Raw genomic sequence first — 144,179 nt, 5'->3', positions numbered from 1 at the left:
TATCGAGTACAGTATATACATATGAGATGAGTAATGTAGGGTATGTAAACATTATATTAGGTAGCATTGTTTAAATTGGCTAGTGATATATTTTACATAATTTCCCATCAATTCCCATTATTAAAGTGGCTGGTGTTGAGTCAGTGTGTTGGCAGCAGCCACTCAATGTTAGTGGTGGCTGTTTAACAGTCTGATGGCCTTGAGATAGAAGCTGTTTTTCAGTCTCTCGGTCCCTGCTTTGATGCACCTGTACTGACCTTACCTTCTGGATGATAGAGGGGTGAACAGGCAGTGGCTCGGGTGTTTGTTGTCTTTGATGATCTTTATGGCCTTCCTGTGACATCGGGTGGTGTAGGTGTCCTGGAGGGCAGGTAGTTTGTCCCCGGTGATGCGTTGTGCAGACCTAACTACCCTTTGGAGAGCCTTATGGTTGTGGGCGGAGCAGTTGCCGTACCATGCGATGACACAGCCCGACAGGATGCTCTCGATTGTGCATCTGTAAAAGTTTGTGAGTGCTTTTGGTGACAAGCCGGATTTCTTCAGCTTCCTGAGGTTGAAGATGCTGTCTGTGTGGGTGGACCAATTCCTTTGTCCGTTATGTGTACCGAGGAACTTAAAACTTACCACTCTCTCCACTACTGTCCCGTCGATGTGGATAGGGGGGTGCTCCCTCTGCTGTTTCCTGAAGTCCACGATCATCTCCTTTGTTTTGTTGACGTTGAGTGTGAGGTTATTTTCCTGACACCACAGTCCGAGAGCCCTCACCTCCTCCCTGTAGGCCGTCTCGTCGTTGTTGGTAATCAAGCCTACCACTGTAGTATCATCTGCAAACTTGATGATTGAGTTGGAGGCGTGCATGGCCACGCAGTCGTGGGTGAACAGGGAGTACAGGAGAGGGCTCAGAATGCACCTTTGTGGGTCCCCAGTGTTGAGGATCAGCGGGGTGGAGATGTTGTTAGCTACCCTCACCACCTGGGGGCAGCCTGTCAGGAAGTCCAGTACCCAGTTGCACAGGGTGGGGTTGAGACCCAGGGTCTCCAGCTTGATGACGAGTTTGGAGGGTACTATGGTGTTAAATGCTGAGCTGTAGTAGAGGAACAGCATTCTCACTTAGGTATTCCTCTTGTCCAGATGGGTTAGGGCAGTGTGCAGTGTGGTTGCGATTGCGTCGTCTGTGGACCTATTGGGTCGGTAAGCATATTGGAGTGGGTCTATGGTGTCAGGTAGGGTGGAGGTGACATGGTCCTTGACTAGTCTCTCAAAGCACTTCATGATGACGGAAGTGAGTGCTACGGGGCGGTAGTCGTTTAGCTCAGTTACCTTAGCTTTCTTGGGAACAGGAACAATGGTGGCCCTCTTGAAGCATGTGGGAACAGCCAGCTGGTCTGCGCATGCTCTGAGGACGCTCCTGGGGATGCCATCTGGGCCTGCAGCCTTGGAGGGTTAACACATTTAAAAGTTTTACTCACGTCGGCTGCAGTGAAGGAGAGTACGCAGGTTTTGGTAGCGGGCCGCGTCAGTGGTACTGTTTTGTCCTCAAAGCGAGCAAATAAGTTGTTTAGTCTGTCTGGGAGCAAGACATCCTGGTCCCAGACGGGACTGGTTTTCGTTTTGTAATCCATGATTGATTGTAGAAGACCACTTCATCTGCCCCTTTTACAGTGTCATTGTACTGGTTCGCCGGCTGGGATTGGGTGGTGGGCAAAACACAGGATCCGCTTCGGGAAAGTCGTATTCCTGGTCATAATGATGGTGAGTTGACGTTGCTCTTATATCCAGTAGTTCCTTCCGACTGTATGTAATAAAACCTAAGATTACCTGGGGTACCAATGTGATAAATAACACGTAAAAAAAAGAATATTGCATAGTTTCCTAGGAACGAGAAGCGAGGCAGCCATCTCTGTCGGCGCCGGAAGGAGGTTACAGTATAAAAGCATTGAAGGATTCCAAATTGTTTGCATTTACATTTACATTTACATTTAAGTCATTTAGCAGACGCTCTTATCCAGAGCGACTTACAAATTGGTGCATTCACCTTATGACATCCAGTGGAACAGCCACTTTACAATAGTGCATCTAAATCTTTTAGGGGGGGGGGGGTGAGAAGGATTACTTATCCTATCCTTCATTAGACAAATTTGTTCCAATATTTCTGTAAGTCAGTGATATTTATTCCCATAGTAATTCGTTATGGATCCATAACTAAATAAACATCAAAAAAATTTAAATTGTATTTGTATCATTATTTTATTAACAAAAGCATAAAGATGCTGATGAAGAAATACAGTACTGTACAGTATATGCTTTTACATTTGGATAATAAAGCATTTAAAGCATTTTGAAGATATAAGACACCTGTAGATGTTTATTAGGCTCCTGTTCAGTCTGACAAGTAAACATAGCCTACTGTACATACTGTAGTAAACATGGGAAAGTGCCTAATTCCTTACATAAGGGAGAGCCGGCCATGTCCAAACTTTCTCGGTGACCTCAAGTACTCATTAACTGTCTTTAATGCTTTTTTGGGTTGCATCAGTCATGGACAGACACTTCTGAGACACAGTATTAATGATGAACACCTGGTGGTTCACTGGTCGGCCACATTTGCCTCGGGATCCATCCCAGTTTGTATTCTGTGCCCACTCGTGGTATCTCTCTTCAGTTACACATCCTTGAAATAGCAGAACAGCATAAAGGTCCGGGTGACCCTTGCTGTGCCTGGTGAGCAGTTGGTCAAGTTCTGTTGTCAGAAGAGGAATGGAAATGTCAAGGTAAACTGACGACCTGACGAACCCGCCACGTATGTTTACTCTGGCTGTCGGAGGTGGAGTTCCAGAGCTCACAGGTGTGCCTGGCATGGATTGGGACTCCATCTTGTTTCTCACCCTTTTCAACACATCATTCTCCACCTGACTCTCTGCCAATGCCACCTGACTCTCCACCAATGCCGCCTGACTCTCCGCTAATGAGGAGTGACTCTCTGCTAATACCACCTGGCTCTGGACCAGTGCACCAGCTGTCGCCCGTATCTCTGCCCTCAGAGAATGTTTCTCTTTCTGCTGGTCTGCCTTCAATGACTCGATTTCGGTCTTTGAAGTTTGAATCTCACCCATGAGCACCTTCATCAGATGAGCAGAATGGTACCGCCCTGAGCCCCCATCGATTACAGTGGCCTATGATAGAAACGGTTAATTAAGAATTAAAAGCGACTCCAACACACAAATGCTGCATACACATTTTAAGAATCTAGCTTAACTAACAACTTTCTTGGCAACCATGCATTTGTTTTCGTTGTGGCCCGTTGTCCAGCCTCTTGTCCACTGATCTCCACGGATGGCCGGCATGGTTGTAAGCTCTGCAAAAACACATTCACGTTTTTAGTACATAATTATCGATTTTATTACACAGTATGCCTACACATTGATAGGCTATATACCTTTTATTATTTTTATAAAATTGAAAACTGAAACCAAAATACAAGAATACCTTTAGTTTTGGTGATCCTCTCAGCTCCAACTCATTTTTAAGTCCTCTGGTGGTTACAGTTGTAACCCTGGAACAGTTAGCACCAGAGAAAGAAGCTGGCTTGATGAAAACTGTGTCCATTTTGTCTGTTCTCTTTGGTCGCAATATCATTTTTTTTTAGATAAACGACTAGTTTTTGAATGGTAACTGTGTTAAGGGTGGAGTTTGGGCCGGAATGAGGAAAGGAGTGACATTCAGGTTACAATAGGCTATAAGTATACAGCAGATTGCAGATTGTCCTCACTTTGATTATGCTGTACAACATACTGTAGCACCATGACCAGGATCTCTATTAATTCCAGTGAGCAGATTAGGGCATTTAGGAGGAATGGAAAATCTACTGGAGACATTTCAAAAATTCTAGTAGATTTGGGGATTTTGGTCACGGACAGTGCTATTCTCAAACACTATCATCGGATGCCTGTTTTACAGTGAACTCGAAAGCCCAGGAAAATGAAAAGGTACAGTAGGTGACAATACTGTAAAGTAGGCCTAATAATGCAAGAAATAATGCTTAAATAAATCGACTGCTGGTCTTTACTGTCTGCTGCACATTTTTCCATTGTATTTCATTCCCAGCGAGACTATTCAAACCATTGACTCACTGATGAATGAAGATGATGAGCAATCTGTAATCTGTTGGCATCACTCATAACATCAACATCGCTCTAATCAAAGTCAGAAGACAGTTGAATAAACTTGTGTGGACTTACGGAAATGCTTGGAAAGAAATGTTCTATATATATTCTGCCTTGTTCAGTGTCAGAACGACAGATTTTGTCCTTGTCAGCTCAGGGATTCGATCCAGCAATCGGTTAAGGGCCCAATGCTCTAACAACTAGGCTACCTGCTGCCCCTATTTAGAGAAATGCCCTTATTGTAAGCCTTTCAAGATTAATTCAAATGTAATTGTGACAGAAATGTAGACTCAGTTTAGTGCACTTAAAATAAGCCCAGGATAGTTTGCTTGCCCCCCAAATGGCACCCTATCCCTATATAGTGCAATATTTTTGACCAGAGCCCTGTAGGCACTTATCAAATGAAGAGCACCATATAAGGACTATGGGTGCCATTTGGGACACAAACAGTATTACAATGTACTGTAGCGCATACTCCAGAAATCTGAACAATGAAGCCTTGTTCACACTGCAGGACTTAATGCGCAACTCAGTTTTGTTTTCCAAATTCATTTTTGAATACTGTCTATCCAAACAGAACTGTACTTGTGAATGAACCGGATTTGTGGGTGTTCATGTCAACAGTAATTTGCTGATATGGCTACGCTAGTCGTCATAGTAACAGCGGGTGTGTGCACAGTGGTGTAGGCTGATTCATGTATATACTACCTCAATTGGGTAGACCAACCAGTGCTTCCACACATTGGCTAACCGGGCTATCTGCATTTTGTCCCACCACCCACCAACCCATATTTTACGCTACTGCTCCTCTGTTCACCATATATGCATTGTCACTTTAACCATATCTACATGTACATACTACCTCAATCAGCCTGACTAACCTGTGTCTGTATGTAGCCTCGCTACTTTTATAGCCTCGCTACTTTTATAGCCTCGCTACTGTATACTGCCTGTCTTTTTACTGTTGTTTTTTTTTCTTTACCTACCTATTGTTCACCTAACACCTTTTCTGCACTGTTGGTTAGAGCCTGTAAGTAAGCATTTCACTGTATTCAGCACACGTGACAAATACATTTTGATTTGATTTGATTGGTGGTGTTGCTTGTACTTCCTATCACTCAGAAGTTATGTAGCAAGATAAGGTGACAATGCCTGCCATGGGCATTTCCCAGTTGCTTTGAATGTTCAAAATCATAATTAAAGAACACCTTTTAAGCGTCAAAACGATTACTTTTTTGGCTAGCCACAGCAGTCAACTAGCGAGCTAGGTACCTCATTAGCTTTCTTGCACATTCACTAATTTGTTTGTAAACAATTAACAATCTAGTTAGCTACCACATGTTCTCGTCAAACTGTCAACAGAGTAGCTGGCAGGCAACAACGTGTGCCAAAAATCTGTCCAAAAATCACTCGAGGGGAAATAAATCAGATTTGACCATTCAGACACAAGTCACATGGCCAGGAATCAGATTTCTATGAAGGTGGTTTGAAATGTGGCTTGAAATGTGTTTGGCTTTATCTGGTTTCCTGACCCTTTCCAAATGCTACAGTGACTCAAAGAAAGCCCCAATGTGTTCTCTCAAGTATCAAACTTTTTCTTTTTTGTCTTGCCTGTGTGCTGGGGTGTCCTCCTGTTTGGTTCGCTGGCCTACAATTCACAGCTTCAAGAGGACGGCTGAGGTTGCCTGGCTGGCAGGGTGTAGTGGTGTGGCATGGTAATTGCATTGAGAAAGAAGTGTTAGAGGTGGAGCCTCTGCTATGCAGCTCAGTCATAGCTATCCTGCCAATTTATTCCTAACAGATTCCTAGCTTCTGGGACTGACTGACTGACTGTTGGCTGTTGCTATCTTCCAGATGACACAGCCTCACTATCCATTGACAGAGAGGATGAGTGCCTTAAAACATTCAAATAATCTTGTAAAACATTTCATAAGTCTTGTTCGTCTCGCTCTTACCAGGTCGTTATTCTGTTCTCCCTTCAGTCTCCGGTCTCCATTTGGCATGTCGTGGGAAGCAAAAGAATAGCCCATGGTCATTATAAGCCAGGATGAAGCATATTTTGAAGTTATTTCTCAAGAAGTGGCACACACAAGGGTCACAGAGGTCATGCTGTTTTCTTGGAGAGCATTTATAAGAAAATAATGTTGTAGAGAAAGCATGCTCATCACTGTGCTGCTGGCTAAAAAAATAAAATCAATACTTATGTCTCCACAACCTGCATTTATTTCCTTCAACACACATATGATGGGAGAATAGAGGGTTAATGGCCATGATTTGTACAATAGGCCGTGTAACCATCCTGACGGAGATTGCTATTTGTCCAGTTTTTCTTTAACCATAAGAAGTTAAAGAAAAACTAACAGGTCTGTGAGAGACGGAATTCTTACTGGTTAGTAGGTGATCAAATACTTATGTCATGCAATAAAATGCAAATGAATTACTTAAAAATCATACAATGTGATTTTAGATTCCGTCTCTCACAGTTGACGTGTACCTATGATACAAAATACAGACCTCTACATGCTTTGTATGTAGGAAAACCTGCAAAATCAGCAGTGTATCAAATACTTGTTCTCCCCACTGTATGTAAACTTCTGACTTCAACTGTAAGTGACATACCACAGTCAAATGTACAGAAGATGAACATTCCATTCCAGCTAAACAATGTACTGTATATTTATAGACATCTAAAATCTAGCAATAAAACATCTGAGAAGAGTAGTATTTGACACACACAAGCAATTATTTCTCATGAACAAGCACAAATTGGTCGATATAGAGTTTTGGAAATATACTCTTCATTTTTTTCTCCGCAACCGGCATTTATATCTTTATTTACTGTATACCTGCTCATAAAATGAACACACGTGGTGGGAGAATAAAGGGGTAATGACCATCATTTGTACAATAGGCCGGGTAACCATCCCAACGTAATTGACTACAAGTCTGTTTTTACCTGCTTTTACCGGCTTCCCAGAGATCTCATTTGGCATGGTGACACACTGTTTGAACATGTTTGACACCATTGTTTTTCTTATTAGAACTGCTGACCTCATTTCCTGTCGAGGCTCGAGGAAAACAACTTGTGCTGCTCGCATCCCAACATAAGCACACACACACTCACACACACTCTTAATTTGGCACCAGTCATCAGCAACCGACACACACTGAAATGGCACTTGAAAATGGCACAAATATAGAGCTGACATTAGCCAGCCAAAAACAGAACAATCAACACACACAGAAAGCACATAATAGGATAACTCAAACAATTGTGCAGCTCTCAGTTCTGTGGTTGCTGCTTTCATACCATGAAAACGGAACTGAGATTGAATTTGTATGTATTTTGTGTATTTTTCTTTCTTATACCGTACGCAATTACTCTGAGTTTCAGCAAGTGATTGGCTTTAGTGTTATTCTCCCAGATATCAGAATTTTCCCCCCTCTCAGTTTAAAAGTGAAAGAGAACAAACCTCAGGGGAATTTGTCACCGCTGGAGAAGAGAATAAAGGATATGAAGGCGAGGGTGGTGTTGGTAGTGGTTGTGGTGGTGGTGGAGGGGGCAGAAAACAGCCCAGCCAGACAGTTTTCTTGGAGGAATTGTAATTTAGAATTTAGAGGCAATAGTAGCAGATGGACGGCTAGCAATCAGACAGCTGCTGTCATCAATTCTTCCGGAGACTTAGTCATGAATCAGAGACAGTCGGTGTCAGAGAGAGACGGGGAGACAGGGAGCGAGAGAGAGATATGCTGGCTCCAGTACAGGACAGTCTGGCCCATGGCTATATCTGGACCTGGAGTAAAAAATATTCAAACAACCTTCGAGACGGACTGGCAGACTGAGCACACTAAAGCACACTAAAATGCTTCTCCTGTCTGCCCCACAACAGTCACAGCTTGGTTAGTACTATTCGGATTCCTTGGGGTGTCCCTACCCTAAACCCTTACCTTAACCCCTACCTTTCACTTAACACTGACCTAACCCTAACCGTTTTAAATGTAAACTTCAATTGGGTGATGTCAGATTTGTGAAATCCCAAGGATCCCATTTAGAGCTTGTTATCGTGGCCTTTTCTGCAATTCTTTATCTTCAGTCCTGCATGTAGACACTGTCATGGATTGGATATATTTAGTATAGAAGCATAAAACACACAATGGGACTGTTTGGGAAGGAGAGCATCCAGGAGAAAGAAGTCAGCGCAGCATCAGGTGTTTCTCATGGGGCTCCATAACAATCCTCAGTTCTTTGATACTTTCAGTGCCTTAAAATATTTTGCAGCCTTTTATGAAACTTTGCAAGTGTCTTTGCAACTTGGCAGGTGTTTAAATTATTTTGCATCCTTTTATGAAACTTTTAAGGCGTCGATGAAACTTTTTAGGGCTTTGAAATATTTTGCAGCTGTTCTTTTTCTTTTGTTTTTTAAGCCTGGGCTCGAACCAGCTAGCAGCTGCGATGCAGTGCCTTAGACTACTGCACCACCCGGGAGGCATTTTGCAGCTATTTATGAAACTTTGCAGCATTGTTTGAAATGTAATTGAGTAATTGCCTTAAAAATATTCTGTAGGCTTAGTTGAAACATTGCAGGTCTTGGCTTAAAGTCTTGCTTTATGTGCTCACGCTGTTATTTAATTTTTAAAGCTGAGGACCACCATACCCACGTCTACCTTTGACTCATTCCTCTCTGCCTCCTTCTTTCCACTCCTTTCCTCTTTTGACCTCATCCTCTCACCTTCCCCCCCTACTCACAAGGCAGGCAATACGCTCGACCTCATCTTTACTAGATGCTGTTCTTCCACTAACCTCATTGCAACTCCCCTCCAAGTCTCCGACCACTACCTTGTATCCTTTTCCCTCTCGCTCTCATCCAACACTTCCCACACTGCCCCTACTCGGATGGTATCGCGCCGTCCCAACCTTCGCTCTCTCTCCCCCGCTACTCTCTCCTCTTCCATCCTATCATCTCTTCCCTCTGCTCAAACCTTCTCCAACCTATCTCCTGATTCTGCCTCCTCAACCCTTCTCTCCTCCCTTTCTGCATCCTTTGACTCTCTATGTCCCCTATCTTCCAGGCCGGCTCGGTCCTCCCCTCCCGCTCCGTGGCTCGACGACTCATTGCGAGCTCACAGAACAGGGCTCCGGGCAGCCGAGCGGAAATGGAGGAAAACTCGCCTCCCTGCGGACCTGGCATCCTTTCGCTCCCTCCTCTCTACATTTTCCTCCTCTGTCTCTGCTGCTAAAGCCACTTTCTACCACTCTAAATTCCAAGCATCTGCCTCTAACCCTAGGAAGCTCTTTGCCACCTTCTCCTCCCTCCTGAATCCTCCTCCCCTCCACCCCTCCTCCCTCTCTGCAGATGACTTCGTCAACCATTTTGAAAAGAAGGTCGACGACATCCGATCCTCGTTTGCTAAGTCAAACGACACCGCTGGTTCTGCTCACACTGCCCTACCCTGTGCTCTGACCTCTTTCTCCCCTCTCTCTCCAGATGAAATCTCGCGTCTTGTGACGGCCGGCCGCCCAACAACCTGCCCGCTCGACCCTATCCCCTCCTCTCTTCTCAGACCATTTCCGGAGACCTTCTCCCTTACCTCACCTCGCTCATCAACTCATCCCTGACCGCTGGCTACGTCCCTTCCGTCTTCAAGAGAGCGAGAGTTGCACCCCTTCTGAAAAAACCTACACTCGATCCCTCCGATGTCAACAACTACAGACCAGTATCCCTTCTTTCTTTTCTCTCCAAAACTCTTGAACGTGCCGTCCTTGGCCAGCTCTCCCGCTATCTCTCTCAGAATGACCTTCTTGATCCAAATCAGTCAGGTTTCAAGACTAGTCATTCAACTGAGACTGCTCTTCTCTGTATCACGGAGGCGCTCCATACTGCTAAAACTAACTCTCTCTCCTCTGCTCTCATCCTTCTAGACCTATCGGCTGCCTTCGATACTGTGAACCATCAGATCCTCCTCTCCACCCTCTCCGAGTTGGGCATCTCCGGCGCGGCCCACGCTTGGATTGCGTCCTACCTGACAGGTCGCTCCTACCAGGTGGCGTGGCGAGAATCTGTCTCCTCACCACACGCTCTCACCACTGGTGTCCCCCAGGGCTCTGTTCTAGGCCCTCTACTATTCTAGCTATACACCAAGTCACTTGGCTCTGTCATAACCTCACATGGTCTCTCCTATCATTGCTATGCAGACGACACACAATTAATCTTCTCCTTTCCCCCTTCTGATGACCAGGTGGCGAATCGCATCTCTGCATGTCTGGCAGACATATCAGTGTGGATGACGGATCACCACCTCAAGCTGAACCTCGGCAAGACGGAGCTGCTCTTCCTCCCGGGAAGGACTGCCCGTTCCATGATCTCGCCATCACGGTTGACAACTCCATTGTGTCCTCCTCCCAGAGCGCTAAGAACCTTGGCGTGATCCTGGACAACACCCTGTCGTTCTCAACTAACATCAAGGCGGTGTCCCGTTCCTGTAGGTTCATGCTCTACAACATCCGCAGAGTACGACCCTGCCTCACACAGGAAGCGGCGCAGGTCCTAATCCAGGCACTTGTCATCTCCCATCTGGATTACTGCAACTCGCTGTTGGCTGGGCTCCCTGCCTGTGCCATTAAACCCCTACAACTCATCCAGAATGCCGCAGCCCGTCTGGTGTTCAACCTTCCCAAGTTCTCTCACGTCACCCCGCTCCTCCGCTCTCTCCACTGGCTTCCAGTTGAAGCTCGCATCCGCTACAAGACCATGGTGCTTGCCTACGGAGCTGTGAGGGGAACGGCACCTCAGTACCTCCAGGCTCTGATCAGGCCCTACACCCAAACAAGGGCACTGCGTTCATCCACCTCTGGCCTGCTCGCCTCCCTACCACTGAGGAAGTACAGTTCCCGCTCAGCCCAGTCAAAACTGTTCGCTGCTCTGGCTCCCCAATGGTGGAACACACTCCCTCACGACGCCAGGACAGCGGAGTCAATCACCACCTTCCGGAGACACCTGAAACCCCACCTCTTTAAGGAATACCTAGGATAGGATAAAGTAATCCTTCTCACCCCCTTAAAAGATTTAGATGCACTATTGTAAAGTGGCTGTTCCACTGGATGTCATAAGGTGAATGCACCAATTTGTAAGTCGCTCTGGATAAGAGCGTCTGCTAAATGACTTAAATGTAAATGTAAATGTAATACTTAAGGCACGTGTTGTAAAACCCTATTGGGAACGTTACACAGAGTTTTGCCTCAATAAAGCTATTAGAAAAGCTCCTGGTAAAAGCAAGTTACTATTTAACAAATCTTAGCTTTGTAGTCAACTTGATCACACAAAAGAATGCTTGCATTGCTGGAAAATCACTGCCACAGAAAACAAAATACGCATTTGCAGGTCCTTTCATAAAGTATTCACACCCCTCGACTTTTTCCACATTCAATTGAGATTTTGTGTCACTTGCCTACACACAATACCCCATAATGTAAAAGTGGAATTATGTTTTAAAAATTACAGTGAGTTGGGAAAGTATTCACCCCCCTTGGCATTTTTCCTGTTTTCTTGCTTTACAACCTGGAATTAAAATGGATTTTTGGGGGGTTTGCATCATTTTATTTACACAACATGCCTACCACTTTGAAGATGCAAAATAGTTTTATTGTGAAACAAAAGAAATAGACCCCCTTGCAGCAATTACAGCTGCAAGTCTCTTGGGGTATGTCTCTATACACTTGGCACATCTAGCCACTGTGATTTTTACCCATTCTTCAAGGCAAAACTGCTCCAGCTCCTTCAGGTTGGATGTGTTCCGCTGGTGTACAGCAATCGTGGGGATAAAAAATCATACCACAGATTCTAAATTTGATTGAGGTCTGTGCTTTGACCAGACCATTCCATGACATTTAAATGTTTCCCCTTAAACCACTCGAGTGTTGCTTTAGCAGCATGCTTAGAGTAATTGTCCTGCTGGAAGGTGAACCTCTGTTCCAGTCTCAAATCTCTGGTAAGACTGAAACTGGTTTCCCTCAAGAATTTCCCAGGATTTAGCACCATCCATCATTCCTTCAATTCTGACCAGTTTCCCAGTCCCTGCTGATTAAAAACTTCCTCGCAGAATAATGCTGCCACCACCATGCTTCACTGTAGGGATGGTGTTCTCGGGGTGATGAGTGGTGTTGGGTTTTCGCCAGACATAGCATTTTCCTTGATGGCCAAAAATCACATTTTTAGTCTCATCTGACCAGAGTACCTTCTTCCATATGTTTGATGCCTTTTTGTGAACACCATAAGTGTTTGCTTACTTTTTTCTTTAAGCAATGACTTCTTTCTGGCCACTCTTCCATAAAGCCCAGCTCGGTGGAGTGTTTGGCTTAAAATGGTCTTACGGACAGATACTCCAATCTCCGCTATGGAGCGCAGCGCCTTCAGGGTTAACGTTGGTCTCTTTGTTGCCTCTGATTATTGACCTTCTTGCCTGGTCCGTGAGTTTTGGTGGACGGCCCTTCTCTTGGCAGGTTTGTTGTGGTGCCATATTCTTTCCATTTTTTAATAATGGATTTAATGGTGCTCTTTGGGATGTTAAAAGTTTTGGATATTTTTTATAACCCAACCCCGGTCTGTACTTCTCCACAACTTTGTCCCTGAACTGTTTGGAGAGCTCCTTGGTCTTCATAGTGCCGCTTGCTTGGTGGTGCCCTTTGCTTAGGGGTGTTGCAGACTCTGGGGCTTTTCAGAACAGGTGTATAGATACTGAGATCATGTGACAGATCAAGATATTTTTTGTCATTTCTCCTCACCAAATTAGACTATTTTGTGTATGTCCATTACATGAAATCGAAATAAAAATCTATTTAAATTACAGGTTGTAATACAACAAAATAGGAAAAATGCCAAGGGGATGAATACTTTTGCAAGGCACTGTAAAAGCTGAAATGTTTTGAGTAAATACATATTCTACCCCATTTGTTATGACAAGTCACATAATAATTTGTAATGACTCAATCGGTGTGTAATAATGGTGTTTAACATGATTTTTTAATGACTACCTCATCTCTATAGCTCACACATACAATTATCTGTAAGGTCCCTCAGTCGAGCAATGAATTTCAAACACAGATGTAACCACAAAGACCAGGGAGGTTTTCCAGTGCTTCACAAACAAGTACACCTATTGGTAGAAAAAAAGTAGACGTTGAATATCCCTTTGAGCATGATGAAGTGTTTAACTACACTTTGTATGGTGCGTCAATACTCTCAGTAACTACAAAGACACAGGCGTCCTTACGACCTCAGTTAACGGAGAGGAAGGGATTTTTACCATGAGGCCAATGGTGGCTTTAAAACAGATACAGAGTTTAATGGTTAATGTTTAATGTTTAGTTTAATGGAGTTTAATGTGATAGGAGATAACTGAGGATGGATCAACAAAATTGTAGTTACTCCACAACTAACCTAGATGAAAGAAGGAAGCTTGTAAAAATAAAAATAATAATCATGTTATGGGTATGCTTGCCATCGGCAAGGACAATACAGTTTTTTAAATATAAAAAGGAACGGAATAGAGCTGGGCACAGGCTAAATCCTAGAGGAAAACCTGATTCAGTCTGCTTTCCAACAGACACTGGGAGACAAATTCACCTTTCAGCAGGACAATAACCTAAAACACAAAGCCATATACACTGGAGTTGCTGTCCAAGACGACATTGAATGTTCCTAAATGGACTAGTTACACTTTTTACTTAAATTGCCTTGAAAATCTATTGCAAGACTGGAAAATGTCTGTCTAGCAATGATCAACAATGAACTTGACAGAGCTTGATGAATTGTAAAAAGAATAATGTGCTAATATTGTACAATCTAGGTGTGCCAAGCTCCTTCGAGACTTACCCAGAAAGACTCAAAGCTATAATCGTTGCCAAAGAGGATTCTAACATGTATTGACTCAACAATGGGAATATTTATGTAAATTTAATATTTCTCTATTTCATTTTCAATAAATTTGCACACATTTCTAAAAACATGTTTTCACTTTGTCATTATGGGTTATTGTGTGTAGATGGGTGAGACAAAAATATATTTAATCCATTTTGAATTCAGGCTGTAACACAACACAATTTGGAACAAGTCAAGGGGTATGAATACATTCTGAAGGCACTGTAAACCTCCGACGTATACCACTATAACATGCTATAACCATCCTAGCCTGCTCTCACCATTTACATGAACAGCAGACATCTCTCATCTGTTCTGCACTCATACAGCTTCTTAATAAGTTAAAAATCGCGCAACATTTCAGCGCCCTGCTACTCATGCCAGGACTATAGTATATGCATATGATTAGTATGTGTGGATAGAAAACACTCAGATGTTTCTAAAACTGGTTAAATCACGGCTGTGACTATAACAGAACGTGCGTTTCATCGAAGGAAGGAAAATCTGATCACTGAAAATGGGAAAATATATCCATGCGCAACTTCAACCAATTGTTAAAAGTGACCCACATTACATGGAGCCGAGGTTGCAATACCTACAGCTTCCACACGATGTCAACATTCTTGTCATTTGTCTCGGATTTGTTTCTTGGCCAAACGGACACAAGGAAGCCGATTTCTTCCGGTCTCCGACAGGATGTTTTGGTTGAGATATATCCGGACATGATATCAAGACGTGAAGCTAAAGAATATACATCGCCCCGTGATCATTTTGATCGATTATTAATGATTGAGAAACTAAACTACAAAAACCGACCATAGAGTGTGTCATTGTGAATGCTGGTCTCCTGTGCTCCTATTGGCCAGTCTTTTGACGGTGTCCTCTATTACCTGTGTCCCAACGCTGCTGGTGACAGTTGCTGTGGACCTGTATGGCTCAGTTGATACAGCATGGTGCTTGCAACACCAGAATTATGGGTTTGAATCCCGGGGCCACCAATATGTAAAATGGATGCACGCTTGACTGTCAGTTGCTTTGGATGAAAGGCTTGTCCATGTGTGATGAGTCTCTCACAGTCAAGTTAAAGCAAGGTGTGTATATTTATGTGTGTATGAGCAGATAGCTCTGAGAAGTCTCCTATGGATGCCTCCCTGTCTCTGGTGGTTTTCCATGGGGTCCCAGGCAGCCATGAGTCCCCAGGGGGGCCAGAGAAGAAGACAGGCAGTGGTGTTACGGTGGAGCTACAGCAGCCTAAGGTGTTAATAGAATCTCCCGTGTATCAGTGAGTTGGCAGACTCCATAATCATTAGCTTGGGGGATAAGATGGAGGGAATGGAGGGAGGGAGGGGATGACTGCATGAGACTCATCTCTCCTTGTTTGCTTCCTTCTCTCTATCCTTCTTTCTTCACGATTCATTATTTTCCATCTGCCAACGCACGGCTGATACCCCCGACACACACAAAAACGCACACACACTCCACCTGAGATGGGCTGAGCAGTGCCGTGCCAAGACAATGGTGTGATGTGTAATGAATGCACAGCCATGGCTCTGAATATCATCAATAAAACATTGTCTACATCCCAAATGTTACCCTATTCCCCATATAGTGCACTACTTTTGACCAGAGCCCTATGGATCCTGGTCAGAAGTAGTGCGCTTTGTAGGAAATAAGGTGATATTTGGGATGTAGCCATTGTCACCCAAGACATGTCTTTCTTGTTAGTTCTCTCTTTCCCCATGTCTCCCTCCGCCACCTGTCTTACTTACTCTCTCCCTTCCTCGCTCACTCGCTCGTTCGCTTCCTCTCTCATTCTTTCTCTCTCACACATGCCTCTCGCACACACCTCTCTTTCCTTATTTCCCCTTCAGCCTCTTGTTCTCTCTCACTGTCATCCTCCCTCCTTTTGTTTATGAGTCTCGTTTGGTGCTGTCGTGGCTCTACAGGTGTCAAAGTAGTTTCCATGCTAATGAGAAGTGTGGACATCCTTATAACTTATGTGTCTCAAAAGATACTCTATTCCCTAAATCCGCTTAAGGATCCGCCCCTTTTTTTTCAATTTTTGACCTAAAATAACATACCCAAATCTATCTGCCTGTAGCTCAGGCCCTGAAACAAGCATATGCATATTCTTGGTACCATTTGAAAGGAAGCACTTTGAAGTTTGTACCAGCATCTATGAAATGCAAAAGAAAGGCCATAATGTATTATTCTAGCCCAAGTGCAATTTATATATTGGCCACTGGATGACAGCAGTGTATGTGCAAATTTATAGACTGAACCAATGAACCATTGCATTTCTGTTCCAGATTTTGCATCAGGACTGCCCAAATTGGCCTACTTGGTTTATTAATAACTTTTCATGTTCAAAATGGTGTACTCTCCTCAAACAGTAGCATGGTATTCTTTCACTGTCATATCTACTGTAAACTGGAAAGCGCAGTTAGATTAATATGAGTTCAAGCTTTCTGCCAATATCAGATATGTCTACAGTATGTCCTGGGAAATATTCTTGTTACTTACAAGCTCATGCTAATCGCATTAGCCTACGTTAGCTCAACCATCCGTGGAAGGGACACCGACTCTCAAAGCACTCTCCAACACATACTGTTATACAATGTCCTTTCCTTCAGTCATGTTATGCACATTTGATAATCACATAACCATGAGTGTCCTTATTTGAACTTATATTTAAATCTACTTACTGTACAGTACAATCTGAAATAATTTGTGCAATGTGTTCAGAATGTTTCAGGCATTATCAGAAACAATGAATGAAAATCACAAGAAAATTTGGCCAACAAATGTGACTCATTTCAAGAAACTAGGCATCTGTCGCAAGTCACTACTTCACAGGAGAGGCATTTGAACTTAAACATAATTTGTTGGAGAATTGCCTTCTTGAACATGTGAACGTTTATGTGCCTTAATAAAAAACTAGTATGCCATCTGTAAATACGAATAATATTTTTAAATTACGAGCCTAGTTGGTTTGTCCACGGAAAAAGCCAGGAACCTTCCTGCTAGCCATGATTGGCTGAGAGAATGGATAGGCTGGAAATGCTGAGAGATGAGTTAGGATTGGTCTGCCATGTTCGGTCTATAACATGAGCTGCTCCATATGTGTAGGTAATCCTTTATACCGTGTTTGTTTTTCAAGATATCATGAAGAACTGCAAAGGTATTGCTAATGCTCTCCACTTTCTGGAGGACAATCGTGCCATGTCTCTGACTATGAACATTTATCAGACGATGAGGAAATCCCTGAGTTAGGTAAAAACATTTTCATTGAACCAGACATTTGAGAGTGTTCTGAAACAACGATCAACAGTGTTATTGTCATGGAGGAAGTTGACAGAGTTTTGAAATCAGTGGAATGCCCGGAGGAAGGAGAGTATGATAGCTAAGGAGATGCTGGCATTTGATTGCAAATATGCAGAGGGAGTCAAAAAGGGGAGTTGTATAAAACACCTGTTTTACATTTTCAAACTAACTGTTACATATTCAAACTAAGGGCAACCATGATATCTGTGATTTAGAAGGAGAAGCGTTCATCCATGTAAGAGAGTCTAGCTAGCTTTATTTTCAGATATTATACATTTGCAAGTTAAAGGGTACTTTTAGCCAGCTAGCTAAAATTTGCATTTCTAGTTAAAGCCTAATGTTAGCTAGCTAGCTAACATTGAACCTAGTTGGTTACCTTTAGTTACCTGCAGATTAATGCATGGTGGCTAGCTATGACAATCCGTTTGTATTGCTAGTAGTATATGGTTTGGGATTATTGCCGCATTCAAAACAATTGGAAACTCGGAACTGGGAACTGACTTCCGACTTCAGTGCATTCAAGACAACTGGGAATTCTAAAGAAAACAAGCTCCGACTGAGAAAATATTTTTGAATGGTCATCCAACTCGGAATTCCAACTTTGACAAAATGTAATTTTCATGGCCAGAATCAACGTGAATGATGACACCAATGGTTAACTATACAAAACCAAAATGGCTGCCCGGTAACGTAACAGGTGGAAATCCAGGCAGACTGTTTGTACAGGTGTATTGTAGACCTTACAGTGAAGTGCTTACTTACAGGCCCTAACTGTAATGGCCGTTGGTGGTGGAAGAAGAGGAGGACCAAGGTGCAGTGCGGTATTTGTCCATATTTATTCAATGAACACGTAAATAACAAAAATAACAACGAGAACGACCGCAAACAGTTCTGGCTGGTGTAGACACACAACAGAAAACAATCACTCACCAAACACAATAGAAAACAGGCTCCCTAAATATGGTTCTCTATCAGGGACAACGATTGACAGCTGCCTCTGATTGAGAAACATACCAGGCCAAACACAGAAATAGCAAATCATAGAAAAACAAACATAGACAACCCACCCAACTCACGCCCTGACCATACTAAAACAAATACAAAACAAAAAACTACGGTCAGAAGGTGACACTAACTAACAGTGCAATTTTTAAGTAAAAAATAGGTATTAGGTGAACAATAGATAAGTAAAGAAATAAAAACAACAGTAAAAAGTAACAGTAGCGAGGCTATATACAGTAGCGAGGCTATATACAGTAGCGAGGCTATATACAGTAGCGAGGCTATATACAGTAGTGAGGCTATATACAGTAGGGAGGCTATATACAGTAGAGAGGCTATATACAGTAGAGAGGCTATATACAGGCACCGGTTAGTCTGGCTAATTGAGGTAGTATGTACATGTAGGTATAGTTAAAGTGACTTGTATATATGATAAACAGAGAGTAGCAGTAGAGTAAGAGAGGGGTTGGCGGGTGGTGGGTGGCGGGTGGCGGGACACAATGCAGATAGTCTGGGTAGCCAAGGTGCGGGGGCATCGGTTAGTCGGGCTAATTGGGGTAGTATGTAAATGAATGTATAGGGCAATGCAAATAGTTCAGGTAGCCATTTGATTACTTGGTCAGGAGTCTTATGGCTTGGGGGTTAAAGCCTAGCCTTTTGGTCCTAGACCAAAAGAGAGTGACGGAGAGAGAGAGAGACTGAGAGAGAGAGAGAGAGAGAGAGAGAGAGAGAGAGAGAGAGAGAGAGAGAGAGAGAGAGAGGGATAACAGAGGAACAATCTCCCCATCATCCATCTGAATAGAAACTATATTAACCATGCACAATGTCCCTCCTAAGGGTATTGATCACAGTGGTGGCCAAGAACCAAACCAGCCCAGATTTACTGCAGAGCTTGCATCTTTCTCCCACTGTAACGCAGCAAGCTTTTTATTTGGACTCAGCGATAGACTGGGCCTCATAATTTCCCACCTGGATAGTACAATGTTGGCTGTTGAGCTGTCACCATCCCGGCTTTGGCCCACTTTCCTCACTCATGGCATGTCGTTTACTTAATTGGAATGATTTTAATTTGAGCAAACTGTGAGGGGGATGCCAGGGTTGGAATTAGAAGCTGTTGGAGAGGGGTTTCTGGGTAATGCTGCAGTAACCAATGACAGTAGACCAACAGCTGTGTGAAGTCAAATGGCAATGGCATAAATACAACACATGTGAGTTGTGTTTATATTCAGTAAATAAGCTGCATGGTCCTGTTAGAGCTCTAGGTGCTTATTCCCAGCTGCAAAATAATAAAATTAATTTTAAACAATGATTTTTGCAATATTTACATCCTGCATAATATGCATTTATAATCAAGATGTAACTAACCCACTTTCCACTGTGATCAGAGCACCAACCCCACAGGGAGAAGGTACATAGCGTGAAGGGAATGAAAACAATGTTGCTATGGTCACAACGAATTCGCCGCAGTACACTGAGATATTTACCTACTGTAGTTATGCAGTTCACAGAAAGAAAAAAACAACTCTACGTGATAGACTGAACACACACGCCCCATGCACGCATGCACACACACATTCTCTCTCTACGGTTTCTTTATCTCCTTCTCTCTCTCCTTCTGTGTCCATTTAATCTGTTCAGGCTGTTTGCGGTGTATTTCATGGTTTAAATCTCTGCATACTTTCAGCCTGGCCCACATCCATCCCAATATGGCTCTGGCTGGGTGCTGTTCCTTAATCTGTGACCAGGGGAGGGGAGTGGGAAGACCGATTACCATCTCCTTCCTCCAAAGCTGGGAGCTTTTCCAGAGCATGGAAGTTTGTGTGTGTTGTGTATGTATGTGTGTGTGTGTGTGTGTCTGCATCTGTGTAGATGTGTGTAGAAGGTACCAGTACATTTGCTGCCTCCTCGGGCCAGCAGCCAAGCGGTCGCCTCTCCACAGGGCTGACAGCTCCATAGATTAAATGCCTTGTGGGAGGGGAGGAGAGGCACAAACAGCCCTGTAATATTCCCTCCCTTTGACCCAGCTACACATTTTGGCTATACACAGCACACACACTACCCTCCTGGAGGCTGTGTGTGTGTGTTTGTGTTTGTGTAAAACAACGTGCCAGCTTTGTAAATGACTCCACAATGCACAGAACCAGATGCCCCCTTTGTCATTTTCTCTCTTTCCCAGTTTTTTGGTGGAAGTTTGAATGTAATACTGATATTACAATATATAATATTCTTAGGATGAAGCAGAGGTTTATTAACACAGGCATCACCCTATTGAGGTAGGTCTTCACAAATGTTAAAATAATGTTGCCCTTTTCTATTTGTATGACATTTTAACAGACACTTTTATCCAAGTTTTTTTAGAGGGAGTAGGGTAGTCTATCTATCTCGTTCTTACGGAAATAAATAAAGAGATGGATTGAGGGGCTTGAATGACAGCGAAGGTTAACAGACCCACTTGTGTTGTAAGGCTGCCCTTCTCTACCGTCAGTTGCCCTCTCCTCTCTCCACACAAACCATGCAGGGCGACCTGGTCACCTCCCCTCGGGAGTCCCCTTGGGTCTCACCTCCGTGAGAGGGAAGGGACTATTATCCCTCAAGAGAGGCCTGTACGTTTGTGTGTGTGTGTGTGTGTGTGCGTGTGCGTGTTTGTGCGTGTGTGTGTTTGTGCGTGTGTGTGTTTGTGCGTGTGCGTGCGTGTGTGTGTGTGTGTGTGTGTGTGTGTGTGTGTGTGTGTGTGTGTGTGTGTGTGTGTGTGTGTGTGCGTGCGTGCGTGCGCGTGAAGCACAGAGCTGGAGGCCCATCTGTCACTCTCTCTCTGCTTCTCTCTCTCTGTTTCTCTCTCTCTTTCTGTCTCCCTTCACTCACTACAAGTGCTCTGCTGTCACACCTGCAAAAAAATACATACAGTACATACAGATGAAGTCGGAAGTTTACATACACTTAAGTTGGAGTCATTAAAACTTGTTTTTCAACCACTCGACAAATTTCTTGTTAACAAACTATAGTTTTGGCATGTCGGTTAGAACATCTACTGTCCCGCTCTGACATTAAAGATCCTTATTTATTCTCTATGTTTGGTTAGGTCAGGGTGTGACTCGGGTGGGAAAAGCTACGTTTTCTATTTCTTTGTTGTTTTGCTGAGTGTTCTTGAAAATAAATATCATGAACACTTTCCACGTTGCGCTTTGGTCCACTCTTCCTTCCACTGATGACGAGCGTTACAGAACACCCCACCAAAGAAGGACCAAGCAGCGTGGCCAGGAGGACTGGACATGGGAGGACATTCTGGAGGGAGAAGGACCCTGGACACGGGCCGGGGACTGTCGGCGTCCAAGGGAGCAGATGGAGGCAGCGAGAGCGGAACGAGCGGAACGACGACTATACGAAGAGTTAGCTCAACAACAGAAGCACGAGAGGCAGCCCCCCCAAAAATGTAGGGGGGATTGGCGGAGGTAGGGTTTAGACCTGAGCCAGCTCCCCGTGCTTTCAGTGGGGGAGCATGTGACTGGTCAGGCAACGTGTTATGCTGTGATGCGCACAGTGTCTCCAGTGAGCATTCACAGGCCGGTGCGCTCTGTCCCAGTGCCCCGCATTTGCCCGGCGGAAGTGGGCATCCGGCCAGGACGGGTTGTACCAGCTCTATGCTCGAGACCTCAAGTGCGCCTCCACAGCCCAGTGTATCTGGTACCTGCTCCACGCACCAGGCTTCCAGTGCATCTCCCCAGTCTGGTGAGACCTGTTCCGGTTCCACGTACCAGACCTCCAGTATGTCTCCCCAGCCTGGTAAGCCCTGGTAAGCCCTGTGGTAGCTTTAATCCATGGCCTGGAGCCTCCAGTGATAATCCACGGCCCAGAGCCTGTAGTGATGATCCATGGCCCGAAGCCTCCAGTGATGATCCATGACCCAGAGCCTGTAGTGATGATCCATGGCACGAAGCCTCCTGTGATGATCCATGGCCTGGAGCCTGTAGTGATGATCCATGGCACGAAGCCTCCAGTGATGATCCATGGCCTGGAGCCTGTAGTGATGATCCATTGTACGAAGCCTCCAGCGATGGTCCCCTGTCCGGAGCCTCTAGCGACGGTCTCCGGTCCGGAGCCTGTAACAACGGTCCCCGGTCCGGAGCCTCCAGCGACGGTCCCCGGTCAAGAGCTTGCAGCGACGATCTACGGCCCGGATGTCCAGGCGACGATCCCTGCACCAGAGGCACCACCGAAGTGGGGGGAGCCTAAAGCCGAGTGGGGTCTGCGTCCCGCACTGACGGAACTGTTCACTTTCGTTTTTGAAAATGTTATTTTTGTTTGAGCGTTTCTTGAAAATAAATATCATGAACACTTTCCACGCTGTGCTTTGGTCCACTCTTCCTTCCACTGACGACGAGCGTTACATCTACTTTGTGCATGACAATTAATTTTTTCAACAATTGTTTAGAGAAAGATTATTTCACTTATAATTCACTGTATCACAATTCCAGTGGGTCAGAAGTTCACATACACTAAGTTGACTGTGCCTTTAAACAGCTTAGAAAATTCCTGAAAATGATTTCATTGCTTTAGATTCTAAAGTTTAGAAGCTTCCGATAGGCTAATTGACATCATTTGACTCAATTGGGGTGTACCTGTGGATGTATTTCAAGGCCTACATTCAAACTCAGTGCCTCTTTGCTTGACATCATAGGAAAATCTAAAGAAATCAGCCAAGACCTCCACATGTAGACCTCCACAAGTCTGGTTCATTCTTGGGAGTAATTTCCCGACGCCTGAAGGTACCACGTTCATCTGTAAAAAACAAAAGTACGCAAGTATAAACACCATGGGACCACGCAGCCATCATACCGCTCAGGTAGGAGATGCGTTCTGTCTCCTGGAGATGAACGTAATTTGGTGAGAAAAGTGCAAATCAATCCCAGAACAACAGCAAAGGACCTTGCGAAGATGCTGGAGGAAACAGGTACAAGTCCCATATCGACATAACGTGAAAGGCCACTCAGCAGGGAAGAAGCCACTGCTCCGAAACCACCATGAAAAAGCCAGACGACGGTTTGCAACTGCACATGGGGACAAAGATCGTACTTTATGGAGAAATCTTCTCTTGTCTAATGAAACAAAAATAGAATAATGAGCATTGTTATGTTTGGAGGAAAAAGGGGGAGGCTTGCAAGCCAAAGAACACCATCCAAATCGTGAAGCACGGGGGTGGCAGCATCATGTTGTGGGGGTGCTTTGCTGGAGGAGGGACTGGTGCACTTCACAAAATAGATGACATCATGAGGATGAAAAATGATGTTGATATATTGAAGCAACATCCCAAGACATCAGTCAGGAAGTTAAAGCTTGGTCGCAAATGGGTCTTCCAAATGTACAATGACCCCAAACATACTTCCAAAGTTGTGGCAAAATGGCTTATGGACAACAAAGTCAAGGTATTGGTGTGGCCATCACAACGCCCTGACCTCAATCCTACATACATTTTGAAAAAGCGTGTGCGAGCAAGGAGGCCTACAAACCTGACTCAGTTACATCAGCTCTGTCAGGAGGAATATGGCAAAATTCACTCAACTTATTGTGGGAAGCTTGTGGAAGGCTACCTGAAATGTTTGACCCAAGCTAAACAATTTAAAAGCAGTGCTACCAAATACTAATTGAGTGTTTGTAAACTTCGGACCCATTGGGAATGTGATGAAAGAAACAAAATCTTAAATAAATCATTCTCTCTACTATTATTCTGACATTTCACATTCTTAAAATGAAATGGTGGTCCTAACTGACCTAAAACAGGGAATTGTTACGAGGATTAAATGTCAGGAATTGTGAAAAACTGAGTTTAAACGCAACAGGGAGGGGCATAGACTCTACAAGGAAGTCATCATGGACACGAGAGTAACCCTCCAAAAAGTACATCATAAACCTTTTAAATGTCAATATGTACTAAGAAGCTAAGGGTAGGTTTATTGGGCTTCAGGAATGTGACTGAAAAAGAGCCTTGGGCCTTCAAAAATAAAATATGGAGCTGATTGAAAGTAAGGGGATATCGGTGAACAAATGCTGTGGTCAAGGCTATGAAGGCACTAGTGCAATAAGTGGAGCTTACTCAGGTGTCCAAAAGCAAGATTCAGATGAGAGCCTAATGCTTCTTAGGTAGTTCTTCATGAGTTTTAGTTTAGTTTAGTTTAGTTTAGTTTAGTTCTCTGTGCAGTTCAAGGGGTTGATTTCCATAGCAACATCAGGGAACAGGGCAGAAGGGAGTGGTGATTCAAATACAGCAGTTCTGTAACATATTTACTTGAGCCTCTCATTCTCCTTAATTGCCGGCCTCAAAACGTTATGGAAAAATATTAACTGTATAGGAAGTTCTGGGGACAGGTTGTCTGGATACTGAACAGCCAATAAATTGGCAGATGCAGGCAGATTATAATCTTTAGCGGTCAACTGTTCTTGAGGGCTTAAACCAAAAAAGTGGTCTTCATTTCGTTAAGCTCTACAGGACAGTTGTAAAAAAAAAAAAAAAATGGTAGCTGATTTTACTAGGCAAGTCAGTTCAGAACAAATTCTTATTTTCAATGAGAGCCTAGGAACAGTGGGTTAACTGCCTGTTCAGAGACAGAATGACAGATCTGTACCCTGTCAGCTCGGGGATTTGAACTTGCAACCTTTCAGTTACTAGTCCAACACTCTAACCACTAGGCTACCCTGATCCGTATTCTATTGCATTGAACATTTATTTAACAATCTGCAATGTTTGAATTTCCAATTAATTACATTGTTGCCGCCAGCCAGCAGTCAAAATGGCAGCATTGCGACACCGTGTATAGCTTTTTGAAATGTTACGCTTAACATGAGAAAATGACGACCAAATAGGCCTACCAATAAGCTTTTATCCATTAGCTAAACTATCGGCTACATGCCCTGGCACCACAGAAAGCTGCATAGACATGTCACAGTTGCAGCACTATGGACGGGGGGTTACGCCAGTGTAAAGCAAATGGTGGTGAAGGTGGTGGCGGAAGGGGTGGTTGCGGTTGTAGTAGGGAAATAGATTTTCTTTAGACTGGCAGGGCCAAAGTGGACATCCAGCTGCTCAATTTCGTGCTGGGCAGTGTGTGTGTGTGTGTGTGTGTGTGTGTGTGTGTGTGTGTGTGTGTGTGTGTGTGTGTGTGTGTGTGTGTGTGTGTGTGTGTGTGTGTGTGTGTGTGTGTGTGTGTGTGTGTGAGTGAGAGAGAGAGAGAGAGTGAGAGTGAGAGAGAGAGTGAGAGTGAGAGAGAGAGAGAGAGAGAGAGAGAGAGAGAGAGAGAGAGAGAGAGAGAGAGAGAGAGAGAGAGAGAGAGAGAGAGAGAGAGAGAAAGAGAGAGAGAGAGAGAAGAGAGAAAGAGAAAGAGAGAGAGAGAGAGAGAAAGAGAGAGAGAGAGAGTGAGAGAAAGAGAGAGAGAGAGAGAAAGAGAAAGAGAGAGAGAGAGAGAGAGAGAGAGAGAGAGAGAGAGAGAGAGAGAGATTATATTTGTGCAATTTATGCCACGGATGGACAAGCCATTTCAAGACAATCGCTGTACTTTCCATGTGAGAGAGGGAGAACATATGGAATTTTTTAAAGATGGTCATACCATTATATATATTTTTATTTTAGGACCCCTGTAGGTATATCTTTTTAAAAATTTAGAATCAACAATTTGCTTATAATAGCTTATAATTTGCTTATAACAGCAAAACAGACAGTAAAATAATGCATCATAAGGAGTAAGTTTTTGAGGTGTCTGACCTGTATCTTGGAGATATAGAAAGCTCAGGATATTTTTCATTTTTTGACATATTTAACAAACAAACATTTGGCACAAAACCTTCCGAGGAGTCCCATGACAATTGTGGGGGTTGTGGAGTAAAATCAAATAGCTAAACCCTAACCTTAACCACTCGGAATTCATACCTAAACTGAATTTGATCAGAATTTTATCCCTATGTGGAAGCTAGGTGAATTGCAACAGCGCTAGGCTGCATAATTTATTATAATTATAATTTTTTAAAAATCTGCCCGTATCCCATAACATGGCCGAGACTCGCGGTTGAGAATTTTACTTTGGTTAGATGGTACAATGATTCCCTACACTATTCTGTGCATGTTTTCTCACATAAAGTGAAATTGAGTGAACAGTGTAGAATTTTAGCAGCCAGGAAATTACAGAGCAATTTTTACAATGGCCACTTAAATTTAAATACATTTTAGTCATTAGTCACGAAAGTAGACACTGGTTGAGAGCAACTTACAGGAGCAATTAGGGTTAAGCACCTTGCTCAAGGGCACATCGGCAGATTTGTCACCTATGCCACTCAGGGATTTGAACCAGTAACCTTTCGGATACTGGCCCAATGCTCTAAACCGCTAAGCTACCTGCTGCCCCACTTAACTCAATTTCCACTAGACAACACAGCCACAAAGTCAAAACAGCTTTCCCATTTTGACAATAGATGCTGCTCAACAGCTAATCACAACACGGGTAAGTAATACTGTGAAACACTATAATTTCACTATTACTGCAGGTATATTATGGATATTTTCTGAAATTACAATGCAATTTTTAAAAATATGTGTAGCACATTTAACCCAAACGTTAACTAATTAATGCCTAAACTTTACACTCAAGGTTTGTTTCATTTTCACTTTTGCGCAGTTTAACTGACAGCTAACAGACTGTAACACACTCCGTAATCAAAACGACAACACACTCTGTAATCTCTGTTGCCTGCAGTTGCGGAAACTCTCTCTGTTTGCCTTAGAGTTTGCGTTTCTGAAAACATACAAGAAGATGCATCTTTTTTAATTAAAATGTTTGTTGGCCAATGACAAGAACATCTCTTAGTAGCCTCCAGAGTTCTAGAATGTGCCTGAGCTGAATGAGGCATAATAGATATGAATAAATGGTAATTAAACTAATTCAACACTTAATGAATACACCTCAGGCAGAGGCCACATGGTGTATTTAGTGTTTAGAGCACACATGAGAATATATGTTGCTGTGTGTGTGTGTGTTTTGCTAATTAATAAGGAGGGGCTAGATGGATGGCAAACGGGCGTATGGCTTTTTGCCTGCACTTCATCATTAGTATTTCTGGGAGCATAGGAGCAGGAGCCCCTTACCTCGCAAGGCTAGCTCTGTATGGATGGAGTGAGCTGTGCATTATTCACTGAGACACACACACAGACACACTGGTGAGGCCTGGTGGAATATACTGTAGAGAGCAAACATACTCACATGCACGCACGTATGCACAGACGCAGGGGGCACACACACACACACACACACACACACACACACACACACACACACACACACACACACACACACACACACACACACACACACACACACACACACACACACATACACACACAGGCACACGCACACGCACACACACACACACACACACACACACACACACACACACACACACACACACACACACACACACACACACACACACACACACACACACACACACACACACACACACACACACACACACACACACACACACACACACACACACACACACACACACACACACACACACACACACACACACACACACACACACACACACACACACACACACACACACACACACACACACACACACACACACACACACACACACAGAGCTGATACATCACATACCATCAGCTGTCTTCAATGGAAAGGAAGGCAGAGACGCTTGATTACAAAGCACCATCAGCTCAGCCAATCACCCGAGACACTTCTGACAAAGACAGCCATGTAGGCTCTTAAGCACAGAGAGGTTTAGCTCTGCTCCCTGCGTTGTTTTCTTTGCTTGTTTAACATTTTTTTGCGTGTGTGCACGTGCGTGTGCATGTCCAAGTGTGCATATGAGGCTTATAAGCACAAACAGTAGTAGCTCCACTCTCTGCTTTGATTATTTTCTGCTTATCTTTTCTTGTGTGTGTGTGTGTGTGTGTGTGTGTGTGTGTGTGTGTGTGTGTGTGTGTGTGTGTGTGTGTGTGTGTGTGTGTGTGTGTGTGTGTGTGTGTGTGTGTGTGTGTGTGTGTGTGTGTGTGTGTGTGTGTGTGTGTGTGTGTGTGTGTGTGTGTGTGTGTGTGTGTGTGTGTGTGTGTGTGTGTGTGTGTCTGTGTGTGTGTGTGTGTGCGTGTGGCCCGGCCCGGCCCTAGCTGGCAGGACAGTGGATCTTCTTTGACAGAAGGAATTACGTTGAAATGACAGACGAAAGGCCAAACGATTCTGGAATGGGAAAATAACTGTTAATGAAATTACAGTGGTTCTTCCTTTAAAAATTGTGATGTACTGCAGCGCAGCTTGCGGGGTGCCGCTGAAGTGTCAGCCATTGTTGCCAGAATGATGCAATTTACCACAATCTGCCACCATCTACCACAAATGGTCGCGGCATAAGCTCAAAACTTTCAAAGGGAGAACCACTGTACCTGAAAAGTTTTGGAAAATGGGACTTCACACTCACAGCCACCTCAGCGACAGGCTGAGAATCACTATGAATATTTAATGCACTGTTCAGTTCTGCTCCACTATGGCTTATTCAGCATGTTAACATGAAGACTGCATCCCAAATGGCACCCTGGTCCCAATGTGGTGCATTACTTTTAACTAGAGCTCTATAAAGGGAATTGGTTGCCATTTGGGACATGTCCAAGGACATTATTCTGAGATCAAGCCTTCTTGCTTTGCATGTACAATTTGTCAACATGTGTGGGTACATATTTAACAACTCTTTTTAATAGGTTGCAGGTAGCCTAGCGGTTAGAGCTTTGGGCCAGTAACCGAAAGATCGCTGATTTGAATACACAAGCTGACAAGGTCAACGTTCCCTTAAGCGAGACACTTAACCCTACTTTTCTTTGGGGTGCCATATTACCAGGGTGCCATATTACCATGGCTGACACTGTAATAAAAACACATTTCACTGCAATTATCCTGTGTATGTGACAATAAAACATATATTGTTTAATACAGTTATAGAGCAGCTTAAAGCTAATATGTTACCAATCTTTTTTATTTATAATGAATTCCCTATTATACACTATTGTGGTCTGAACGTACACATTTTGGGGTATGCTGATGATTTACAAGAACTGAAAGGAAAGTAAGTCTTTCTCTATAAGATATATTAAGCAGCCACTAACAACATGAAGCTCAATTAGCTGGATGACGGCTTTATTAACATATGCAGAGGAGCAGCCTCTTCCGTCACTACCAACTAATGTTATGTTGAGAGCCTCTCATCTGCATATCATGAGCCCATGTCAATGTATTTTCAGGGCCTGTCCCAAATGGCACCCTACTCCCTATACAGTATAGTCCACTTCTTTTGACTAGAACCCTATGGGCCCTGATCAAATGTAGTGCACTACTGTAGGGAACGGAGAGCCATTTGAGATGCAGGCCCACTCTCTGCAGTATAGAAAAGCAGCAGAGGATCAATAGTTGTTTTGGAATCCACTTTTTACGTTTTTAACATTTAGCAAAGTGGTTCAATATGGCTGTCGAAACAATTCCTACACTATCCTGGTATTTCCACACTTCCTGAGAATGAAGATAATCAGTGTTTTTGACTGGCATTTGCAGCGTGTGGGTGGTTAGCCAGGGCTATATGTGATTTTGGCGCCTGCTGAAAAAGACAAATGAAAAAGACAGAGAAGAGCGGGGGAGTGAGGCCATTCATAACACATGGTTTACTTTCCCCCCCATCTTCAGCTGTCTAGGGCTATCTCTCTATGGAAACCCATTTTTTATCACTTAATAACAAGACAGGTGCTGTTAACAGGGCCGGCTCCAGGCAAAAGCGACATAAGTGATCGCTTAAGGAAGGCCCAGGTCGCTAGGGGGCCACCAACACAAAAAAAAGTATATCTGTTTATGGAGGGGGGACTCAGTCGGTGCATGTTCAAACTTTGGTTGTGCATCAGCAATTTTTATATTTTTATGTCAGTTACTGACAGTCACTCAGTTAGCCATGTCAGGAAACAGTTTGGTAAATTAGTTTAGCCAGCTATCTAAACTTTTGGTAATCATGGCCGAATACTGACCAGGCACTCAGGTGGCCCCATTGATTTTGTTAGTCACTTTCACTCAGATATCATTAACATGGCATACTGTAAATCATGGAAAAATGTGTAGAATTTCAGGAAATTAGCTTTAAGACTGAAAACATTACTCTCCACCCCATGGAAAATTGGCAAGAATGGCTGTGAAACTGCATATTTTTTCTCTCTGCGTCATGGCAAAATGAGCAGAATAAACTAATCTCACTTAGGGCCCCTAAAAGGCTAGAGCCGGCCCTGGCTTTTAGAAAGTAGTAAACTCACAATTCCAAACACTGTTCGCCTCTGTAGGCAGCTTGGTTCTAATCCACCTAAATCCGTCTGAAATCAAAACTGATGTGACAATGCCAAATGGAGATAAGCTAGGATGGTAATTGTCCTTCCCTGCCAGGCTGCTCGCGCACCTTCACGAGCACCTCATGCTTGCAGGCACACACAGCCTGTAGTTGACTGACTCACTCAGAGACCTATGGGAACAATAGCTCTGGTCTGTGTCTGTGTAGGAAGCCCGAGAAAAGGACAGTCTATCAGATTCAGATGTATTTATTTATTTAACTAGGCAAGTAAGATAAGAACAAATTCTTATTTACGATGACGGCCTTCCAAAAGGCAAAATACCTCCTGCAGGGATGGAGGCTGGGTTTTAAAAATATGTGTATATTTTTTATTTTATTTGATCAGATAGAAAAGTCAACAGTAGATAAGAAGGAGATAGATAATAGATGGAGGGCCATGACACTTCGACCAGGGAAGAAAACATATAAAACACCTAGCCAGCTGGAGATGGCCTTGCTAGTGAAAGATTTATCAAAGGATACAAAACCTCCTAGTTATATATGTTTTCTTGATTTTTCATAAGAAATGCCCATCAAGGTGTCCCATATCCATTCTGCATGCTGAAGGCCACCAGTATCTTTCTCAGGAGGAGTCTCTATAATAAGCTGAGATGTCTTATTCTGGTATTGTCCCAAATGGCACCCTATTCCCTATGTAGTGCATACAAGTAGTGTTCTAAATAGGGAATAGGGTACCCTTTGGGACTCATTCTAGCCTCTTTGATAAGAGCTGAGAGTGAATAAGAGTGAATCACAGGGAGAAGACTGAGAGATGAGACTCGTAGTTCTCTCCTCTTGTTAATGTCTTAATTGTGTGCAGATGAGCCAGGGAGTCAGGGTGCACCGAGGCCTGGACCAGGCAGCCTGGCAGGGCCCTCACTCCAGGTGAAGAGGGTCGGCAGGGAGGGGGGTCTACACACCATCACCATCACTTTGACAGGTGGTCTGGGGCAGTGTAAAGACAGCTGTGCAGTGAAGGGTTAAAAGGGGGAGAGGAGGAGATGATATATGACTGCAAGATAACCACAACCACAGGGGCTTAAAGATGGCTCAAGATGGTAGGATGGAAGCCAAATTGAGGGAAGATAGCAAAAAGAGAAGAAGGGAGGAAAGGAGGAGGAACAGCAAAGATGATATAGGCCCTGGAGTGTCATCTCATGGGGAGACTTCCAGACTTTTTCTTTTTAATTATCTTTTACCAGATCTATTGTGTAATATTGTACATTCCTTTGACATTTCAATAAACTTCAAAGTGTTTCCTTTCAAATTGTACCAAGAATATGCATATCCTTGCTTCAGGACCTGAGCTACAGGCAGTTAGATTTGGGTATGTCATTTTAGGCAAAAATTGAAAAAAAAGGGGCGGATCCTTAAATTAAAAACAAATACTTATTTACAATGACATCCTACACCAGCCAAACCCAGACGACACTAGACCAATTGTGTACAACCCTATGGGACTCTCAATCACAGCCAGTTGTGATATAGCTTGGATTTGAACCAGGGTGTCTATGGTGACACATCTAGCACTGAGATGCTGTGCCTTAGACTTCTGTGCCACTCAGGAGCCTGTAAGCTATGCTGCATTCCATTTCCCATCAGCTACAAGACAGCTGCAGATCCTCTGTTCCCTGTTTATCGCCTGGCTCTCATCCCCAAGTGACGGGTGGTAGAGCTCACAGACTCCCCCCAAAGAGAGTCTGGAGCTGCTGATGCCTCTGCCCATCTCCTCTCTAATACCGCACTGTATTATTCAGTTATTCAGAAACCACAAACACAGGTCAAATCCAACCAACTTTCTTCCCAAGAAACTCCTCCCTCTCTCATAACTCACTCCTCATCTCCAAGCAACAAATTCAAAAGGAGTTCTTCTTCCTTCATTGACTCCCTCATCACAATTGATTCTTTCCTTGACAAAGGGAAGGCATAAGAATGAGAAAGGAAGGAGCTGAGCTGTTGTTTGTTGAGGAATGAGCTGGCATTTGGAGATACTGTAGGTAGGCTAATGACAGATGGAGTCGCTGAACATGGTTCTGAGGGGATTTTCATAGCTTTTTCTGGACGGGGGGCTAAACTATGCTCTAGGGTGAGGGGAGAAGATGCGAGAAACGGAGAGAGGAGGAAAGAATGAGAGAATGGGGAGAGAAGGGGAGAGAGTGTGGACCATGTTAAGTCCTTAGTGTTGAGGACCCCAAGGAACGTGAAGCTCTAGATCCACTACAGCATCAATGTAGATGGGGGAGTGCTCTCCCCACGTTCTCCCATAGTCCACAATCAGCTCCTTGGTCTTACTGACGTTGAAGTAGAAGTTGTTGTTCTGGCACCACACTGCCAAGTCTCTGACCTTTACACTCTTCACCTGCGCTGCTACTCTCTGTTTCTTGTCTGTGTACAATCAGCAATCTATACACAATATCCCACAATGACAAAGCAAAAACAGGTTTTTAGAAATGTTTGCATATGTGTAAAATAAAAAAAAACAGAAATACCTTATTTCCATAAGTATTCAGACCCTTTGCTATGAGACTCGAAATTGAGCTCAGGTGAATCATGTTTCCATTGATCATCCTTGAGATGTTTCTAAAACTTGATTGGAGTCCATCTGTGGTAAATTCAATTGATTACACATGATTTGGAAAAGCACACACTTGTCTATATAAGGTCCCACAGTTGACAGTGCATGTCAGTGCAAAAACAAAGCCATGAGATCAAAGAAATTGTACATAGAGCTCCGAGACAGGATTGTGTCGAGGCACAGATCTGGGGAAGGGTATCAAAACGTTCCCACAACATTAAAGGTCCCGAAGAACACAGTGGCCTCCATCATTCTTCAATGGAAGATGTTTGGAAACACCAGACTCTTCCTAGAGCTGGCTGCCTGGCCAAACTGAGCAATCAGGGGAGAAGGGCCTTGGTCAGGGAGGTGAGGAAGAATCCGATGGTCACTCTGACAGAGCTCTGGAGTACCACTGTGGAAATGGGAGAACCTTCAGAAGGACAACCATCTCTGCAGCACTCCACCAATTAGGCCTTTATGGTAGAGTGGCCAGATGGAAGCCACTCCTCAGTAAAAGGCACATGACAGCCCGCTTAGAGTTTTCAGAATCGAGGCAAAGTTGAACAGAGCAAAGTACAGCGAGATCCTTGATGAAAACCTGCTACAGAGAAACCATGACCTCAAACTGTGGTGAAGGTTAACCTTCCAATTGGACAATGACTCTAAGCACACAACCAAGACAATGCAGGAGTGGCTTTGGGAAAAGTCTTTGAATATCCTTGAGTGGCACATCCAGAGCCCAGACTTGAACCCAATCGACTATCTCTGAAGAGACCTACACATTCTGTAACTGTCCAGCAATGCTCCCCATCCAACCTGATAGAGCTTGAGAGGATCTACAGAGAAGAATGCGAGAAACTCCTCAAATACAGGTGTCCAAAGCTTGTAGCGTCCTACCCAAGATGACACAAGGCTGTAATCACTGCCAAAGGTGCTTAAACAAAGTACTGAGTAAAGGGTCTGAATACTTAAAGTACCAGTCCCCCTTTGCCTTGATGACAGCTTTGCACACTCTTGGCATTCTCTCAACCAGCTTCATGAGGAATACTTTTCCAATAGTCTTGAAGGGGTTCCCACATACGCTGAGCACTTGTTGGCTGCTTTTCCTTCACTCTGCGGTTCAACTCATCCCAAACCATCTCAATTGGGTGGAGGTCAGGTTATTGTGGAGACCAGGCCAGCTGATGCAGCACTCCATCATTCTCATTCTTGGTGAAATAGCCCTTAAAGGTGTATTTTGGGTCATTGTCCTGTTGAAAAACAAATGATAGTCCCACTAAGCGCAAACTAGATGGGGTGGCATATAGCTGCAGAATGCTGTGGTTGCCATGCCGGTTAAATTGTACTTGAATTCTAAATAAATCACTGACAGTGTCACCAGCAAAGCACACCAACACCATCACACCTCCTCCTCCATGCTTCATGGTGGAAACCACGCATGCGGAGATCATACGGTAACCTATTCTGCGTCTCAGAAAGACAGCCGTTTGAACCAAAAATATAAAATGTCCATTGCTCGTGTTTCTTGGCCCAAGCAAGTCTTTTCTTCTTATCAGTGTCCTTTAGTAGTGGTTTCTTTGCAGCAATTCGACAATGAAGGCCTGATTCAATCAGTCTTCTCTGAACAGTTGATGTTGAGATGTGTCTGTTACTTGAATTTATTTGGGCTGCAATCTGAGGTGCAGTTATCTCTAATGAACTTGTCCTTTGCAGCAGAGGTAACTCTGGGTCTTCCATTCCTGTGGCGTTCCTCATAAGAGCCAGTTTCATCATAGCGCTTGATGGTTTCTGTGACTGCACTTGAAGAAACGATCAAAGTTCTTGAAATGTTCTGCATTGACTGACCTTCACGTCTTAAAACCTCTAAAGGATCAGACAGTTTTTCAAATTTTCGCCTAAAATGACATACCCAAATCTAACTGCATATATTTCAGCTTTTCTAAAAGCTTGTTTTTGCTTTGTCATTATGAGATATTGTGTGTAGATTGATGAGGGAAAAAACAATTTGATTTTAGAATAACATGACATTTTGAAAAAGTCAAGGCGGCTGAACACTTCCTGAATGCCCTGTACTTTATAAGAGTTGTCTTAACCTAATCCTTACTGAAGCCTGGAGGAGCTTGTGGCTGTTGGAGACTGTAATGGTATTTGAATCATTTACACACATAAAGGAATATGTAGTTCATATATTTATTCAAGTTTTCTGGCAGTTTCAAAACATATTAGTGATATCGTGACTTTGAGCTGGTGGGAAAAGTGCGTAAGAGTCAAAGAGGATAGAAGGAGTTTGACATTGAGGGAGAGCGAGAGAAGGGGAGATGGATCATTTGATTTGTAGTCTTATCGCTGTCGGTCATCAGGCCTACCATGTCATGATGTCAGCAAACTTGATGATGGTGTTGGAGTCGTGCATAGCCATGCAGTCGTGGGTGTACAGAGTGTACAGTCAGCTTTGCGGAGGGGTTGTTGCCTACCCTCACCACCTGGCCTGTCAGGAAGTCCTGGATCCAGTTACAGAGGGAGGTGTTCTGTCCCAGGGTCCGGAGCTTGTTGATGAGCTTGGAGGTGACTATGGTGTTGAATGCTGCAATGTAGTAAATGAACAGCATTCTTACATAGTTACGTTCCCTCTTGTCCAGGTGGGAGAGGGCAGTGTGAAGTGTAATTGAGATTGTGTGTGGATTTGTTTAGGTGATATACAAATTAGAGTGGGTCCATGTCTCTGGGATGATGGTGTTCATGTGTGCCAAGACCAGTCTTTCAAAGGGCATCATAATTACAGATGTGAGTGCTACAGGGCGAAAGTCATTTAGGCAGGTTACTTTGGAACATGTTGGGATTACAGACTGGGACACTTGCCTGCTTGTCTGCGCATGTCTGAGAACGCACCCTGGTATTCCTACTGGCCCGGTGGCTTTGCGATTGTTAACCTGTTTTACTCACTTCGACCACGGAGAGTTTATATGTCGGGGGGCTTGGGTCAGTCTGTTATATCTGGAATATTTCTCCTGTCTTATCCGGTGTCCTGTGTGAATTTAAGTATGCTCTCTCTAATTTTCTTTCTCTTTCTTTTTATCTTTCTCTTTTTCTTTCTCTCGGAGGACCTGAGCCTTAGGACCATGCCTCAGGACTATCTGGCCTGATGACTCCTTGTTGTCCCCAGACCACCTGGTCATGCTGCTGCTCCAGTTTCAACTGTTCTGCCTGTGGCTATGGAACCCGGACCTGTTCACCGGACATGTTACCTTGTCCCTGCCCGGCTGTTTTCGACTCACTCTCTCTACCACACCTGCTGTCTCCAACTCTGAGTGATCGGCTATGAAAAGCCAACTGACATTTACTCCGGAGGTGCTGACCTGTTGCACCCTCTACAAGCACAGTGATAATTATTATTTGACCCTGCTGGTCATCTATGAACGTTTGAACATCTTGGCCTTGTACTGTTATAATCTCCCCCTGGCACAGCCAGAAGAGGACTGGCCACCCCTCAGAGCCTGATTCCTCTCTAGGTTTATTCCTCGGTTTCTAGGGAGTTTTTCCTCGCCACCGTCATTCTACATCTGCATTGCTTGCTGTTTGGGGTTTTAGGCTGGGTTTCTGTACAGCACATTATAACATGTAAAATGGCTTAACAAATACATTTGATTGACTGATTGATCACACAGTCATCCAGAACAACAGCGGCTTTCATGCAGGACTTTGACCATTTCTTTATGAAGTATTTCTGTTTTTCTTTTAGCAGACGTTGTTTAATGGAAAGAGAAACACGTTGCAGTTGGTTGGGGGTCTTCCAGGACGACAGCGTGGGTTGTTCTGCTTGAAAAACAACAGCCATTGCTAATTAAGCCCAGTCCCATAAGGACAGGGAAAACAGAAAATTTAGTGTGTGTCTGTGCATTCGTGTGTGTGTGTGTGTGTACTGTATGTGTGTGTTTGTGTGTCTGCTGTCATTAGGGGCCCCATGTCAGAGTCATGCAGGTTAGGGCTCTACTCTCATTAATGAGATATGTTCTGTTCTGTTCTCCTCACAGAAAAACATCTCCCTGTCAAAACAACCTAAATCTGTGTCCCAAATGTCACCCTATTCCCTTTATAGTGCACTACCGTTGACCAAGGCCTATAGAGCTCTGGTAAGGAATAGGGTGCAATTTGGGATGCATCCTAAACCAGAGGTGTGTCCCCTGGTCCTGTCTGTCTATTGGACTAAGCGCTAACAGGTTCAATCTCATCTTAAGTATGAGAGGAGTTCTGGGTACATTGCATATTGACCCGTCTGAACAGCCTTGACAGCCCCCGTCGGGTGGGGGTGGCTTAACTAGATGACTTTTATATGTAGCCAAGGTAATGGGCAGCTCTCTGGAGAGGTAACATGGTGGTGCTGGTGATGATTTGTGCCTATGACTGGCAGAGTCTGAGGAGGAGAAAAACATTCAAACACCAAATATTCAAAGAGCAACAATCTAACTCTGTCTCTCTCTCTGACTCTCTCCATCGCTCTCTCCGTCTCTCTCCATCTCTCTCGCTGTCTCTCTCCATCTCTCTCTCTCTCTCTCTCTCTCTCTCTCTCTCTCTCTCTCTCTCTCTCTCTCTCTCTCTCTCTCTCTCTCTCTCTCTCTCGCTCTCTCCTCAGGGGACAGGTCCGATGTATTACAGCAGCAGAAGATCAATCAATCCACTCACAGTGCCCAGCGCCATCTCCCCACCTTCAACCTTACCCAGGACAGAGTGCTCTTCTTCTGGCTGTGAGGCCGCTGAGTACCAGCCCCTCCCTATGTCTCCCGCTCTCTCCCTGTGGCTGGTGCTTTTCTTCTAGCTGTCCCGCGGCTAACCTCTCCATATGCCTGCCACCTCTGTGCTCCACCCTCTCCCAATGGCAGGACAACCTCTCCATATGGCAGCTACCCTGTGCTCCACAACACCCAGTCAGAAGCTATCATGAGTCAGAATGAGAGTTGAGTTAGGTCCCTCCCCCTTCTACACCCTGCAACTTGAACATCATGAAGCTTCAGATATACAGGTGTAGCCTCCAGTCAGTCAAGTAGCTGGCTGTTTTAGTCACGGTCAGGGTGTCTGTGTTGTGGCTGGTAAGTGCATGAATGGAGGGATCTATTGGAGGATTTCTTTGAATAAAAGGATGTGGTGCCAGGTGTGGATGGAGAGAAGGATGGAGGGATAGAAGTACTTTTAAATTGGAGGAGAAGATGTGGTGCTGGGGGTAGATAATATAAACAATTTAGCAGACCATTTTATCCAAAGTTACTTACAGTTGTGCACGGTCCCGGGGATCCAACCCACAGTCCTGGCATTGCAAGCGCCATGCTCTACCAACTGAGCTACAGGAGGGATAGAAAATAAGCTGTGTATTGGAGGAGAGGATGTGGTGCCTGGGGTGGATAGAGGGATAGAAGAAGGTTTGTATTGGAGGAGAGGATGTGGTGCCTGGGGTGGATAGAGGGATAGAAGAAGGTTTGTATTGGAGGAGAAGATGTGGTGCCTGGGGTGGATTAGAGTGATAGAAGGTTTGTATTGGAGGAGAGGATGTGGTGTCTGGGGTGGATAGAGGGAAGGATGGAGGGATAGAAGAAGGTGTGTATTGGAGGAGAGGATGTGGTGCCTGGGGTGGATAGAGGGAACGATGGAGGAGTAGAAGAAGGTGTGTATTGGAGGAGAGGATGTGGTGCCACCACTCTCGTTTTGATTAATGGACCTCTCTGGCTGTGAGTGACGAATTATCAGAGGGTCGGCCCGCTCATTCATCACTGTCACTGCGGCAACGCTAGTGTTGGGGCGTCTCCGGTCGGTCCGCAGCAATCTTCCTCTTATCTCCTCCACCTGGCACCTGGGATCCCACTGCACAATAGAAGGAGAGGAGAGAGGGAATGAGAGGAGGACAGGAGACAGAAGGGGAGAGAAGGAGAGGGGTCGGGAGGAGAGGAGAGAAAGATGAGAGGAGAGGGGGAATGAAAGAGGAAGAGGAGAGGGAATGGAAGAGGAGGGAGATTGAGTGAGAGAAGGAGGGGAGGAGGGAGGACGATTGATGGAGAGGGAGAGAACGAGTGATCGAAGACGAGGAGGGAGGAAGAAGGAGAATGAAGATTAGCCTTTTAGAAGGAGGTGTGTTGTGTTTTTCACACCTCATAGCACTTTCTCACATCTCTGACTGCACAGCCATTACCAATCAGGACGCCTCAACACTTCACCTCGCTGCAAATTGACTGTACGGGCGTGTTGGTCAGATAAAGTCACTTTAATGGCTGCATGCGGGCGGCTACGACGGCCTGTTATCGTAGTATTAGCGTTCATTTGGGAGAGAGAGCGGGGCTCTGATAAGGCTGTGTGCTGTTGAACAGCTGAGTGGCAGATAGTTTTCTTTGTCACCACTCAGCCTGTGGCTCTGCATGCCTGTCCCCTAATTAAGCAGGTAGAGCGATGCGGAGCAGTGGGCATCTTATCAGTTAGCACCAACGCTGCTGCAGAGATAGTGTTTAGAAGTGGTGGGAGTGAAGAGTGTTAATTAATTACCAGCCAGGCCTGCTTTATCATGACAAAGCTGCTCAGCTGTCATCTTACCAGCTCCTGTTGCGATGGGATGGACATTGTGCATCCCATCACACTCTTATGCAGAGAAAGATTCACACACACATGAACACACACACACACACACACACACACACACACACACACACACACACACACACACACACACACACACACACACACACACACACACACACACACACACACACACACACACACACACACACACACACACACACACACACACACACACACACACACACACACACACACACACACACACACACACACACACACACACACACACACACACACACACACACACAGCTAGATAGATAGAAAAACATACACACATGCACACTTTACCCCTTCCTCTTTCTCACACTCAAACACAACCACACACACCTGACAAGCAGAGAGAGAGAGGGGGGGGGGGCAGTTCCATTCTCTTCCTCTCTCCTTTGACATGCAGAGGACAGGGCTGAGCCTGTGATGGATGAGCAATAGACAGCTGTCAGCCGGCGGGGAAACAACCAGGCCAGGGGCGCCCAACGGAGGCACACCTAATTCCCAGGTCTTATTTAGTCAATAAACACCAGCCAGTGGCACTCAATTAGACGGCTTTATTGACTGCGTTCCCTGGGCTGTGTCGGATGTCAGCTGGCTACACAGCTTGACGTCCGGCGTGGACACTTCTCTCAGAGATTACAGAAAATAGAAGAGAGGATAAAATAAATAAGAAGTAGGGGGAGAACGAGAGAGAGAATGTGAGAGAATGTGAGTTAAGGGTTAAGGTAGGAAAGAGAAAGAGAGAGAGAGGGGGGAAGGAAAGGTGAATGAAAAATATAAAGAAAGAAATGAGGGAGAGAGAGGATAGAGGGAAGGGTGAGAGAGATAGAGAGAGAGAGAGAGAGAGAGAGAGAGAGAGAGAGAGAGAGAGAGAGAGAGAGAGAGAGAGAGAGAGAGAGAGAGAGAGAGAGAGAGAGAGAGAGAGAGAGAGAGAGAGAGAGAGAGAGAGAGAGAGAGAGAGAGAGAGAGAGAGAGAGAGAGAGAGAGAGAGAGATTTGTACGTCTCCTTTTCTTTAAAGGTCAAATGCAGCCGTTCTTATCTCAATATCAAATAATTTCTGGGTAACAAATAAGTACCTTACTGTAATTGTTTTAAATTAAAATGGCCAAAAAGAAACAATAATAGCTGATTAGCAAAATGCAATTACTCAAAATCAAATCAAATTGTATTAGTCACATGCGACGAATACAACGGGTGTAGACCTTACCGTGAAATGCTTACCTACAAGCCCATAACCAACAATGCCTTTTCAAGAAAAATAAGAGTTAAGAAAAATATTTACTAATAAACTAAAGTAAAAAATTAAAGAGCAACAATAAAATAACAATAACGAGGCTATGTATCCACTACAGCCCCGTCAATGAGAATGGGGGCGTGCTCGGTCCTCCTTTTCCTGTTGTCCACAATCATCTCCTTTGCCTTGATCACGTTGAGGGAGAGGTTGTTGTCCTGGCTCCACACTTCCAGGTCTCTGGCTGTCTCCATGTAGCAATACTTTTGGACTGTGTGGGAGTGGTCTGAGAGAAGGGCCTAATTGGAGGACCTTAATGAGAGGGATGTGTAACCTGAAAACGAGCTATTACCGACTCTCACCCGCTACTGCAAGAACAGGTCCTGAACCCAACCGCAGTCCCTCAATGTAGTTAACTATAGCCTAATATACAATAGGTATGCCGAGGCCAATGCATAGAAAGCAGAAAGACGACTGTTTCCACGTAGTCTGCTGGACAACACATTTAAGTCATCTGTCTGACAACTCGCTCCCACCGTTGTATGAAAAATGCAGACTGCGCCGCGATTATCTCTGTCGGGACCCACAGGTCCAGCGGGAATGCAGCCCTCTACCTCGTAGTGTGGAAATACAGTATATATACAGCATAGACAAATCTATTTTTTTGACTGCCCTGCCTCTAAGAAAGAGAGGTTATTAGGCCTGTAATATTTCTCTGTTTTTCCCCCCTCACACATAATACTGAATGGGTGCCCAAGAAAAGCGTTACAAAATAACATATATCATGTCAGAAATAGTGTCTTCTAATTGGCAGGAACCACTTTGTCGTCTTTTATGTTTACTTTCGCAACTAGAACAAAAAATGACTCTCCATCCTAGTGTCTTCCTATAATTGAGCACAGATCCCCTAACCATTGTTTTGCTTTCTCCTTCTTCTTGTCCTTCCTCTTTTGTTTTGACATCAAACACTACCGTTACTACGGTTTCCTCTTCGGAAGAAGGGAAAATGAGAAAAACAAACAAAATAGCCTGCAGCATGGGCCACTTTTTGCAATAAATTGATTTAAGTGCTGTGCCCCACAGGGTTTTTGCAAGAATATGCAAACAAACTGAAATAAATTGAGTTTTTTCCTAAGACTTTCTCCACATGAGGACATCTATGTGCTCAGTCCTGTGGATGACACCTACAGTAAAGGACACAGAAGGCTAGGCATGATCTTGATTTAATGAAACAATTCTAAGCAAACCTAATCTTTTTCAGCATGTTGTAAATGTGTTCGCTGGATTGATGGAAGTTGGTTACATACCTTGGAGGTCCAAAGTGTTCCAACTCAGTCTTTGCTCTAATTATGATCATTAACACACAATGTGATCCACACACACACACACACACACACACACACACACACACACACACACACACACACACACACACACACACACACACACACACACACACACACACACACACACACACACACACACACACACACACACACACACACACACACACACACACACAATCATTCCCGCTACTGCATTGGGCCCACGATGCATCTAAAACACTGGCCACATTGGGCAAATGCGCCTTTGCTCATCAGCTCCATGTTAACCCACTGTGGCCTAGTGTGGGCAGCCTATATCTGGTGAGGGCAGCACTCACATTGCCTGAAATAAGCCCATGTTCTCCCAGCAAACATGCCCACATTGGCACGATGTGGGCCCAATGCGGGCTTAAATATTGGCCTTATATACAGTAGGGTGACCCTATTGGGGCGATGCACCTTTGCTTCTTAATAGTAATGTATTTATAATTTATTTATTACAATTTAATTGAATGCATAGATTGCATAATTGTCTAACCTTGAAGATATTTAGGGAACGTGTTAAATTGTTTCAGAAGGACAACCAAGTTTTTACTACACTGCAAAAAATATGACTTGTTTTTACGGTAACTTACTGGCAGACAGTTACCTGTAAGTTACTGTAAGAAAGATACAGAATGTTACAGTAAATTCCAAATAAACTTTGGTTTAACACTACTGGAAAAATAATATTTACAGTAATATACTGTTAAAGCAACGTTTATTTGTGATTTATGGTAACACACTATTTTTTTACGGCAATTTACAGATAATTGGCTGCCAGTAAGTTACCGTGAAGTTATGGTTTTCACAGTGTATCATACATATTTTTTACAAGATAAGTTTCACATAAGCGAGTCACTGCTTTGATGTTTGCAGAGAACGACAGGGTGTTGTCTAGGGTCACGCCAAGGTTCTTTGCACGCCGGGAGGGGGACACCGTGGAGTTGTCCCCTGTGATCAAGAGGTCTTGGAGCGGGCAGGTCTTCTGCGGGAGGAAGAGCAGCTCTGTTTTGTCAAGGTTGAACTTGAGGTGGTGGGCCCGACCTCCAAACTGAAATGTCTGCCAGGAATGCAGAGATGCGTGTCGCCACATGGGTATCAGAAGGGGGGAATGAGAAAAGTAGTTGAGTGTCGTCTGCATAGCAATGATAGGAGAGGCCATGTGAGAATATGACAAAGCCGCGTGACTTAGTGTAGAGAAAAAAGAGGAGATGGCCTAGAACTGAGCCATGGGGACACCAGTAGTGAGAGTACATGGTACAGACACAGATCCTTTCCACGCCACCCGGTAGGAGCAATCATGCAAGTAGGATGAAATCCAGGAGTGTGCAGAGCCCAGCACTGAGAGGGTGAATGGAGGATCTGATGTTTCCCGTGTCGATGGCAGCAGGTACAATGCATTCTGAAGGTTTTCAGACCCATTGACTTCTTCCACATTTTGTTACATTACAGCCTTATTCAAACATTTATTAAATGTTTATTTCCCTCACCAATCGACACACAATACCCAATAATGACAGAGTGAATTTTTTTGTTGAAATGTTTGTAAATGTATATATATATATATATATATATAAAAAAACGGAAATACCTTATTCACATAAGTATTCAGACCCTTTGCTATGAGACTCAAAATTGAGCTTAGGTGCATCCTGTTTCGATTGATCATCCTTGAGTTGGTGCTCCCCCTTGGGTTGTGCCGTGGCGGATATCTTTGTGGGCTATATTCGAGCCTTGTCTCAGGGTGGTAAGTTGGTGGTTGAAGATATCCCTCTAGTGGTGTGGGGGCTGTGCTTTGGCAAAGTGGGTGGGGTTACATCCTGCCTGTTTGGCCATGTCCGGGGGTATCATCAGATGGGGCCACAGTGTCTCCTGACCCCTCCTGTCTCAGCCTCCAGTATTTATGCTGCAGTAGTTTATGTGTCAGGGTCAGTTAGTCTGTTATATCTGGAGTACTTCTCCTGTCTTATCTGGTGTCCTGTGTGAATTTAAGTATGCTCTCTCTAATTCTCTCTTTCTTTCTCTCTCTCGGAGGACCTGAGCCCTAGGACCATGCCTCAGGACTACCTGGCATGATGACTCCTTGCTGTCCCCAGTCCACCTGGCTGTACTGCTGCTCCAGTTTCAACTGTACTGCCTGTGGCTATGGAACCCTGACCTGTTCACCGGACGTGCTACCTGTCCTAGACCTGCTGTTTTCAACTCTCTAGAGATAGCAGGAGCGGTAGAGATACTCAATGATCGGCTATGAAAAGCCAACTGACATTTACTCCTGAGGTGCTGACCCTCGACAACTACTCTGATTATTATTATTTGACCATGCTGGTCATCTATGAACATTTGAACATCTTGGCCATGTTCTGTTATGATCTCCACCAGGCACAGCCAGAAGAGGACTGGCCACCCCTCATAGCCTGATTCCTCTCTAGGTTTCTTCCTAGGTGTTGGCCTTTCTAGGGAGTTTTTCCTACCCACCGTGCTTCTACACCTGCATTGCTTGCTGTTTGGGATTTTATTGGTAAATTAAATTTATTGGACATGATTTAGAAAGGCACACACCTGTCTATATAAGGTTCCACAGTTGACAGTGCATGTCAGAGCAAAAACTCGAAGGAATTGTCCGTAGTTCTCCAAGACAGGACTGTGTCGAGGCACAGATCTGGAGAATGGTACAAAAATGTCTACAGCATTGAATAGTCCCCAAGAATACAGTGGTCTCCATGATTCTTAAATGAAATAAGTTTTGAACCAGCAAGACTCTTCCTAGAGCTGGCCGCCCAACCAAACGGAGCAATCAGGGGTGAAGGGTCTTGGTCAGGAAGGTGACCAAGAACCCGTTGGTCACTCTGACAGAGCTCCAGAGCTCCAATGTGGAAATGGGCGAAACTTCCAGAAGGACAACCATCTCTGCAGCACTCCACCAATCAGACCTTTATGGTAGAATGGCCAGACGAAAGCCACTCCTCAGTAAAAGGCACATGACAGCCCTCTTGGAGTTTGCCAAAAGGCACCTTAACCTCTCTAGGGTATGTGGGACGCTAAGCGTCCCACCTGGCCAACATCCAGTGAGATTGCAGAGCACCAAATTCAAATACAGAAATAGTCATTATAAAAATTCAGAAAACAAAACATATTTTACATAGGTTTAAAGATGAACTTCTTGTGAATCCAACCACGGTGTCAGATTTCAAAAATGCTTTACGGCGAAAGCATACCTTACGATTATTTGGGAACATAGCCCAGCAGACAAATCATTACAAACAGTAGCCAGCCAAGTAGAAAAGTTACACAAGTCAGAAATAGAGATAAAATGAATCCCTTACCTTTGATGATCTTCACATGGTTGCACTCAGAAGACATTCATATACTCAATAAATGTTCCTTTTGTTCGATAATGTCTCTTTATATCCAAAATCCTCCTTTTTGTTTGTGCGTTTTCTTCAGTAATCCACAGGCTCAAAAGCAGTCAAAACAGGCAGACAAACATGTTTTGAACCTGGTTCTTCTATGAAGCGTAAAGTTCATAGAAACATGTCAAACGATGTTTATATTCAATCCTCAGGTTGTTTTTAAGTCTAAATGATCTATAATATTTCAACCGGGCAATAACGTTGTCAATATAAAAGGTAAATAAGAAAGGCACTCTTTCGGGATTGCGCCTGAAAAAGCTCTGTGACACGTAAGGGTCCACTCATTCAGACTGATCTTACTCCCTCATTTATCAGAATAGTTGACATCTAGTGGAAAGCATAGGAACTGCAATTTGAGTCCTAAGTCAATGGATACTGTAATGGCATTGAATAGAAAACTACAACAACAAAAACTACTTCCTGAATGGATTTTTCTCAGGTTTTCGCCTGCCAAATCCGTTCTGTTATACTCACAGACACTATTCTAACCGTTTTGGAAACTTTAAAGTATTTTCTATCCAAATCTACCAGTTATATGCTTATCATATCTTCTGGGCCCAAGTAGCAGGCCGTTTAATTTGGGCATGCTTTTCATCCAAAATTCCGAATGCTGCCCCCTACCCTAGAGAAGTTAAAGACTGTCAGAGGGAAAGATGAACGAAGCAAAGTACAGTGAGATACTTGATAAAAACATGTACCAGAGTGTTCAGGACCTTAGACTGGAATGAAGGTTAATCTTCCAACAGGACAACGACCCTAAGCACACAGCCAAAACAATGCAGGACTGGCTTCGGGACTTCTCCTAATGTCCTTGAGTGGCCCAGTCAGAGGACAGACTTGAACCCGATCTAACATCTCTGGAGAGACCTAAAAATGGCTGTGCACCTTCGCTCCCCATACAACTTGACAGAGCTTGAGAGGATCTGCAGAGAAGAATGGGAGCTTGTGTGCCAAGCTTGTAGCATCCTCCTCAAGAAGATTTGAGGCTGTAATCGCTGCCAAAGGTGCTTCAACAAAGTACTGAGTAAAGGGTCTGAATACTTATGTGACATTTCAGTTTTTTATTTGTAATAGATTTGCACAGAAAATAAATACAGTTTTTGCTTTGTCATTATGGGTTATTGTGTTAAGATTGATGAGGAAAAATCAATTTAATACATTTCAGAATGAGGCTGCAACGTAAGAAAATGTGGAACAAGTCAAGGGGCCTGAATACTTTCTGAATGCACTGTAGAACAGAGGAGAGAGAGTCAGCTTTGGCCTGCTTTGGTCACTGTCACTCTCATCCGTGACACAGAGGAAATCAGTCTCGGTTGTGTGACCCGTCTTGAAGCCTGACTAGTTCGGGTCAAGAAGACCGTTCTGAGAGAGATGGTGAAAGAGTTGGTCAGAAACGGCACGCTCAAATGTTTTGGACAGAAAATAAAGAAGGGGTACCGGTTTTGTAGTAAAGATCTAATTTAACTTAAAAAATGTATTGCATTTTAATGTGCCATGAACACAACCAGTCATGATGTTTTCACTGACTGTCAAACAAATGACCAAAAAGTAGGCTTACCTTTGTACGTTCATTCAAAATAATTCCAGCATCCAAACAGTGCACTGTGCACGTGCCAACTGTCCTCCAATTCACAAGTGGCTGAAACTGTTTCACTGGAGAAAGCATCTGAGCGAGTGAAACAGCATCCCTCTTTCTTACTATATTTAACTCACGTATCTGGTGCTGACAAAATGCATGTCCTCTGCTTCGACGTAGATGGGAGTATTATCAGCAGCACTTGAATTTATACTAAAGAAATGCATATTGCATCCTCTTAAAGTGTAAGGGTTTCTAGTAAGCTTGCTTTATCGAGAATCAGGCATCCCTAACACGGGTAAGTAAGCCTGTTGAAGGTCATGGCAGAAAACATTGAAATAATACATACAAATATTACTGGATAAAATGATTTTATTTTTTTGTATTATTTATTTATTATGCCTGGAGCATGGGGGGCCTCGAGCAGAGATTTATTTTATTTTAATTCAATATTTTGTTTATTTTTATGGTCAGCTCAGGAGGTCTCTTGATGATGTGAGGCCTGAGGCTAATGCCTCTTATGCCTAATGGTAAGTCCGCCAGTGGCCATGTGTAACATTTAGCTACCCATGAGCAGTTTGTTGAGAGTATTAGTCCAACACTTTAATAGTCAGTGATGTGTGACACTTCCACTGACACAAATGAGAAGCTATTGTCAAGTCTAAGCAGACGTGCTTTATGCTCGCTTGCCAAGCATGACTAAGTACAGAGTGAAGTTTGGCAAACAAATTAATTTCAATAATCCAAAACGAGACACGAGAAAAACCTAATGACATCAGAGGAACAGAGGTAACAGCCATTGTCTGAAGTGTCCATTTTATCTCTGCCCCTGTCCCGTACATGTGTCCGTGTTTCAGCCATGGCTCCCAGCCTGGCTTTATGACTGATGGGCTGTTTGGAGATGCATCTGTGATGTTTTCTAATGGGTCTCTCTCGTGTCTCTGGCCTAATTGGCCTCCTGTAGCCCCAGCCGGCTGAGGAACACAAGGACGAAACAGGCAGAGGCTCAATCTCTGCCACAGTACACCTGGCAGTTAGTCAGTCACACACACACACACCGATGCATGAACACACGCAGATATGCAGACACGCATGCATACATTCACACACCCACACACACACACACACATTTGGCTGCCAGTCACAGGTCTTACCTGCACTGACAAAATATACACCACTGTCCCTAGACCACACTAACGCAAGCCAATAAATAAACAGAGATGCATTAAAGGCTTAAGAAGAGAGCGATACATAGAAAGAGAGAGAGAGGGTGAGAGTCAGAGAGAAGTGCCATTGACTCCACTACAGACAGTGTCACCCAGCGAGAGAGATGGAGCACAATGAACATGTCAGCTACCTTCCTATCAAGGAACAAGACAAGTGTGTATGTGCGCATGTGCAGAGATTGGCACTATTTCCGTTACATGTATTTAAGAGAGAGAGACAGGAAAAATGAGAGGTAGAGGGAGAAAAAAAGGCCAGTTTAGATGGGGAGGGCTTCACATGTTCCACATTTGTACACAGCAAATTTGCCAGTGTTCACTAGTGTTAATTAAGGAGTTAAACTAAATCTATAAGAGTTCAATGAATCACTAGTGTAATCATAACATATTCCCTTCGGACCTTACTGTTAATTAATAAATGCAATAATGCAATTTCTCTGTCACAAATAAATACAGTCATGGGGGGTAACTCTACAATTAACTTGAAAGGCAAAGCACACAGGGAAATATGCAAATAAGGCTTTACACTAACTGTTTAACACTGAAATGTGTGGACCCGTATTGACACTGGAACAGTGTTAAATGTAACACTGTTGGTGTTGATTCAACACTGGAGAATTTGTTGTGCAGAGAGAAGCAATTTCCAGAGTAGCAGAAAGACAGGCAGATACATTTAGACTGAGTTGCTTTCTCACTTCCTTCCCCGTTTGGGATTTCTGCGGCAGTGGGCACACATGCTTCTGGTGATGAGCAATCGTTTCCAACCAACCTGAAGATATGGAGACGACAGCACAGGTACTCCTATTGTCATATAAATTACAATCAGACTTCCAGGCTCCTGGACAGGGCCCCAATTTAAAACCATGCTCTGCCAAACGCTCAATAACGAGGTGATTTGTCTGACCGGCACTTGGAATTTTCATTTCCCGCCGTGCGATTACAAAGTCATCTTCAAAATTGTTTTTTGGTGTCCAGGAAATAAATTGTATTACCTCACACAGCCAGAGACAGAGAGGACATTTGTCTAATTTGTAATTGCATCAGAGCTCATGAATATTACATTTATTACATTAACTTTCCATTTCTATCATATAATCTACATTCGAGTTTGGCACAGGGAGGTAAAGACATATGAACTCCTGCAGTATTGTCTCATGCAGTGCATCCGAGCAGTTACATCCGAACATAGATAGGAAGTCTAATAATCGCTTCCTGTCCTTAATTTAATTGTAACAGTTGTACTAACAGTAGTACTAACACTACTGCAGAACTGTATAACAGAAGTACAACAGTAGTACTAACAGTACTCCAGGACATCTTCTAATGATCCGCTACTCCTACACTACTACGACCATGGAATATTTAGCATCCTAGTTATGGCCCATCTTTTGTCATTTTCACGGTTTCAGCACCACAATACTCCTGTAATTACATGGAACTATTTCTCAGGCATGAAGGCAATTTACTCTAGATTAATCAACCGCTTGGCACCTGAGGTCTGCACTACAGGAAGGACTAAACTAGGAGAGGCAAACACAGAGAGAAAAAGAAGAGACAGAAGGTGGACGGGTAAGAGAGCGAGCGAGAGAGAGAGAAAGAGAGAGAGAATAAATTGTATTTGTGCAATTTATGCCATGGATGGGCGAGCAATTTAAAGACAATCGCCGGACTTTCCATGTGGCTATTACTGGCGACAGAGTCCCAACTTCATTGAGGGGACAAAACAGGTCAGGACTCCACGGCAGATTAACTGGGTAAATAAATAAGAAGATAGGCTGTAAGCATAAACAGAAGGCAGGGTGAATCAATCAGGTCAGACTGAGGAAAGATGGAGAGAGACATCCCAAATGGCACCATATTCCCTATAGTACACTACTTTTGACCAGAGCACTATGTAGTGCACAATATGGGGGACAAGGTACCATTTGGGACACAACCAAGGAGAGGCTGACTGGGAGAGAGCTGTATGTAGGTAATCAACCAGTAATTTACTCTCACCAATCTGCATAAGAACTCAACAGGCCATGCAATGTTCCCTGTAGGAAATGACTCATTGGCCACAAAAAGAGGCCCTGCTCATACACAATAACAAATTGCTGTAAATTTACAGAAACAATTATACAGTTAGCTACTGTAATTCTATACTGCAATACAGTACTGTAAAGAGCAATGAATTATGGAGGTTCAATCTCATTCCGCTGCACTGCTGTAAAATGTTACAGTAACGTTTGGAGAAATAATCTCTGTCTCTGTAAAATATTTTGAGGTGTGCCTTGTAAGAGGCTATATTTGTTGCACCTGTTAGTGAAAATTCTGTACCCCACAGAATACAGTACAGTACCATTCTGTATTTTTGGAATCTAAAAACCTTCTTCTGTAAAACTACAGTCAGTTCCTGGATACTGTGCTGCCAGTAATTTACTCCAAATCAGTACCAGACTACAGCATCATACTGTATTTTTTAAATCTAAAAACCTTTTCCTCTAAATCTACAGTAATTTACTCGCTACTGTGCTGCCAGTAATTTACTGTAATTCAGCACCACCCTACGGAATACAGTACGATATAGTGTTTTCGGAGTGCCAAAACTGGTTGAACACTTGTTGGTGCGTACTATTATTGTTTCTGGCTCATCAACGTATTTTGAGGCTTGCCTTTTAACAGACTATATTTGTTTCACCTGTTATTGTGAGTGTTGTACCAATTTAACTGAAAGGTTGTAGTAATTGCCAAACAATTGAATGTGTATAGGGAACAGACCAAATGGCAGTAAGTCTTAAACCATTCATGTCTGAGTGTTCAGCCATGTCCTTTGGATCTGTTTTGCTCTGAAGTCACTGCCAGTTTGGAAACCTTTGTTTAGGCCTCTACAAGTGCAAGTGATATTAAACACCAAATATTCATTGGTATGCTGTGATAGATGTAATGTAATGTAAATGTAATGTGTATCAAGGAAAGGTCTGTGTCAGCAAGTCTTAACCCATTACTGGTTTTGTGGTTTGCCAAGTCCTTTTTGGTCAGTTTGGAAGCCTTTGTTTAATAATCTAGAAGTGATATAAAGTGTTAATTTTCATAAATATGCCGTGTTATGTTATACCTAACAGACAACCTGCTTGCACCATGCTCATGTAATTCCTGTAAAATACTAATGTTATAACTACAGTAGCGTTTACTTTCTTACAGTATAGTAGACACATTTTACAGTATTGTACTGTATCATTGCTCTGATATTACACCAACTTACAAGAAGCTGGGGGGCAATATACTGTGAATATTACAGTAATGTACGTTGCACTAGCCAGAGATGGTCAAAGATACAGTACATCAAAATACCTTGAATACCATTAACTACAGCAATGCTCTCAGTAATGGTTACAGGAACGTTTTACTTGCTATGACTGTGATACGTGTTTGTTTTTATCAACCTGGAGAAGAGCGTCTGCTAAATGACCAAAATGTAAATGTAAAAAAGAACACTTGCAAAGCACACTGCTGGAGCTCATTAGAATAATAACCAGCAGTATGCTCTGCAAGGGCTCGTTTTTACATTTACATTTTGGTCATTTAGAGTGAACAAGAACATGTCACAGTCATAGCTAGTACGGAGAATGTCGTAGTAAATTACAGGAAATGTTTACTCTTCATTTCTCTATATACTGTTTTAATGGATTCATCCTATTTAATGGATAAAAAAAACGCATTTTACAAAAGAAAACAGTTAAGTGAGTAGGATGTGGAGTAAGATGTTGCTATGGTTCTTGGAGGGAGCGAGGTTTGTAGTGTAAGCACAAACTACAATTATGCTGAAATTCTGTTTGAGAACCTGAAGCAATGATATTGGTTTTATCAAGCGAAAATAGTGGAATGTGTGTGTGGAAAAGCCTAGCCAATTGAAATAAGACTGGATCTGGGAGAAATGGTAACGAGTTTAGTGGACAGGGAAGGACCAGAGAGAGAAAGAGATGGAGAGAGAGGGAGGGAGAGGGAAGGGGTGTATAAAAACAGTTGACATGTAAGGGTTATGATGAGTAATAAAGATGTGGGTGGTATTCTATAGAGAGAGACAGGGGGATGAGACAAACAGAGCGATGGGGGGGAAGTAAGAGACTAGGAACGGGAGTATTATTAGTACATAGTTTGTGGGGGAGAGTTTGAGAATACTAGATACTGAAGAGGAGATGTAGTTGAGGCTGTTTAATGTGACATTTCACCTCTAAGGCCTTTCTCAAGTCCAGTTGTTCATGGAAATTGTGTTATTGGGTTACTGAGAAGTAGAGAGCAACACAATAACATCGTAATAAATAGAGACTACAGTCTGGTATAGGGTATACTCTGTCTGGAGGACTAGGGACTTTAGAGGACTTAGAGAAGTACAGAACAGGACAGGATCACCCTGACCTGTACCTGTATCCATCTAGGATGTATCCTGCTCTTAATGGCTTCCGGTCTCAAGTCTGTCTCTGCCTGCCTCTGTGTCTGTGTCTGTCTGCTTCCCAAATGCCACCCTAGTCCCTATACACATTATTAGAAAAAAAGGTGCTATCTTGAACCTAATGCTGGGTATAAAATTAAACTGATTTAATCAATACGCTCAATACTGACTGAACTCACCTTCTGACAAATGACAGTGTTATTGGAGACATTAAATAGCAATAACAGATTCCTGTCCCTCTGAAAATTAACTCTACAAACGGAGGTTTCCAATTGCAGAGCTACAGTCTCAGAGCTAGCGTCTCTCTGTGGCATTGTAGATATTGCTTAGTTGGAAATGGGGGGGGAACATTGCTTTCTGTTATATATTTGTAGATCAAGACATTGAATGTGTTGACGTACCTACTGTAGCCTCAGAGGAGCTGCCCCAAACAACTCCTCACCCTGAGAGTCAGTTACTTTTTAAACACAATAACAGTTTTGAAGAACATAATTTATGATTCAAATGTTATTCAAAAAACAACTATCATCTTTAAACACAGGGATCTAGGGGGAGGATTTGTCTTTGACATTGCTGGGAAATTCTCTCTCTTGCACCATGGGTGGGTTATGAAGGTAGTTCTTACAGTAAAATGAAAAGTGACAAGTAACCATATCTGCATTTGTTCTCTCCCTGGTCAAACTCTGCCCATCTGGGGCTCAACATACAGTCTATTAGCAGGATGTATGGAGAAGGATCAAAATGTCGCCCCTACTCCAACCATGCTTACAAGCCCTTAACCAACAATGCAGTGCAAGAAAGAGCGAAGAAAATATTTTTCCAAACAAACTAAAGTAAAAAAATTATGAAAAAGTAACACAAAATAACAATAATGAGGCTATGACTGTGACATTTTCTTGTTCACTCTCCGGGCAGCCGAGCGGAAATGGAGGAAAACTCGCCTCCCTGCGGACCTGGCATCCTTTCACTCCCTCCTCTATACATTTTCCTCCTCTGTCTCTGCTGCTAAAGCCACTTTCTACCACTCTAAATTCCAAGCATCTGCCTCTAACCCTAGGAAGCTCTTTGCCACCTTCTCCTCCCTCCTGAATCCTCCTCCCCCCCCTCCTCCCTCTCTGCAGATGACGTCGTCAACCATTTTGAAAAGAAGGTCGACGACATCCGATCCTCGTTTGCTAAGTCAAACGACACCGCTGGTTCTGCTCACACTGCCCTACCCTGTGCTCTGACCTCTTTCTCCCCTCTCTCTCCAGATGAAATCTCGCGTCTTGTGACGGCCGGCCGCCCAACAACCTGCCCGCTTGACCCTATCCCCTCCTCTCTTCTCCAGACCATTTCCGGAGACCTTCTCCCTTACCTCACCTCGCTCATCAACTCATTCCTGACCGCTGGCTACGTCCCTTCCGTCTTCAAGAGAGCGAGAGTTGCACCCCTTCTGAAAAAACCTACACTCGATCCCTCCGATGTCAACAACTACAGACTAGTATCCCTTCTTTCTTTTCTCTCCAAAACCCTTGAACGTGCCGTCCTTGGCCAGCTCTCCTGCTATCTCTCTCAGAATGACCTTCTTGATCCAAATCAGTCAGGTTTCAAGACTAGTCATTCAACTGAGACTGCTCTTCTCTGTATCACGGAGGCGCTCCGCACTGCTAAAGCTAACTCTCTCTCCTCTGCTCTCATCCTTCTAGACCTATCGGCTGCCTTCGATACTGTGAACCATCAGATCCTCCTCTCCACCCTCTCCGAGTTGGGCATCTCCGGCGCGGCCCACGCTTGGATTGCGTCCTACCTGACAGGTCGCTCCTACCAGGTGGCGTGGCGAGAATCTGTCTCCTCACCACGCGCTCTCACCACTGGTGTCCCCCAGGGCTCTGTTCTAGGCCCTCTCCTATTCTCGCTATACACCAAGTCACTTGGCTCTGTCATAACCTCACATGGTCTCTCCTATCATTGCTATGCAGACGACACACAATTAATCTTCTCCTTTCCCCCTTCTGATGACCAGGTGGCGAATCGCATCTCTGCATGTCTGGCAGACATATCAGTGTGGATGACGGATCACCACCTCAAGCTGAACCTCGGCAAGACGGAGCTGCTCTTCCTCCCGGGGAAGGACTGCCCGTTCCATGATCTCGCCATCACGGTTGACAACTCCATTGTGTCCTCCTCCCAGAGCGCTAAGAACCTTGGCGTGATCCTGGACAACACCCTGTCGTTCTCAACTAACATCAAGGCAGTGGCCCGTTCCTGTAGGTTCATGCTCTACAACATCCGCAGAGTACGACCCTGCCTCACACAGGAAGCGGCGCAGGTCCTAATCCAGGCACTTGTCATCTCCCGTCTGGATTACTGCAACTCGCTGTTGGCTGGGCTCCCTGCCTGTGCCATTAAACCCCTACAACTCATCCAGAATGCCGCAGCCCGTCTGGTGTTCAACCTTCCCAAGTTCTCTCACGTCACCCCGCTCCTCCGCTCTCTCCACTGGCTTCCAGTTGAAGCTCGCATCCGCTACAAGACCATGGTGCTTGCCTACGGAGCTGTGAGGGGAACGGCACCTCAGTACCTCCAGGCTCTGATCAGGCCCTACACCCAAACAAGGGCACTGCGTTCATCCACCTCTGGCCTGCTCGCCTCCCTACCACTGAGGAAGTACAGTTCCCGCTCAGCCCAGTCAAAACTGTTCGCTGCTCTGGCCCCCAATGGTGGAACAAACTCCCTCGCGACGCCAGGACAGCGGAGTCAATCACCACCTTCCGGAGACACCTGAAACCCCACCTCTTTAAGGAATACCTAGGATAGGATAAAGTAATCCTTCTCACCCCCCCCCCTTAAAAGATTTAGATGCACTATTGTAATGTGGCTGTTCCACTGGATGTCATAAGGTGAATGCACCAATTTGTAAGTCGCTCTGGATAAGAGCGTCTGCTAAATGACTTAAATGTAAATGTAAATGTAAATATACAGGGTGCACCAAGTCAATGTGCAGGAGTATATGTCACGTTCGTCTCATGAATTAACGGACCAAGGCGCAGCGTATGTAGAGTTTCACATATTTATTAGACAGTGAAACTTAGAAAAACAAAACAATAAAGAACGAAACGTGACAACAATGCAGTGCTAACAGGCAACTAAACATAAACAATATCCCATATACCAGGTGGAAAAATGCAACTAAAGTGAAATCCCAATTAGAGACAATGATTACCAGCTGCCTCTAATTGGGAATCATACACAAACTCCAACATAGAAAATAAAACCTAGAACCCCACATAGAAATAATATACTAGACTAAAACCCCTAGTCACGCCCTGACCTACTCTACCATAGAAAATACAAGCTTTCTATGTTCAGGACGTGACAGTACCCCTCCCCCAAAGGTGCGGACTCCGACCGCAAAACCTGAAACAAAAAGGAAGGGTTAGGGGGGGGGTCTAGTGTCGATGGTGGTTCCGGACCGTGGACCGTCTCAGGAGGTTCCGGACCGTGGACCGTGTCAGGAGGTTCCGGACCGTGGACCGTCTCAGGAGGTTCCAGATCGTGGACCTTTCGCCAAAGGTTCCTGACCGTGGACCGTCGCCGGAGGTACCGAACAGTGGACTATAGCCGGACGTTCCGGACCGTGAAATGTCGCTGGAAGCTCTGGACTGGGAACCGTCGCCGGCGGCTCTGGACTAGGGAGGCGCACTTGAGGGAGAGTGTGAGGAACAGGCACAGGACGTACCTGACTGGGAACATGCACTCCAAGGAGAGTGCGAGGAGCAGGCACAGGACGTACCTAACTGGGAAAGCACACTTGAGGGAGAATGTGAGGAGCAGGCACAGGACGTACCTGACTGGGAACACGCACTCCAAGGAGAGTGCGAGGAGCAGGCACAGGACGTACCTAATTGGGAAAGCACACTTGAGGGAGAATGTGAGGAACAGGCACAGGACGTACCTAACTGGGAAAGCACACTTGAGGGAGAATGTGAGGAACAGGCACAGGACGTACCTAACTGGGAAAGCACACTTGAGGGAGAATGTGAGGAACAGGCACAGGACGTACCTAACTGGGAACATGCACTCCAAGGAGAGTGCGAGGAGCAGGCACAAGACGTACCTGACTGGGAACACGCACTCCAAGGAGAGTGCGAGGAGCAGGCACAGGACGTACCTGACTGGGAAGGCACACTTGAGGGAGAATGCGAGGAGCAGGCACAGGACGTACCTAACTGGAAAAGCACACTTGAGGGAGAATGCGAGGAGCAGGCACAGGACGTACCTAACTGGGAAAGCACACTTGAGGGAGAATGCGAGGAGCAGGCACAGGACGTACCTAACTGGGAAAGCACACTTGAGGGAGAATGCGAGGAGCAGGCACAGGACGTACCTGACTGGGAAGGCACACTTAACGAACCAAGGTGCAGCGTACGTAGAGTTCCACATATTTATTAGACAGTGAAACAAAACAATAAAGAATAAACGAAATGTGACGACAATGCAGTGCTAACAGGCAACTAAACATAAACAATATCCCATAACCCACAGGTGGAAAAATGCAACTTAAGTATGAGCCCCAATTAGAGACAACGATTACCAGCTGCCTCTAATTGGGAATCATACACAAACCCCAACATAAAACCTAGAACCCCACATAGAAATAATATACTAGACTAAAAACCCTAGTCACGCCCTGACCTACTCTAATACAGACTTTCTATGGTCAAGACGTGACAGAGTACAAGTTAGTCGAGGTAATTTGTACATGTAAGTAGGGATGAAGTTACTATACATAGATAATAAACAGCGAGTAGCAGCATTGTAAAAACCATATGGGAGAGGGTGGGGGGGGTTCAATGTACATCGTCCGGGTGGCAATTTGATTAATTTTTCAGCAGTCTTATGGTTTGGAGGGTAGAAGCTGTTAAAGGAGCCTTTTGGTCCTAGACTAGGTACCACTTGCCATGCGGTAGCAGAGAGAACAGTCTATGACTTGGTTGACTGGAGTCTCTGACAATTTTATGGGCTTTCCTCTGACACCGCCTAGTACATAGGTCCTGGATGGCAGGAAGCTTGGCCCCAGTGATGTACTTGGCTTTACACACTACCCTCTGTAGCGCCTTATGGTCAGATGCCAAGCAGTTGACAAACCAGGTGATGCAACCATTCAGGATGTTCTCGATGGTGCAGCTGTATACCTTTTTGAAGATCTGGGAACCCATGACAAATATTTTCATTCTCCTTAGGGGAAAAAGGTTTTATCGTACTCTCTTCACAACTGTCTTGGTGTGTTTGGACCATGATAGTTTGTTGGTGATGTGGACACCAAGGAACTTAAAACTTTCGACCTGCTCCACTACAGCCCCGCCGATGTTAACCCTTTCACACGTACCATCACACGGGTGTGATCGTTCTACAGTGGTCCCTGAAGCGTACGATCACACCCGTGTGTTTAGAACACTCATTTAGAATGCTCGTTTAGAACGGCAGTTTCTTTGAGCTGGCCACACTTTTTTCAGAAACTATTTACACAAACACAGTCCTTACAAAGTTATGTCCAGAATGTCAGCAGTTTATTTTTGGATGCATTGTTCAGATATTCACAGAAGAAGATATAGCATAACACAATCATCCTAACCAGAAAAATGTAGGCTACATTTGTCCTAGCGCTGAGGAAAGATTGACCCAACACAAGCAGTCATATTTTCTAACTCTCGGCTGATGTAAACTACAATATGAATTAGCTAATAGCAATTACTGTATATAATTAATCACATCACGGGTGAGTGAGCTCACCATTGATCGAAATAACTAGGTAAAACACTTTATAGAAATCGAAAGTAATCCGACGATTAGTTTCAGCGCGCAGCCATGCATTTTTTCCTCACAGAAACCGAAGATAATAAGAGAAGAAGAGATGAGTTTGGTCTGTTTGTAGTATGCATGTTGAAGGGGTGTGTCATCTACCGTCGTTCACATCCCACCATTAATTTCCGGAAGTCCTCAAAAAATTAGTGAACTCTTACTCACCTCATTTTGTTATAACATCTTTGGTCAAACAGACGTGAATCCCAGAATGCATTGTATGTCAACAAACATTGCTTCACAGCTGGGATTATCTTAGCTCATCATAATCAGTACAACCTTCAAAAAGGTATTTTACACACATAATATGTGCCCATTACAATCTGTGCAAGAATCGGAATGCATGATTTGTCACCTAGAATTGAAAACGTGAATAAAATCGTAAATACACAAATAATTACCACACAAAACATTTTCTGATAGTGATTTATTGATACAAGTAGCGCGTGCCGGCAGTCAACCAGTGTTGTTGCAGCCATGATACTATGCCTTAGAGATGGGGGTGGAAATGCAGTTGTTGTTCAGTCACTGCATGGATATTAAATATGGGTTATGCATATTCAGTTTTTTGTCCTCTAGTAAAACAAGTTGTTGAACCAACTACCAGTACTGCAATAAAATAGATTAATATTACATATTGGCATATGTGTTTTCTTGCTGTGTTTTCATCCAGTACAACTGTTAAGGAGTGTACGTTAGCATACAAAAGCTATCCTCATTCTTCAGCTCCAAAGATGTCCAGCTCCAGTTATGATATTGGCAAATAATGTTTCTGGTTTCTGAAAGTACAGAATAAAGAGGAATTATTCATTAGAATACAATATAAGGATATAGCAATAAAACAATACTACAAAGAAGTAACATAATAAACACTGCTATAAAAAAAATAGTTTATTGCATTCACAAAATCACAGATTTGAGTTATAACAGTAAGAAACTAACTTTTGAGCTCCATAAGGGGGCAAGGCAGGGCAGAACAGAGCTATGCTGAATAGACCAAATAAACAAACCATGGTCATATTTTTTATTTATTTAACTAGGCAAGTAATTTAAGAACAAAATATTATTTACAATGATGGCCTACACCGGCCAAACTCGGACAACGCTGGGCCAATTGTGCGCTGCACTATTGCACACAGCCAGTTGTGATACAGCCTGGATTTGAACCAGGGTGTCTGTAGTGCCATAGACCGCTGCGCCACTTGGAAGTCATAAGGCCAGGGTAGCTTCAAAATACAACACATGCTAATAGTTTTCTGACGCAACTAGCATCGTTTTACAGAGCTAATAGAATAATGTAGCTAGGTAAGCATGATTGACAATAACACCATAAAGGTTATAACATGTGTAACGTTACCTCACGTGTCCGCAGTTATAAGGAATATATTATGATCTACAGCTACAGCAGAAACGGCATACGGAAACTATTATTATAACTATTATAACGTAATAAGGCACTTACTTTGATGGAAACGCAGCCTGGATTTGAACCAGGGAGTCTGTAGTAACGCCTCTAGTACTGATGTGCTGTGCCTTTGATCGCTGCACCACTTGAGAGTCATAAGGCCATGGAAGCTTCAAAATGCAATTCAAGATAATACTTCTCTGACACATTTAGCATTGTTTTACAGAGCTAATAGAAGAATGTGGCTTCATAAGCACGATTGACTATAACACCATAAAGGTTATAAAATGAGTAACGTTACCTCACGTGTCCGCGGTGATAAAGAATATACACAAATATATTATGCTCCATACATACAGTACGCTACAATAGAAATGTGGAATAGAACATGTGAACACGTGTGCAGATCCTGTTCTGACGGGAGATGAGCAAATGTCTGCAGACGTGAACTGCACAAACAATTGGGAAGTGCTTGGGGAATTTTGTCCATTTCAGAAATGTCCCAAAAATGTAATTATCCGCAAAAGTAAAAATGACTATTTTTATGTGAATGAATGAGGAGGCGGAACACACCTAAATTCAAACTGTTTTTAGAAAATAAAAACTTGTTTGAAAATCATTTGAAATTGAAGTTAAAACAACCTATACATGTAAACAGGCTGCGTGCTTTAGTTTGAGGGCAGCGCGGATCAAATGTACTGTTACGTATCAATCACATTCTGGAATGGAGAGAACATTCTAACATCACGTGCATAAAAAAACTCACGCTGGGGCGACCGTTAGAGATATTTGGAACTCACGCATGAAAGGGTTAATGGGGGCCTGTTCAGTCCACCTTTTCCTGTAGTCAATCAGCTTTTTTGTCTTGCTCACATTTAGGGAGAGGTTGTTGTCCTGGCACCACACTGTCAGGTCTCTAACCTCGTCCCTAAAGGCTGTCTCAACATTGTCGGTGATCAGGCATCCTGCTGTTGTGTCGTCAGCAAACTTAATGATGGTGTTGGAGTTGTGTTTGGCCATGCAGTCGTGGGTGAACAGGGAGTACAGGAGGGAACAAAGCATACACCCCTGAGGGGCTCCAGTGTTGAGGATCAGTACAGCAGACGTGTTGTTGCCTAACCTTACCAACTGGGGGCGGCCCATCAGGAAGTCCAGGATCCAGTTGCAGAGGGAGGTGTTTAGTCCCAAGGTCCTTAGCTTAGCGATGAGCTTTGTGGTCACTATGGTGTTGAACGCTGTCAATGAACAGCATTCTCACATAGGTGCTCCTTTTGTTCAGGTGGGAAAAGGCAGTGTGTACTGTAGTGTGTTTGAGATAGCGTCATCTGTGGATCTGTTTGGGTGGTATGCGAATTGGAGTGGGTCTAGGTTATCCGGGATGATGCTGTTGATGTGAGCCATGACCAGCCTTTCGAAGCACTTCATGGCTACCAATGTAAGTACTACGGGGCAGTAATCATTTAGGCAGGTTACCTTCACTTCCTTGGGCACAGGGACTATGGTGGTGTGCTTGAAACATGTAGGTATTACAGATGTGGTCTGGAAGAGGTTGAAAATGTCAGTGAAGACACTTGCCAGTTGGTCCACGCATGCTTTGAGTACACGTCCTGGTAATCCGTCTGGCTTGCGGCTTTGTGAATGTTGACCTATTTAAAGGTCTTGCTCACTACGGCTACCGAGAGCATTATCACACAATCCTCCAAAACAGCTGGTGCTCTCATGCGTGCTTCAATATTGCTTGCCTCGAAGAGAGCATAAAAGGCATTTAGCTCATCTGGTAGGCTCGAATCACTGGGCAGCTCATGTCTGGGTTTCCCTTTGTACTCCATAATATTTTTCAAGCCCTGCCACATCCGATGAACGTCAGAGCCGGTGTAGCGAAAGTACTTGAATATACTACTTAAGTAGTTGTTTTTGTAGTATCTGTACTGTACTATTTTCATTTTTGACTACTTTTACTTCACTACAATCCTAAAGAAAATAATGTACTTTTTACTCCATTTTACATTTTCCCTGACACCCAAAAGTACTTGCTACTTTTTGTATGATTACACGCACTTATCAAGTGAACATCACTGGTCATCTCTACTGTCTCTGATCTGGCGGGCTCATTTCCTTTGTTAATGATGTCTAAGTGTTGTAGTGTGCCCCTGGCTATCCGTAAATGTTTTTTAAAAAGACTAGAAAATGGTGCCGTTTGGTTTGCTTAATATAAGGAAATTGATATGACTTATTCTTATTTATTTTGATACTTAAATTGATTTAAAACCAAATACTTTTTGACTTTTAATCAAGTAGTATTTTACTGGGTGACTTTCTCTTTTACTTGAGTCATTTTCTATTTAGGTATATTTACTTCTACTTAAGTATGATAATTGGCTACTTTTCCCACCACTGCGCTGCTACATCTCCCCCCAAAAAATGTTCTCCCACCCATGTTGTCTTGTTACCAGGAAGCTGCTATTATTGGTTGTTTGGTGCCACTGACCCATGGGGTCGCCTGGCATCTCATACTCCCAGCTCTTAGCCAAAGTGATTCAGACAGGCACATTAAAATGCAAATTCCTTCCTGCCTCCCTGCTCATTCCGCTCATTGCCATTTTGTCACTTTCCCTCGTGTGGCGGGAGGCTGCAGCGAAGGGAAAAGAATTAGAACCGTTGGCCCATGGGTTGAATATTCAAATGGTCAACTGATTGCAGTAGCACTATAGGCTACATCTCAAATTGTACCATATTGCCTTTATCGTGCACTACTTTTGACCAGGGCCCGGGCCACTATAAAGGGAATAGGGTGCATTTGGGACAGAGTCATAGTAATGTTCCCCCTGCTACCATGTCACCGCTCAGCTCTTCTCTCCTCTTTCCACCTAATGACCATTACTTAGTTATGCTTCCAAAACTATCAGCCGGCCTCTTAATGCTCATACAGGGTTACGGGTGTGAGACACAAACAGTAAAACTTCCAATTGGACTGACTGTAAGGGGATCAAAGAATAGGCCTAAGCCAGAGGTATTCAAAGTCAGTGTCACCAGCCCTAGTGGGGTCCCAGGGGAACCAATTATTTTATTTTATTTTATTTATGGAACGTAAAATTAAGAGAACCGATTATTGTATGGGACAATATACAAACTTTTTTGAGAAAGATCATTTCAAAAATACAATTCAATTGAATATGTATTTATTGGTTACTTTTCATTTTGATTAGAGATGAAAATGCAATGAATTCAAGGTTATTTGTTCATGTAAAAATCTACATTTAGCGATTATATGTGTTTAGTGAAATCTCATTTTCAGTAGTGATTTGATTTCAGGTTGGGTGTGTTCGCGATAAATTATTGGGGAAAAAATGGGGTCTCCAAAAATTCTGCTGGAAGTAATGGAGTCCCAACTGAAAAAGTTTGAATACCACTGAAGCCCTCCACTTCACCAACTCCACCAACCCTCCTCAAGGGCAATATAAATGGAGGCACAAAAGCACAAATGTGTGAGAATATGTCGTGAGTTTTCCACTCTTCCTCTTCCAAGTGTGTTTGTATTGAATTGATAATAGCCTGGATGAGGTGGGTGGGGAGCAGTCAAGTACAGCAGAACCAGTGCCCTGCGGAGCAGTCTGCACAGGTGAGCTGTGTTTTCCACTCCGTCGCCTCGGCTCCCGCCCACCACACCTCAGCATGGCAGCATGCGCGCACACACACACACACACACACACACACACACACACACACACACACACACACACACACACACACACACACACACACACACACACACACACACACACACACACACACACACACACACACACACACATAGAGGCAGGATAGCCACATTACACTTTTGTCTTTACTAACTTACCAGAAAATAGTTCTGCTTCCGGTTCCTACTCAGTGGTATTTGCCAGAGGAGTGAGGAGCATCTGCTTTAAACTGTAGGGGACAACATAATCACATTGCACAGAGATATAGTGTCACCTCAGTTGTGCTCCAGTTAAATAAACACACAGGGCTGTTTTTGACACCAAACACCTCCTGGCAAGGTTTACTCATACTACTCCGAGAATCAGGCAAAACTATAGACCAACATCTTTTTGTTTTGTTAGCTTTTTGACTTGTTGACTTGTTTTGTTGTCTAGGAGCACCTAGCCTCTCACTTCTCACTGCCCACTGTGTGTAAGTTCATCGATAAATCAACAGCTTTCCAGCTATAGGGACAGATTATCTCTCTGGTTTTGAGTGACTGATTGGGCTTCATGAAAAATGTAAATCAACCTAAAAGCTAAAAGTGTGTATGTGTGTGTGTGTGTGTGTGTGTGTGTGTGTGTGTGTGTGTGTGCATGTGTGGTCTGTCTGTAAGGGGATCAAGGGATAAGCTGTAGGGGGGGGGACGGGGGGGACTGTAGTGGGGTAGCAAAAATGAAACCATTTTTTTGGGGGGGTGGGGGTGGTATTTTCTTTGTAGAGTACAGATTACATTTTTGAGAAAGATAATTATAAAATAATTATCTGAAGAAGATTGAATTACGACCGAAGATCTTCATCTCACCAGACCCCCCCACCCCACCCTACCCTACCCTACCCTACCCTACCCTACCCTACCCCACCACCTCACCACCTTTTCCTCCCCTCTCAGCAGTGGCGACTGTTGATTGGCTAAATATTTTGAGTTGTCAACAAAGCAGCATAACAGAAATAAGATGACAACAGAACAGCGTTGCCACACAGACCTCCTGGTTGTGGCCGGCTGCGACAGAGCTTGGGCGCGAACCCAGAGTCTCTGGTTGCACAGTTAGCACTGCAATGCAGTGCCCTAGACCACTGTGCCACCCGGGAGGCCAAATCCTGTCATTTGAACAGTAAATTACTGGCAGCACAGTTGCCAGTAGGTTACTGTAAATGTACAGTAAATTACTGGCAGCACAGAAGCCAGTAGGTTACTGTAAATGTACAGTAAATTACTGGCAGCACAGTTGCCAGTAGGTTACTGTAAATGTACAGTGAATTACTGGCAGCACAGAAGCCAGTAGGTTACTGTAAATGTACAGTAAATTACTGGCAGTACAGAAGCCAGTAAATTACAGTATATTTACAGGACCTTTACTTTAACACATATTTAAAGCATTTTACTGAAACACCTGACTACAGTAACATGCTATATTTCTAGAATTTACAGTGCAAAGCATAGCGGTTGCCAACCATGCACACTATTTATGTTATACTGTATGTATTTGATATAGGTATTTCAATACTTTCAATACTGATTTTGTCATTTGTATTTAACTGGCCTGAATGACAATTAATGTAGCCTATGCAAATACTGTATATACTCTGCTTGCAAGTAGCCCACTTAACGACAACATTCTCTGTAATGTTAATATAAACTTTTTACTTTCTATGACTGTTAGAGGAATTAAATTCCTATATGTTTATTACCCAATTCAATACACTCAGCCCATTTCTAAGGATTTATAAAATACTCATTTGCATAAAATGGGCGGAGACCAGTCTCAAAATCAAGCAATAGCGTTTATCCTCGAGAGTACTGAACATGATACAATTTACAACAGGTTATAAACTGAAAATGACGTCATTAGATTTCAAACTGTCCCGTCCCTCCTCCACTCCGGTACAATGGCAGTATAGTTCTCAAGCCATCTACCCTCACCAGTTTAGATCATTTATGACCAGGCCAAGGCCTCCCTGTGTAGATAAGCATTCTAGCCAGTCTGATGATAAGTTCATACATTTCTACCAAGGAACAGACAGTCATTGTTCTAACTCTTGACTATAATTACACACATTATATTCAGTACTAGGATTAAAATAAAATCCCTTAACATATCCACCCAATGATCTATACTGAACAAAAATGTAAATGCAATATGTAAAGTGACGGTCCCATGTTTCATGAGCTGAAATAAAAGATACCAGGACTTTTCCATGCACACAAAAAGCTTATTTTTACATCCCTGTTTTACATCCCTGTTAGTGAGCATTTCTCCTATGCCAAGATAATCCATTCACCTGACAGGTGTGGCATATCAAAAAGCTAATTAAACAGCATCATCATTACACAGGTGCACCTTGTGCTGGGGACAATAAAAGGCCACTCTAAAATGTGCAGTTTTGTTACACAAAACAATGCCACATATGTCTCAAGTTTTGAGGGAGCATGCCATTGGCATGCTGACTGGAGGAATGTCCACCAGGAGCTCTTGTTAGAGAATTGAATGTGAAGTTCTCTACCATAAGCCACCTCAATGCCATTTTAGAGAATTTGGCAGTACGTCCAACCGGCCTCACAACCGCAGACCACATGCAACCACTCCAGCCCAGGATCTCCACATCCGGCTTCTTCACCTGGAGGATTGTTTGAGACCAGCCACCGGGATAGCTGATGAAACTGAGGAGTATTTCTATCTGTATTAACACCCTTTTGTGGGAAAAAATCTAATTCTGATTGGCTGGGCCTTGCTCCCCAGTGGAGAGGCCTGTCTCCCAGATGGGTGGCTCTAGTCGGTCTCTGGCCCTCCCAGGCCCACCTATGGCTGTGCCCCTGCCCAGTCATGTGAAATCCATAGATTAGGACCTAATGAATTTATTTCAATTGACTGATTTCCTTATATGAACCGTAATTCAGTAGAATTGTTGAAATTGTTTCATGTTTTGTTCATATTTCTGTTCAGTATATGTTTTCCAAGTGTTGGGTGTTTGAAAATGTTTTTGTCATAACAATTAATTTCACAAAATCACCCAACCTTCAAGAAAAATGTAAAGAATATCAATATTCAGGAGGTTTATGCCTACTAGTTGAAGATCAATATTCAGGTGGTTTATGACTACTAGTTGAAGATCAATATTCAGGTGGTTTATGCCTACTAGTTGAAGATCAATATTCAGGTGGTTTATGCCTACTAGTTGAAGATCAATATTCAGGAGGTTTATGCCTACTAGTTGAAGATCAATATTCAGGTGGTTTATGACTACTAGTTGAAGATCAATATTCAGGAGGTTTATGCCTACTAGTTGAAGATTAATATTCAGGAGGTTTATGACTACTAGTTGAAGATCAATATTCAGGTGGTTTATGACTATTAGTTGAAGATCAATATTCAGGTGGTTTATGACTACTAGTTGAAGATCAATATTCAGGAGGTTTACGCCTACTAGTTGAAGATCAATATTCAGGTGGTTTATGCCTACTAGTTGAAGATCAATATTCAGGTGGTTTATGACTACTAGTTGAAGATCAATATTCAGGTGGTTTATGCCTACTAGTTGAAGATCAATATTCAGGTGGTTTATGCCTACTAGTTGAAGATCAATATTCAGGAGGTTTATGCCTACTAGTTGAAGATCAATATTCAGGTGGTTTATGACTACTAGTTGAAGATCAATATTCAGGTGGTTTATGCCTACTAGTTGAAGATCAATATTCAGGTGGTTTATGACAACTAGTTGAAGATCAATATTCAGGAGGTTTATGCCTACTAGTTGAAGATTAATATTCAGGTGGTTTATGCCTACTAGTTGAAGATCAATATTCAGGAGGTTTATGACAACTAGTTGAAGATCAATATTCAGGAGGTTTATGACAACTAGTTGAAGATCAATATTCAGGTGGTTTATGACTATTAGTTGAAGATCAATATTCAGGTGGTTTATGCCTACTAGTTGTAGATCAATATTCAGGAGGTTTATGACTACTAGTTGAAGATCAATATTCAGGTGGTTTATGACTATTAGTTGAAGATAAATATTCAGGTGGTTTATGCCTACTAGTTGAAGATCAATATTCAGGTGGTTTATGCCTACTAGTTGAAGATCAATATTCAGGTGGTTTATGCCTACTAGTTGAAGATCAATATTCAGGAGGTTTATGCCTACTAGTTGAAGATCAATATTCAGGTGGTTTATGCCTACTAGTTGAAGATCAATATTCAGGAGGTTTATGACTACTAGTTGAAGATCAATATTCAGGAGGTTTATGACTACTAGTTGAAGATCAATATTCAGGTGGTTTATGACTACTAGTTGAAGATCAATATTCAGGAGGTTTATGACTACTAGTTGAAGATCAATATTCAGGTGGTTTATGACTACTAGTTGAAGATCAATATTCAGGAGGTTTATGCCTACTAGTTGAAGATCAATATTCAGGAGGTTTATGCCTACTAGTTGAAGATCAATATTCAGGTGGTTTATGCCTACTAGTTGAAGATCAATATTCAGGTGGTTTATGCCTACTAGTTGAAGATCAATATTCAGGAGGTTTATGCCTACTAGTTGAAGATCAATATTCAGGTTTATTTATGCCTACTAGTTGAAGATCAATATTCAGGTGGTTTATATCAGGTGGTTTATGACTGGTGGTTTATGACTACTAGTTTATGTCTACTAGTTGAAGATCAATATTCAGGAGGTTTATGCCTACTAGTTGAAGATCAATATTCAGGTGGTTTATGCCTACTAGTTGAAGATCAATATTCAGGTGGTTTATGCCTCAATATTCAGTTTATGACCTAAGAAGATCAATATTCAGGAGGTTTATGCCTACTAGTTGAAGATCAATATTCAGGAGGTTTATGCCTACTAGTTGAAGAGCAATATTCAGGTGGTTTATGCCTACTAGTTGAAGATCAATATTAAGGAGGTTTATGCCTACTAGTTGAAGATCAATATTCAGGAGGTTTATGCCTACTAGTTGAAGATCAATATTCAGGTGGTTTATGCCTACTAGTTGAAGATCAATATTCAGGTGGTTTATGCCTACTAGTTGAAGATCAATATTCAGGTGGTTTATGCCTACTAGTTGAAGATCAATATTCAGGTGGTTTATGCCTACTAGTTGAAGATCAATATTCAGGTGGTTTATGCCTACTAGTTGAAGATCAATATTCAGGTGGTTTATGCCTACTAGTTGAAGATCAATATTCAGGTGGTTTATGCCTACTAGTTGAAGATCAATATTCAGGTGGTTTATGCCTACTAGTTGAAGATCAATATTCAGGTGGTTTATGCCTACTAGTTGAAGATCCTTGCCATCATCTTACTCAACATCGATAAAATATGATACATTTATGAGTTGTGAGTCTCCCTACCACCTCTACCTAGCATGTGCACAATACTAATATGCCTAAAATTATATTTGAGGCCTGGTGCATTTAATATGTAGGTAGAGGTGGTAGGGGGACTCACATTTTGGGTAGAGGTGGTAGGAGGCCTGGTGCAGGCCTGGTGCATTTTGTATGACTTAGTCAAAATCGTCCATGAATGGCTACAAAAATATATATCTTAATCTTCAAAGACACAAGTAGGCATATCATATTTCAAATATGACATTACACTGGCAAATTCGGAAGAATCAGAATACTAAAATAAGTATGGGGAATGACAAGCACAATAATTACCCTTTATTTTAGCCCCTTGTTAAGAATTAGAATTGTTCCACTGATCAGTTATATAAAGTAAACAGATAATACAATCTCCAGAAGACAAGACTACCCTACACCCTCACCAAATAATGATTAGATTTATTGTCCCCCCTCTATAATCAAACGTACACTTTTGGTTTCACAATCTGTTTGACAAAATGATTTTCATAGTTACAAATCAGGACACCATACCAAATCACCAGACAAGGCTGCACTCTGTCACAAGGCTGCACTCTGCAATAGGGATGGGAGTAACAGCAATCCGATTTTGTTGACAATATTGTACATAAAACAACGCTACCGTGATGCTCTTTTTATAGTTTTATAAACTCAGTGTAAAACATTCTCTCTCTCCATCAGTTCCACTCTAATCTTGAGGGGCGTTTCTTTAAAACGTGCATCCAATCCCCTTGATCCCTTAAATAACTAGACCAATCATATGCTTCAATATGCCGCAGTTTATGACAGTGATAGAGGTTCAGCTTGTGATGTTAAATTGCAGGTGCTCTGATTTCAAAACTATTTGGAGCATAGATGAAAAGTTAACGCACTGAAAAATAAAAGCAGTAATTTTTGATGCGTGTAATATAAAAAGCGTGGCGTGTGAACGTGAGAAGTGGGTCAAATGCTTGTGTCTCATGGCCAATGTGTGAGAGTTGGCAGCTCTGGGTCCTTCACCCCGCGCCTCTGGTTTGGGTGGTGATGGTGTCTGGCCTCTCCTTCTCTTGGTCTTCTCCGGGTGGTTGGCGGTCAGGTAGTCCTGGTCTGGTCAGTGATGGCCTGAGCAGGACAGATGGAAAGGGGAGGAGAATAAGGCTGCAGGCCAAGGGTAGTGGGACTAAGGCTCGCCTTGGCAACACTCTACTCGCCTCAAGGCCTGCAGTACGTCCTCTCCTCCTTGGGAAGAGAGACAGCGGAACAGCATCGCTCCACCATAATGCATTGCTCTTTACAGTACAGTACTGTAATATGGAATTGACATTGTAGAACAATTTGTTTGAGTGTAGATAACTGGTTAATTTGACAATAAAAAGTAGACCTAACTATTTCTTAATGTGTTTCAAAATTACTGTAGCTGGCTAATTAGTTTGATAATTCTTTGCAATACAACCGGTTTTATGCTGTTTAAGTCCACACATATGTCACCCTGTCACCTGAAATAGAACCTAATGAACACCATGAGGCGAAACAAATTTGGCCAGCCACCGTCATGCTTTTCTGTCCTACCAGATCTGCGTTGAGAAGGTCCCAGGCTCCCATGACTGTGATGAGCAGAGTAGTAAAAGAACAGCTTGTTTTGAACAATATATTTTTGAAACGGTAAAATGTAAACATTTACCACACTTTTATGACCATATTAAACATAATCAATGAATGATATAAAATGTATTTGTTTCACAAGTGGGACACCCTAATTGACGGGCCGCCACTGCCTCTCATACAGCCAGGAGCAAGACAGTCATTCCAAACTGCTGTACAACTTCTACTCTTTAAATGTATTGTGTAAATGTATCTCTCATCTGTCCCTCCATCCATGCAGGTCAGATCTGTTGCTGTACAGCACTGGACGACTGTTCGCTGTCCTATACTCTCCAATTAGGAACAATTAGCATGTAATACAGAATAGCAGTTCATTAGGACATATTTACTCTCATAATGAAGAAAAGTCCACCCAATTCGTGACCGTTTGTGCGCTTTTGTGTGTGATTGCATGTATGTGTGAGTGCAGAAGTCATTCTGTCCTCCGCTGGATGCCCTTTCCTACCCACCCTCCCAGTGTTTTTGTGTTGAATTGATAATAGCCTGTATGAGGTGGGTGGGGAGCAGTCAAGTACAGCAGAATGTCTGCTGGAGTCCCTCCAAAAGACAAGTGCCCTGCGGGGCAGTCTGCACAGGTGAGTTGTGTTTTCCACTCCTCTGCTCCCGCCCACCAAAACTCAGCATGGCGGCATACACACATACACACACACGCACACACACAGGCACACATACCGTTGTTGTCTCACCAACTTACCACAAAATAGTCCTCCTCCTGCTTCACGTCTTCTTCAGGTCCTGTTCAGTGGTACTTGTCAGAGCAGAGAGGAGCATCTGCTTTGAACTGCAGGGGACACAATAATCACATTGCACAGAGGCACACAGTTTCAGCTCAAATCAGCTCCAGACTGTTATAAAAACACACAGGGCTGTTTCTGACACCAAACACGCCCTGGCAAGGTTTCCTCATACTACCCTGAAATTCAGGCAAAACTTTAGACCAGTTAAAATAAATGTTGTGTTTTTGTTTTGATGGCACTTGGAGCACCTTTAGCCTTCACCTTCAACTCTCACTGTTCACAGTGTTTATGTCATCCATAAATCAACAGCTTTCCGGCCATACTGTCACGTTCTGACCTTAGTTCTTTTGTTGTTATGTCTTTGTTTTAGCATGGTCAGGGCGTGAGTTGGGTGTGTTGTCTATGTTCCTTTTTCTATGTGGTGTTTTTGTGTTTGGCCTGGTATGGTTCTCAATCAGAGGCAGGTGTCGTTAGTTGTCTCTGATTGAGAATCATACTTAGGTAGCCTTTTCCCACCTGTGTGGTGTGGGTGATCATTTTCTGTTCAGTGTTTTTTGTATTCACTGTTCAGGACTGTTTCGTTTCATTCTTGTTATTTTGTTTTGTGTTCATGATAATAAATTATCAATATGGACACTTACCATGCTGCGCATTGGTCCTCCTCTTCTTATACCAATGACGAACGTTACAGAATCACCCACCACCAAATGACCAAGCAGCGTGGTAACGGGCAGCAGCAGCGATCTCCAGACTTCTGGACATGGGAGGAGATCTTGGATGGCAAGGGTCCCTGGGTACAGCCGGGAGAATATCGCCACCCCAAGGATGAGGAGGCAGCACGGCAGCGCGGCTGGGACGAGAGGCAGCCCCAAAAATATCTTGGGGGAGGGGCACACGGGGAGTGTGGCTAAGTCAGGTAGGAGACCTGCGCCAACTCCCCGTGGAGAGAGGTGGTTATGCCGTGAGGCGCACGGTGTCCCCAGTGCGCAGGCATAGCCCGGTGCGTTACATCGCAGCGCCTCGTATCAGCCGGGCTAGAGTGGGCATCGAGCCAGGTGCCATGAAGCCGGCTCAGCGCATATGGTCTCCAGTGTGTCTCCTCGGGCCGGGGTACATGGTACCAGCCCTACGCATGGTGTCCCCGGTTCGCCAGCACAGCCCAGTGCGGTCTATTCCACCTCGCCGCACTGGCCTGGCTACGGTGAGTATCCAGCCAGGTAGGGTTGTGCAGGCTCGGTGCTCGAGACCTCCAGTGTGCCTCCACGGTCTGGTCAATCTGGTGCCTCCTCCACGCACCAGGCCTCCGGTGGCAGCCCCCCGCACCAGGCTGTCTCTCCGTCTCCTCCCAACAGGTGCTCCCGCCTGTCCAGAGCTGCCAGAATCGCCCATCTGTCCTGAGCTGCCAGAGTCGCCCGTCTGTCCAGAGCTGCCAGAGTCGCCCGTCTGTCCTGAGCTGCCAGAGTCGCCCGTCTGTCCTGAGCTGCCAGAGTCGCCCGTCTGTCCTGAGCTGCCAGAGTCGCCCGTCTGTCCTGAGCTGCCAGAGTCGCCCGTCTGTCCTGAGCTGCCAGAGTCGCCCGACTGTCCTGAGCTGCCAGAGTCGCCCGTCTGTCCTGAGCTTCCAGAGCCGCCGGTCAGTCAGGAGCTGCCAGAACTGCCGGTCAGCTAAAGTTGTGTAACAAAAGTAGTTTGAAATGTTTTGGCAAAGTTTACAGGCAACTTTTGAAATATTTTGTAGTGACGTTGCGCAATTTGGAAGCTGTTTTTTTTCTGTATATATATGGACGGAATTAATCGGACAAAATAACCAATTGTGATGTTTATGGGACATATTGGAGTGCCAACACAAGAAGCTCGTCAAAGGTAAGACACGTTTTATATTTTATTTCCGTGTTTTGTGTAGTGCCTGCAGGGTTGAAATATGCTACCCTCTTTGTTTACTGTTGTGTTATCATCAGATAATAGCTTCTTATGCTTTCGCCGAAAAGCCTTTTAAAAATCTGACATGTTGGCTGGATTCACAACGAGTGTAGCTTTAATTTGGTATCTTACATGTGTGATTTATTGAAAGTTAGATTTTTATATCATTTTATTTAAATTTGCCGCACTGCATTTTCCCTGGCTTTTGGCCAAGTGGGACGCGAGCGTCCCCCTATACCATAAGAAGTTACAGTCTCCGGCCGCTAGGAGCGCCACCTCTGGTTGAGCAGTTTCCTGTTGTCTTATTTTCTTATACAGCTGACTGAGTGCGGTCTTAGTGCCAGCATTTTTCTGTAGTTGCTTCCTCTATATTTGGGAGAATCTCAATTGTGTTCCTTGATTCGTTGCATCTTCTCTCCTTGTCTCCTTCTCAAAACCCATTGGATGAGAAGTTTAGAGGTAAGGCCCCTCTGACTGTCTTATCCAATGGGTTTTGAGAAGAAGGTGAGGAGAGAGAGGACATGAGGACTGAATGGAATGCAATTTAGATCCTCCTCTTGTTGCCTCCATTCCCCACTTCCATCTAAAAACACATTGGGGGAGAGGAAGGAAGGTTCCTCTGCTCGTGCTCTAATTCACTTTCAAATAGAGACAAGGAGTGGATGAAACAAGGACAGAGGAAGCAACTATGTCATGTCTAGTTTTCACATACACATCACATCATGATTTAAAAGTTTACTTATTTTAATGATTTCATTATCAGTTATTATTATTGTCAGTGATTTTGTTGACACAGCCCATTGTTTTAAATTATTATATCAAGTATAAAATAATATATAGAAATTAATATATAGAAATGCTGTTTTTCATTCTTCTGGAACATTTAGCATGGCTATAAATGATAGAGAAGTTGATTTAACCACAAACAGACCTAGCTACTAGGCTTGACAACGAAACATGCAGTGTTCATGTCTCATGTGCCATTTTGATGACATGTAGATGTTTTGTAGTTGCTAGGAGTTCAATGGTCTCATTGTGACTATCTAGACTCGTAATTCATGTAAATACACATGTGAAACTGCAAGAAGATGATATTTAAATGTTTATCAAACTATTTTTACATTTTGACCCTGATGTCACACATTTCCCCCTTTATTCATAGAAAGATCGAAATACGCTGCAATACAATAGACAACAAACTCACAAGTACACCACATGTCATTACAAAACATAACAAACTCAAAGGCCCTGCAACAAAGAAACAAAAAAAAGTATTACCCCTCCAACAGAGGCAAGGAAATATTATTACCCCCCCAACAAAGCAGCAAACAAATATTATTACCCCCCAACAAAGAAGCAAACAAATATTATTACCCCCAACAAAGAAGAAAACAAATATTATTACCCCCCAACAAAGAAGCAAACAAATATTATTACCCCCAACAAAGAAGCAAACAAATATTATTACCCCCCAACAAAGAAGCAAACAAATATTATTACCCCCCAACAAAGAAGCAAACAAATATTATTACCCCCCAACAAAGCAGCAAACAAATATTATTACCCCCAACAAAGAAGCAAACAAATATTATTACCCCCAACAAAGAAGCAAACAAATATTATTACCCCCCAACAAAGAAGCAAACAAATATTATTACCCCCCAACAAAGAAGCAAACAAATATTATTACCCCCCAACAAAGAAGCAAACAAATATTATTACCCCCAACAAAGAAGCAAACAAATATTATTACCCCCAACAAAGAAGCAAACAAATATTATTACCCCCACAACAAAGAAGCAAACAAATATTATTACCCCCCCAACAAAGAAGCAAACAAATATTATTACCCCCCCCCCCAAAAAAAAAAAAAAAATAAAAAATATTACCCCCAACAAAGAATGAAACAAACATTATTACCCTCCCCAACAAAGAATCAAACAAACATTACTACCCCCAAACAAGGAAGCAAACACACATTATTACCCCCCCAACAAAAAAGAAAACAAACATTATTACCCCCAACAAAGAATAAATAAACATTATTACTCTCCCCAACAAAGAGGCAAACAAACATTACTACCCCCAAACAAAGAACCAAACAAACATTATTACCCCTGCAAGAAATAAAACAAACAATATTACCACAAAACAAAGAAGCAAACAAACATTTTTAACCCCTCCAACAAAGAAGCAAACAAACATTTTTACCCTCCGCCCCTACAAAGTAGCGAACAAACATAGATATTGCACATCAGAAGAAAGACACTACAGAGCAGAAACACACACACTCACACACAGAGAGTGATGATGTGTTCAGAATACACAGAATCAAACAAACATTATTACCACCCCCTCAACAAAGCAGCAAACAAAAATTATTATCCAAACACAGAATCAAACAAACATTTTTACCCCCCCTCCCAAATAAAGAATCAAACAAACAAACATTATTACTCCTTCCCCTACAATGAAGCAAACAAACATTACCCCTCCTCAACAAAGAAGCAAACAAACATTATTACCCCTGTCAAAGAAGCAGACAAACACTGTTACCCCCCAAACAAAGAAGCAAACAAATATTATTACTCCTTCCTGTACAACGAAGCAGACAAACATTATCCCCCCCCCCCCCATTTAACAAAGATGCAAACAAACATTATCACCAACCCTCAACATAGAAGCAAACAAGCATTATTACCCCCCCCCCCATTTAACAATGATGCAAACAAACATTATTACCAACCCTCAACATAGAAGCAAACAAGCATTATCCCCCCCAGCAAAGCCACAAATACTACCCCGCTAACAAAGAAGCAAACAAACATTATTACTCCTTCCCGTACAAAGAAACACACAAACATTTTTACCCTCCCCAACAAAGAAGCAAACAACCATTAGTATCCCCCCAAACAAAGAAGCAAACAAACATTATTACTCTTTCCCCCACAAATAAGCAGACAAACAATATTACTCCTCCCCCACAAAGAAGCCAACAAACATTATTACCCCCCAACATAGCAAACAAACATTATTACCCCCAAAACAAAAAAGAAAAACAATTTTGTTACCCCCCCATCAAAGAAGCAAACAAACATTGTTACCCCCCCCCAACAAAGAAGCAAACAAACATTATTACCCCCCAAACAAAGAAGCAAACACATATTATTACTCCTTCCCATACAAAGAAGCACACAAACATTTTTACACTTCCCAACAAAGAAGCAAACAAACATTATTACTCCTTCCCTACAAAGAAGCAAACAAAAATGATTAGCCCCCAAATAATCCAACAAACATTACCCCCTAAAAGAAGCAAACAAACATTATTACCCCCCTTTAACAAAGATGCAAACAAACATTATTACTCTTTCCCCCACAAATAAGCAGACAAACAATATTACTCCTCCCCCTACAAAGAAGCCAACAAACATTATTACCCCCCAACATAGCAAACAAACATTATTACCCCCAAAACAAAAAAGAAAAACAATTTTGTTACCCCCCCATCAAAGAAGCAAACAAACATTGTTACCCCCCCCAACAAAGAAGCAAACAAACATTATTACCCCCCAAACAAAGAAGCAAACACATATTATTACTCCTTCCCATACAAAGAAGCACACAGACATTTTTACACTTCCCAACAAAGAAGCAAACAAACATTATTACTCCTTCCCCTACAAAGAAGCAAACAAAAATGATTAGCCCCCCCAAATAATCCAACAAACATTACCCCCCTAAAAAAGAAGCAAACAAACATTATTACCCCCCTTTAACAAAGATGCAAACAAACATTATTACTCCTTCCCATACAAAGAAGCACACAAACATTTTTACACTTCCCAACAAAGAAGCAAACAAACATTATTACTCTTTCCCCTACAAAGAAGCCAACAAATATCATTGCCCCCCAAACAAAGAAGCAAACAAACATTATTACTCCTTCCCCTACAAAGAAGCACACAAACATTATTACCCTCCCCAACAAAGAAGCAAACAAACATTATTACCCCCCAACAAAGAAAACAAACATAGAAGCAAACAAACATTATTACCCCCCACCCCAAACAAAAGAGCAAACAAACATTATTACCCTCTCCAACAAAGAAGCAATCAAACAGTATTACCCCCCAACAAAGAAGCAAATAAACATTATTACTCCACCATCAAAGAAGCAAACAAACCTTAATACCCCCCAACTAAGAAGCAAACAAACTTTATTAATCCACCAACAAAGAAGCACACAAACATTACCCTCCTCAACAAAGAAGCAAACACACATCCGGTATCGTGACTACGGCTCAAGCTCATTACCATAACGCAAAATGCAAAAAAATATTCTTAGAAATATTTAACCTCCACACATTAACAAGTCCAATAGCTCAAATGAAAGATAAACACCTTGTTCATCTACCCAGCAAGTCAGATTTCTAAAATGTTTTACGGCGAAAACATAGCACATATTTATATTAGACCACCACCGAAACAAAAGACGAGAGGCAGCCATTTTGTCCCAGAAAATATAAAATTATAAAAGCAGGATTAAAAATAAATCATCCACTAACCTTTTGAAAATCTTCATCAGATGACAGTAATAGTACATGTTACACAATAAAAATGTTTTTTTCAATAATATGCCATTTATATTCATAAATCTCTGTTTACAATGACGACATTTCAAAAAATGCTACTCAAATGTCCAGAGAAATTATGATAGCTCCGACAGATAATGTCAGATAACAAGCAATAAACATGACTAAATATACATTTTCTACATATAGTTACAAAGATACACTTCTTCTTAATGCAACCGCTGTATTACATTTATTTTTAACGTTACAGAATTCGTACACTGGCTATACAATGAGACGGCGCTCAGATATTAGCAGTATGTCTCCTCTACGTTTGGAGTCCACAGAAACCCAAAATAACCACATAAATATTCCCTTACCTTTGATGTTCTTCGATCAGAAGACGTAGAAGGAGTCATACTTACCCAATACATCGTTTGGTTTCACGTTGTGTGTCTCTGTATTAGCATATGCTAACAGCTTCAGCTGAAATGCACCCAAAATGACTTCTGATCCCGCACTCTTGCGCATCAAAACTTCAAATTTACATATTATATGTCGACTAAACTGGTCAAACTATGTGCAGAATCGAGCTTTATGGTGTTTTTAGCATGTAAAACAATGATCAGCGCGAACAGACAAACCGCCTTCAATTGCTGTTCCTTGGAAAAGAACGTGCCCCAAATCGGCCGCGCGCAATAGAGTGCATGTATTGGAGAGTGACACTAACAATTTCATCCGCCAAACGACAAGGGCTCGCGGGATTCTCACAATGAACGCGCCATTTGAAAGCAGGCATCGCACTGAACACATACATACTGTTCCCAGATCGGTAACTGCCTGGGAAGGGTGGGGGCGATGACGTCAAAGTTGACCCAACTTTTCTCTTGACAAGAGAGAGTTTGGGAGAAAGGCTGCCCTGAGAGTTCTGCTTTACATACAGACATAATTTAAACGGGTTTTGAAACTTTAGAGTGTTTTCTATTCAATAATAATTATTATATGCATATATTAGCAATTTTGGAAAAAAATATTTTCAGTTTACTATGGGCACGCACTTCCTCCAAAGGGGGGCCTAGTCTTAAGAGGTTAACCCCCCTCAACATAGAAGCAAACAAACATTATTATCCTCTCCAACAAAGAAGCAAACAAACATTATTATCCCCTCCAACAAAGAAGCAAACAAACATTTTTACACTTCGTCCCAACAAAGAAGCAAACAAACATTTATTTTGCACATCAGAAGAAAGACAATACAGAGCAGAAACACACACACACAAACACACTCACACACAGAGAGTGATGATGTGTTCAGAATACACAGACACAAACAAACATTATTACCACCCCCTCAACAAAGAAGCAAACAAATAGTATTACTCCTTCCCCTACAAAGAAGCAGACAAACATTAATTCCCCCCCTTTAACAAATAAGCAAAAAAACATTCTTTCTCCTTTCCCAACGTAGAAGCAGACAAACAGTATTACTCCCCCAAACAAAGAAGCAAACAAACATTATTACTCCTTCCCCTACAAAGAAGCACAAAAACAGTATTACCCTCCCCAACAAAGAAACAAACAAACATTTTTACTCCCCCAACAAAGACATTTCTACCCCGAACAAGGCTAACAAACATTATTACCCCCAAACAAAGCAGCAAACAAACATTATTACCACAACACATAATCAAAGAAGCAAACAAACATTAGTGTCCCCCAAACAAAGAAGCAAACAAACATTATTACTCTTTCCCCAACAAAGAAGCAGAGAAACAGTATTACTCCTTCCCCTACAAAGAAGCCAACAAACATTATTACCCCCCAACATAGCAAACAAACATTATTACCCCCAAACAAAGAAGAAAACACATTTTGTTACCCCCCATCAAAGAAGCAAACAAACATTGTTCCCCCATCAAAGAAGCAAACAAATATTATTAACCCCAAACAAGGAAGCAAACAAATATTATTAACCCCAAACAAGGAAGCAAACAAATATTATTACCCCCTCCAACAAAGAAAACAAACACTATTATCCCCCCAAACAGAGAATCAAACAAACATTATAACCTTCCACAACAAAGAAGCAAACGAACATTATTACCCCCCAAACAAAAGAGCAAACAAACATTATTACCCTCTCCAACAAAGAAGCAAACAAACATTATTACCCCCCCCCAAACAAAAGAGCAAACAAACATTATTACCCTCTCCAACAAAGAAGCAAACAAACATTATTACCCCCCAAACAAAGAAGCAATCCAACATTATTACTCCACCAAACAAAGAAACAAACAAACCTTAATACCCCCCAACTAAGAAGCAAACAAACTTTATTCATCCACCAACAAAGAAGCAAACAAACATTACCCTCCTCAACAAAGAAGCAAACACACATTATTAACCCCCCTCAACAAAGAAGCAAACAAACATTATTATCCCCTCCAACAAAGAACCAAACAAACATTTTTACCCTCAGTCCCAACAAAGAAGCAAACAAACATTTATTTTGCACATCAGAAGAAAGACACTACAGAGCAGAAACACACTCACACAGAGAGTGATGATGTGTTCAGAATACACAGACACAAACAAACATTATTACCACCCCCTCAACAAAGAAGCAAACAAACATTATTACCGCCCAACAAAGAAGAAAACAAACATTATTAACCCCTCAACAAAAAAGAAAACAAACATTATTACCCCCTGTCAAAGAAGCAAACAAATATTGTTAACCCCCCAACAAACAAGCAAACAAACATTATTATCACCCAAACAAAGAAGCAAACAAACATTATTAACACACAAACAAAGAAGCAAACAAATAGTAATACTCCTTCACCTACAATGAAGCAAAAAAACATTATTTCTCCTTTACCCAACAAAGAAGTAGACAAACATTATTACTCCTTCCCCTAAAAAGAAGCACACAAACATTATTACCCTCCCAAACAAAGAAGCAAACAAACATTTTTACCCCCCCTCAACAAAGAATCAAACAAACATTACTACCCCCAAACAAAGAAGCAAACACACATTATTACCCCCCCAACAAAAAAGAAAACAAACATTATTACCCCCAACAAAGAATAAATAAACATTATTACTCTCCCCAACAAAGAGGCAAACAAACATTACTACCCCCAAACAAAGAACCAAACACACATTATTACCCCCAACAAAAAAAAAACAAACATTATTACCCCCAACAAAGAATAAATAAACATTATTACTCTCCCCAACAAAGAGGCAAACAAACATTACTTTATTACCCCTGCAAGAAATAAAACAAACAATATTACCACAAAACAAAGAAGCAAACAAACATTTTTAACCCCTCCAACAAAGAAGCAAACAAACATTTTTACCCTCCGCCCCTACAAAGTAGCGAACAAACATAGATATTGCACATCAGAAGAAAGACACTACATAGCAGAAACACACACACTCACACACAGAGAGTGATGATGTGTTCAGAATACACAGAATCAAACAAACATTATTACCACCCCCTCAACAAAGCAGCAAACAAAAATTATTATCCAAACACAGAATCAAACAAACATTTTTACCCCCCCTCCCAAATAAAGAATCAAACAAACAAACATTATTACTCCTTCCCCTACAATGAAGCAAACAAACATTACCCCTCCTCAACAAAGAAGCAAACAAACATTATTACCCCTGTCAAAGAAGCAGACAAACACTGTTACCCCCCCAAACAAAGAAGCAAACAAATATTATTACTCCTTCCTGTACAACGAAGCAGACAAACATTATCCCCCATTTAACAAAGATGCAAACAAACATTATTACCAACCCTCAACATAGAAGCAAACAAGCATTATCCCCCCAGCAAAGCCACAAATACTACCCCGCTAACAAAGAAGCAAACAAACATTATTACTCCTTCCCGTACAAAGAAACACACAAACATTTTTACCCTCCCCAACAAAGAAGCAAACAACCATTAGTATCCCCCCAAACAAAGAAGCAAACAAACATTATTACTCTTTCCCCCACAAATAAGCAGACAAACAATATTACGCCTCCCCCTACAAAGAAGCCAACAAACATTATTACCCCCCCCCCCCAACATAGCAAACAAACATTATTACCCCCAAAACAAAAAAGAAAAACAATTTTGTTACCCCCCCATCAAAGAAGCAAACAAACATTGTTACCCCCAACAAAGAAGCAAACAAACATTATTACCCCCCAAACAAAGAAGCAAACACATATTATTACTCCTTCCCATACAAAGAAGCACACAAACATTTTTACACTTCCCAACAAAGAAGCAAACAAACATTATTACTCCTTCCCCTACAAAGAAGCAAACAAAAATGATTAGCCCCCCCAAATAATCCAACAAACATTACCCCCCTAAAAAAGAAGCAAACAAACATTATTACCCCCCTTTAACAAAGATGCAAACAAACATTATTACTCTTTCCCCCACAAATAAGCAGACAAACAATATTACTCCTCCCCCTACAAAGAAGCCAACAAACATTATTACCCCCCCCCCAACATAGCAAACAAACATTATTACCCCCAAAACAAAAAAGAAAAACAATTTTGTTACCCCCCCATCAAAGAAGCAAACAAACATTGTTACCCCCCAACAAAGAAGCAAACAAACATTATTACCCCCAAACAAAGAAGCAAACACATATTATTACTCCTTCCCATACAAAGAAGCACACAGACATTTTTACACTTCCCAACAAAGAAGCAAACAAACATTATTACTCCTTCCCCTACAAAGAAGCAAACAAAATGATTAGCCCCCAAATAATCCAACAAACATTACCCCCTAAAAAGAAGCAAACAAACATTATTACCCCCTTTAACAAAGATGCAAACAAACATTATTACTCCTTCCCATACAAAGAAGCACACAAACATTTTTACACTTCCCAACAAAGAAGCAAACAAACATTATTACTCTTTCCCCTACAAAGAAGCCAACAAATATCATTGCCCCCCCAAACAAAGAAGCAAACAAACATTATTACTCCTTCCCCTACAAAGAAGCACACAAACATTATTACCCTCCCCAACAAAGAAGCAAACAAACATTATTACCCCCCAACAAAGAAAACAAACATAGAAGCAAACAAACATTATTACCCCCCACCCCAAACAAAAGAGCAAACAAACATTATTACCCTCTCCAACAAAGAAGCAATCAAACAGTATTACCCCCCAACAAAGAAGCAAATAAACATTATTACTCCACCATCAAAGAAGCAAACAAACCTTAATACCCCCCCAACTAAGAAGCAAACAAACTTTATTAATCCACCAACAAAGAAGCACACAAACATTACCCTCCTCAACAAAGAAGCAAACACACATCCGGTATCGTGACTACGGCTCAAGCTCATTACCATAACGCAAAATGCAAAAAAATATTCTTAGAAATATTTAACCTCCACACATTAACAAGTCCAATAGCTCAAATGAAAGATAAACACCTTGTTCATCTACCCAGCAAGTCAGATTTCTAAAATGTTTTACGGCGAAAACATAGCACATATTTATATTAGACCACCACCGAAACAAAAGACGAGAGGCAGCCATTTTGTCCCAGAAAATATAAAATTATAAAAGCAGGATTAAAAAATAAATCATCCACTAACCTTTTGAAAATCTTCATCAGATGACAGTAATAGTACATGTTACACAATAAAAATGTTTTTTTCAATAATATGCCATTTATATTCATAAATCTCTGTTTACAATGACGACATTTCAAAAAATGCTACTCAAATGTCCAGAGAAATTATGATAGCTCCGACAGATAACGTCAGATAACAAGCAATAAACATGACTAAATATACATTTTCTACATATAGTTACAAAGATACACTTCTTCTTAATGCAACCGCTGTATTACATTTATTTTTAACGTTACAGAATTCGTACACTGGCTATACAATGAGACGGCGCTCAGATATTAGCAGTATGTCTCCTCTACGTTTGGAGTCCACAGAAACCCAAAATAACCACATAAATATTCCCTTACCTTTGATGTTCTTCGATCAGAAGACGTAGAAGGAGTCATACTTACCCAATACATCGTTTGGTTTCACGTTGTGTGTCTCTGTATTAGCATATGCTAACAGCTTCAGCTGAAATGCACCCAAAATGACTTCTGATCCCGCACTCTTGCGCATCAAAACTTCAAATTTACATATTATATGTCGACTAAACTGGTCAAACTATGTGCAGAATCGAGCTTTATGGTGTTTTTAGCATGTAAAACAATGATCAGCGCGAACAGACAAACCGCCTTCAATTGCTGTTCCTTGGAAAAGAACGTGCCCCAAATCGGCCGCGCGCAATAGAGTGCATGTATTGGAGAGTGACACTAACAATTTCATCCGCCAAACGACAAGGGCTCGCGGGATTCTCACAATGAACGCGCCATTTGAAAGCAGGCATCGCACTGAACACATACATACTGTTCCCAGATCGGTAACTGCCTGGGAAGGGTGGGGGCGATGACGTCAAAGTTGACCCAACTTTTCTCTTGACAAGAGAGAGTTTGGGAGAAAGGCTGCCCTGAGAGTTCTGCTTTACATACAGACATAATTTAAACGGGTTTTGAAACTTTAGAGTGTTTTCTATTCAATAATAATTATTATATGCATATATTAGCAATTTTGGAAAAAAATATTTTCAGTTTACTATGGGCACGCACTTCCTCCAAAGGGGGGCCTAGTCTTAAGAGGTTAACCCCCCTCAACATAGAAGCAAACAAACATTATTATCCTCTCCAACAAAGAAGCAAACAAACATTATTATCCCCTCCAACAAAGAAGCAAACAAACATTTTTACACTTCGTCCCAACAAAGAAGCAAACAAACATTTATTTTGCACATCAGAAGAAAGACAATACAGAGCAGAAACACACACACACAAACACACTCACACACAGAGAGTGATGATGTGTTCAGAATACACAGACACAAACAAACATTATTACCACCCCTCAACAAAGAAGCAAACAAATAGTATTACTCCTTCCCCTACAAAGAAGCAGACAAACATTAATTCCCCCCCTTTAACAAATAAGCAAAAAAACATTCTTTCTCCTTTCCCAACGTAGAAGCAGACAAACAGTATTACTCCCCCAAACAAAGAAGCAAACAAACATTATTACTCCTTCCCCTACAAAGAAGCACAAAAACAGTATTACCCTCCCCAACAAAGAAACAAACAAACATTTTTACTCCCCCCCAACAAAGACATTTCTACCCCCGAACAAGGCTAACAAACATTATTACCCCCCCCCCAAACAAAGCAGCAAACAAACATTATTACCACAACACATAATCAAAGAAGCAAACAAACATTAGTGTCCCCCCCAAACAAAGAAGCAAACAAACATTATTACTCTTTCCCCAACAAAGAAGCAGAGAAACAGTATTACTCCTTCCCCTACAAAGAAGCCAACAAACATTATTACCCCCCCAACATAGCAAACAAACATTATTACCCCCCAAACAAAGAAGAAAACACATTTTGTTACCCCCCCATCAAAGAAGCAAACAAACATTGTTCCCCCCCATCAAAGAAGCAAACAAATATTATTAACCCCAAACAAGGAAGCAAACAAATATTATTAACCCCAAACAAGGAAGCAAACAAATATTATTACCCCCTCCAACAAAGAAAACAAACACTATTATCCCCCCAAACAGAGAATCAAACAAACATTATAACCTTCCACAACAAAGAAGCAAACGAACATTATTACCCCCCAAACAAAAGAGCAAACAAACATTATTACCCTCTCCAACAAAGAAGCAAACAAACATTATTACCCCCCCCCCAAACAAAAGAGCAAACAAACATTATTACCCTCTCCAACAAAGAAGCAAACAAACATTATTACCCCCCAAACAAAGAAGCAATCCAACATTATTACTCCACCAAACAAAGAAACAAACAAACCTTAATACCCCCCAACTAAGAAGCAAACAAACTTTATTCATCCACCAACAAAGAAGCAAACAAACATTACCCTCCTCAACAAAGAAGCAAACACACATTATTAACCCCCTCAACAAAGAAGCAAACAAACATTATTATCCCCTCCAACAAAGAACCAAACAAACATTTTTACCCTCAGTCCCAACAAAGAAGCAAACAAACATTTATTTTGCACATCAGAAGAAAGACACTACAGAGCAGAAACACACTCACACAGAGAGTGATGATGTGTTCAGAATACACAGACACAAACAAACATTATTACCACCCCCTCAACAAAGAAGCAAACAAACATTATTACCGCCCAACAAAGAAGAAAACAAACATTATTAACCCCTCAACAAAAAAGAAAACAAACATTATTACCCCCTGTCAAAGAAGCAAACAAATATTGTTAACCCCCCAACAAACAAGCAAACAAACATTATTATCACCCAAACAAAGAAGCAAACAAACATTATTAACACACAAACAAAGAAGAAAACAAATAGTAATACTCCTTCACCTACAATGAAGCAAAAAAACATTATTTCTCCTTTACCCAACAAAGAAGTAGACAAACATTATTACTCCTTCCCCTACAAAGAATTACACAAACATTATTACCCTCCCAAACAAAGAAGCAAACAAACATTTTTACCCCCCCTCAACAAAGAAGCAGACATTTTTACCCCCCAACAAGGCAAACAAACATTATTACCCCCCCAAACAAAGAAGCAAACAAACATTATTATTCCTTCCCCTTCAAAGAAGCAAACAAACATTATTACTCTCCGCAAACAAAGAAGCAAACAAACATTACCCCCCTCAACAAAGAAGCAAACAAACATTATTATCCCCTCCAACAAAGAACCAAACAAACATTTTTACCCTCAGTCCCAACAAAGAAGCAAACAAACATTTATTTTGCACATCAGAAGAAAGACACTACAGAGCAGAAACACACTCACACAGAGAGTGATGATGTGTTCAGAATACACAGACACAAACAAACATTATTACCACCCCCTCAACAAAGAAGCAAACAAACATTATTACCGCCCAACAAAGAAGAAAACGAACATTATTAACCCCTCAACAAAAAAGCAAACAAACATTATTACCCCCTGTCAAAGAAGCAAACAAATATTGTTAACCCCCCAACAAACAAGCAAACAAACATTATTATCACCCAAACAAAGAAGCAAACAAACATTATTAACACACAAACAAAGAAGCAAACAAATAGTAATACTCCTTCACCTACAATGAAGCAAAAAAACATTATTTCTCCTTTACCCAACAAAGAAGTAGACAAACATTATTACTCCTTCCCCTAAAAAGAAGCACACAAACATTATTACCCTCCCAAACAAAGAAGCAAACAAACATTTTTACCCCCCCTCAACAAAGAAGCAGACATTTTTACCCCCCAACAAGGCAAACAAACATTATTACCCCCCCAAACAAAGAAGCAAACAAACATTATTATTCCTTCCCCTTCAAAGAAGCAAACAAACATTATTACTCTCCCCAAACAAAGAAGCAAACAAACATTATTCCTCCTTCCCCTACAAGAAGCAAACAAACATTATTACCCCCCGAACAAAGAAGCAAACAAACAGTATTACCCCCCGCCCCAACAAAGATGCAAACAAACATACATATTGCACATCAAAAGACAGACACCACAGAGCAGACACACACACACTCAAACACACGCACACAGAAGACGTGTTCAGAAGAGCCAGACACAAACAAAGAGTAGTAAACTGGAAGATGTCTATATTTAATCAAATTCCAGGACAGAACATCAGGCTGCAGTAGTTCCCAAGTTTATAGAGTTCCCAAGTTTCAAAGCACCCCTCCATCAAAGGCGAGCAGAGAAGGACGGAGACCGTACCGACCGCCATCATTCATCTAGCCAGCCCTTTAAACTTGGACTATCCGTTAACTGACAGTAAACTATCGCGTGCTGCTATTTATCAAGGAGATACAACAGCAGACTGGTGCTTAATAGCTCACCACACGTTTCCATAGGGAATTAATTCCACAAAAGTAATTTACCTATCTCTTGAAAAATGCCCATTGGCCTCATAGGAGCAGAGTCTCACCATACAGTGGCGTGGTTCAGCTTTTAAACACAGCGCAAATTCAACACCCATTTAAAATCAAACGATTTCTTAATTTGATTAGAGTTTAATTTCAACTCATTGTGTGTTATTGGGAATTTTTTATTTAGAAGCGACTCTCACTCTGGCCTCTCTTACCAATCCTCTAAAATGTACCTGCAGGATCCAGTTATTAGTTCATTACCTTGGTGCTTTCCCTCTGACCTCACATGTTAATGGATTTCCAAGAAGGCTTTGAATCTGATTACTGTTAAACACAATCTAATGTGCTATCTAGCCATCCATTATTAATGCTCCTATATTGAATACTAAACCGTTTGCCCCTCGTGATCTTGGGATAGTTTGTTCATTTTATTTTTGATTTTAGTAATCGGGACATTTTCCTTTTTTTCTAACAGAGAAATACTAATAGTCTAACATTGTTCCATACTCAATCCCTTAAACTGTTGGCTTTGCATGTTGTCTAAAGTCAGCACTTCAAAGCCGTGTCGTGGTGTTACCTGTTGACAGCTTCACCTCAGACAGAGGGTTTAATGTGAATGCAATTATTAAGGAGCTAATTTCAAACAGTGTTTCTCACTTTTGAACGTTATTATTATTTTTCTCTGGGGAAGAGAAGTTGGGAGGGGTGGTGGTAGGTGGTGGGGGGGTTGTGTCTTGTCATGTCACTATGGTGTAAAGTGTTTCTATTTTTTTAAGTGTAGCTAACTTTGAAAACCTAATTAAAGAACATTTCGGTTTTCAAGTTAATGCTGAAGATCAAAGTATACCTCCGCTAGAGCATTACTTGGCCAGAAGAGTCATTCTGCTCTAAATTGTGGGTATAGTATAAGTATTAACTGTTTAAGGACTTCTGAATCTACTACAACATCATGGTGTCAGGGCCAGTTAGGGCTAGCATAGGAAGTTGTCAGGTGTAAGTGAGAGGTAGAAAGTACAATTTTTGTATCAGCAAAAACATTGAAAGCCTCCGTTACTAATCCTGAAGGACAGCTAGCTCGAGCTCGAACACAGTTACAATCCTAGGGGAAGCAGTCAAGGCAATGCAATACAATCAAACAACACATCGATTTATAAATCGTCAAGGCCTACTGTAGAGAGAGAGTGTGTGTGTGTGTGTGCGCGTGTGCGCATGCGTGAAGGCTATTCCGTAACTTAAATTGCCAAGTCCTCAACTGGCAGCTTCATTAAATAGTACCTGCAAAACACCAGTCTTAACGTTAACAGTGAAGAGGCGACTCCGGTATGCTGGCCTTCTAGGCAGTTCCTCTGTCCAGTGTCTACGTTCTTTTGCCCATCTTAATTTTTAATTTTTAATGGCCAGTCTGAGATGCGTCTTTTTCTTTGCAACTTTGCCTAGAAGGCCAGCATCCCAGGGTCGCCTCTTCACTGTTGACATTGAGACTAGTGTTTTGCAGGTAGTATTTAATGAAGCTGCCTGTTGAGGACTTGTGAGGCGTCTGTTTCTCAAAATAAACACTCTAATTTACTTGTCCTCATGCTCAGTTGTGCACCGGGGCCTCCCACTCCTCTTTCTATTCTGGTTAGAGCCAGTTTGCGCTGTTCTGTGAAGGGAGTAGTACACAGTTTTGTACGAGATCTTCAGCTTCTTGGCAATTTCTCTCATGGAATAGCCTCCGTTTCTCAGAACAAGAATAGGCTGACGAGTTTCAGCAGAAAGTTATTTGTTTTTGGCCATTTTGAGTCTGTAATCGAAACCCACAAATGCTGATTCTCCAGATACTCAACTAGTCTAAAGGTGGTCAGTTTTATTGCTTATTTAATCAGGACAACAGTTTTCAGCTGTGCTAACATAATTGCAAAAGGGTTTTCTAATGATCAATTAGCCTTTTAAAATGATAAACTTGGATTATCTAACACAACCTGAGATTGGAACACAGGAGTGATGGTTACTGCTAATGGGTCTCTGTACGCCTATGTAGATATTCAATAAAAAATCTGCCATTTCCAGCTACAATAGTCATTTACAACATTAAGAATGTCTACACTGTATTTCTGATCTATTTCATTTTATTTTAATGGACAGAAAATGTGCTTTTCTTTAAAAAACAAGGACATTTCTAAGTGACCCCAAACTTTTGAACAGTAGTGTATGTGTTTGTGGACTCAAATGCCAATGAAAAGTCAGTAGAAAACATTGCTTCATGGTTCACCTATCTCTAAGACTGAAAGACAGTATTAAATCACTTTAAACACGTTAATCACTTCATTAGCTTATTGAATACTTAATTAGTAATTAGCAATATTACCAAGGCCATATTAAGACAGCATAATCACCTGTTTCACTATTATAATTTTTTATTAACTCTTTGTTGAATTATGGTTGGAAAACTGAAAGGTGTATTATAATTCTCAGACATGTCCCTTGAAGAAAATTGAAACTAGTTTCCTACTTTCAATACTTTGCAGAATGACAACTGGAATTAAAGAACAAATAAGTAAACACAGAGTCACCTGAATAATTGAATGGATAGATGTTTTCTCTGCTAAGGTAAAAATACATTTTAATCAGTAACGATGACAAAACATTGCCAGACACATGTTTACCATTCTCTGTCCTTTTCACTGCCCTTGTCTATAATCTGATTAAGATCATCTTCAAGGGGATTTGTTTGCACAAACACACACACACACACACACACACACACACACACACACACACACACACACACACACACACACACACACACACACACACACACACACACACACACACACACACACACACACACACACACACACACACACACACACACACACACACACACACACACACACACACACACACACACAGCCAATGATGGGAATCAGGCTTTCCTTGAAAACAGCCAGCCCAGCCTCTATATCAAAAGAACAAGTGATCTTGGAGGAGTGGACTTTGTGCATCCACCATGCTGGTACAATCTAATTTGCTTTTTGATTGACACATTTATAAGGGGGCAGCATGATTTTGATGCATTCGAAGTCTCTCTCCCACTCCAGGTACAGAGAAAGGCCTGCCTGGGTTATTCCAGATTGACTTTGTGGCTATGCACTGTTGCTGTGTTTGACTGAAGCATGAATGACTCCATGTAAATAAAGTTAGCTTTGCATTGTCTGAAGGATCCACCAGCTTCTGTTGTTTTGTGTAATGTCCCAATTTGTACATGTGACTGTAATAATGAGCGATTCAATTAATATGAAAAAGATATGGTTTAAGTTTTTTGAACGATGCACCATGGTGCCTTGATGACAACATGACCAAGTGGAGCAGATTACTGTTAGATTTGAGGGCACTTCTCCCTTACAGCTTTTGCCCGTTCAAGTCACGAGCCACAGCCGGTTGACCTTACTGTAATCAAACTCCCTCTGTAAATGCATTATCAAGACAAAGCTCCCAAAGTCATTCCGTGTGCAGCCTGTCTGACAGTTATCAGGGCACCTCCATCTCTCTATGCCTTGTCAGCTGTATTTTACTCGAATTTACACAGCCGTCCCCAAATTTTGTTGAAATTGCTTGTGGTGAGGAAATGTACCAAAAACGAATGGTCAATTTGTGGTAAACATTTAAATGATAGTATAAGCAAGTTCAGGGTAGTCTCCATGACCACTACTCACTAACCATTTGTTTTCCCCTCTAAACACACAAATCTCATGCTACGCTAGGAGACCCAGTTGTAGCTGCACAAAATTACTGTATACATAAATGCATGTGTTTTTCTGCTTTATGTTTTAAGTCCTGCAGATGAACATTCTGTATTTAAAGTCATTGCTATACAACACTTTTCTTTAATTTTACTGCTTCACAGTCTTAAAAGGTCAAATAAAAAATCTCTGCATCTCCTAAAAGAGTTGGAGTATTTAGTCTGTTGGCATCATTGCAAAGTAAACTTATCATAAAATAATGGGGATGGTGTAACGGTTTTCTTGAGTCGAAGGAGAGGCGGACCAAAACGCAGCGTGGTTATTATTCATGGTTCTTTAATAAAGAAACTCTACATGAATAGACTAACAAAACAAGAAATGTGAAGAAAAAAAAACAGCCCTAACATACAAAGCAAACTATGGTCAGGGTGTGACAGATGGGGGTCTTTTCTCAGATTCACAAGAAGGTGTCCTTTTATCAAGTTAGTAATTGGCCCTGATGGAGTTGTCTATTACATTTACATTACATTTAAGTCATTGAGCAGACGCTCTTATCCAGAGCGACTTACAAATTGGTGCATACACCTTATGACATCCAGTGGAACAGCCACTTTACAATAGTGCATCTAAATCTTTTTAGGGGGGGTGAGAAGGATTACTTACCCTATCCTAGGTATTCCTTGAAGAGGTGGGGTTTCAGGTGTCTCCGGAAGGTGGTGATTGACTCAGCTGTCCTGGCGTCGTGAGGGAGTTTGTTCCACCATTGGGGGGCCAGAGCAGCGAACAGTTTTGATTGGGCTGAGCGGGAACTGTACTTCCTCAGTGGTAGGGAGGCGAGCAGGCCAGAGGTGGATGAACGCAGTGCCCTTGTTTGGGTGTAGGGCCTGATCAGAGCCTGGAGGTACTGAGGTGCCGTTCCCCTCACAGCTCTGTAGGCAAGCACCATGGTCTTGTAGCGGATGCGAGCTTCAACTGGAAGCCAGTGGAGAGAGCGGAGGAGCGGGGTGACGTGAGAGAACTTGGGAAGGTTGAACACCAGACGGGCTGCGGCGTTCTGGATGAGTTGTAGGGGTTTAATGGCACAGGCAGGGAGCCCAGCCAACAGCGAGTTGCAGTAATCAAGACGGGAGATGACAAGTGCCTGGATTACGACCTGCGCCGCTTCCTGTGTGAGGCAGGGTCGTACTCTGCGGATGTTGTAGAGCATGAACCTACAGGAACGGGACACCGCCTTGATGTTAGTTGAGAACGACAGGGTGTTGTCCAGGATCACGCCAAGGTCTATGATACAGATTGTTACTATCTGGGCTCTGGTCAAAAGTAGTGCACTATATAGGGAATAGGGTCCCATTTGAGACATACACATAGTTGTCATTCAAATATATGCCTAAAAATAAATGGCAAATGGCAAAGATAAGAGCAGGAGAATAGATGTCACATTAGCGCCACACTATAAACGTAAATAGAAGAAGACATCCCAATCACACACGTGACTGTAGAAGGAAATGCTTTCTCGACAGACAACCAATGCGCCGAAATAATCTGAGATGATCCACAGCCCTATCCCACCAGTGACAGCTGTATATTCGTTTCCTGAGAGCAAAGAGTGGGGAAAGGAGGAATTGACGTACAGGGGATTTAGAAAGTATTCAGACACCTTGACTTTTTCCACATTTTGTTACATAACAGCACTGTTCTAAACTGTATTGCATTATTTTTTCCCCCTGATAAATCTACACACAATACCCCACAATGACAAAGGGACAACAGGTTTTTAGACATCTTTGCAAAAGTATTAAAAATAAAAAACAGATACCTTATTTACGTAGATATTCAGACCCTTTGCTATGAGACTCGACATTGAGCTTAGGTGCATCCTGCTTCCATTGATCATCCTTGAGATTTTTCTACAACTTGATTGGAGTCCACCTGTGGTAAATTAAATTGATTGGACATGATTTGGAAAGGCACACACCTATCTATTTAAAATACAACAGTTGACACTGCATGTCAGAGCAAAAACCAAGCCATGAGGTCAAAGGAGACAGGATTGTGTCGGGGCACAGATCTGGGGAACGCTACCAAAACATGTCTGCAGCATTCAAGCTTCCATCATTCTTAAATGGAAAAAGTTTGTAACCACCAAGACTCTTCCTAGAGCTGGCTGCCTGGCCAAACTGAGCAATCGGGGGAGAAGGGCCTTGTTCAGGGAGGTGACCAAAAACCCAATGGTCACTCTATCATGGCTCCATAGTTCCTCTGTGGAGATGGGAGAACCTTCCAGAAGGACAACCATCTCTGCAGCACTGCACTAATCAAGCCTGTATGGTAGAGTGGCCAGATGGAAGCCACTCCTCTGTAAAAGGCACATGACAGCCCGCTTGGAGTTTGCCAAAATACACCTAAAGACTCTCAGAACATGAAAAAGAAGATTCTCCAGTCTGATGAAACCAAGACTGAACTTTTTGGCCTGAATTCCAAGCGTCACATCTGGAGGAAATCTGGCACCGTCCCCATGGTGAGGCATGGTGTTGGCAGCATCACGCTGTTGGGATGTTTTTCAGCTGCAGGGACTGGAAGATTAGTCAGGATAGAGGGAAAGACGAACGGAACAAAGTACAGCGATATCCTTGATTTAAAAAATGCTTTGGAGTGCTCAGGACCTCAGACAGGGGCAGAGGTTTACCTTCCAACAGGACAACGACCCTAAGCGCACAGCCAAGACAACGCAGCAGTAGCTTCGGGACAAGTCTCTGAATATCCTTGAGTGGCCCAGCCAGATCTCGGACTTGAAAAGGATCGAACATATGTGGAGAGACCTGAAAATATCTGTGCAGCGGCGCACCCCATCCAACCTGACAGAACTTGAGAGGATCTGCAGAGAAGAATGGGATAAACTCCCCAAATCCAGGTGTGCCAAGGTGTGCCAACCTTGTAGCGTCATACCTGTCACGTTCTGACCTTAGTTATTTTGTTATGTCTTTGTTTTAGTATGGTCAGGGCGTGAGTTGGGTGGGTTGTCTATGTTCGTTTTTCTATGATTTGCTATTTCTGTGTTTGGCCTGGTATGGTTCTCAATCAGAGGCAGCTGTCAATCGTTGTCCCTGATTGAGAACCATACTTAGGGAGCCTGTTTTCATTTGTGTTTTGTGGGTGATTGTTTCCTGTTGGATGTTTGTTTCACATTTCAGGACTGTTTCGGTTTTTCGTTTGTATCAATCACTTTGTATTCTTTGGTGTACAGTTTTAATAAACTAAAATGGACACTTACTACCCTGCACATTGGTCCGATCTCTCCTACTCCTCCTCAGAAGAGGACGAAAACCCCTACAATACCCTAGAAGATTTGAAGGTGTAATCGCTGTCAAAGGTGCTTCAACAAAGTACTGATTAAAGGGTCTGAATACTTATGTAAATATGATATTTCATTCTTGTTTTTTACATTTGCTAACATTTTTTGCTAACTGTTTTTGCTTTGTCATTATGGGGTATTGTGTGTAGATCGATGAGGGGAGAACTATTTAATCAATTTTGGAATAAGGCTGTAACGTAACAAACTGTGGAAAAAGAAAAGGGGTCTGAATACTTTCCGAATGTACTGTATGTAGCTGTAACCCACAATTCTTTCTGTGTCTGGGATTGTTTTTATTTTTTGTTCTACCGGTACATGAATGAAGATGGAGGATGAAGCCAGAGCCCTCCTTGTCTTCTGGAATAAGCAGCCGCCACTGCCGGTGAGTCACATGCCACCTACCCCCCACACCCTCCTCTTTTAGGTTTCCATTTATATCCCAGTCTGTAATGGCAGTGAATGAAGCTGATAAAGTAAGTGCCCGCGAAGCTGTCAGAAAGACACAAGACAGCCGAGTTCGAGCCGCTCTATGAATTGAGGGCAGAAAAGGAAGGCATGGTATGGTACATCACTATACTATACTGACTGTCAATGGTCCCTGATCAAAAGTAGGGCTCTAAATAGGGAATAGGGGGACATCTGGGATGCTGCCAATGATCTGTCTGCTAGTATGATCCCCTGGGTGAGGCGGCACAAAACAGGGCCAAAAGTTTGTCTTGGCCAGTGAAAACATGTGCAGCAGCATGCTAATTCTAGTGAAATGCATTGTGGGTCTAATGACCAGTCATGTGTATTCTTATCGCACGTGCACATACATGCAAGAATGCACACACGCACACACAGGCAAGCACACATGCACACACAATCCTCTTTCCTTTCCTTTCCTTTCCTTTCCTTTCCTTTCCTTTCCTTTCCTTTCCTTCACCCTGCCTAACACTGATTTGGCTTTGGTGGAGAAGCAGAGGATTATGTCAGCTCTGTTTGTTTCCTGGAAGGAAGGAGGAAGGAAAGGAGGAGAGAAAACAGCACATTAAGACTTTGTGAGCTGGGAATAGCCGCCAAGGGACTTTTTTCCCCTTGCTTTTGTCCTCCAAAATGGAGACAGCGAAAGCAGGGTATGAGTCCCAAATGGAACCCTATTCCCTGTAGGCCCTGGTCCAAAGCAGTGTACAATTGTGGAATAAGTAGGGTGCCATTTGTACACCCACAGACAACTAGCTTAACTTTACCTTCTCCTTATTGTCCGACACAACAGTGGTAGGCTTGATTACCAACAACGACGAGACGGCCTACAGGGAGGAGGTGAGGGCCCTCGGAGTGTGGTGTCAGGAAAATAACCTCACACTCAACGTCAACAAAACTAAGGAGATGATTGTGGACTTCAGGAAACAGCAGAGGGAACACCCCCCTATCCACATCGATGGAACAGTAGTGGAGAGGGTAGCTAGTTTTAAGTTCCACATCACAGACAAACTGAATTGGTCCACTCACACTGACAGCGTTCGCAGCAGCGCCTATTCAACCTCTGAAGAAATTCGGTCACCAAAAGCACTCAAAACTTTTACAGATGCACAATCGAGAGCATCCTGGCGGGCTGTATCACCGCCTGGTACAACTGCTCCGCCCTCAACCGTAAGGCTCTCCAGAGGGTAGTGAGGACTGCACAACGCATACCGGGTGCCCTCCAGGACACCTTTGTTACAGGAAGGCCATAAAGATCATCAAGGACATCAACCACCCGAACCACTGCCTGTTCACCCCGCTATCATCCAGAAGGCGAGGTTAGTACAGGTGCATCAAAGCTGGGACCTGAAAAACAGCTTCTATCTCAAGGCCATCAGACTATTCCAGTCCAAACAATGCTACCTTATATAATGCAAATTATTCATCTCATATGATATAGACAGTGCATCTTATGAAAGTATTCCACAACCCACTTTGTTTACTTATTCACACATTATCTTGTGTTACAGCCTGAATTCAAAATGGGTTCAGTAGTTTTGATTTTTCCCACTCATTGTCCTATCTACACACAATACCTGTTTGATTTGTTTGCTCATTGCCTTCAGAAAGTATTCATGACAGATGTTCACACCTTTTAGCACAATTACTGAAACACAGATGGTTTCATTGTGCATTTAAACAACAACCTTGATATAGTGATTAATTCATTACATATTGACGATAATTAGCTTCAGTACACAGATATAAACCTGTATGATACTAATGGCCTTCTAATTGCCTGTCTCCACAACCTGGGTGAGTTATTCCAGCCTGGGTGTGTGTGTTTGCGTGCTTTCGTGTGTACATTTTTGTGTACGTGCATGTGTGTGTTGTGGTGTTATTGTTTATATTGAGGCATCATGCTATGCTCCAGGTATCGCTTTCGCCTTGAGACTGTAATGGGGACTGACATGAGGTGATGTGGCTCACATCCAGAATCCCTTCTAAGTGTGTATGACTGCCTCACTGTGGTGTTGTGAGTGGTGTTTGAAATGTATGCTGCCCAGCCATCCATCTCATTTTTATGAAGGAGAGAAAATATGATTGACGACCCTCAAACAGCTCTCTGGAAAGATCACAAATCTCTCTCTCTCTCTCTCTCTCTCTCTCTCTCTCTCTCTCTCTCTCTCTCTCTCTCTCTCTCTCTCTCTCTCTCTCTCTCTCTCTCTCGTCTCAATAGTTTGACCGATGGGAAAAGTGTAATAGATAGCAGTTTTTGAGGGACAAAATATCAGAAGGAGATAAATAAAGAAAGGAAGGCGAGCTACAGTGGAGGAAGTTGAGGAGCGTGCGTTCAGTTAGAGTCCCTGGGTGAATGTGTATGTGAATGGCGGCTAGCATTCATAGACAGAACAGAATGAAGGCTCAGTCTGAAAGACAGGGGAAGCATCCACAATGGCATCCTATTCCCTATAAAGTGCACTACTTATGACTGGGGCTATATGGTGCACTTTCTAGGGAATAGGGTGCCATTTGAGACTAATCCTCAGTCAGGCCGTCCCTGAATGGAAAGGCAGGATGGATCCTTTGTGCTTCCAAGATGCCTTGGCCTTTGATTTATTATCCCGCTCAGGGAATAATTATAAAATAACCTTTTATGTCATAGCCTCCCCCCACCCTCTGGGAGCCAGGCCGATCATACATACTACTGGGTTGAGTGACTTGGTATTTCTAGGCGTATGAAAAGGCTGCCGCTGTTATCGAACCTGGAAACAGATGTTAATGTGGGCCTGCACTGAAAGGTGTGCTTTTTAGCTCCTCCACGACCATGAAACAGCCTGGTCTCATAGACGAGATCTAACATAGTTAACGGAAATCCAGGACACTCAAATTAGTATGATATGTTAAGTTTGGTATAGATACAGTATATAAGACTGAAGGTTACTTAAGGCAACAATGAAAGGAGGGTGGTTGGTCTGATTGGATGGGTAGGCATATAACACGAACGTCTAAAAAGATTGTGTGTTTGAATCTCATCACGGACAGTTTTAGGATTTTAGCTTATTAACAATTTTTGCATCTACTCACTACTTATAGCTACTTTGCAACTACTTAGCGTGTTAGCTAACCCTTCCCCTAATAATAACCTTAACCCTTTAACCTAACTTCTAACCCTAACCTTATCCCTAACCTTAAAGAGCAACTGCCCCTAAAAAGAAAAGGCCTACGTGGCATCGATATGTGTCAAACATTTATTCTAGTGTCAAAATCGACTACAAAGTGTAAATAGTATACATTTGGTCTTAAAGTCAGTCTCACCTAAAATGGAGTTTGTAACCTGAGTGGGTCAAAACTAGTAAATTAATGTGGAGTTTGGTTTACAATTATGTAAACAATTCATGCCCCCTTTTGTCAAGCTCCACGTGCAAATAGCACCTCCGTCCACTTCACTTTCCTTTCCTCGTTTCATCACCCCCAACACGTTCACAGTATCACAGCAATTTGAGACTGAAAAGCCGTATATGGATTGACCATGCCTCAGGCTCCAGTTTGACAATGCATGTTTCCAGCAGGATCCACAGCCAACTATGGTTTGCATGCCCTGCCAAAGAACCCTACTATGCGGAATAGGTAGTTGGAGTTAATTGGTCTCCAGTGGTGGTGAATATACCAGTAGCTATACCATTTACTGAGAGTCATATATCTGGTTTTGTATATTTCGGGAGTCATTAACAGTTTGATCGCTAGCATAGCTGACGTTAACTAGTTAGCTACCTAACTAGCTAGCTACATAATTAACGTCACCATACCTCGAAACAACTCGGATTTGGCTTGGAAACACAATAACATTTGAAATTAAGGCAGACAATTTGTGGGAAAACCTTTTGTCGTGATTATGTCACCAGATAGACTTTAAAAGCAGTATAACTTTAGCCAGGTAACTTAGATTGGGGGGACCACCGCATTTTTGCTAGTTACTGTAAGATTAGCGCATTGCTAGCTATTTTTGACAAACTTTGCTAGTAACAGTAAAGGCAACATTGCCATTTCTTTAAACTAAATTTGACGGCATTATAATATGGCAAAGTTGTTTCCTACTAATTATTTGCCTACTTTAGCAATGTCATCATATTTCCATGCCATTAAGTTACTGTAATTTAGATGAAACAGTCACATTAGCCTCCGAGGTGCAACCCATGTCTAGGGCACAAATAAATATTGGATGCAGCTATGGTGGTCTAACTAACTAATGTGTGACTACAGTGTACTAACTAACAGCAACAAACTCAAACCAACCCAGGACCATAGTAAAACATGTCACAGTTGGTTGCATAGTGAGCTAGTCAGTATACATCCCTAAAGCACAGAATTAGCTTACAAACAAGATGATGTTATTTCTCACGTTATGTTTGTAATTGAGGGATGGTGACAATCGTTGATCCTGTTTTTCTGTTAGACAAAGTGCGAGGTTGGGTGCCAGACTGATCCCCTGGTCATGCACAATTGCCGGGAGCTACAAGAAGGAGCAAAGGTGGGTATCATAACATGTCCAGCAAAGTGATTATAATGATTTGGCGACCTCCAATTTTTTTGGGGTTCACTTTATGTCTTCACAGCTTGTCAAGCAAGATCTCAGAATAAAAGTGTGTATCCTTGTTACACCTCCTCAGTTGTTGCCAGTCTCCGTCAACTCCTTTGAAAAAGAAATGCCATCGTGAGGGCTTTGATAGTGACCCAAGTTGCAACAGTGACAGGTACAATCTGTGACTGTTATGTGAAATGTAAAAAATTGCATTCAAAAATATCTGGCTTGATAAACTAGTAGGTTAATTGCCTAGGCCAGCAGAAACAACTAGTAGAGTCATTTTGGTTTTGAAGTGCAAAAAAAAAAAAAATGCAATTTACCACTTTGCTGTCTATTATATCACCCTGTCACAGTCCTGCCAGTCAACACCACCTCATGAGATTGCCTGCTGCAGTTGTTCAAGAGATGTCCAGTTTGCAGCCTAACATGCAGCATAGAGAAGACCAGCAAGGGGACGCTTATCAGCATTATGCAGACATGCCCTCGCTATGAGCAGTCCTGTGAATGCAACCGTCAGCCACATGTTGGCAAGTATCTGGCCAGCAAGCTGTCAGCGGCCACAGCTTTCACAGGCTCATCATTTGTACAAATACAGAAGGTAACCCACTTCATTACTTGATATATTTGATAACCCAAATGTAAAACATAATTTCTGCAAACTGACATTATTTGTTGCTTATTTTGTACTTCTTAGATGCATATAATGTCCCGGGCATAACCTAGCCAGGTGGAACCAGTGCTGTGTTCACCATTCTATTTCAATTCACATTTTATGATATCTTAATTGAAATAGAAAGGTAAATGCAGCGATCAGGTTGGTTCCAGCATGCTAATCATAACCACCATTGATAATGGTGTGTGTGTGTGTGTGTGTGTGTGTGTGTGTGTGTGTGTGTGTGTGTGTGTGTGTGTGTGTGTGTGTGTGTGTGTGTGTGTGTGTGTGTGTGTGTGTGTGTGTGTGTGTGTGTGTGTGTGTGTGTGTGTGTGTGTGTGTGTGTGTGTGTGTGTGTGTGTCTCCAACCAATCTGTATCTTTTATGAGGGACCAGGAGCTGATCTACACTGCTATGTCCATAAATAGGGCTCTGGCAAAAAGGACTCACCACTAGCCTCACACGCCTGTTCACCAACAGTCATCGATGGGGAGAACAGAATTATGTAGGTTTAGTCTGACCTGTTCAAACTTAAACATAGTATCTGTTTGTGTGTCAGACATAACCTATGCTAACTGCCAATGGTAATAAAATAGTGAAATACCTATACTTGCGTCCTAAATAGTAGGCCGTTTGAGTATGCAAAAAAAGTATGCTTAATTGTATTTATTGACATTTATAAAATCGAGTATACTTTAAATGCCCAGACGGGTATACTAATTTAGGCTTTGACAACAGCTGATCATTTATATATAGGTGATGTGATCCCGAAATCAACGAATAGCGGGAAACAACGCAATTGTGCATGACACATTCTCAGTATGCAAAAATAGAGAGCATTATAGTATGTGCATTTAAAAAAATCTTGTATGCTTTAAATGCCATGATGTTATACTCATTCATTATTTTCATCTAGGTGAATTTTCTCATTTTACGTGAATTTCACAGCCGCAAAGCATTGGAAGAGGGGGCTGTAAGTTGTGAGTGCTAAATCTCTTCAAGTTAATTAACAACAAAACAACTTGGAAGATGGCAAATAGCAAAACTTTTTCTTTGATGTTGAAATGTAACTAGTTTGTGTTGTCCTTAAAATGATCAAGACTATTTGATCATTAACGTAACATCTTTGAAAACAGGTCTACAGCCTGCCATGCCTTTAGCTAACTACGTGTTTTAGTAAGACTAGAAGTTATAACTGTTCCAACAGTAACGTTAGCTACAGGGTTACTTGTTCGCTGTTAAGCAACAACTTCATATTTAACATTAGCCTCATTAGCTAGCTAGCTACTTGTTGTAACTGTTAAAGGGTCTGACGACGATGCCAGGCATTTAATTCACTGGCAAACACGGCAGGAGAAATGCCGCAAAAAAAGAATTTGAGTAAGTCATGTGGCCATTGTTGGCTCTCTTGCCACTGCACTGCCACTACCTATAGATAACGTTAGTAACGTGGTAGCCTAGCTATATTCCTATTTTCCACAGCGGTGCTGGTCCCGACACTTCTCTTTTTTTCTTGTTGTTCTTATTTGTTGTTCTTAAATGTTCAAGCTATGCAATGTTAGTTTCTACCTGAATGGTTACAGCCTGAATGGGTCTAGCTCGTTTCATTGCACATACCCTGTTGTGAGAGTAATGGTAAGCTACACTTGATACTGTTTCACCTTCGCAATCCAATTTTATAAACTATATGGCAGTCTAGCTATCTACAGAATGTTCACACAACTCTACTTTGCTCATGTTTTGGTTAATGTTGTACTTCATCTTATGTCTTTTCAGGATCTACGTGAAGGAGTGTGAGCTGGAGAGGCAGTTGTCACCTGGATGGGTGAAAAAGAAGTGGGAGAACTATAAGCAAAAATACACGGTATGTTACTGTATCTTATCTTGACATTTATTGCTGTGCTGTACTTGGCCAATAAAGTTTCCCTTTTTCTGAGAGCAGCAATATTTTCATATCTATTTCCTATGCTTCACTGGCACTTTTTTGTAAGTGTGGAGATATACATTTTAGAAAAGTGCAAGTATTCCAGATAAATATACTGCAATTGGCATAATACCTTTTACAAGCCTTTGCATGTAGTATGTATGATGCTGAAAGCTATCCTTTTCCATATTTTCAGGAGTTGAAAGCTCCCCCCACCGGAGTCAGCACAGAGGGAGGGGAGGCTACAGCCGCATACTGGACGTTGTTATATGTGGTGATGGATTAGGTGCGGCAGGAGCTGCAACTCCATCACCCCACCTGTCATCTTCTCCTCTCCATCCCAGAAGGGTCCAGATGTGGAGGAGGAAGAAGTAGGTGACTGCCAGAGACGCATGCTTTATTGCCATTTTAAAGGCCATGATTAAGAAGTAGTTTTATGTATTTTGCATGTATTTTATTTATAGCTATTAATTTTCTACTGTTTTTGGTGAAGTAATAAAATAAAATAAATCCAAAGTGGGATTCTGTTTTGTCATAAAGTGTTTCTTGTTTATAATAAACATTTTTATTTGATACCGGGACATTACTGGTGTGTTTTAGTTTCAACATTTCAACATAATAATACACTTGCAAATCAGAGCTATCTTGTTGCAGGTGCATGGTAACAATTAGATAAGTTGAAAGAAAAAAGAAGCCCACACAGTGCTCTTACTAGTATCACTTTTTTTGTTGAAGAGAATGGGCCTCTTGGACTTCGTCAGAGTTTGTTGCTCTACTAAACTAAATGCATCCCCGAAAGATGGAGAGGGACAGTTCATGGCTTGATCAGAGGAAGGTGGTCAGGGAGATGGTTGATGAAGATGGAGTCTGGAGACAATCTTGTAGAGGGCTACTCAGGGAACCAGCCTGAGTTGTGTAGCCATTGGACTTCTCCTTCACAATGTATGGCACCCACTTGGGTGAAGCCTCAGCAGCTCTGGGTGCCAGAAAGCTCACCACACACAGTTCAGAGTGGTAGCCAATTGTTATCATTATGAGCCCTCTGCCTCAGCACTGCATTCCTATGCTGCAGTGATCACCAACCTAGTCAATCACCAAACATTTCTGTAGAAAAGCAAATTATAAAGATTTAATTAAAGCTTGCGCTCCTTTTCTTTTCTTTGTGTTGCGCTGTTGGCGGTAGGTGCACTTGATTCAGAAGCCCTGTGCACCTGGTAAGCAAAGTGATCCCATTCTGAACCATTTAATTAGTTGGAAAAGACAAACTCTGCCTACCCGGCAATCCGGTAGATCTATGGCTAAATCGAGTGTGCCTACTGCGCTTCCACGATTGATACTATAGCATACGTAAGATTTAATAACTTTTAAAACCATAACCACAGAGAGACTGTCAAAGAACACAGAAAATAGCTGCTGTTCTTAAGAGTGAGTTCATGTAAAACTTTTTATTCAGCATTGTCAACACTGTTTTTATTCAACACTCTTACAAAACAAGCTTCTCGTTTTTTTACGAGTTCCCAGTTGTCTTCAAAGCACCATGACCATCAGATGCAGGTAAATCAAAAGCAAATTATTAGCAAATTATTTCATTTATGTTCAGCTGTGCCTCGCAAGTGCTACACCAACTGATCTATTTTGTAATCAAAGCTTGGGCTTTGAAATTTAATATGGTCTGAGAAGATATTGGCAGGCAAGGAATATAGCCAATAAGCTGTGATAATGTATTAGGCCTGCTGCCGAAACTTAATTCTTACAGAAGTGTTTTTATTTGGTTAATGTTCAATTTTTTAAGTCATATTCTCAGCGGTAGATCTCGGCATGCTTTTTGACTGCAAAAGTGATCATGACTCTGCAGTGGTGACCACTGCTCTACTGCAGCTCCCATTCCTGTCAAGTTTCAGGCCTACGGTACAGTCAAGTTTACTCCAAATATGCAGTGTAAATATATCGTTCCAAAGGCTAGCTACGTATAATAGCTAATGTTAGCCCAAAACAACAATACGAAAGGTCACTGGGTGGGGCTACAGATGATCCTTTCAGGGTCATCATATGAAGCCATAACTGATGGTGTGTTCAAGACAACAAGGAGCGAGGGAAAAAAACATTCTCTGACTGGGAAAAATAGTTTTGAACTGTCATCCAACTCTGTAAAATGAGCTTGTTTTGTTTCCAAATTCCCAGTTGTCTTGAACACACCCAAAGTAGTATGTTTCAGTCATGGCATACTGTATATGTTTTACTGAACAGTATGTGACAAATAGTACCTAGTACGATTAGTACACAGTATGCAGTTTAAGTAGTAGGCAAGTCAGATTACGGACACGGCCAGTGACTATGTGTGTACTGTATGTGGTCACAGATACCTGTATGGAGCCAGCACTTGGGAGACTTGAAAGATGATGTGATGGAGTCCAGACTGACAGACGGCCTTGATGCTGATGTCTCTGAATGGAGAGAGACCTTGCACTCAGCAATAACATGATACAAGACACATTTATTACTTTAAAAAAAAAAATCATCTATTGTTATTATTTAAATCTAATGGGGGGTGGGGGGGACCTGTGTATTCTTCAAACATATCAGGGAACTCCTGTCTTATGCTATATGGTGTCCCGTACATCATACAGGACGGCTGAAATGTTTGGTAGTGTAGCTCCAGCACCACAAGACAAAATGCGGACAGGTACAGTTTATGTACCGCCTGTGAATGACAATAAAAGATGACAGACAAGTGCAATATTTGCACATTATTATATTAGCAGAACACTGCTTCTGCAGTATTATGTGAAGGATGGTTTATTCTATATTACATGTAACTGTTGAACATGAAAGTTATCAAAACACATTGTTTAGAATATTAACAGAGCATCAATTCAGCTATTGCATTCTCATACTACCCTGTAGTGCCATCCTCCTGCATCTCACATCTGCCTGTAGTTATTGCCTGCTGGTCCCGTGAGGCAAACTGTCATAACAAGGATGGAGTGTCATGCACTCCACTCCTCCTGCCAATTGACTGTACCTGTCCATTACCTGTAATACATTACATAGATGAAAGGGGCTTCATCACCCAATGGAGACTTGAAGACAGAACCCAACCCAGAGCTGTTTGTCAGTGTGTTAGCCAAATCCTTAGATTTGGGCAAATAGACCATTGAAATAAATGTTATTCTAGTTCAAATAAAATTGGATTTGTCACATACTTTGTACGCCCAACAATGTAGAGACAAAAAAAGAAAGAAAAAATACACAATAAGTAATGATAACTTGGCTATATAAACGGGGTACCAGTATCGAGGTAGATATGTACATATACAGTACACTGATTATACAAAACAGTAAGAACACCTGCTCTTTCCATGACATAGTCTGCCAGGTGAAAGCTATGATCCCATATCGATGTCACTTGTTAAATCCACTTCAATCAGAGTAGATGAAGGGGAAGATACAGGTTAAAGAAGGATTTTTAAGCTTTGAGACAATTCAGACATAGATTGTGTGTGTGTGCCTTTCAGAGGGTGAATGGACAAGACAAAACGGGATATGGTACTAGGTTCCAGGTGCACCGGTTTGTGTCAAGAACTGCAACAGCGTATATCAAAAATGGTCCACCACCTAAAGGACATCCGACCAACTTGACTCAACTGTGGGAAGTATTGGAGTCAACATGGGCTAGCATCCTTGTAGAACGCTTTTGCCACCATGTAGAGTCCGTGCGCCAACAAATTGAGGCGGTTCTAAGAGGACAAAAGGGGGGTGAAACTCAATTAGGAAGGTGTTCCTAATATTAGATATTGGGGCAGACCAGGGGGTTTGTGTAACGGATGTCGTGGCTTGAAGAAGGTGAGGACCAAGGTGCAGCATGGTACGTGTTCATCTTTATTTATGAATTGAACACTGACTAAAAAAACAAGAAAAGAGAATGAACGAAACCGAAATAGTCCTGTCTGGTACAGAATACAAAAACAGAAAACAACTACCCACAAACACAGGTGGGAACAGACTACCTAAGTATGGTTCTCAAACAGAGACAACGATTGACAGCTGCCTCTGACTGGGAACCATACCAGGCCAAACACATAGAAATACAACACACAGAACAAAACATAGAAATGAAAAACATAGAATGCCACCCCAACTCACGCCCTGACCAAACCAAAATAGAGACGTGACAGTTTGGTCAAGACGTTTACACAGACCAGACACGGACAGAGTAGGATTAGCTCGGTTTCAAGGGTGTTTATTTAAATAATAAATACAAAATGAAAGGATAGGTCTCCCCCATGAAACCCTCTCCGGGATACCATCGTCTGGGCTCCGGGTCTTGCTGTATCCTGTCAGGATCAAAACTGCACTCACTCCGGTTACCTATGTAACCATCCCCAACTATACGGGAGTCCTTTCTTCCCCCACTCTTCCCTGTGTGCTGCTCTTCTGGCATCTTTATGAGCCTTACACAGCTGGTGAGCAATCAGCCCTTGATTTCAAACGTGGGAGCTCAGCCCCAGTAATGTATTGGGCCGTACGCATTACCCTCTGTAGCGCCTTGCAGTCAGATGCCAAACAGTTACCATACCAAGTGGTGATGCAGCCAGTCATGATGCTCTCAATGGTGTAGCTGTAGACCTTTTTGAGTATCTGGTGGCACATGACAAATCTTTTCAGTCTCCTGAGGGGAAGAGGCGTTGTCGTGCCCTCTTCACGACTGTGTTGGTGTGTGTGGACCATGATAATTCCTTAGTCATGTGGACACCCAGGAACTTGAAGCTCTCGACCTGCTCCACTACAGCCCTGTGGATGTGGACATGCTAGGCCCTCCGTTTCCTCTAGTCCGTGATCTGCTGCTTTGTCTTGCTGATGCTGAGCGAGAGATTGTTGTCCTGGCACCACACTGCCAGGTCTCTGACCTCCTGCATGTAGGATGTCTCATCATCGTCGGTGATCAGACCTATTGTGTCGTCAGATTATTTTTTAAATTATTATTTTATTATTTATTACAAAAAACATAAGGAAGGGGTAACATTAAAGTATTAGAACATGAAGGACAAACAATACAGCATCAAGACACTATCAAACATGTATCAGTCTTTCCGCAACAGAGCATTCCTTATGTGTGAGGGTGCGTGTGCATGATAGTGATCTAAAATATATGTCATAGTTTCCTTTTTCATGATCACAATCTTGTGAAACCCGAACCCTCCAAGATCCCCCCACAGTTCCCCAATAACTGCTCCTAAACCATTCGAGACCCCTCCCACAGCACAGCCCCCCAGGAAAAAGAGAATGAACTAAAGAGGAAAAGACAGAAGAAAACAGGAAACAACAATACAAAAAAAAACAAAGGACATCAAGGACAACTGAAATCATAACAGCAATGCCTACTTTATATGCTTGTGTGCATGTCTGGCACTATGACATGTATGTATTTTCTTTCATGTGTTTATGTGAATGAGAGTGTGTGTATATGCATGTGTACGAACACCTGCACGGCATCAGCCTCAGGCAAACCTAGTTTTTTCAAGCAGAAATTTGGTTCCTGCAACACTAACTCAAAAAAGTTCTGGGACACTGTAAAGTCCATGGAGAATAAGAACACCTCCTCCCAGCTGCCCACTGCACTGAAGATAGGAAACACTGTCACCACTGATAAATCCACTATAATTGAGAATTTCAATAAGCATTTCTCTACGACTGGCTATGCTTTCCACCTGGCTACTCCTACCCTGGTCGACAGCACTGCACCCCCCACAGCAACTCGCCCAAGCCTTCCCCATTTCTCCTTCTCCCAAATCCAGTCAGCTGATGTTCTGAAAGAGCTGCAAAATCTGGACCCCTACAAATTAGCCGGGCTAGACAATCTGGACCCTTTCTTTCTAAAATGATCTGCCGAAATTGTTGCCACCCTAAACGATATCTTAACCGCCATCGATAAGAAACATTACTGTGCATCCGTATTCATTGATCTGGCCAGGGCTTTCGACTCTGTCAATCACCATATCCTCATCGGCAGACTCGACAGCCTTGGTTTCTCAGATGATTGCATCGCCTGGTTCACCAAACTACTTTTCTGATAGAGTTCAGTGTGTCAAATCGGAGGGTCTGCTGTCCGGACCTCTGGCAGTCTCTATGGGGGTGCCACAGGGTTCAATTCTTGGACCGACTCTCTTCTCTGTATACATCAATGATGTCGCTCTTGCTGCTGGTAAGTCTCTGATCCACCTCTAAGCAGACCACACCATTCTGTATACTTCTGGCCCTTCTTTGGACACTGTGTTAACAACCCTCCAGGCAAGCTTCAATGCCATACAACTCTCCTTCCGTGGCCTCCAATTGCTCTTAAGTAAAACTAAATGCATGCTCTTCAACCGATCGCTGCCTGCACCTGTCCGCCTGTCCAACATCACTACTCTGGACGGCTCTGTCTTAGAATACGTGGACAACTACAAATACCTAGGTGTCTGGTTAGACTGTAAACTCTCCTTCCAGACCCACATCAAACATCTCCAATCCAAAGTTAAATCTAGAATTGGCTTCCTATTTCGCAACAAAGCATCCTTCACTCATGCTGCCAAACATACCCTTGTAAAGCTGACCATCCTACCAATCCTCGACTTCGGCGATGTCGTTTACAAAGTGGCCTCCAATACCCTACTCAGCAAATTGGATGCAGTCTATCACAGTGCAATCCGTTTTGTCACCAAAGCCCCATATACTACCCACCATTGCGACCTGTACGCTCTCGTTGGCTGGCCCTCGCTTCATACTCGTTGCCAAACCCACTGGCTCCATGTCATCTACAAGACCCTGCTAGGTAAAGTTCACCCTTGTCTCAGCTCGCTGGTCACCATAGCATCACCCACCTGTAGCACACGCTCCAGCAGGTACATCTCTCTGGTCACCCCCAAAACCAATTCTTTCTTTGGCTTCCAGTTCTTTGCTGCCAATGACTGGAACGAACTACAACAATCTCTGAAACTGGAAACACTTATCTCCCTCACTAGCTTTAAGCACCAACTGTCAGAGCAGCTCACAGATTACTGCACCTGTACATAGCTCACCTATAATTTAGCCCAAACAACTACCTCTTTCCCTACTGTATTTATTTTATTTATTTATTTGTTTTGCTCCTTTGCACCCAATTATTTTTATTTCTACTTTGCACATTCTTCCACTGCAAATCTACCATTCCAGTGTTTACTTGCTGTATTGTATTTACTTCGCCACCATGGCCTTTTTTGCCTTTACCTCCCTTATCTCACCTCATTTGCTCACATCGTATATAGACTTGTTTATACTGTATTATAGACTGTATGTTTGTTCTACTCCATGTGTAACTCTGTGTCGTTGTATGTGTCGAACTGCTTTGCTTTATCTTGGCCAGATCGTAATTGTAAATGAGAACTTGTTCTCAACTTGCCTACCTGGTTAAATAAAGGTGAAATGAAAAATATCTATTTTAAAAAACAGCATTAGTTGTAACAATGAATGTACGAATCCCGCGCCGACAGAGATGGCCGCCTCGCTTCGCATTCCTCGGAAACTATGCAGTTTTTTGTTTTTTTACGTGTTATTTCTTACATTAGTACCCCAGGTCATCTTAAGTTTCATTACATAGAGTCGAGAGGAACTACTGAATATAAGATCAGCGTCAACTCACCATCAGTACGACCAAGAATATGATTTTCGTGACGCGGATCCTGTGTTCTGCCTTTCAACCAGGACAACGGAATGGATCCCAGCCGGCGACCCCAACAAAAAGAACGACTCCGTAAAAGAGGGAAACGTAGCGGTCTTCTGGTCAGACTCCGGAGACGGGCACATCGCGCACCACTCCCTAGCATTCTTCTCGCCAATGTCCACTCTCGTGACAACAAGGTTGATGAAATCCGAGCAAGAGTAGCATTCCAGAGGGACATCAGAGACTGTAACGTTCTTTGCTTCACGGAAACATGGCTCACTGGAGAGACGCTATCGGAGGCGGTGCAGCCAGCGAGTTTCTCCACGCATCGCGCCGACAGAAACAAACATCTTTCTGGTAAGAAGAGGGGCGAGGGCGTATGCCTTATGGCTAACGAGACATGGTGTGATCAAAGAAACATACAGGAACTCAAATCCTTCTGTTCACCTGATTTAGAATTCCTCACAATCAAATGTCGACCACATTATCTACCAAGAGAATTCTCTTCGATTATAATAACAGCTGTATAAATTCCCCCCCAAGCAGACACATCGATGGCTCTGAACAAACTTTATTTGACTCTTTGCAAACTGGAATCCATTTATCCGGAGGCTGCAATCATTGTAGCTGGGGATTTTAACAATGCTAATCTGAAAACAAGACTCCCTCAATTTTATCAGCATATCGATTGCGCAACCAGGGGTGGAAAAACCTTGGATCATTGTTACTCTAACTTACGCGACGCATATAAGGCCCTGCCCCGCCCTCCTTTCGGAAAAGCTGACCACGACTCCATTTTGTTGATCCCTGCCTACAGACAGGAACTAAAACAAGAAGCTCCCACGCTGAGGTCTGTCCAACGCTGGTCCGACCAAGCTGATTCCACACTCCAAGACTGCTTCCATCACATGGACTGGGATATGTTTCGTATTGCATCAGATAACAACATTAACGAATACGCTGATTCGGTGTGCGATTTCATTAGAAACGTGCGTTGAAGATGTCGCTCCCATAGCAACGATTAAAACATTCCCTAACCAGAAACCGTGGATTGATGGCAGCATTCGCGTGAAACTGAAAGCGCGAACCACTGCTTTTAATCAGTGCAAGGTGACTGGTAACATGACCGAATACAAACAGTGCAGCTATTCCCTCCGCAAGGCTATCAAACAAGCTAAGCGTCAGTATAGAGACAAAGTAGAATCTCAATTCAACGGCTCAGACACAAGAGGTATGTGGCAGGGTCTACAGTCAATCACGGACTACAAGAAGAAAACCAGCCCAGTCACGGACCAGGATGTCTTGCTCCCAGGCAGACTAAATAACTTTTTTGCCAACTTTGAGGACAATACAGTGCCACTGACACGGCCTGCAACGAAAACATGCAGACTCTCCTTCACTGCAGCCGAGGTGAGTAAAACATTTAAACGTGTTAACCCTCGCAAGGCTGCAGGCCCAGATGGCATCCCCAGCTGCGCCCTCAGAGCATGTGCAGACCAGCTGGCCGGTGTGTTTACGGACATATTCAATCAAACTCTATACCAGTCTGCTGTTCCCACATGCTTCAAGAGGGCCACCATTGTTCCTGTTCCCAAGAAGGCTAAGGTAACTGAGCTAAACGACTACCGCCCCGTAGCACTCACTTCCGTCATCATGACGTGCTTTGAGAGACTAGTCAAGGACCATATCACCTCCACCCTACCTGACACCCTAGACCCACTCCAATTTGCTTATCGCCCAAATAGGTCCACAGACGATGCAATCTCAACCACACTGCACACTGCCCTAACCCAACTGGACAAGAGGAATACCTATGTGAGAATGCTGTTCATCGACTACAGCTCGGCATTCAACACCATAGTACCCTCCAAGCTCGTCATCAAGCTCGAGACCCTGGGTCTCGACCCCGCCCTGTGCAACTGGGTACTGGACTTCCTGACGGTCCGCCCCCAGGTGGTGAGGGTAGGCAATAACATCTCCACCCCGCTGATCCTCAACACTGGGGCCCCACAAGGGTGCGTTCTGAGCCCTCTCCTGTACTCCCTGTTCACCCACGACTGCGTGGCCACGCACGCCTCCAACTCAATCATCAAGTTTGCGGACGACACAACAGTGGTAGGCTTGATTACCAACAACGACGAGACAGCCTACAGGGAGGAGGTGAGGGCCCTCAGAGTGTGGTGTCAGGAAAATAACCTCACACTCAACTCAACAAAACTAAGGAGATGATTGTGGACTTCAGGAAACAGCAGAGGGAACACCCCCCTATCCACATCGATGGAACAGTAGTGGAGAGGGTAGTAAGTTTTAAGTTCCTCGGCATACACATCACAGAAAACTGAATTGGTCCACTCACACAGACAGCATCGTGAAGTCCTCAGGAGGCTGAAGAAATTCGTCTTGTCACCAAAAGCACTCACAAACTTCTACAGATGCACAATCGAGAGCATCCTGGCGGGCTGTATCACCGCCTGGTACGGCAACTGCTCCGCCCACAACCGTAAGGCTCTCCAGAGGGTAGTGAGGTCTGCACAACGCATCACCGGGGGCAAACTACCTGCCCTCCAGGACACCTACACCATCCGATGTTACAGGAAGGCCATAAAGATCATCAAGGACAACAACCACCCGAGCCACTGCCTGTTCACCCCGCTATCATCCAGAAGGCGAGGTCAGTACAGGTGCATCAAAGCTGGGACCGAGAGACTGAAAAACAGCTTCTATCTCAAGGCCATCAGACTGTTAAACAGCCACCACTAACATTGAGTGGCTGCTGCCAACACACTGACACTGACTCAACTCCAGCCACTCTAATAATGGGAATTGATGGGAAATGATGTAAAATATATCACTAGCCACTTTAAACAATGCTACCTAATATAATGTTACTGATGCTGGGCGATTAGGCCTGGCTCGCAGTCGGTGTTCCAATTCATCCTAAAGGTGTTCGATAGGCTTGAGGTCAGGGCTCTATGCAGGCCAGTCAACTAACCATGTGTATGTGACAAATAAAATTCGATTTGATTTGATTTGATTTGAAAACACTGCCACTTAGTGTCATTCAAATGTACTTTTATTATGTTTTATTTACACTTTCTTTCCCTTTATCTTTTGACCATCATTCTCTCTCTCACACAGCAACTCCACTCCCACTTGTCTCCAATTCCACATCCCAACCCTCAGCTTCCCTCAGCCCATCCCATCTATCTCTGCTGGCCACCCACTTCGTGTTTTTACACAAAACATATCTTTCAAATATGCTATGATGTTTAATGTACAATTTCAATCTATCTAATCAAATAGAATCTACTGACTGCGCGTTGAAGATAAATACTTTTACTTAGAGTATTGGTATATTAGTAATTGACTGACCCGGTCTCTCCAGATCTCCAAACAGTACTATTTCTAGGGTCAATTTTTAGATCCATGCTATGCATTTTCAGCCATTCCTGAACCTGAGACCAAAAACAGGCTACCTGAGTGCAATACCAAAATAAATGGTCTGTCGTCTGAAAACTTAATTATGGTGTTGGAGTCGTGCAGGCCACGTGGTCGTGGGTGACTAGAGAATACAGGAGGGGACTAAGCAGGCACCCCCAAGGGACCCCAGTGTTGAGGGTCAGTGTGGAGGATGTGTTATTGTTGCCTACCCTCACCACCTAGATCAGAAAGTCCAGGATCCAGTTGCAGACGTAGGTGTTTAATCCCAGGGTCCTCAAATAAAAATGTATTGGTCACATACACATGGTTAGCAGATGTTATTGCGAGTGTAAGGAAATGCTTATGCTTCTAGATCCGACAGTGCAACAGTATCTAACAGGTAATATCTAACATGTAACAAATTCCACAACAAAACCTAATACACACAATCTAGTAAAGGAATGGGATGAGAATATATGTATAAAATATATAGATGAGCAGTGACAGAGCGGCTAAAATGCAATAGATAGTAAAGAATAGATAGTGAAGGATACAACCACCACTAGAACAGAGAGGTGGCTTCATACCTACAGACTTGAAATCATTGGCTACTTTAATAAATGGAACACTAGTCACTTTAATAATGGCACTTTAAAAATGTTTACATATCTCAAATTACTCATCACATACGTATGTGCTGTAATTCATAACATATCACACTAAATGTTAGTAGACAGATTTAAATTTACAATGTTACATCTACCCCTCAGTCCAGGTTGCATGAAAGGACCTAGTAATAAGTAACTAAATTAATGATGGAGTTTGTGTATGTGTGAAAGAACATGAGACAACACAAGAAAAGGACAGAGAGAGGCTACAGGCAGGAAGGATTCAATGCCATTTTCATCATCAACTCAGTAAAAATCCCTTTAACATATCTGACACTAGGATGACATTACTAAAACATCCCTGCAGCAATCTAAGACCTTGATTCTAGCATCATGTCCCTCCGTCACGTCATTCATTAGTGTAATGACCCATCTATTCTGCATTTACGTAACAAAAGGAAGTGTGTCCCAAATTGCACCCTATTCCCTGGTCAAAAGTAGTGCACTAGATACTTTCAACCAGAGCCCTGTAATATAGGGAATAGGGTGCCATTTGGTAAGCATTCAAGCTCTAATATTGAAAGTGGCCGATATAGGAGCGATATATTTCTCCTTTCACACTCTGATAGCTAAAACCAGTTGGAACCTGCTTAGAAGTACAGTGGTTCCTCCTTTAAAAGTTGTGAGCTTACACCGTGGGACTTAGTGGCACCCAGTGCCACGGCTTCATTGCTCCAGACCACCACAAGGGGGAGTTAGAGCACTCATTATGCATTTGGTCCCAAGATTTTTATATGACCAATCACATCGAATGATAGTCCCACTAAGCGAAACCAGATGGGATGGCGTATCGCTGCAGAATGCTGTGGTAGCCATGCTGGTAAAGTGTGCCTTGAATTCTAAATGAATCACTGACAGTGTCACCAAAAAAGCACCCCAACACCATCACACCTCCTCCGCCTTGCTTCACGGTGGGAACTATACATGCAGAGATAATCCGTTCACCTACTCGGTGTCCCACAAAGACACGGTGGTTGGAACCAAAAATCACAAATTTGGGCTCATCAGACCAAAGGACAGATTTCACCGGTCTAATGTCCATTGCTCGTGTTTCTTGACCCAAGAAATACTTTTATTTTAATTGGTGTCCTTTAGTAGTGGTTTCTTTGCAGCAATTTGACCATGAAGGCCTGATTCAGTCTCCTCTGAATAGTTGATGTTGAGATGTGTCTGTTACTTGAACTCCATGAAGCATTTATTTGGGCTGCAGTTTCTGAGGATGGTAACTCTAATGAACTAATCCTCTGCAGCAGAGGTAACTCTGGGTCTTCCTTCCCTGTGGCGGTCCTCATGAGACCAGTTTCATCATTGCCCTTGGATGTTTTTGCGACTGCACTTGAAGAAACTTACTAAGTTCTTAAAAATGTCCAGATTGACAGACCTTCATGTCTTAAAGTAATGATGGACTGTCATTTCACTTTGCTTATTTGAGCTGTTCTTGCTATAATAGGTACTTGGTATTTCACCAATTAGGGCTATCTTCTGTATACCACCCCTATCTTGTCACAACACAATTGACTGGCTCAAACACATTAAGAAGGAAAGAAATTCCACAAATGAACTTTTAACAGGGCACACCTATTAATTTAAATGCATTCCAGGGGACTACCTCATGAAGCTGGTTGAGAGAATGCCAAGAGTGTACAAAGCTGTCATCGAGGCAAAGGGTGGCTACTTTGAAGAATCTTAAAGAAAAATCTATTTTGACTTGTTTAACACTTTTTTGGTTACTACATGATTCCATATGTGTTATTTCATAGTTTTGATGTCTTCACTACTATTCTACAATGTAGAAAATAGTACAAATAAAGAAAAACCCTTGAATGGGTAGGTGTCTCCAAACTTTTGACCGGTAGTGTACATTTACATTTAGTTAATTTAGCAGACACACTTATCACACCATAGTGCCATCAGATTTTTGATATCAATGTAGGGTGCATGAGAAATAAAGAAATAGCATAGAAAAGTATTTAGGATTTTGAAAATACAAATGACAGCTTTCAAAAGTACACTACTTGACCAAAAGTATGTGGACACCTGCTTGTCGAACATCTAATTTGAAAATCATGGGCATTATTATGGAGTTGGTACCCCCTTTGCTGCTATAACAGCCTGCACTCTTCTGGGAAGGCTTTCCACTAGATTTTGGAACATTGTTGCAGTGACTTGCCTCCCTTCAGCCACAAGAGCATTAGTGAGGTCGTGCACTGATGCTGGGCGATTAGGCCTGGCTCGCAGTCGGTGTTCCAATTCATCCTAAAGGTGTTCGATAGGCTTGAGGTCAGGGCTCTATGCAGGCCAGTCAACTTCTCCACACCGATCTTGACAAAGCATTTCTGTATGGACGTCGCTTTGTGCATGGGGTCATTGTCATGTTGAAACAGCTTAGAAAACTGTTACCACAAAGTTGGAAGCACAGAATAATCTAGAATGTCACTGTACGCTGTAGTATTAACATTTCCCTTCACTCAAATTAAGGGGCTTAGACTGAACCATGAAAAACAGCCCAGACCATTATTCCTTCCGCTTCCTTCCACTTTAGCACTCTGCGGTACCGTTCTGTGAGCTTGTGTGGCCTACCACTTTGTGGCTGAGCTGTTGTTGCTCCTAGACCTTTCCACTTCACAATAACAGCACTTACAGTTGACCGTGGCAGCTCTAGCAGCGAAGAAATGTTACGAACTGACTTGTTGGAAAGGTGGCACCCTAGGATGGTGTCACGTTGAATGTCACTGAGCTCTTCAGTAAGGCCATTCTACTGCCAATGTTTGTCTATGTAGATTGCATGGCTGTGTGCTCGATTTTATACACCTGTCAGCAACGGGTGTGGCTGAAATAGACTAATCCACTAATATGAAGGGATGTCCATATACTTTTGTATATAAAGTGTATCTACAAAATACATTGGAGTGTAGTTCAGCCCATTGTAACACAACATACATAATACACAGAAGTAATTAAAATACATATTTCAAATATATAACAGAAATACTGTCCATCTCTGCAGTGCGTGCATAAAGTGCATGCCTGTGCATGTGTGTTTGTGCAGAGGAGATGGCGGACGGAAAGAGGAAAGCAAACGATTGACTTGGCAGTGGGATCGGTACTATTCTGGGAGTGTGTTCGCATTTGAGGAATCACTTTCCAATATAACCAGCTTGAAATCTCTGCTCGTCCCTGTGGGTTGGCTTTGTTCACTTGTGGGAGGTCTGTCTCCAAATGTTTTTTATATTCTCTCTGATGTCATCTGCCTGCGCCCTATGTCCAAGCTGATCCAGAGACTAATAACCAGTCACCTACTAACATTTGTAATCATTCCCTCTCCCAAGGCTTTATAAATTTACCAATGTCCTGGTCCACTCTACTCTGCACTGGTCCCAACTTCCCCCTCCTCCCCCACCAACCCCATGTAGAACTCATCCACCACACTCCCAGTATGAACTTGTAACTGGTCCATCTATTTCTGGATGGATACGTCTGCCAATTTGGGCCGTTTGGCAGGCACCTGTCGCAGGCCATTGGTTTCCATATGGACAGACAGTGTGGGTGTTTGCTCTTCCAAGACATTCCCAGCCAGCCCAGCCAGCCCTCCATCAAGCAGCTGCATTTAAAAGTGAATGAGTCAATGTGATCGTGGGTGTGGTTGAGGGTTTATGGAAACATGCATGCCGTATTGACTCAGAAGCAATTGTCCATGGAGGGTTTTGAAGGGCATCCTTGGCAAATGAATGCCAATGCATTGAGTTAATTGAAAAGGGTAAATACATTTATTTGTCTGTTGATATTAGATAAAATAGGCCCATATTTTCACACAAAAAAGTAAACGACAGACTCTTCTGCATGCAGAACCATTTTTAGGAACTAAAGTCTGGGGTTTGATCTGTGTGAGATGGAGGAGCAGGTGTCTCAGCTTCCCTAGACACCTTATACAAACACTTGGCCTTCTTCCCCATCCATATTCTGTCCTTCTGTTCTTCTCACATGTCTTGGAGTGGTTTAAAAATTAATACTAAAGTTTAAGTGTAAGGCCAGCCTCGGCAGTACCAACAACCCTAAACAGTGATGTTTGTCCTAGACCTTGGTTCAAATACTATTAGAAACCATTTCAAAAACTTTATTTGGGCTAGATTGAGTTTGCCTGGTGCAATGAAACCATTAGAATTGTTGCAAAAGTGCAAATGCCGCCCATCTGGCACTCCAGTCAGACTAGAGCAAACGCTAACAGTATTTTAATTATTTCAAACAGTATTTGAACCCAGGTCTGGTTTGTCCCTCCATTCATCCTGTAGTCTCCTCCAGCTTTAACATATTGGCATTTCTGAGGTGTTTGGCGGTAATTGTCAGCTGCATGGCGTCTCCTCATTTGTTTCGCTGACATTTTGCCTTTGCTTGATTGTGTATTTAACAGGGGAAGGAAAGCAAAATTAATTGGAGAGCGGCCTAATCTGTCTGCTTGAAATGTCACCCCTGTACTGCAATGCCTGCACAGTGGCACACAAAACCGACAGGGAGGGAGAGGAGAGGAGGGTGGGTGCTTAAGACTGAGAGGGAGACCTCAGGAGGCTGAAGAAATTTGGCTTGGCCCCTAAGACCCACACAAATTCTACAGATCACCAGTATCACCTCCTGGTACGGCAACTGCACCGCCCGCAACCGCAGGGCTCTCCAGAGGCTGGTGCGGTCTGCCCAACGTTTCAACAGGGACACACTGCCTGGCCTCAGGACACCTACAGCACCCGATGATCATCAAAGACACCAACCACCAGAGCCACTGCCTGTTCACCACGGCCTGTTCACCATGGCCTGTTCACCACGGCCTGTTCACCACGGCCTGTTCACCACACTATCATCCTGAAGGCAAGGTCAGTACAGGTGCATCAAAGTTTCGACCGAGAGACTGAAGAACAGATTCTATCTCAAGGCCATCAGACTGTTAAATAGCCATCACTAGCCAGCTAACATTCAGTGACTCAGCCCTGCACCTTAGAGGCTGCTGCCCTTTATACATAGTATTAGAATCACTGGTCACTATAATAATCACTGGTCACTATAATAATGTAAAAATAATGTTTACATACTGCTTTACACATTTCATATGTATGTACTGTATTCTATTCTACTGCATTTTAGTCAATGCCACTCCGACATTGCTCGTCCTAATATTTATATATTTCTTAATTCCACTATTTTACTTTTATATTTGTGAGTATTGTTGTGAATTGTTAGATATTAGTCCACTGGATGTAACCCACATCCTGTGCCGACAGAGATGGCCAGCTCGCTTCGCGTTCTCAGGAAACTATGCAGTATTTTTTTTTTTTATGTATTATTTCTTACGTTGTTACCTCAGGAAATCTGAAGTTGTATTACATACAGCCGGGAGGAACTATTGGATATAAGAGCAACGTCAACTTACCAACATTACGACCAGGAATACGACTTTCCCGAAGCAGATCCTCTGTTAAGTCCACCACATAGGACAATGGATCGGATCCCAGCCAGCGACCCAAAACAACGGTGCCGCAGGAGGGGCAGAAGAAGCGATCTTCTGGTCAGGCTCCGTAGATGGGCACATCGCTCACCGCTCCCGAGTTTACTACTCGCCAACGTCAAAGTCTCTTGACAACAAGGTAGATGAAATCCGAGGAAGGGTTGCCTGCCAGAGACATCAGAGACTGTAACGTTCTTTGTTTCACGGGAAAACGTGGCTCACTTGAGACACGCTATCGGAGTCGGTACCACCACCTAGTTTCTTCACGGCATCACGCCGACATAAACAAGCATCTCTCTGGTAAGAAGAAGGGGGGGGGGGTGTGCCTTATGATTAACGAGTCGTGGTGTGATCATAACAACATACAGGAACTCAAATCCTTCTGTTCACCTGACCTAGAAATCCTTACAAGCAAATGTCGACCGCATTATCTACCAAGAGAATTCTCTTAGATTATAATCACAGCCGTATATATCCCCCCCCCCCCCAAGCAGACACATCGATGGCCCTGAATAAACTTCATTGGACTCTATGTAAACTGGAAACCACATATCCTGAGGCTGCATTCATTGTAGCTAGGGATTTTAACAAGGTTAAAATCCTGGACCATTGTTACTCTAACTTCCGAGACGCAAACAATGCCCTGCCCCTCCCTCCTTTCGGGAAATCTGACCATGACTCCATTTTGTTGCTCCCAGCCTATAGACAGAAACTGAAACGGGAAATGCCTGTGCTCAGGTCTGTTCAACGCTGGTCCGACCAATCTGATTCCACGCTTCAAGATTGCTTCGATCATGTGGACTGGGATATGTTCCACATTGCGTCGGACAATAACATTGATGAATAAGCTGATTCGGTGAGTGAGTTTATTAGCAAGTGCATCGGTGATGTTGTACCCACAGCAACTATTAAAACCTTCCCCAACCAGAAACCATGGATTGATGGCAGCATTCGTGCAAACTGAAAGCGTGAACCACTGCTTTTAATCAGGGCAAGGCGACCGGAAACATGACCGAATACAGGCAGTGTAGCTATTCCCTCCGCAAGGCAATCAAACAAGGTAAGCGTCATTAAGAGACGCAATTAAGAGTCGCAATTCAACGGCTCAGACACGAGAGGTATGTGGCAGGGTCTACAGTCAATCAGCAGACCACGTTGTCCTGCTCCCAGGCAAACTAAACAACTTCTTTGCTCGCTTTGAGGACCATACAGTGCCAACGACATGGCCCGCTACCAAAACCTGCGGGCTCTCCTTCGCCGCAGCCAACGTGTGTAAAGCATTTAAAGGTGTTAACCCTCGCAAGGCTGCCGTCCCAGACGGCATCCCCAGCCGCGTCCTCAGAGCATGCGCAGACCAGCTGGCTGGTGTGTTTACAGACATATTCAATCAATCTTTATCCCAGTCTGCTGTTCCCACATGCTTCAAGAAGGCCACCATTTTTCCAGTTCCCAAGAAAGCTAAGGTAACTGAGCTAAATGACTATCGCCCCATAGCACTCACCTCCGTCATCATGAAGTGCTTTGAGAGACTAGTCAAGGATCATATCACCTCCACCCTACCAGACACCCTAGACCAACTCCAATTTGCTTCCCGACCCAATAGGTCCACAGACGACGCAATCACACTGCACATTGCCCTAACCCATCTGGACAAGATTAATATCTATGTGAGAATGCTGTTCATTGACTACAGCTCAGCATTTAACACCATAGTACCCTCCAAACTCATCATTAAGCTAGAGACCCTGGTGATGCGTTGTGCAGACCTCACTACCCTCTGGATAGCCTTACGGTTGTGGGCGGAGCAGTTGTCGTACCAGGTGGTGATACAGCCCGACAGGATGCTCTCGATTGTGCATCTGTAAAAGTTGGAGTGTTTTTGGTGACAAGCCAAATTTCTTCAACGTCCTGAGGTTGAAGAGGCGCTGTTTCGCCTTCTTCACCACGCTGCCTGTGTGGGTGGACCATTTCAGTTTGTCCCAGTGCAATTGGATGTAATAAATGTATCACTAGTCACTTTAAACTATGCCACTTTATATAATGTTTACAATACTCATCCCATATGTATATACTGTACTCTATACCATCTACTGCATCTTGCCTATGCCGTTTGGCCATTGCTCATCCATATATGTTTTTATGTACATATTCTTATTCATTCCTTTACACTTGTGTGTATAAGGTAGTTGTTGTGAAATTGTTAGATTATTTGTTAGATATTACTGCATGGTCGGAACTAGAAGCACAAGCATTCCGCTACACTCGCATTAACATTGCTAACCATGTGTATGTGACTAATCAAATTTGATTTGATTTGGGTGCATGGTATTGTTGTTTCTGTCTCATTAACATAGTATGACGCATGCCTTGTAAGAGGCTATATTTGTTGCACCTGTGAATGAGAATGCTGTACGAATTCAACTCCTACGTGGTTACAGTGCCCCATCAATTTAATATGTATGGGGTCTTAAACCGGACCCTCCTCCCACCTTCACCACTTCCATCACCCTTTATCCCACCACCCAGTCAGTACAGGGGGCCACCAGGCAGTACGTGGGGAGGTGGGTCAAGACTCATGGACAGCCAAGAACCACCCAACAACACCAATGACCCCCTGAAGAACCTCATTCACATCCGCAACAGAATGATCAACCCTGGACCCAGACCCAGACCCAGACCCTCACCCAATAACCCATTATCATGACCCTGAAAATATCCCCAGAAGACAGACCACAGAAAGATGGAACTTGGAGAACATTCCATGACTGCCTCCCCGTCACACCTCTCCATAGACTACACAAGGCATGTACCATTGAACAAGCCTTCCAACTTTTTTGTGAGTGTTCTGTGGCCAGGCAGGTCTAGGCCATGTTTGTTCTCTCTGTCCTCCAGCCATCAGCCTTGCTGCCACATTACTGCTTCTCGAGCACCAGACCCAGTCCCAGTCCCAGTCCCAGTCCCAGTCCCAGTCCCAGTCCCAGCACCAGAACACCAGAGAGGGGCCAAACATCAGACCCTCGCCTGGAGAGAGCAGGCAAAAGGAGAGTGCCACTGCTGACCTCTGGGTCTAGGGCTTTCTTGTGTGCCTGCTTGCTTCTCAGGTTGTCCTTCATATAGGTAGGCAAGTGACTAGGTAACAGGGTAGATAAAAGACTGTGTGTGTGTGTGTGTGTGTGTGTGTGTGTGTGTGTGTGTGTGTGTGTGTGTGTGTGTGTGTGTGTGTGTGTGTGTGTGTGTGTGTGTGTGTGTGTGTGTGTGTGTGTGTGTGTGTGTGTGTGTGTGTGTGTGTGTGTGTGTGTGTGTGTGTGTGTGTGTGTGTGTGTGTGTGTCCAGTGTTCATAGCCATGGTTGTCAACTACACCGCAGAAGTGGAACGTGAATCACAGAAAATAGATGTGGTGGCAGCTGCAGAGAAGTACTTGAAATTCTGAGATTTTACCGCCCAAGAGTTACAGGGGGTGTTGAATGGTAGTGTTCTGTCCTCCCAGGCTGTACGCTTCGTGTATTATTAGATAGGGTTAAAATAGTGGAATGTTTATTCTTAATTTTTATGGGAGGTAATAGTTGGCAGGGTCATTTTTTCCTTTTCCATTTTCCCCTTTTGGTATCACCAAGTATAGTGGATTGTACAGTAGGTGGTGGCGTGCACCTCTAATGTTTGTTTGCAGACCATCATAATACCACAATACCATAGAAGAAGAAGAAGAAGAAGAAATCATCATACTGAGTGCAGGTTGTGGATATCCTCCCTCTGGCTGGATTTCGGTAGGAATTATTCATCACTTCACAAATCAATTTATTGTGACTTGCCGGTCTGCTGTGGCCTATGAGCCAGGTCTTTCAGACCACAATTATTATTTTTATAGCTTTATTTAACGAGGTAAGTCAGTTAAGAACAAAATCTTATTTTAAGTGACGGCCTAGGAACAGTGGGTTAACTGCCTTGTTCAGAATGACAGATTTGACCTTGTCAGTTTAGGGAGCTCTAACCACTAGGCTACCTGTGCTCTAACCACTAGGCTACCTGTGCTCTAACCACTAGGCTACCTGTGCTCTAACCACTAGGCTACCTGTGCTCTAACCACTAGGCTACCTGTGCTCTAACCACTAGGCTACCTGCCGTCAACCATGTCAAGGATAACTAGGCCATAAATGAAGGCATTATGAAATCTATAGTATGTGGTCATAAAATGTTTACTTCTAAAAATGATATACATTTCCCAAGGCCGTCACTTGGTGAGTGCTTCAGGACTAGAAATGATTGAATGCAACAATCATGTCTCTGTCACTAACAAACACATTCACAGGTGGGTATCTCACATTAACTCAAAAGGCATGCTGGCTAATATGCAAATAAGGCTTTACACCCTACAGTGTTATAACAACAACCCCAGTGTTTAGTGTTTAAAACCTAAATGCCTTGTGTTGACTAAACCTGTTCATGTGTTTAAAAAGTGTAACAGCAAATAAACATGTCCTGGTGTTAATACTCCTCCATGTGGTTGTTATCCTCCACAAATGTCAAAAACCTGAATGTCTGTGGTGGTAGGAGCCAGTCAGAGTCTTCTCTGGACTGTTCTCTGCAGCAGGTTGTGTGTGTGCAAATATTTGAGTATAGGAGCTGTTCTCTTTGAAGCTTTGCCTGTGTTTGCAGGGAAAAATAGGGATCCTTTTTTAAATAATAATGTATAATTGTTTTTGTTTTTGCTCAATCTGATTAGGTGGGCCTTGCAGGGCCTTGTTCCCCTAAGGAGGCTGAGGCTGAGGCTGAAAGAGCTGTTCCTGAAAGAGCTGTTCCTGAAAGAGCTGTTCCTTTCCCCTCCGTTCCTTTTGTCTTTGACTCTTATCAGTGATGCTGTTCTTCAACACTTTAAGTGCGTATAGATCTGCCTCTGATGGTTTGGTCTATGAGGGTAGAGGGGAGTCACATGATGACACACATAGAAAAAAAGGTTTGCATCACCATGGATGTGGACAGATACAGGGGATTCTTTTTTCAACATCTAATACATTGATAACTGGTAAGAGCTACAGTACATACAGTGTACATTGCTGTGTAGTTAAGCGCTTCTATTCCTCCATCGTTTCCAAGTTTATTACAACAGGCAATCCACCATTACTGCTCTGTAATCACAGACTTGTGTTGGCACTCTCAATCACAGAAATGTTTGTGAGTCATACAACTATTTTCATACAACTCTTTTCACATCTGTCTGGGGAACACTAGCTTGGTAGGTTTTGTGTCTCGCCCCTCCTGTCCAGTCTGTCAGGGGATTTGGTTAAATCTGTCACTATGATCTCCCCTCTGACGAGATGCAATGCTGTTAATAACATCCCTTCAGAAAGTAGAGCCCAGGAACATTCACTGCCACCACTGTCTCTTCTATCCCCTCCCTCTCTCCTGTCTCCCTCTCCTCTCTTCTCCTTGTTCTATTCTCTTCTCTCCCCTCCCTCTCTCCTGTCTCCTGTCTCCCTCTCCTCTCTTCTCCTTGTTCTATTCTCTTCTCTCCCCTCCCTCTCTCCTGTCTCCCTCTCCTCTCTTCTCTTTGTTCTATTCTCTTCTCTCCCCTCCCTCTCTCCTGTCTCCCTCTCCTCTCTCCTCTCTTCTCCTTGTTCTATTCTCTTCTCTCCCCTCCCTCTCTCCTGTCTCCCTCTCCTCTCTTCTCCTTGTTCTATTCTCTTCTCTCCCCTCCCTCTCTCCTGTCTCCCTCTCCTCTCTTCTCTTTGTTCTATTCTCTTCTCTCCCCTCCCTCTCTCCTGTCTCCCTCTCCTCTCTTCTCATTGTTCTATTCTCTTCTCTCCCCTCCCTCTCTCCTGTCTCCCTCTCCTCTCTTCTCCTTGTTCTATTCTCTTCTCTCCCCTCCCTCTCTCCTGTCTCCCTCTCCTCTCTTCTCCTTGTTCTATTCTCTTCTCTCCCCTCCCTCTCTCCTGTCTCCCTCTCCTCTCTTCTCTTTGTTCTATTCTCTTCTCTCCCCTCCCTCTCTCCTGTCTCCCTCTCCTCTCTTCTCCTTGTTCTATTCTCTTCTCTCCCCTCCCTCTCTCCTGTCTCCCTCTCCTCTCTTCTCCTTGTTCTATTCTCTTCTCTCCCCTCCCTCTCTCCTGTCTCCCTCTCCTCTCTTCTCCTGGTTCTATTCTCTTCTCTCCCCTCCCTCTCTCCTGTCTCCCTCTCCTCTCTTCTCTTTGTTCTATTCTCTTCTCTCCCCTCCCTCTCTCCTGTCTCCCTCTCCTCTCTTCTCCTTGTTCTATTCTCTTCTCTATTGTTCTCCTCTTCTCGTCTCTTCTCCTTCCAATTAAAGGTGTACTGTCAAGTTGTTCCTTTCCCACCATTCACTAACAGTTAGAAGCTGGTAAAATTCCCTTCTACATGACTTTGATTTTCATGTAGTATATTCACTCTGGGGTGGAATGTGAAGCGTTCCCACTGCCAATGTGATAGTTAAGAATAAAACATTTCCACTTTTCGAAAGTGTTTTTTTTTTAAATCACCGAATGGAATAGCCAAATAGTATCCAAAGTACCGTATGACAAACACTAAGAAATATTTGGAGAAAATAGAAAATATATAGTTTACAGAACACTGCACAGTGGATAATGTACAGTAGCTGACAATGCTTTACACAATTATATCTAAGGACAATAAAGAGTATGAAAGGTTAATTTTGTTTCAGTTCCGTATTGTTTGTGTTGATGGTGGTTGAGATTCCAAGGAAAACATGAGAGGAGAAATGTATTCCTTTTGAATACATGAAATAAGAGTATGTCAAAACATGGATGTGTTTCTCTCTCTGTGGTCTAGGAGAATAGATCAAATGGTTGTCCTTTGAGAAAAGATGGTTGGACTCTGTAAAAGACAAGAAACAAATGTAAAATCAACCTTCTGAAAAGTAAGAGAATGAATCCACATTTGTGTAGCTGCTACTAGTGGCGTAATGGACATTAAGTGGTGTGAGTTGAGTGAAAAGTAGACAGCATGCCTTTACATTGGATGGGAATGACATTGTAGTCTGTCTTTAGTTCAGATGGAATAAATAATAGCATGTGGGTGGACTTTCATCTCAGAGAAAGACCACAATTTAAAACACATTTTCACTTTTGTCTGTCAAGGTCTGTCAAGCTTTTTCAGATATAAATCACAGCATGTACCCAATAAGTGGTTCCTTTCTTTGTTTCAAGGTGGGAAACATACCATGGATAGAAGGGGCAATAGACGGACAGTTCTACACATTATACATTTACAATTGTTACTGAGTTGACTATCCTGACAAAATAAAGACGAACCTAATTGAATTCAACTTCTTGATATTTTTCTTAGGTTCCCCATTAACTGTTGAAAAAGCAGCGCCTATTCTTCCTGGGGTTCACACAAAACATAGATCATAAGAAAATACAAAACACTAATGGACAATAACTTACATGTCCACATGCCAATGCACATGCCACACATTGCGATGACCTGGGAGATGTGTAGTGCACGGCCACACTCGGGACTCATGACACAGTTCCTGGTCCTGATGCAGCACTTCTTACAGCCATTCTCTCCTGAGTCAGAGCCTGAGCGGTGTTTGTCTGAGTCTGTGTTGGGTTGTCTCTTCTCTGGTTGGGACTGTGTGGTGTCTGGGTGCTTCTCTTGCCAATCAAAGTCACTGGCTCCTTTTCCCATGATGAACAGAATGCAGAGGCTCACTGAAGGATGAGGAAAAAGAAAGCTGGTTGAACAAAATGGAAGAGGTAGATTTTCTTCTGGTGTCTAGAGAGAGAGAGCAAGGGTAGAGAGGTGATATGTGAGTTTTATCATTTCATCATGATTCAATGCAAGAAAGAGGGAATAAGAGAGCTTTCAAGTTTAGTGATTCACTATAGTTAATGAACTAACTCTTGTTAAATATTAACGCTGAAAGAAATCTCACAGAATATCAAGGAGGAGTATAAAATGGAGAATGTGAGCTACCCGTACTCTCTGAAAAGAGACAGACTTCCAAGCGTTACTGGGTGTGACGTTGTGTTAAATACAATAGGTGACTTAAATTATCATTGTCACACTGGTGATCAAATGAGAGCCTTGTCCAAAAAGACCACAGGAGCCACGTCATAACACTGCCATTTGTGTTTTTATGAGTTTACAATGAGCAGCTAATACTGTTTTATACAGTGTGACTCAACATCTGGTCGTTGCATCCAGTTGATTGTTTTGCAGCCATTTTCCCTCTCACCGCTGATTTGCATACTTAATACACCAGTGACATTCCTGACTAAGTCACTAAACCACATGTGCAACTATTATGTCACCGGAAGGAATTCCTGTGAGTGGTGGCATTTCGTTGTTTAAGTTACTATGCCTCAGTGTATGAGACAGGAGGAGCAGGTTGTGGAGATGACGACAACAGAATGCGCTGAAGAACAACAACAGCACCTTTTAACTGGGAGGGTTTTGCACAGAGTTGAATACAACGTATACACCTAACACAATACATGATTTCATCCCATATTTCAAGTCTTTAGGAATGCATATCTAAGGTAATGTGTTACCTATAAATCTGTTAATCCAAAGATGATAAGAAAAACTCCAAAATGAAGAGTGCCATCAACCATCAACACCTTATCTTCTTAAGTCCCATTGTTCCAGATCCATTTGACAGATTGACAATACTAATGAATACATCCTCTTTGTTTTACCTGTCGTAAGCAATTCCTTTCCGCTGATATTAACAGACATTACAGTTTATTTCAATTGCTAACATATATTGGTCAAAGCTGAAGTCACATTGTCAAAACTGTTCACGCAGTCAGCGAAACAGAAGTGTATGTGGACCAAACTGTGAACAATTCTTCATTGCTTTCACACAAAATGCATTCAATGACTAGGTTCTCCGAACTCTTTTCTCATTCATAGTCCACCACCTGAAAAAGTATATATTTGTAGCACGTTTTCAAATGCTAACACACTGTTTCCAAAATTGTTAAAAACACATTCAATACAGAATGATAGAAAATGTCATGCATTTCTGCAGTAATCAGATTGAAACATCTAGAAAATCCATCAGAATATTTAATCATTCCTAACACAGGTGATTGCAATTTAAGCTGAAAGCCGACCCAAGTATCCTGCTATTAGTCTCGTTACCAAACAGACAAAAGAGGACGGCTTCAGAATGATTTAGTTTGGAAACATGGATCAAGGAAGACAGGTTGGTGGGGAAAGAAGAGTGTCAGGGAGAGGGAGGGTGCAACCAAATCTGCAGCGTTCAACAGTTGCATCAATAGTACACATTTTCCGGCAAACCAAGTTGTAATGGTCCTTCTGTAGCTCAGTTGGTAGAGCATGGCGCTTGTAACTCCAGGGTAGTGGGTTCAATTCCCGGGACCACCCATACGTAGAATGTATGCACACATGACTGTAAGTCGCTTTGGATAAAAGCGTCCACTAAATGGCATATATTATTATTATTATTGTAACAAGGTGAGAAGTGCATCATTCAATGATAATTGAACTACATATTACAGTAAAATACAGCATGTTCACATTTTTACATGTACTGACATTTTGAAATATATTGATTGTTTTGTGTTTTTCAGTAGGATCCAAAGGTTGCCTCCCACAGGAGGGAGAGACACAATATTGTCAGATGTGCAGGAAATTGCCATTGTTGACATGGTAATTGGCAATAATGCAATAAAACTGCAGGAAATTTGGGACAGAATGCTGACAGATAGCACTTCTGAGAATGTGAATATGGTGAGCACAACGACAATTGCCAGAGTCCTAGAGAAACATAAAATAAGGATGATGCAGTTGTACAGTGTACTCTTTGAGAGAAACGGTGAACGTGTAAAAGAACTCTAGTATCAATATGTCCAGGTAAGATGTCTGTTCAATAACCAAACCAGGGATTGTGACCAAATAACCCCTATTACTAGCCTGTTCAACCTCTCTTTCATATCGTCTGAGATTCCCAAAGATTGGAAAGCAGCCACGGTCATCCCCCTCTTCAAAGGGGGAGACACTCTACACCCAAACTCTTATAGACCTATATCCATCCTGCCCTACTGTTCTAAAATCTTTGAAAGCCAAGTTAACAGACAGATCACCGACCATTCTGAATCCCTCCGTACCTTCTCCACAATACAATCCGGTTTCCGAGCTGGTCACAGGTATACCTCAGCCACGCTCAAGGTCCTAAATGGTAACATAATCGCCATCGATAAAAGACAGTACTGTGCAGCCGTCTTCATCGACCTGGCCAAGGCTTTTGACTCTGTCAATCACTGCATTCTTATCGGCAGACTCAAAAGCCTTGGTTTCTTAAATGACTGCCTCGCCTGGTTCACCAACTACTTCTCAGATAGAGTTCAGTGTGTCAAATCGGAGGGCCGGTTTTCCAGACCTCTGGCAGTCTCTTTTGACGGGCCACAGGGTTCAATTCTCGGGCCGACTCTCTTCTCTTTATACATCAATGATGTCACTCTTGCTGCTGGTGATTCTCTCCTGGTAAACTCTCCTTCCAGACTCATATTAAGCATCTCCAATCCAAAATTAAATCTAGAATCGGTTTCCTATTTCTCAACAAAGCGTCCTTCACTCATGCTGCCAAACATACCCTCGTAAAACTGACTATCCCTTGACTTCGGGGATGTAATTTACAAAATTGCCTCCAACACTCTACTCAGCAAACTGGATGCAGTCTATCACAGTGCCATCCGTTTTGTCACCAAAGCCCCTTATACCACCCACCGCCGCAACCTGCATGCCCTCATTGGCTGGCCCTCGCTACATATTCGTTGCCAAACCCACTGGCTACAGGTCATCTAAGTATTTGCTAGGTAAAGCCCCGCCTTATTTTAGCTCACTGGTCATCATAGCAACACCCACCCATTAGCACGAGCTCCTGGAGGTATATTTCAATGATCATCCCCAAAGCCAATACCTCCCTTGGCCGCCTTTCCTTCCAGTTCTCTGCTGCCAATGACTGGAACTAATCAGTCAAAAATCACTGAAGCTGGATACTTATATGTCCCTCTCTTGCTTTAAGCATCAGCTGTCAGAGCAGCTTACCGATTGCTGCAACTGTACACAGCCCATCTGTAAATAGCACACCCAACTACCTCATCCTCATATTGTAATATATATATTTTTTTGTTGTTGCTCTTTTGACCCCAGTATCTCTACTTGCACATCATCATCTGCACATCTATCACTCCAGTGTTAATGCTAAATTGTATTGATTTCGCCTCTATTGCCTTTACCTCCCTAATCTTACCTCATTTGCACACACTGTATATAGATGTTTCTATTGTGTTATTGACTGTACGTTTGTTCTCAAATGGCCTACCTGGTTAAGTAAAGGTGAAATAAAAAACAGGGTACATACACAGCTATGCATAATGTAAGTACTGTAAAACTGTGGATTTACTGTATTTTAGAGAGTAATGGAGATGGAAGCCAGACAAACTGCACATACATTCATCTTTGTGGATGAAGCTGGATTCAACCTGGCACAAACACGCCGCAGGGGAAGAAATGTGATTGGACAGAGGGCAACCGTGGATGTCCCAGGGCAGAGAGGAGCTAACATCACAATGTGTGCAGCACCCTCCTATGATGGTTTGATGTTACACAAACCACTCATTGGCCCCTACAATACAGATGCTCATTTCTTTTCTGGATGACCTATATAATCGACTTGTGCCAGCGGAGGAGAGAGGGGCAATAAACTCCCCTGCCTTCGTTGTTGTGTGGGATAATGTGTCATCCCACCACTCTTCTGCAGTCACAGACTGGTTTGCTGCACATCCCAGGATGTCAGTACTATTCCTGCCTCCATACTCCCCCTTCCTAAACCCCTTCGAAGGGTTTTCCCTCTGCTTGGAGGTGGAAGGTTTATGACCACCATCCACATGACCAGATGTCTTTACTGGACACCATGAATGTAGGGTGTGAAGACACTTCTCCTGAAGACTGCCAGGGTGTGGAGACACTTCTCCTGAAGACTGCCAGGGTGTGGAGACACTTTTCCTGAAGACTGCCAGGGTGTGAAGACACTTCTCCTGAAGACTGCCGGGGTGTGGAGACACTTCTCCTGAAGACTGCCAGGGTGTGGAGACACTTCTCCTGAAGACTGCCAGGTTGTGGAGACACTTCTCCTGAAGACTGCCAGGGTGTGGAGACACTTCTCCTGAAGACTGCCAGGGTGTGGAGACACTTCTCCTGAAGACTGCCAGGGTGTGGAGACACTTCTCCTGAAGACTGCCGGGGTGTGGAGACACTTCTCCTGAAGACAGCCAGGGTGTGGAGACACTTCTCCTGAAGACTGCCAGGGTTTGGAGACACTTCTCCTGAAGACTGCCAGGGTGTGGAGACACTTCTCCTGAAGACTGACAGGGTGTGGAGACACTTCTCCTGAAGACTGCCATGGTTTGGAGACACTTCTCCTGAAGACTGACAGGGTGTGGAGACACTTTTCCTGAAGACTGACAGGGTGTGGAGACACTTCTCCTGAAGACTGACAGAGTGTGGAGACACTTCTCCTGAAGACTGCCAGGGTTTGGAGACACTTCTCCTGAAGACTGACAGGGTGTGGAGACACTTCTCCTGAAGACTGACAGGGTGTGGAGACACTTCTCCTGAAGACTGACAGGGTTGGATTAGACATTCCAGAAGACACTTTCCAAGATGCATCGCCAGAGAAGAAATAAGATGTGATGTTGATGAGAACTTGTGGCCAAATGCAGGAGAGAGAGAGAGAACTAGAACCCTCACAGTACTGTACAGTATGAGTGATTATACAATATAGTTTTTTTTTTAATTATTATTGTAGCCCAGGAATTTCAGGAGTTTGTTTTTGTGTGAACTTTTTATTTTTCACAAGTAAATTACTATATGCAAAGATATAGAAATAATAATGGCATTTCAGTTTAATTCTTGTTACATATACTTTAGTACTGTCAAGAAAGTGAAAAGGTGTTATTCTTATTCCATAATGAAATACTGATTTTATGTGAAAAATCATTCAAACTTTAAAGAGAAAAGTTCATATTTTATGTAATGCTCCCTGTTAGTGTTTTTTTTAGGTCAGTGTGTTATGAGTGACACTGTATGCTTTCTGAGTGAGAATTGTTGCCAGTGTTCTGGTCGAACGAGATTATTTTGAGACATGTATGAAGTGTTTTGGTGGTATGAATAAATTTTGGAGGTGAGATTTGGCCAAGATGCATGTTGGTAATGCAGACTGTGAAGATTTTTGAAAAGTGGTTTCAGTATTGACCCATGCTTGTTAGCGATTGAAAAAAGTGACAACCTTGATGCCAGAATATCATCGCATCACCATCGCTTAGAGCTCTGCAATTCTTATCAATGACAGCAAACACGATGGCTTGCATCTGGCGAGGGACACTGGCATTTGGAGTGTACCTCTCTGTCTCCTCCCTCCCTCTTTAAATCCCATTGGTTTTTCATCATAAACAAAGAAATTCCATTATAGTCCTCAATTACAGTAGTGTATGAGTCATGGGAGAAAGGAAGAGAGAGAGAAGAGACAGAAGAGAGAAAAAGGTGTGATGTTCTTACCTTCTTGGTTTTGAAATCCTCTTCTCTCTTCAGTCTGTTCTATCCTGGTTGGAGCTTGGACAGTGTATAAGGAAACTGGAGAGTAACAGCAGTGTGTGTGTGTGTCTGACTCACATTCACAAGACAGTTGTGTGATCGGGTTTTACCTGTTTGACTAAATGTTACTGCCTGACACCATTTGCGTCAGAGAACTATCTTTATTATTTTGCTCCTGCATTGACTGAACACTATTGAACAGAAAATCCTCTGTAGAACAATCCAGGGTGACAGCATGTTTTGGTGTTAAAGTGAGTCTTTGAGTTTGTCATCATGAATATTTTTTCTGCTTCTTTTTGACACAATGAAGAAATCACTGAAATGAAAGTAGGCCTATTATCTTGCAAATGAATACATTTTACTGGAGCACAATTACATTAATGTTTGTTTATAAAATCACATGTTTTTCTCCTTCGTGACCATCTCGACCAAACAGTTCCAGAAGGACATTTAATCAGAGCAGATAATCAAATCCAATGAAAGATAATCAAATCCAATGAAACAATTACATCACGATCATTCAATTATACATCATATTCCATTACAAGACAAAAAAACAAAAAAAAAACAAGACAAACAATGATTAATCAAAGAGAACACTTTATTGAAACAATTAAAACAAAACTATGAAACCCTATAATTTATTCGGACAAAATTAGTTAATGCAATGGCAATTTACCAGCTCTGTTAATCTTAAGAACTCATAGAGATTGACATTTTACCTGTATTTTTTTTTAACTAGGCAAATCAGTTAAGAACAAATTCTTATTTTCAATGATGGCCGAGGAACAGTCTGTTCAGGGGCAGAACGACAGACCTTGTCAGCTCAGGGGTTTGAACTTGCAACCTTCCGGTTACTAGTCCAACACTCTAACCACTAGGCTACCGTGCCACCCCACATCCATTTTTCAAGTGAGCCCTGTTTTTCTATTGTTAGAAGAAAGCATACAGACAGAGGCGACCCGTCATTTAGGGTAGGTGGGGCAGTTTTGAGCCGCACCTGTTTAGCAAAAAAAAAATGTATATTTATATTATATATATATATATATATACAGTGCATTCGGAAAGTATTCAGACCCTTGAATATTTCCACATATACATTTTTTTTGCTAAACAGTTGGGCTCAAAACTGCCCCACCTACCCTAAATGACGGGTCGCCTCTGTCTCTAAGCTTTCTTCTAACAATAGAAAAACAGGGCTCACTTGAAAAATGGATGTCAATCTCTATGACTTCCCTGGTAACCATCTTCTTAATAAGAATAACAGAGCTGGTAAGTTGGCATTGCATTTACTAACTTTGTCAGAATAAATTATAGGGTTTCATAGTTTTGTTTTAATTGTTTCAATAAAGTAGAATAAGGCTGTAACGTAACAAAATGTGGGAGAAGTCATAGAGTCGGAATACTTTTGAAATGGAGTGTATATACAGTACCAGTCAAAAGTTTGGACACACCTACTCATTCCAGTGTTTTTCTTTATTTGAACTATTTTCTACATTGTATAATAATAATGAAGACATCAAAACTATGAAATAACAGATATGTAATTATGTAGTAACCAAAAAAGTGTTAACCTCACTAGGGTATGTGGGATACTAGCGTCCCACCTGGCCAACGTTCAGTGAAATTGCAGAGCGCCAAATTCAAAAACAGAAATATTATACAAATTCTGAAAACATAAAATTATTATACATAGGTTTAAAGATGAACTTCTTGTGAATCCAACCACGGTGTCAGATTTCAAAAAGGCTTTACGGCGAAAGCATACCTTACGATTATTTGAGAACATTGCCCAGCAGACAAATCATTACAAACTGTAACCAACCAAGTAGAAGAGTTACACAGAAAGTCAAAAATAGAGATAAAATGAATCACTTACTTTTTGAAGATCTTCATATGGATGCACTCTGAAGACATTAATTTACTCAATAAATGTATGTTTTGTTTGATAAAGTCTCTCTTTATATCCAAAAACCTCCGTTTTGATTGCACGTTTTCTTCAGCAATCCACAGGCTCAAACGCAGTCACAACAGGCAGACCAAAAAATCCAAATTGTATCCATAAATCTCATAGAAACATGTCAAACGATGTTTATATTCAATTCTCAGGTTGTTTTTAGCCTAAATAATCAATACAATTTCAAACATAAATGGTAAACAAGAAAGGCACTCTCTCGGTCGCGCGCATGAAAAAGCTCTGTGACACTTTAGGGTCCAGTCATTCAGACTGCTCTTACTTCCTCATTTTTCAGAATACAAGCCTAAAACAATTTCTAAAGAATGTTGCCATCTAGTGGAAGGAATAGGAACTGCAATTTGAGTCCTAAGTCAATGGATACTGTTATGGCATTGAAAAGAAAACTACAAAACTTTGAAAAATCCTACATCCTAGATGGGTTTTTCTCAGGTTTTCGCCTGCCAAATCAGTTCTGTTATCTTCTCATGACTCTCAAACCCGCATGCGGGAGCGTAACCATAGCCTCAAACTAATTAGCACAACGCAGCGGACATAAATCTTCCTAGAAAATCTTGCTATTCATGAAAATCACAAATGAAATATATTGAGAAACAGCTTAGCCTTTTGAGGTTAATCACTCTGTCATCTCAGATTTTCAAAATATTCTTTACAGCCAACACTAGACTAGTATTTGTGTAAGTTTATCATGGCATAATGCTATGGCTAGGCTCTGCTACCAGCAGGCAACATTATCACAAAAATAAGAAAAGCAATCAAATGAAATCATTTACCTTTGAAGAACTTCGGATGTTTTCACTCAGGAGACTCCCAGTTAGGTAGCAAATGTTCCTTTTTTCCCTAAATATTATTTTTGTAGGCGAAATAGCTCCGCTTGTTCTTCACGTTTGCCTGAGAAATCGACCGGAAAATGCAGTCCCTACAACACCAAACTTTTTTCCAAATTAGCTCCATAATATCGACAGAAACATGGCAAACGTTGTTTAGAATCAATCCTCAAGGTGTTTTTCACATATCTATTCGATAATATATCCGTTTTGTCAATTGGTTTCTCATAAGAAGCGATTGGAAAAATGGCTACTTGTGTACTTTACGCAAGATTTTCTGCGGGAGCCATCATGTGACCACTTGCTAAATGTGGTCCCTCACGGCTATTCTTCAACATAAATGCGTAAAAAGATGTCACAATGCTGTAGACACCTTGGGGAATACGTAGAAAACGTAAGCTCATTCGTAGCTCATTGACAGCCATATAAGGAGTCATTGGCATGAGGCGGTCTCAAAAAATGTGGCACTTCCTGATTGGATTTTTATCTGGGTTTCGCCTGTAATATCAGTTCTGTTGCACTCACAGACAATATCTTTGCAGTTTTGGAAACGTCAAAGCTGTCAATTATATGCATAGTCGAGCATCTTTTCGTGACAAAATATCTTGTTTAAAACAGGAACGTTTTCATCCAAAAATTTAAATATCGCCCCCTAGTCGCAAGAAGTTAAATTGCAAGTGCCCATCCAAGAAAGCTCAAGGTCATTGGCCACAGATAAAATTACGTCAAATCACGTTATATCTACTGTAGCTTTGATTGGATTATGATTCTGTTTATATGCCCCCTTATCTTTGTCCTACAGTTCTGACTTGGTGTACAGGGAGAATACTGTATGAACGGCCCTGAATTCTGTCGCTGTACATTTCAAAAGTACTGAATAAATAGTTATATTGACTACGTCCATTCTAGCTAGCTCATTAATGTCTTTATCGAAATTACGGATTGTAAAAAGTTTCTTTTTACATTGGATAAAATCAGACACAGAGCTACAAAATGGTATATCATACACTGCAGTTGAGGAACAATGGGAAAGTAATTCTGCTTTGAATGTTGATAAACTTGTAACCCCACTTTTGAGAAAATGGCCCTTTAATATTTTGGCACGCCTACTGGAGGGCTGTTCTTTGACTACACCCATTCAACATTATTCACGCCCTGACCTGAGAGAGCCTTTTTATGTCTCTATTTTGGTTTGTTCAGGGTGTGATTTGGGTGGGCATTCTATGTGTTGTTTTCAATGTTTTGGCCAGGTATGGTTCTCAATCAGGGACAGCTGTCTATCATTGTCTCTGATTGGGAATCATACTTAGGTAGCCCTTTTCCCTCTTTCAGTGTGGGTAGTTATCAATGTTAGTGGCACTATAGCCCTGTAAGCTTCACGGTTGTTTTTTCGTTTGTTGGCGACATTTACTCAAATAAAAGGAAAATGTACGCTCACAACGCTGCACTTTGGTCTACTTCTTTCGACAGCTGTGACAGCATTGTTCACACCCTCTTAAGCCAGCCCCACCCATCTCTTTAAGGATTCACATATGACGTCATGTGCTAAACAGTGAGTAGTGTAGTAAAGATTAAGACTAAGAGGTAAAAGTAGTAGTCTCTAATAAGGAAACATTCCAGGTAAACAGAAAGTGTCCAGATACAAATATAAATATTAGTGACACACTTGTCAAAATTGACGGGTCATGTGAAAAAATGATATAACCCTCAGCCACATCTTGCTAAGTGAATGGGTCTCTGTGGGTGTAAACAGTACAGCCAAATGGTTACTTGCATAGTAGCAATATCAAAAATAGATAGTGTCAATATAAAGAAAAAAATAAGTGTAAATGCCATTAGAGAAAGAACAAAATAATAAGCAGTATGTACAAGAACAATAACAATATCATTATCAGGAATCAAAGTAAGTTCAGACTGTGTGAGGGTAACTATGTTTATTGTAACAACAGGGGCAGGCAAACAACAGGTCAAGGCAGGCAGGGGTCGATAATCCAGATTAGAGGCCAAGGTACAGGACTGCAGGCAGGCTCAGGTCAGGCAGAGGTCGGTAATCCGGAGGTGGAGCAAAGGTACAGGACGGCAGGCAGGCTCAGGGACAGGCAGAGAGGTCAGGCGGGCGGGTACATGGTCAGGACAGGCTAGGGTCAAAACCAGGAGGATGAGAAAAAGAGAGACTGGGGAAGAACAGGAGCTTAAGACAAAATGCTGGTTGACTTGAACAAACAAAACAAACTGGCACAGACAGACAGAAAACACAGGTATAAATACCCAGGGGATAAGTGGGGAACATGGGCGACACCTGGAGGGGGTGGAGAAGAGCACAAGAACAGGTGAAACAAATCAGGATGTGACAATCAGTGATAGATGAGGTAGTTATGTGCATACAATCAGGGGTAAAGTGGATGAGCAGCAGGATAAAAAAATAAATAGTAGCAGCAATGAATGGCGTGTGTGTTATGAGAGAGTCATGTGAATAGAGGCACTGCAGATAGGGCTGATGACTGGGAACTCGCCCACAGTGATGAACTGGTCCGTCCGAACGACGCATGAACAAGGGAATCTATATTCGGAGAGCCTGTTTCTGTCCTGCCCTTGACTTTGGTGCAAGGCATGTGATGTTCATAGCCTCTTCATTGTAAAACTCTTCTCAAAAATATAAGCTTGTCTAGCTGTGTCATGTCCAGGTGGTGCTTGTACAGGCAGACCATCTATGGGAGGAAGGATGTCAGCATTGCGCAGCAGCTGAAACCTGGTCCTGACTGAGTCTGAATGCTCCTTGGAGACAACAACATAAGGCTCCAGAGCATCGAAGCTGAGAAACAGGAAATAACGAAGACATTTCATCCTTGCATAACATCAGTTCACCTCCCAAGATAAGAAGAATAACCTTATACAATGCAATTAAAATTATATTCAGCTGAAGTGCTGGTACTGCTTGATCTGTGGCAGCGGCCTGAAGTACAGAGTCAGGTGTTGTTACCAGCCATAGCTTCCTACCAGCACCGTACCATCCTTCAGTCCAACCAGATGCAGGATGTTGACCCCTGTCACAGGGCTGTCCTTCACAACATCAGCAATCTCAGACAAAGTCTTCACTCTGGTCTTTCTGAAGCACTGCTTGATAAGGCCGACGCACCAGTGGTGGAAAACTGTTGTTGTAACAACAGCAGAACCCTTCTGCTGCTACACAGAAACTTTATTTAGTAGTTCTTTATAGAACCTTAGTAACAGGTTATCTATAGTACCATGAATGTTCCATTTAGCATAACGCCATCACTGAAAACCACATATCTTCTTCTGAGTCTTGCAGCGCAACAAATTCAATGGCTAAATAAATTTGAAGTGCTCCGCACCCGCCAGCAAAAAGGTTCATCTAGGAACCCTTTGCATCATTGAAGCAAATAAAGGTTCCTCCAAGAACCCCTAAACGAATCAAACTTGCAAATATGAACCCTTTGACGTGCAATGGTTCCCTTGAGGATCTACAGGGTTCCTCGAGTCACTCCTATTTCAAAGAGTGTATAGCGACCATGGCGATGAACAAACACACAAAACAACTGTTTCTGCAGGTTAAAGACGCTCAGCCTGTCCTCAGTGAATGAAGTATTTTACAGACATAGGTGTTTTGGAATACAATTTCTCAAATATACCACCATAGTGAAGTGTGTGTGTGTGTGTGTGTGTGTGTGTACGTGTGTGTCCCTCCTAATGACCAAGTTGATCATAATAAGGCTGAACTGAAAATAGTTTAAGTAATTTGTTTTCATTGCTGTGGGATAATGAAAGAGTACGTTGTTATTTGCTGCATTGATTGAATGCAAAATGTTACTTTTAATTGGAGATAAATCCTCCGGGTTTAAATTTGTGTATGTGCATACGTGTATGCATGTTTGTATTTATATGTGCATGTGTGCGCGTGTGTGTATGTGCGTGTCTGACTGTGTGCAAGTGTGACCACTCACGCATGCGTTCATGCAGTGTGTGTATGAAAGTTTGACAGTGCGTGTAAACTGCAATCTATGAGGTTCACAGTGGGGTGCAGCAGACACTCACAGTGCGGGGGGTTGTGTTGCGAGACGTGTGCAGAGAGGTTAATGATGAGCACAGGGATGGAGACAGTTCATGAGACATCTCCTTCACTTCCCCTCCCCTCCCCGCCACGCCACAGTGCTCCACCCCAGGCCGCTGTTAGCCCCGAGCCTGCACCACAGGTGGGGGCCTTGCACCGCCGGCGTGCCTCTTCCATCCCTCCCTCTCCACCATGCTCATTTCTCACACCAAGCATCAAGCACAGGGCCAGGCACTCGGGACCAAACACTGAAATTGAATAAAGAGAGGCACATTTTTCAACTCCAAACCCCCCAAAAAACTGCTGGTGGTGTTTCCCACCACATCGCACTGCTCTGCTGCTCCCCTAACTGAGCAGTTCTTGCACAACCATACAAGAAAAAATGTAAAAGGCTGTTTTGCTTGTTTGACTTTGAGCCAATGACCATTACTACCTCGTTTGTGTTTGAAATGTTTGAACAAGGGGAAGTATATATTATGGATGAGGAAACAGGAAATGGTCATCCTGATTTACCCTCAAATTGAATCTCCAATTCGATAATTAAACATATTGACCAATAAATAATTGACCAATCCTGGTGCCTCAATTGTGATATCTCAGATCCTGTAAGCCTACTGCTGTACCAGTGGATCTAGTTAAGATCCTGCGACACATTCCGATCATCTCACAGCAGGACCATCCACAAAAATGTTTATATTGTTCAAAACATTTCCTCAGTCATTGAGCTTTAGTCATATTAGCAAACAGGACCGATTGGGTGATGATTCACTTTGACTACATAGCCACAATGCATTCATGACACATCCATAAGTATTTCATGAACATGTCCTAACTGCATTTTTAAAGGTTAATGAAGTACATCTATTGACCATGCATGGCATGCTATGCAAGAGCTCATATTAACAGTAGGTATATTAATAGATGCATCATTATAATGACAGTGTAGTGTCATTATTATTGCTGTTCTTAAAAGTCTGCTTCTGCAATACCAGTGTTGGGGAATATGCATAAAGGCCAAACCACGTTTCGAAATGTATGTTTCGAAATGTATAGCCTGTACTACGGAAATCTTATTCTCACTGAGGTCAATGGTGCATGTAAATCCCCACAGCGTTGAATTCTCAGGGTAAATTGTACAGATACAATCGGGTGATATCTTCTCTTTCATAACTCATTAACAGCCCTCCTCCACATGGCAATTAAGTTGGTCAAATTGGTCTATAGCACTTACACGAAAGATCTATGAATTCTATGCTGTCAAAGTACAGTCAAATCTCTTTTTATACAGTCAAATCTCTCATTTATCAACATGCCCCACTTATCAAAAAATAACACGGACACAACACAGAATGTTAAAGGACATATGAACAGGGTATTTACATTTTCCAGATGTAGGTAGCGCAGAAGAATCCTACTATTGACATTTCTGCCGTTTTGTTTCATAGCTGGTAAAATAATCGCACAAAGCCGAAGAACTACGAATCCTATACAGCCTATCTCACCTCACGATGCAATACTGCCTGGCTGGGGACTGGGCGCAAGTGAAAGGCTGAGTGAAAGATTCATTTTCAGAAACGCTGCACACAGCGTTGGGTCTAATTTATTGAAGCGAAAGTCTACTGAAGTAAGACTTTGTAATTGTGTTTCTTGGCTATTTACATTGATTATTCACAAGCTAGGTTGTTTTTCAATGTTTGAGTTGAAACTGCTAGGGAAGAGAAGACAACGCTTCTACTAGTCAGACTTAGTCGCACATGCACAAACATAACTCGAGTCATGTTACCACAATAACATCCCGCCCTTAAAAGGTCTGGTGAACGTGTTTTTCTCGTTTGTGATATTTTGGTTAAAAGACTCAGGTTTTAAAAAATGCAATAAAACAATATACCACATTACTTCTTACTAGTAATACATTTGTTATTTTAGAAACATAACAAAACATACAGAAACATCATGACATGCTCTTTTTGATGTTTCGTTCAAACTGTCTATTTCGTGTATAAAAAAACAAATTTTTTGGTCTTCATTTAAGGTTAGGGTTTTGCAAAAAGTATTTTGTTAAGGTTAAGGTAAAAATATTGACACTGAAATTGGCTACCTGTGTTAACCACAGTGGCTGGTGGACCAAAAAAATCGTACATTTCTGAGGGCCTTATTACGAACCTTTTACCAATAGGACAAAATTTAGATACAGAAACATCATGACATGCTTTCTATTTTGGCTACACAGTGCACGGTTTCCACTAGATAGCACAGCCTCAAACTGTCTATTTATCACGTAAAAATGTTTTTTTTAGGAGGACTGAGTTTTGAAATCAGTGAAATTAGAGTGTGACAGCTAAGGGGATGGAGAAAACACCTGTCTCCGGATGACATCTTTAAACTAAGGGCAACAATGGCATCCGTGACAGAGAGGGAGACGTGTCCATCCATGTATATGGGTAAGATAGTCTAGCTAGCTACATTTTCAGATATTACACATTTCTAATTTGGTCAGAAAGTCGTTTTAATTTCAAGTTAAAGTGTACTGGTAGCTATCTAGCTCAAGTTAGCTGGCTGGCTTGCTAGCTAACGGTACGCATACGATCTGTGTGGTAATATTATTACGTAGCAAGTAAATTCGCTCTGGCTATCTGCTTTGATTTCAGATCACTGTCGTCTGTGTGTGCCATAGTGCAGAATAGCTGACAAATTGAATATGGCTGGTGTCAGTAAACCTTTGCAAAAATAACGAAATTAAATTGTTGCCAGCAGCACAGTTGCAGGCTCCAATGCTCTGGATAACAAAAACAGCATAACCAGCTCTGCTAGGGCGAGTAAAATGGTCAGAGTGAGCTGTTCTTTCATTTGTTTCTGGAAGTAGCTAGTAAGGTAGCCAACATTAGCCAGTTAGCTTGGGTTCTTGACTGCTGTTGTTAGGACAGAACGCTCGGATCAACCCTGCTCCTCGGCCTCACATGCAAATAATTAAATAGATGGGTGGAGCTAAAGCTTTAAATGGTGTGAATGATGCTGAATGGGTGTAGACAAAGAAGAGCACTCCAGTAGGTGTAGAAAAATATTTAAAGGTAATTTTCTCAAATGTGAGGTTACAAGTTTATCAACTTTCAAAGCAGAATTACTTTCCCATTGTTCCTCGACTGTAGTGTATGATATACCATTTTCTAGCTCTGAGTCTCTACCTTTATCCAATGCAAAAAACACAATTTCAAATTTGACTACATAAGACCGAATCGAGCCAGTCGGTCACAAGTGTTTCAAGGCTTAAAAATCCTTCTTTAACTCGTC

The 144,179-nt window shown here is 42.6% G+C and overlaps 1 long non-coding RNA gene across 1 annotated transcript; it reads right to left on the bottom strand.

Moving 5' to 3' along the window:
* Nucleotides 1-138,631: 138,631 nt before the first annotated feature.
* LOC118402893 (uncharacterized) lies at nucleotides 138,632-142,604 on the bottom strand. Its single transcript, XR_004829576.2, has 4 exons — nucleotides 142,272-142,604; nucleotides 140,876-141,139; nucleotides 139,091-139,121; nucleotides 138,632-138,960 (listed from the first exon to the last, which is right to left on the bottom strand). It is a non-coding gene; the product is annotated as an uncharacterized LOC118402893 (long non-coding RNA).
* Between the last annotated feature and the right edge of the window lie 1,575 nt (nucleotides 142,605-144,179).

This window comes from Oncorhynchus keta, chromosome 24 (assembly GCF_023373465.1).
Source record: "Oncorhynchus keta strain PuntledgeMale-10-30-2019 chromosome 24, Oket_V2, whole genome shotgun sequence".
In the NCBI taxonomy this organism is placed as follows: domain Eukaryota; kingdom Metazoa; phylum Chordata; class Actinopteri; order Salmoniformes; family Salmonidae; genus Oncorhynchus; species Oncorhynchus keta.
The sequence above is the reverse complement of the archived record's forward strand: the minus strand, read 5'-3'. Positions and strand labels throughout refer to the sequence as shown.